This window comes from Meriones unguiculatus, chromosome 5 (assembly GCF_030254825.1).
Source record: "Meriones unguiculatus strain TT.TT164.6M chromosome 5, Bangor_MerUng_6.1, whole genome shotgun sequence".
Classification (NCBI taxonomy): Eukaryota; Metazoa; Chordata; class Mammalia; order Rodentia; family Muridae; genus Meriones; species Meriones unguiculatus.
This window is the reverse complement of record NC_083353.1, coordinates 81,343,892-81,486,038: the sequence shown is the minus strand read 5'-3', so window position 1 is coordinate 81,486,038 and position 142,147 is coordinate 81,343,892.

Sequence of the window (142,147 nt, the reverse complement as noted above, 5' to 3'; positions counted from 1 at the left end):
ATCGCTTCCAATGAAATGACTCCAGAGCACAGAAAACACGCTTGCAACGAAATGCCCCAATACTTCAAAAATTTGCTTCCATCGAAATCACCCGAGAACACAAAAAATTCGCTTCCAATGAAATTACCCCAGAACACAAAAAATTCGCTTCCACCGAAATCACCGAACAACACAAAAAATTCGCTTCCAAAGAAATGACTCCAGAGCACAGAAAACAAGCTTCCAACGAAATGACCCCATACTTGAAAAATTTGCTTCCATCGAAATCACCCGAGAACACAAAAAATTCGCTTCCAACGAAATTACCAAAGAATACAAAAAATTCGCTTCCAACGAAATCACAAAAGAACACAAAAAATTCGCTTCCAAAGAAATCACCCGAGAACACAAAATTTCGCGTCCAACGAAATTACCCCAGAATAGAAAAAAATTAATTAAAAAAAAATCAACCCAGATCACAAAAAATTCCCTTCCAACAAAATCACCCGAGAACACAAATATTGGCTTCCCACAAAATTACCCCAGAACGGAAAAAGTTTGCTTCCATCGAAATCACACCAGAACACAAAAAATTTGCTTCCAACGAAATGACTCCAGAGCACAGAAAAAACGCTTCCAACAAAATGACCCCCTACTTCAACAATTTGCTTCCATGGAAAAACCGGAAAACACAAAAAATTCTCTTCCAACGAAATCAACCCAGAACACAAAAAATTTGCTTCTGTCGAAATCACCCAAGAACAGAAAAAATTTGCTTCCAACAAAATTACCCCAGAACACAAAACATTCGCTTCCAACGAAATCACCGGGGAACACAAATATTCGCTTCCATCGAAATCACGCCAGAAAACAAAAAATTCGCTTCCAAAGAAGTTACCCCAGAACACAAAAATTCTCTTCCAGCGAAATCACCCCAGAACACAAAAAATTCGCTTCCAAAGAAATCACCCCAAAACACAAAAAATCGCTTCCAATGAAATGACTCCAGAGCACAGAAAACACACTTCCAACGAAATCACCCCAGAACACAAAAAATTCGCTTCCAAAGAAATTACCCCAGAACACAAAAATTCTCTTCCAACGAAATCACCCCAAAACACAAAAAATTCGCTTCCAACGAAACGACTGCAGAACACAGAAAACACGCCTCCAATGAAATGAACCCCAACTTGAAAAATTTGCTTCCATCGAAATCACCCAAGAACACAAAAAATTCGCTTCCAACAAAATTACCCCAGAAGACAAGAAATTCGCTTCCAATTAAATCACCCCAAAATACAAAAAATTCGCTTACAACGAAATCACCCTAAAACACAAAAAATTCGCTTTCAACCAAATCACCAGAGAACACAAAAAATTAGATTCCAAGGAAATCACCTCAGAGCACAAAAATTCCCTTCCAACAAAATCACTCGAAAACACAAATATAGACTTCCAAAGAAATTACCCCAGAACACAAAAAATTCGCTTCCAACGAAATCACCCCAGAGCACAAAAAATTCGCTTCCAACGAAACGACTCCAGAGCACAGAAAACACGCTTCCAACGAAATGACCCCCTACTTGAAAAATTTGCTTCCATCGAAATCACCAGAGAACACAAAAAATTCACTTCCAACGAATTACCCCAGAACACAAAAAAATTTGCTTGCAACAAAATCTCCTGAGAAGACAAATATTCGCTTCCAACAAAATCACCCCAGAGCACAAAAAATTCGCTTCCAACGAAATCACCCCAGAACACAAAAAATTCGCTTCCAACGAAATCACCCCAGAACACAAAAAATTAGCTTCCAGCGAAACAACTCCAGAGCACAGAAAACACGCCTCCAACGAAATGACCCCCTACTTGAAAAATTTGCTTCCACCGAAATCACCAGAGAACACAAAATATTCGCTGCCAACGAAAGCAGCCCAAAACACAAAAAATTCGCTTCCAACGAAATCTCCCGAGAAGACAAATATTCGTTCCAAAGAAATCACCCCAAAGCACAAAAAATTCGCTTCTAACGAAATGAACCCATATTTCAAAAATTTGCTTCCATCGAAATCACCTGAGAACACAAAAAATTCCATTCCAACGAAAATGCCCCAGAACACAAAAAATTCTCTTCCAAAGAAATCAACCCAGCACACAAAATATTCGCTTCCATCGAAATCACCCCAGAATACAAAAAATTCGCTTCCAACGAAATTACCACAGAATACAAAAAATTCGCTTTCAACGAAATCGCCTGAGAACACAAATATTTGCTTCCAAAGAAATCACCCCAGAGCACAAAAAATTCGCTTCCAAAGAAATCACAAAAGAACACAAAAAATTCGCTTCCAAAGAAATCACCCGAGAACACAAAAAATTCGCGTCCAACTAAATTACCCCTGAATAGAAAAAATTTACTTCCAACCAAATCAACCCAGAGCACAAAAAATTCCCTTCCAACAAAACCACCCGAGAACACAAATATTGGCTTCCCACGAAATTACCCCAGAACGGAAAAAGTTTGCTTCCATCAAAATCACCCCAGAACACAAAAAATTCGTTTCCAAAGAAATCACCCCAGAACACAAAAATTTCCCTTCCAACGAAGTGATTCCAGAACACAGAAAACACGCTTCCAACGAAATCACCCCAGAACACAAAAAATTCTCTTCCAACGAAATCCACCCAGAACACAAAATATTTCCTTCTGTCGAAATCACCCAAGAACAGAAAAAATTTGCTTCCAAGAAAATTACCCCAGAACACAAAAAAATTCGCTTTGAACAAAATCACCACGGAACACAAATATTGGCTTCCCACAAAATTACCCCAGAACGGAAAAAGTTTGCTTCCATCGAAATCACCCCAGAACAGAAAATATTCGCTTCCAAAGAAATTACCACAGAACACAAAAATTTTCTTCCAACAAAATCACTCCAGAACACAAAAAATTCGCTTCCAAAGAAATCACCCCAAAACACAAAAAATCGCTTCCAATGAAATGACTCCAGAGCACAGAAAACACGCTTCCAATGAAATCACCCCAAAACACAAAACATTCTCTTCCAACGTAATTACATTAGAACACAAAAAATTTGCTTCCCTCGAAATCACCCGAAAACAGAAAAAATTCGCTTCCAACGAAATCACAAAAGAACACAAAAAATTCGCTTCCAAAGAAATCACCCGAGAACACAAAATTTCGCGTCCAACGAAATTACCCCAGAATAGAAAAAAATTAATTAAAAAAAAATCAACCCAGATCACAAAAAATTCCCTTCCAACAAAATCACCCGAGAAAACAAATATTGGCTTCCCACAAAATTACCCCAGAACGGAAAAAGTTTGCTTCCATCGAAATCACACCAGAACACAAAAAATTTGCTTCCAACGAAATGACTCCAGAGCACAGAAAAAACGCTTCCAACAAAATGACCCCCTACTTCAACAATTTGCTTCCATGGAAAAACCGGAAAACACAAAAAATTCTCTTCCAACGAAATCAACCCAGAACACAAAAAATTTGCTTCTGTCGAAATCACCCAAGAACAGAAAAAATTTGCTTCCAACAAAATTACCCCAGAACACAAAACATTCGCTTCCAACGAAATCACCGGGGAACACAAATATTCGCTTCCATCGAAATCACCCCAGAAAACAAAAAATTCGCTTCCAAAGAAATTACCCCAGAACACAAAAATTCTCTTCCAGCGAAATCACCCCAGAACACAAAAAATTCGCTTCCAAAGAAATCACCCCAAAACACAAAAAATCGCTTCCAATGAAATGACTCCAGAGCACAGAAAACACACTTCCAACGAAATCACCCCAAAACACAAAAAATTCGCTTCCAAAGAAATTACCCCAGAAAACAAAAATTCTCTTCCAACGAAATCACCCCAGAACACAAAAAATTCGCTTCCAACGAAATCACCCCAGAACACAAAAAATTCGATTCCAAGGAAATCACCCCAGAGCACAAAAATTCCCTTCCAACAAAATCACTCGAAAACACAAATATAGACTTCCAAAGAAATTACCCCAGAACACAAAAAATTCGCTTCCAACGAAATCACCCCAGAGCACAAAAAATTCGCTTCCAACGAAACGACTCCAGAGCACAGAAAACACGCTTCCAACGAAATGACCCCCTACTTGAAAAATTTGATCCATCGAAATCACCAGAGAACACAAAAAATTCGCTTCCAACGAATTACCCCAGAACACAAAAAAATTTGCTTGCAATGAAATCTCCTGAGAAGACAAATATTCGTTTCCAACAAAATCACCCCATAGCACAAAAAATTCGCTTCCAACGAAATCACCCCAGAACACAAAAAATTCGCTTCCAACGAAATCACCCCAGAACACAAAAAATTAGCTTCCAGCGAAACAACTCCAGAGCACAGAAAACACGCCTCCAACGAAATGACCCCCTACTTGAAAAATTTGCTTCCACCGAAATCACCAGAGAACACAAAATATTCGCTGCCAACGAAAGCAGCCCAAAACACAAAAAATTCGCTTCCAACGAAATCTCCTGAGAAGACAAATATTCGTTCCAAAGAAATCACCCCAAAGCACAAAAAATTCGCTTCTAACGAAATGAACCCATATTTCAAAAATTTGCTTCCATCGAAATCACCTGAGAACACAAAAAATTCCATTCCAACGAAAATGCCCCAGAAAACAAAAAATTCTCTTCCAAAGAAATCAACCCAGCACACAAAATATTCGCTTCCATCGAAATCACCCCAGAACACAAAAAGTTAGCTTCCAAAGAAATTACACCAGAACACAAAAATTCTCTTCCAACGAAATCACCCCAGAACACAAAAATTTCGCTTCCAAAGAAATCACCCCAAAACACAAAAAATCGCTTCCAATGCAATGACTCCAGAGCACAGAAAACACACTTCCAACGAAATCACCCCAGAACACAAAAAATTCGCTTCCAAAGAAATCACCCCAGAACACAAAAATTCTCTTCCAACGAAATCACCCCAGAACACAAAAAATTCGCTTCCAAAGAAATCACCCCAAAACACAAAAAATCGCTTCCAATGCAATGACTCCAGAGCACAGAAAACACACTTCCAACGAAATCACCCCAGAACACAAAATTTCGCTTCCAAAGAAATTAACCCCAGAACACAAAAATTCTCTTCCAAAGAAATCACCCCAGAACACAAAAAATTCTCTTCCAAAGAAATCACCCCAAAACACAAAAAATCGCTTCCAATGAAATGACTCCAGAGCACAGAAAACACACTTCCAACAAAATCACCCCAGAACACAAAAAATTCGCTTCCAACGAAACGACTCCAGAACACAGAAAACACGCCTCCAATGAAATGACCCCCTACTTGAAAAATTTGCTTATATCGAAATCACCCAAGAACACAAAAAATTCGCTTCCAACGAAACGACTCCAGAACAAAGAAAACACGCCTCCAATGAAATGACCCCCTACTTGAAAAATTTGCTTCCATCAAAATCACCCAAGAACACAAAAAATTCGCTTCCAACAAAATTACCCCAGAAGACAAGAAATTCGCTTCCAATTAAATCACCCCAAAATACAAAAAATTCACTTACAACGAAATCACCCTAAAACACAAAAAAATTCGCTTTCAACCAAATCACCCGTGAACACAAAAAATTCGATTCCAAGGAAATCACCCCAGAGCACAAAAATTCCCTTCCAACAAAATCACTCGAAAACACAAATATAGACTTCCAAAGAAATTACCCCAGAACACAAAAAATTCGCTTCCAACGAAATCACCCCAGAGCACAAAAAATTCGCTTCCAACGTAACGACTCCAGAGCACAGAAAACACGCTTCCAACGAAATGACCCCCTACTTGAAAAATTTGCTTATATCGAAATCACCCAAGAACACAAAAAATTCGCTTCCAACAAAATTACCCCAGAAGATAAGAAATTCGCTTCCAATTAAATCACCCCAAAATACAAAAAATTTGCTTACAACGAAATCACCCTAAAACACAAAAAAATTCGCTTTCAACCAAATCACCCGTGAACACAAAAAATTCGATTCAAAGGAAATCACCCCAGAGCACAAAAATTCCCTTCCAACAAAATCACTCGAAAACACAAATATAGACTTCCAAAGAAATTACCCCAGAACACAAAAAATTCGCTTCCAACGAAATCACCCCAGAGCACAAAAAATTCGCTTCCAACGAAACGACTCCAGAGCACAGAAAACACGCTTCCAACGAAATGACCCCCTACTTGAAAAATTTGCTTATATCGAAATCACCCAAGAACACAAAAAATTCGCTTCCAACAAAATTACCCCAGAAGACAAGAAATTCGCTTCCAATTAAATCACCCCAAAATACAAAAAATTCGCTTACAACGAAATCGCCCTAAAACACAAAAAAAATCGCTTTCAAACAAATCACCCGTGAACACAAAAAATTCGATTCCAAGGAAATCACCCCAGAGCACAAAAATTCCCTTCCAACAAAATCACTCGAAAACACAAATATAGACTTCCAAAGAAATTACCCCAGAACACAAAAAATTCGCTTCCAACCAAATCACCCCAGAGCACAAAAATTCGCTTCCAACGAAACGACTCCAGAGCACAGAAAACACGCTTCCAACGAAATGACCCCCTACTTGAAAAATTTGCTTCCATCGAAATCACCAGAGAACACAAAAAATTCGCTTCCAACGAATTACCCCAGAACACAAAAAAATTTGCTTGCAACGAAATCTCCTGAGAAGACAAATATTCGCTTCCAACAAAATCACCCCAGAGCACAAAAAATTCGCTTCCAATGAAATCACACCAGAACACAAAAAATTCGCTTCCAACGAAATCACCCCAGAACACAAAAAATTAGCTCCCAGCGAAACGACTCCAGAGCACAGAAAACACGCCTCCAACGAAATGACCCCCTACTTGAAAAATTTGCTTCCACCGAAATCACCAGAGAACACAAAATATTCGCTGCCAACGAAAGCAGCCCAAAACACAAAAAATTCGCTTCCAACGAAATCTCCTGAGAAGACAAATATTCGTTCCAAAGAAATCACCCCAAAGCACAAAAAATTCGCTTCTAACGAAATGAACCCATATTTCAAAAATTTGCTTCCATCGAAATCACCTGAGAACACAAAAAATTCCATTCCAACGAAAATGCCCCAGAACACAAAAAATTCTCTTCCAAAGAAATCAACCCAGCACACAAAATATTCGCTTCCATCGAAATCACCCCAGAACACAAAAAGTTAGCTTCCAAAGAAATTACACCAGAACACAAAAATTCTCTTCCAACGAAATCACCCCAGAACACAAAAATTTCGCTTCCAAAGAAATCACCCCAAAACACAAAAAATCGCTTCCAATGCAATGACTCCAGAGCACAGAAAACACACTTCCAACGAAATCACCCCAGAACACAAAAAATTCGCTTCCAAAGAAATCACCCCAGAACACAAAAATTCTCTTCCAACGAAATCACCCCAGAACACAAAAAATTCGCTTCCAAAGAAATCACCCCAAAACACAAAAAATCGCTTCCAATGCAATGACTCCAGAGCACAGAAAACACACTTCCAACGAAATCACCCCAGAACACAAAAAATTCGCTTCTAAAGAAATTAACCCCAGAACACAAAAAATTCGCTTCCAACGAAACGACTCCAGAACACAGAAAACACGCCTCCAATGAAATGACCCCCTACTTGAAAAATTTGCTTATATCGAAATCACCCAAGAACACAAAAAATTCGCTTCCAACGAAACGACTCCAGAACAAAGAAAACACGCCTCCAATGAAATGACCCCCTACTTGAAAAATTTGCTTCCATCAAAATCACCCAAGAACACAAAAAATTCGCTTCCAACAAAATTACCCCAGAAGACAAGAAATTCGCTTCCAATTAAATCACCCCAAAATACAAAAAATTCGCTTACAACGAAATCGCCCTAAAACACAAAAAAATCGCTTTCAACCAAATCACCCGTGAACACAAAAAATTCGATTCCAAGGAAATCACCCCAGAGCACAAAAATTCCCTTCCAACAAAATCACTCGAAAACACAAATATAGACTTCCAAAGAAATTACCCCAGAACACAAAAAATTCGCTTCCAACGAAATCACCCCAGAGCACAAAAAATTCGCTTCCAACGAAACGACTCCAGAGCACAGAAAACACGCTTCCAACGAAATGACCCCCTACTTGAAAAATTTGCTTCCATCGAAATCACCAGAGAACACAAAAAATTCGCTTCCAACGAATTACCCCAGAACACAAAAAATTTTGCTTGCAACGAAATCTCCTGAGAAGACAAATATTCGCTTCCAACAAAATCACCCCAGAGCACAAAAAATTCGCTTCCAATGAAATCACACCAGAACACAAAAAATTCGCTTCCAATGAAATCACCCCAGAACACAAAAAATTAGCTCCCAGCGAAACGACTCCAGAGCACAGAAAACACGCCTCCAACGAAATGACCCCCTACTTGAAAAATTTGCTTCCACCGAAATCACCAGAGAACACAAAATATTCGCTGCCAACGAAAGCAGCCCAAAACACAAAAAATTCGCTTCCAACGAAATCTCCTGAGAAGACAAATATTCGTTCCAAAGAAATCACCCCAAAGCACAAAAAATTCGCTTCTAACGAAATGAACCCATATTTCAAAAATTTGCTTCCATCGAAATCACCTGAGAACACAAAAAATTCCATTCCAACGAAAATGCCCCAGAACACAAAAAATTCTCTTCCAAAGAAATCAACCCAGCACACAAAATATTCGCTTCCATCGAAATCACCCCAGAACACAAAAAGTTAGCTTCCAAAGAAATTACACCAGAACACAAAAATTCTCTTCCAACGAAATCACCCCAGAACACAAAAATTTCGCTTCCAAAGAAATCACCCCAAAACACAAAAAATCGCTTCCAATGCAATGACTCCAGAGCACAGAAAACACACTTCCAACGAAATCACCCCAGAACACAAAAAATTCGCTTCCAAAGAAATCACCCCAGAACACAAAAATTCTCTTCCAACGAAATCACCCCAGAACACAAAAAATTCGCTTCCAAAGAAATCACCCCAAAACACAAAAAATCGCTTCCAATGCAATGACTCCAGAGCACAGAAAACACACTTCCAACGAAATCACCCCAGAACACAAAAAATTCGCTTCCAAAGAAATTAACCCCAGAACACAAAAATTCTCTTCCAAAGAAATCACCCCAGAACACAAAAAATTCTCTTCCAAAGAAATCACCCCAAAACACAAAAAATCGCTTCCAATGAAATGACTCCAGAGCACAGAAAACACACTTCCAACGAAATCACCCCAGAACACAAAAAATTCGCTTCCAACGAAACGACTCCAGAACACAGAAAACACGCCTCCAATGAAATGACCCCCTACTTGAAAAATTTGCTTATATCGAAATCACCCAAGAACACAAAAAATTCGCTTCCAACGAAACGACTCCAGAACAAAGAAAACACGCCTCCAATGAAATGACCCCCTACTTGAAAAATTTGCTTCCATCAAAATCACCCAAGAACACAAAAAATTCGCTTCCAACAAAATTACCCCAGAAGACAAGAAATTCGCTTCCAATTAAATCACCCCAAAATACAAAAAATTCACTTACAACGAAATCACCCTAAAACACAAAAAAATTCGCTTTCAACCAAATCACCCGTGAACACAAAAAATTCGATTCCAAGGAAATCACCCCAGAGCACAAAAATTCCCTTCCAACAAAATCACTCGAAAACACAAATATAGACTTCCAAAGAAATTACCCCAGAACACAAAAAATTCGCTTCCAACGAAATCACCCCAGAGCACAAAAAATTCGCTTCCAACGTAACGACTCCAGAGCACAGAAAACACGCTTCCAACGAAATGACCCCCTACTTGAAAAATTTGCTTATATCGAAATCACCCAAGAACACAAAAAATTCGCTTCCAACAAAATTACCCCAGAAGATAAGAAATTCGCTTCCAATTAAATCACCCCAAAATACAAAAAATTCGCTTACAACGAAATCACCCTAAAACACAAAAAAATTCGCTTTCAACCAAATCACCCGTGAACACAAAAAATTCGATTCAAAGGAAATCACCCCAGAGCACAAAAATTCCCTTCCAACAAAATCACTCGAAAACACAAATATAGACTTCCAAAGAAATTACCCCAGAACACAAAAAATTCGCTTCCAACAAAATCACCCCAGAGCACAAAAAATTCGCTTCCAACGAAACGACTCCAGAGCACAGAAAACACGCTTCCAACGAAATGACCCCCTACTTGAAAAATTTGCTTATATCGAAATCACCCAAGAACACAAAAAATTCGCTTCCAACAAAATTACCCCAGAAGACAAGAAATTCGCTTCCAATTAAATCACCCCAAAATACAAAAAATTCGCTTACAACGAAATCGCCCTAAAACACAAAAAAAATCGCTTTCAACCAAATCACCCGTGAACACAAAAAATTCGATTCCAAGGAAATCACCCCAGAGCACAAAAATTCCCTTCCAACAAAATCACTCGAAAACACAAATATAGACTTCCAAAGAAATTACCCCAGAACACAAAAAATTCGCTTCCAACGAAATCACCCCAGAGCACAAAAAATTCGCTTCCAACGAAACGACTCCAGAGCACAGAAAACACGCTTCCAACGAAATGACCCCCTACTTGAAAAATTTGCTTCCATCGAAATCACCAGAGAACACAAAAAATTCGCTTCCAACGAATTACCCCAGAACACAAAAAAATTTGCTTGCAACGAAATCTCCTGAGAAGACAAATATTCGCTTCCAACAAAATCACCCCAGAACACAAAAAATTCGCTTCCAACGAAATCACCCCAGAACACAAAAAATTAGCTCCCAGCGAAACGACTCCAGAGCACAGAAAACACGCCTCCAACGAAATGACCCCCTACTTGAAAAATTTGCTTCCACCGAAATCACCAGAGAACACAAAAAATTCGCTGCCAACGAAATCAGCCCAAAACACAAAAAATTCGCTTCCAACAAAATCACCCGGGAACACAAACATTCGCTTCCAACGAAATCACCCCAGAGCACAAAAAATTCGCTTCCAAGGAAATCACCCAGAACAAAAAAATTTGCTTCCAAAGAAATTACCCCAGAACACAAAAATTCGCTTCCAAAGAAATCACCCCAGAACACAAAAAAATCCCTTCCAAAGAAATGACTCCAGAGCACAGAAAACACGCTTCCAATGAAATGACCCCCTACTTCAAAAATTTGCTTCCAACGAAATCACTCCAGAACACACAAAATTCGCTTCCAACGAAATCACCCTAGAACACAAAAATTTCGCTTCCAACGAAATGACTCCATAACACTGAAAAAACGCTTCCAACGAAATCAACCGAGAACACAAAAAATTCGCTTTCAACGAAATTATCCCAGAACACAAGAAATTCGATCCAAAGAAATCACCCGAAAGCCCAAAAAGTCGCTTCCAACGAAATACCCTGAGAACACAAAAAATTCGCTTCCAACGCAACTACCCCAGAACACAAGAAATTCGCTTCCAACGAAATCACCCCAAAGCACAAAAAAATTTGCTTCCAACCAAATCACCTGAGAACACAAAAAATTCGCTTCCAAGGAAATGACCCCAGAGCACAAAAAATGCGCTTCAAACCAAATCACCCCAGAACACAAATATTCGCTTCCAACGAAATCAACCCAGAACGCAAAATATTAGCTTCCTACGAAATTACCCCAGAAGAGAAATATTCGCTTCCAAAGAAATTACCCCAAAATACAAAAAATTCGCTTCCAAAAAATCCCCGCAGAGCACAAAAAAATTACTTCCAATGAAATCACCCTAGAATACAAAAAATTCGATTCCAACAAAATCACCCCAGAACACAAAAAATTTGCTTCCAAAGAAATGACTCCAGAGCAGAGAAAAAACACTTCCAACGAAATCAACCCATACTTAAAAAAAATTCGCTTCCAACAAAATTGCCCCAGAACACAAAAAATTCGCTTCCAAAGAAATTACCAGAGAACACAAAAATTCGCTTCCAACGAAATCACCGCAAACACAAAAAATTCGCTTCCAAAGGAATCACCCCAGAACACAAAAAATTCACTTCCAACGAAATGACTCCAGAGCACAGAAAAAACGGTTCCAACGAAATGACCCCCTACTTCAAAAATTTGCTTCCACCAAAAAAACCTGAGAACACAAAAAATTCGCTTCCAAACACATGATCCCAGAACCCAAAAAAATTGCTTCCATTGAAATCACCCAAGAAAAGAAAAAATTCGCATCTAACTACATGACCCATACTTCAAAAATTTGCTTCCATCGAAATCACCTGAGAACATAAAAAATTCGCTTCCAATGAAATTACCCCAGAACACAAAAAATTCGCTACCAACGAACTGACTCCAGAGCACAGAAATCACACTTTCAACGAAATGACCCCCTACTTAAAAAATATGCTTCCGTCGAAAAAACCAGAGAACACAAAAAATTCGCTTCCAAAGAAATTACCCCAGAACACAAAAAATTGCTTGCAACAAAATCTCCTTAGAACACAAATATTCACTTCCAAGGAAATCACCCCAGAACACAAAAAATTCGCTTCCAACGAATTGACTCCAGAGCACAGAAAACACGCTTCCAACGAAATTACCCCAGAATAGAAATAATTTACTTCGAACCAAATCAACTCAGAGCACAAAAATTCCCTTCTAACAAAATCACCCGAGAACACAAATATTGGTGTCCAACGAAATTACCCCAGAACAGAAAAAATTTGCTTCCATCGAAATCACCCCAGAGCACAAAAAATTTGCTTCCAACGAAACGACTCCAGAACACAGAAAACACACTTCCAACAAAATGACCACCTACTTGAAAAATTTGTTTCCATCGAAATCACCAGAGAACACAAATAATTCGATTCCAAGGAAATCAGCCCAGAGCACAAAAATTCCCTTCCAACAAAATCACTCGAAAACACAAATATAGACTTCCAAAGAAATTACCCCAGAAAACAAAAAAATTCTCTTCCAACAAAATCACCCCAGAGCACAAAAAATTTGCTTCCAACGAAACGACTCCAGAGCACAGAAAACACGCTTCCAACGAAATGACCCCCTACTTGAAAAATTTGCTTCCATCGAAATCACCAGAGAACACAAAAAATTCGCTGCCAATGAAATCAGCCCAAAACATAAAAAATTCGCTTCCAACGTAATCATCCGGGAACACAAACATTCGCTTCCAACGAAATCACCCCAAAGCACAAAAAATTCGCTTCCAAGGAAATCACCCCAGAACAAAAAAAATTGCTTCCAAAGAAATTACCCCAGAACACAAAAATTCGCTTCCAACGAAATCACCCCAGAACACAAAAAAATCCCTTCCAAAGAAATGACTCCAGAGCACAGAAAACACGCTTCCAACGAAATGACGCCCTACTTGAAAAATTTGCTTCCATCGAAATCAACAGAGAACACAAAAAATTCGCTGCCAATGAAATCAGCCCAAAACATAAAAAATTCGCTTCCAACATAATCATCCGGGAACACAAACATTCGCTTCCAACGAAATCACCCCAAAGCACAAAAAATTCGCTTCCAAGGAAATCACCCCAGAACAAAAAAAATTGCTTCCAAAGAAATTACCCCAGAACACAAAAATTCGCTTCCAACGAAATCACCCCAGAACACAAAAAAATCCCTTCCAAAGAAATGACTCCAGAGCACAGAAAACACGCTTCCAACGAAATGACGCCCTACTTGAAAAATTTGCTTCCATCGAAATCAACAGAGAACACAAAAAATTCGCTGCCAATGAAATCAGCCCAAAACATAAAAAATTCGCTTCCAACATAATCATCCGGGAACACAAACATTCGCTTCCAACGAAATCACCCCAGAGCACAAAAAATTCGCTTCCAACGAAGTCACCCCAGAACACAAAAATTCGCTTCCAACGAAATCACCCCAGAACACAAAAAAATCCCTTCCAAAGAAATTACTCCAGAGCACAGAAAACACGCTTCCAACGAAATGACGCCCTACTTGAAAAATTTGCTTCCATCGAAATCACCAGAGAACACAAAAAATTCGCTTCCAACGAAATTACCCCAGAACACAAAAAAATTTGCTTGCAACGAAATCTCCTGAGAAGACAAACATTCACTTCCAAAGAAATCACCCAAGAGCACAAAAAATTCGCTTCCAACGAAATCACCCCAGAACACAAAAAAATTCGCTTCCAACGAAATCACCCCAGAACACAAAAAATTTGCTTCCAACGAAACGATTCCAGAGCACAGAAAACACGCTTCCAACTTAATGACCCCCTACTTGAAAAATTTGCTTCCATCGAAATCACCAGAGAACACAAAAAATTCGCTTCCAAGGAAATCACCCCAGAGCACAAAAAATTCCCTTCCAACAAAATCACTCGAGAACACAAATATAGACTTCCAAAGAAATGACCCCAGAACACAAAAAATTCGCTTCCAACAAAATCACCCCAAAGCACAAAAAATTCCCTTCCAACAAAATCACCAGAGAACACAAATATTGGCTACCAACAAAATTACCCCAGAACAGAAAAAATTTGATTCCATGGAAATCACCCCAGAAAACAAAAAATTCGCTTCCAAAGAAATTACCCCAGAGCACAAGAAATTTGCTTCCAACAAAATCACCCCAAAGCACAAAAAATTTGCTTCCATAAATATCACCGTAGAACATAAAAAATTCGCTTCCATCGAAATCAACCAAGAACAAAAAAATTTGCTTCCAACAAAATTACCCCAGAACACAAAAAATTCGCTTGCAAAGAAATCTAATGAGAACACAAATATTCGCTTCCAACGAAATCACCCCAGAACACAAAAAATTCGCTTCCAACGAAATGACTCCAGAGCACAGAAAACACGCTTCCAATGAAATGACCCCAGAACAAAAAAATTCGCTTCCAATACAATTACTCAGGAACACAAATATTCGCTTCCAATGAAATCACTCCAGAGCACAAAAAAATTCGCTTTCAAAGAAATCACCCCAGAACACAAGAAATTTGCATCCAACGAAATCACCCAAGAGCACAAACTATTTGCTTCCAACGAAATGACCCCATACTTCAAATATTTGCTTCCATCGAAATCACCTAATAACACAAAAAATTCGCTTCCAAAGAAATGACGCCAGAACCCCAAAATTTTGCTTCCAACGAAATGACTCCAGAGCAAAGAAAACACGCTTCCAACGAAATGATCCCCTACTTCAAAAATTTGCTTCCATCGAAAAAACCGGAGAACACAAAAATTTCGCTTCCAACAAAATTACTCAGGAACACAAATATTCGCTTCCAATGAAATCACCCGAGAACACAAAAAATTCTCTTCCAAGGAAATTACCCAGAACACAAGAAATTCGCTTCCAACGAAATCACGCCAGAGCACAAAAAATTTTCCTTCCAACGAAATGACCCCATACTTCAAAAATTTGCTTCCATCGAAATCACCTAAGAACACAAAAAATTCGCTTCCAAGGAAATTACCCCAGAACACAAAAAATTCGCTTCCAACGAAATGACTCCAGAACCCCAAAATTTCGCTTCCAACGAAATGACTCCAGAGCAAAGAAAACACGCTTCCAACGAAATGACCCCCTACTTCAAAAATTTGCTTCCATCGAAAAAACCGGAGCACACAAAAAATTCGCTTCCAACAAAATTACTCAGGAACACAAATATGCGCTTCCAATGAAATCACTCTAGAGCATCCAACGAAATCCCCCTAGAACATAAAAAATTTGCTTCCATCGAAATCACCCGAGAACACAAAAAATTCGCTTCCAAGGAAATTACCCAGAACACAAGAAATTCGCTTCCAACGAAATCACCCTAGAACATAAAAAATTCGCTTCCATCGAAACCACCCAAGAACACAAAAAATTCGCTTCCAACAAAATTACCCCAGAAGACAAGAAATTCGCTTCCAATGAAATCACCCCAAAATACAAAATATTCGCTTCCAACGAAATCACCCTAAAACACAAAAATTTCGCTTGCAACCAAATCACCCGAGAAAAAAAAAATCGATTCCAAGGAAATCACCCCAGAGCACAAAAAATTCCCTTCCAACAAAATCACTCGAGAACACAAATATAGACTTCCAAAGAAATCACCCCAGAACACAAAAAATTTGCTTCCAACGAAACAACTCCAGAGCACAGAAAACACGCTTCCAACGAAATGGCCCCCTACTTGAAAAATTTGCTTCCATCGAAATCACCAGAGAACACAAAAAATTTGCTTCCAACGAAATTACCCCAGAACACAAAAAAAAAATTTGCTTACAACAAAATCTCCTGAGAACACAAATATTCGCTTCCAACAAAATCACCCCAGAGCACAAAAAATTCGCTACATATGAAATCAGCCCAGAATACAAAAAATTCACTTTCAACGAAATCACCCGAGAATACAAAAAATTCGCTTCCAACGTAATTACCCCTGAACACAAAAAATTCGCTTCCAACAAAATCACCCTAGAACATAAAAAATTTGCTTCCATCGAAATCACCACAGAACAAAAAAATTTGCTTCCAAAGAAATTACCCCAGAACACAAAAATTCGCTTCCAACGAAATCACCCCAGAACAAAAAAAAATCCCTTAGAAAAAAATGACTCAAGAGCACAGAAAACATGCTTCCAATGAAATGACCACCTACTTCAAAAATTTGCTTCCAACGAAATCACCCCAGAACACAAAAAATTATATTCCAAAGAAATCACCCTAGAACACAAAAATTTCGCTTCCAACGAAATGGCTCCATAACACTGAAAAAACGCTTCCAACGAAATCACCCGAGAACACAAAAAATTCGCTTCCAACGAAATTACCCAAAACAGAAGAAATTCGCTTCCAACGAAATCACCCCAAAGCACAAAAAATTTGCTTCCAACCAAATCACCTGAGAACACAAAAAATTTGCTTCCAAGTTAATGACCCCAGAGCACAAAAATTTCGCTTCCAACAAAATGAATCCGTAACACTGAAAAAACACTTCCAACGAAATCACCCGAGAATACAAAAAATTCGCTTCCAACGTAATTACCCCAGAACACAAAAAATTCGCTTCCAACAAAATCACCCGGAACACAAACAATCGCTTCCGACGAAATCACCCCAGAGCACAAAAAATTCGCTGCAAATGAAATCAGCCCAGAATACAAAAAATTGACTTTCAACGAAATCACTCGAGAATACAAAAAATTCGCTTCCAACGAAAATAACCCTGAACACAAAAAATTCGCTTCCAACAAAATCACCCTAGAACATAAAAAATTTGCTCCCATCGAAATCACCACAGAACAACAAAATTTGTTTCCAAAGAAATCACCCTAGAACATAAAAATTTTGCTTCCATCGAAATCACCCCAGAACAAAAAAATTTGCTTCCAAAGAAATTACCCCAGAACACAACAATTCGCTTCCAACGAAATCACCCCAGAACACAAAAAATTCGCTTCCAAAGAAATCACCCTATACACAAAAATTTTGCTTGCAACGAAATGACTCCATAACACTAGAAAAACGCTTCCAACGAAATCACCCCAGAACACAAAAAAATCTCTTCCAAGGAAATTACCCAGAACACAAAAAATTCGCTTCCAGTGAAATGACCCCAGAGCCCCTAGAACACAAAAATTTCACTTCCAAAGAAATGACTCCATAACACTGAAAAAACGCTTCCAACGAAATCACCCGAGAACACAAAAAATTCGCTTCCAACGAAATTACCCCAGAACACAAGAAATTCGCTTCCAAAGAAATTACCCCAAAGCACAAAAAAATTTGCTTCCAACCAAATCACCTGAGAACACAAAAAATTCGCTTCCAAGGAAATCACCCCAGAGCACAAAAATTTCGCTTCCAACGAAATGACTCCATAACACTGAAAAAATGCTTCCAACGAAATCACCCGAGAATACAAAAAATTTGCTTCCAACGTAATTACCCCAGAACACAAAAAATTTGCTTCCAACAAAATCACCCGGAAGACAAATATTCGCTTCCAACGAAAACACCCCAGAGCACAAAAAATTTGCTTCCAAAGAAATCACCCTAGAACATAAAAATTTCGCTTCCATCGAAATCACCCCAAAACAAAAAAAATTTGCTTCCAACGAAATGACTCCATAACACTGAAAAAACACAAAACACAAAAAATTCTCTTCTTAGGAAATTACCCCAGAACACAAAAAATTTGCTTCCAACGAAATCAATTCACAAAAAAAAAAAATTCGCTTCCATCGAAATCACCACAGAACACAAAAAATTTGCTTCCAACGAAATGACTCCAGAGCACAGAAAACATGCTTCCAACGAAATGACCCCAGAACACAAAAAATTCACTTCCAACAAAATTACTCAGGAACACAAATATTCGCTTCCAATGAAATCACTCCAGAGCACAAAAAAATTCGCTTCCAAAGAAATTACCCAAGAGCACAAACTATTTGCTTCCAACGAAATGACCCCCTACTTCAAAAATATTCGCTTCTAAAAATATCATCCCAGAGCAGAAAAAATTTGCTTCCATCGAAATCACCCGAGAACATAAAAAATTCGCTTCCAACGAAATCACCCCAGAACACAAATTTCGTTGGAAGCGAATTTTTTGTGTTCTCGTGTGATATCGTTGAAAGGGAATTTTTGTGTTCTAGGGTGATTTCTTTGGAGGCGAATATTTGTATTCTCAGGAGATTTCGTTGCAAGCGAATATTTGTGTTCTAGGGTGATTTTGTTGGAAGTGAATTTTTTGTACTCTAGGATGATATCTTTGGAAATGAATATTTGTGTTCTCAGGAGATTTCGTTGGAAAAGAATTTTTTGTCTTCTGGGGTAAAGTCTTTGGAAGAGAATTTTTTGTGTTCTCCGGTTTTTTCGATGGAAGCTATTTTTTGAAGTATGGGGTCATTCCATTGGAAGCGTGTTTTCTGTGCTCTGGAGTCATTCCGTTGGAAGCGAATTTTTTGTGCTCTGGGGTGATTTCCTTGGAAGCGAATATTTTGTGTTCTCGGGTGTTTTCTTTGAAAGGGAATTTTTGTGTTCTAGGGTGATTTCGTTGGAAGGGAATTTTTGTGCTCTGGGATGATATCTTTGGAAGCGAATATTTGTGTTCTGAGGTGATTTTGTTGGAAAATAATTTTTTGTCTTCTGGGGTAATATCATTAGAAGAGATTTTTTTGAGTTCTCCAGTTTTACGATAGAAGCAAATTTTTGAAGTAGGGGGTCATTTCGTTGGAAGCGTGTTTTCTGTGCTCTGGAGTCATTTCGTTTGAAGCGAATTTTTTGCTCTGGGATTATATCTTTGGAAGCGAAAATTTGGGTTCTGAGGTGATTTCGTTGGAAGCAAACTTTTTGTCTTCTGGGGTATTTTCGTTGGAAGCGAATTTTTTGTGTTCTTGGGTGATTTCTCTGAAAGCTAATTTTTTGTGTTCTAGCATGATTTCGTTGGAAGCGAATTTTTTGTGTTCTCGGTTGATTTCGATGGATGGAAATTTTTTCTGTTCTGTCGTAATTTCGTTGGAAGAGAATTTTTTGTGTTCTCCGTTTTTTTCGAAGGAAGCAAATTTTTGAAGTAGGGGTCAGTTCATTAGATGCGTGTTTTCTATGCTCTGGAGTCATTTCTTTGGAAGCGAATTTTTTGTGCTCTGAGGTGATTTCGTTGGAAGCGAATTTTTTGTGTTCTCAGGTGATTTCGTTGAAAGCTAATTTTTTGTGTTCTAGCATGATTTCGTTGGAAGCGAATTTTTTTTGGGTTCTGGGGTCATTTCGATGGAAGGAAATTTTTTCTGTTCTGTGGTAATTTTGTTGGACGTGAATTTTTTGTGTTCTCAGGTGATTTCGTTGAAAGGGAATTTTTTTGTTTTCTAGGGTGATTTCGTTGGAAGCGAATTTTTTTGTGCTCTGGGATGATTTCTTTGGAAGCAAATACTTGTGTTCTCAGGAGAATTCGTTGGAAGCGAATTTTTTGTGTTCTGGGGTAATATTGTTGGAAGAGAATTTTTTGTGTTCTCCGGACTTTTCGATGGAAGCAAATTTTTGAAGTAGGGGGTCATTTCATTGTAAGCGTGTTTTCTGTGTTCTGGAGTCATTTCGTTGGAAGCGAATTTTTTGTGCTCTGGGGTGATTTCGTGGGAAGCGAATATTTGTGTTCTCAGGAGATTTCATTGAAAAAGAATTTTTTGTCTTCTGGGGTAATATCATTAGAAGAGAATTTTTTGATTTCTCCGGTCTTTTTGATGGAAGCAAATTTTTGAAGTAGGGGGTCATTTCGTTGGAATCGTGTTTTCTGTGCTCTGGAGTCATTTCGTTGGAAGCGAATTTTTGTGTTCTGGGGTGATTTCATTGGAAGCGAATTTTTTGTGTTCTCGGGTGATTTTTTTGAAAGGGAATTTTTGGGTTCTAGGGTGATTTCATTGGAAGCGAATTTTTTGTGCTCTGGGATGATATTTTTGGAAGCGAATATTTGTGTTCTCAGGAGATTTCGTTGGAAAGGAAATTTTTGTCTTCCGGGGTAATATCGTTGGAAGCGAATTTTTTGTGTTCTCGGGTGATTTCCATGGAAGCAAATTTTTGAAGTATGGGATCATTTCGTTGGAAGCATGTTTTCTGTGCTTTGGAGTCATTTCGTTGGAAGCGAATTTTTAGTGTTTTGGGGTGATTTCATGAAAGCTAATTTTTGTGTTCTAGCATGATTTTGTTGGAAGCAAATTTTTTGTGTTCTGGGGTGATTTAGTTGGAAGCGAATTTTTTGTGTTCTCAGGTGATTTTTTTGAAAGGGAATTTTTATGTTCTAAGGTGATTTCGTTGGAAGCGAATTTTTTGTGCTCTGGGATGATATCTTTGGAAGCGAATATTTGTGTTCTCAGGAGATTTCGTTGGAAAAGAAATTTTTGTCTTCGGGGGTAATATCGTTGGAAGCGAATTTTTTGTGTCCTCGGGTGATTTCGATGGAAGCAAATTTTTGAAGTAGGGTTTCATTTCGTTGGAAGCATGTTTTCTGTGCTCTGGAGTCATTTCGTTGGAAGTGAATTTTTTGTGTTCTGGGGTGATTTCGTTGGAAGCGAATTTTTTGTCTTCTGGGGTAATTTCGTTGGAAGCGAATTTTTTGTGTTCTCGGGTGATTTCGTTGAAAACTAATTTTTTGTGTTCTAGCATGATTTCACTGGAAGCGATTTTTTTGTGTTCTGGGGTGATTTCGAAGGAAGGAAATTTTTTCTGTTCTGTGGTAATTTCTTTGGACGTGAATTTTTTGTGTTCTCGGGAGAATTCGTTGAATGGGAATTTTTTGTGTTCTAGGGTGATTTTGTTGGAAGTGAATTTTTTTGTGCTCTGGGATGATTTTTGGACGCAAACATTTGTGTTCTCAAGAGATTTTTTTGGAAATGAATTTTTTGTGGTATAGGGCAATATTGTTGGAAGAGAATTTTTTGTGTTCTCCGGACTTTCGATGGAAGCAAATTTTTGATGTAGGGAGTCATTTCGTTGGAAGTGTGTTTTCTGTGCTCTGGAGTCATTTTGTTGGAAGCAAATTTTTTTTTGCTCTGTGGTGATTTTGTTGGAAGCGAATATTTGTGTTCTCAGGAGATTTCGTTGCAAACGAATTTTTTGTGCTCTGGGTAGATTTCGTTGAAAACTAATTTTTTGTGTTCTAGCATGATTTCGTTGGAAGCGAATTTTTTGTATTCTGGGGTGATTTCGAAGGAAGGAAATTTTTTCTGTTCTGTGGTAATTTCGTTGGACGTGAATTTTTTGTGTTCTCGGGAGATTTCGTTGAAAGGGAATTTTTTGTGCTCTGGGATGATATCTTTGGAAGTAAATATTTGTGTTCTCAGGAGATTTCTTTGGAAAAGAATTTTTGTATTCTGGGGTAATATCGTTGGAAGAGAATTTTTTGACTTCTCCGGTTTTTTCGATGGAAGCAAATTTTTAAAGTAGGGGATCATTTCTTTGGAAGCATGTTTTCTGTGCTCTGGAGTCATTTCATTCGAAGTGAATTTTTTGTGTTCTGAGGTGATTTCGTTGGAAGCGAATTTTTTGTCTTCTGGGGTAATTTCGTTGGAAGCGAATTTTTTGTGTTCTTGGGTGATTTCGTTGAAAACTGATTTTTTGTGTTCTAGCATGATATCCTTGGAAGCGAATTTTTTGTGTTCTGAGGTGATTTCGATGGAAGGAAATTTTTTCTGTTCTGTGGTAATTTCTTTGGACGTGAATTTTTTGTGTTCTTGGGAGATTTGGTTGAACGGGAATTTTTTGTGTTCTAGTGTGATTTCTTTGGAAGCAAATTTTTTGTGCTCTAGGATGATTTTTTGGAAGCAAACATATGTGTTCTCAGGAGATTTCGTTGGAAGAGAATTTTTTGTGTTCTGGGGTAATATTGTTAGAAGAGAATTTTTTGTGTTCTCCGGACTTTTGGATGGAAGCAAATTTTTGAAATAGTGGGTCATTTCGTTGGTAGCGGGTTTTCTGTGCTCTGGAGTCATTTCGTTGCAAGCGATTTTTTTGTGTTCTGGGGTGATTTGTTTGGAAGCGATTTTTTGTCTTCTGTGGTGATTTCAATAGAAGCAAATTTTCTGTGTTCTCGGGTGATTTCATTGGAAGCGTGTTTTCTGTGCTCTGGAGTCATTTCTTTGGAAGCGAATTTTTTGTACTCTGGGGTGATTTTATTGGAAGCTAATATTTGTGTTCTCAGGAGATTTCGTTGCAAGCGAATTTTTTGTGTTCTCGGGTGATTTCGTTGAAAGGTAATTTTTGTGTTCTAGGGTGATTTCTTTGGAAGAGAAGTTTTTGTGCTCTGGGATGATATCTTTGGAAGCGAATATTTGTGTTCTCAGGAGATTTCGTTGGAAAAGAATTTTTTGTCTTCTGGGGTAATATCGTTGGAAGAGAATTTTTTGTGTTCTCCGGTTTTTTCCATGGAAGCAAATTTTTGAAGTAGGGAGTCATTTCGTTGGAAGCGTGTTTTCTGTGCTCTGGAGTCATTTCGTTGGAAGCGAATTTTTTGTGTTCCGGGGTGATTTCGTTGGAAGCGAATTTTTGTGTTCTTGGGTGATTTCTTTGAAAGGGAATTTTTGTGTTCTAGGGTGATTTCGTTGGAATCGAATTTTTTGTGCTCTGGGATGATATATTTGGAAGCGAATATTTGTGTTCTCAGGAGAGTTTGTTGGAAATGAATTTTTTCTCTTCTGGGGTAATATCGTTAGAAGAGAATTTTTGTGGTCTCCGGTCTTTTCGATGGAAGTAAATTTTTGAAATATGGGGTCATTTCGTTGGAAGCGTATTTTCTGTGCTCTGGAGTCATTTCGTTAGAAGCGAATTTTTTGTGTTCTGGGGTGATTTCGTTGGAAGCAAATTTTTGTGTTCTCGGGTGATTTCGATGGAAGCAAATTGTTGAAGTATGGGATCATTTCGTTGGAAGCGAATTATTTGTGTTCTGGGGTAATTGCGTTGAAAGGGAATTTTTGTGTTCTAGGGTGATTTCGTTGAAAGCGAATTTTTTGTGCTCTGTGTTGGTATCTTTGGAAGCGAATATTTGTGTTCCCAGGAGATTTTGTTGGAAAAGAATTTTTGTCTTCTGGGGTAATATCGTTGGAAGAGAATTTTTTGTGTTCTCCGGTTTTTTCGATGGAAGCAAATTTAAGAAGTAGGTTCATTTCGTTGGAAGCATATTTTCTGTGCTCTGGAGTCATTTCGTTGGAAGCGAATTTTTTGCTGTGGCGTGATTTCGTTGGAAGCGAATTTTTTGTGTTCTCGGGTGATTTCGTTTGAAGCGAGTTTTTTATGTTCTAGGGTGATTTCATTGCAAGCAAATTTTTTGTGTTCTGGGGTAATTTCTTTGGAAGCGAATTTGTTGTGTTCTCGGGTGATTTCGTTGAAAGCAAATTTTTTATGTTCTAGGGTGATTCCGTTGGAAGCGAATTTTTTGTGCTCTGGGGTAATTTGTTTGGAAGCGAATTTTTTGTCTTCTGTGGTGATTTCAATAGAAGCGAATTTTCTGTGTTCTCGGGTGATTTCATTGGAAGCGTGTTTTCTGTGCTCTGGAGTCATTTCGTTGGAAGCGAATTTTTTGTGTTCTTGGGTGATTTCGTTTGAAGCGAGTTTTTTATGTTCTAGGGTGATTCCGTTGGAAGCGATTTTTTTGTGCTCTGGGGTGATTTGTTTGGAAGCGAATTTTTTGTCTTCTGTGGTGATTTCAATAGAAGCGAAGTTTCTGTGTTCTCGGGTGATTTCGTTGGAAGCGTGTTTTCTGTGCTCTGGAGTCATTTCGTTGGAAGCGAATTTTTGTGCTCTGGGATGATATCTTTTGAAGCGAATATTTGTGTTCTCAGGAGATTTCGTTGAAAAAGAATTTTTTGTCTTCTGGGGTAATGTCGTTGGAAGAAAATTTTTTGTGTTCTCCGGTTTTTTCGATGGAAGCAAATTTTGGAAGTAGGGGGTCATTTCGTTGGAAGCATGTTTTCTGTGCTATGGAATCATTTTGTTGGAAGCGAATTTTTTGTGCTCTTGGGTGATTTCGTTGAAAGCGAATATTTGTGTTCTCAGGATATTTCGTTTCAAGCGAATTTTTTGTGTTTTGTGGTAATTTCGTTGAAAGCGAATATTTGTGTTCTCGTGTGAATTCGTTGAAAGGGAATTTTTGCGTTCTAGGGTGATTTCGTTGGAAGCGAATTTTTTGTGCTCTGCGATGATTTCGTTGGAAGCGAATTTTTTGTGATCTCGGGTGATTTCTTTGAAAGGGAATTTTTGTGTTCTAGGGTGATTTCGTTGGAAGGGAATTTTTGCGTTATAGGGTGATTTCGTTGGAAGCGAATTTTTTGTGCTCTGGGATGATTTCTTTGGAAGCGAATTTTTTGTGATCTCGTGTGAATTCGTTGAAAGGGAATTTTTGCGTTCTAGGGTGATTTCTTTGGAATCGAACTTTTTGTGCTCTGGGATGATATCGTTGGAAGCGAATATATGTGTTCTCAGGAGATTTCGGTGGTAAAGAGTTTTTTGTGTTCTCCGGTTTTACGATAGAAGCAAATTTTTGAAGTAGGGGGTCATTTCGTTGGAAGCGTGTTTTCTGTGTTCTGGAGTCATTTCGTTGGAAGCGAATTTTTTTTGTTCTCAGGTGATTTCTTTGAAAGGGAATTTTTGTTTTCTGAAGTGATTTCGTTGGAAGCGAATTTTTTCTGCTCTGCGATGATATCTTTGGAAGCGAATATATGTGTTCTCAGGAGATTTCGTTGGAAAAAATTTTTTGTCTTCTAGGGTAATATTTTTGGAAGAGAATTTTTGTGTTCTCCGTTTTTTTCGATGGAAGAATATTTTTGAAGTAGGGGTTCATTTCGTTGGAAGTGAATTTTTGTGCTCTGGGGTGATTTCGTTGGAAGCGAATATTTGTGTTCTCAGGAGATTTCGTTCAAAGCGAATTTTTTGTGTTCTGGGGTGATTTCCTTGAAAGGGAATTTTTGCGTATAGGGTGATTTCGTTGGAAGCGAATTTTTTGTGTTATGGGATGATATCTTTGGAAGCGAATATTTGTGTTCTCAGGAGATTTCGTTGCAAGCGATTTTTTTGTGTTCTGGGGTGAATTCGTTGGAAGCGATTTTTTTGTGTTCTCTGGTGATTTCCTTGAAAGGGAATTTTTGCGTTCTAGGGTGATTTCTTTGGAAGCGATTTTTTGTGCTCTGGGATGATATCTTTGGAAGCAAATATTTGTGTTCTCAGGAGATTTCGTTGGAAAAGAAATTTTTGCCTTCGGGGGTAATTTCGTTGGAAGCGAATTTTTTGTCTTCTGGGGTAATTTCGTTGGAAGCGAATTTTTTGTGTTCTCGGGTGATTTCGTTGAAAACTTATTTTTTGTGTTCTAGCATGATTTCACTGGAAGCGATTTTTTTGTGTTCTGGGGTGATTTCGAAGGAAGGAAATTTTTTCTGTTCTGTGGTAATTTCTTTGGACGTGAATTTTTTGTGTTCTCGGGAGAATTCGTTGAATGGGAATTTTTTGTGTTCTAGGGTGATTTTGTTGGAAGTGAATTTTTTTGCGCTCTGGGATGATTTTTGGACGTAAATATTTGTGTTCTCAAGAGATTTTTTTGGAAATGAATTTTTTGTGTTATAGGGCAATATTGTGGAAGCGAATTTTTTGTGTTCTCTGGACTTTCGATGGAAGCAAATTTTTGATGTAGGGGGTCATTTCGTTGGAAGCGTGTTTTCTGTGCTCTGGAGTCATTTTGTTGGAAGCAAATTTTTTTTGCTCTGTGGTGATTTTGTTGGAAGCGAATATTTGTGTTCTCAGGAGATTTCGTTGCAAACGAATTTTTTGTGTTCTGGGTTGATTTCGTTGAAAACTAATTTTTTGTGTTCTAGCATGATTTCGTTGGAAGCGAATTTTTTTGTATTCTGGGGTGATTTCGAAGGAAGGAAATTTTTTCTGTTCTGTGGTAATTTCGTAGGACGTGAATTTTTTGTGTTCTCGGGAGATTTTGTTGAAAGGGAATTTTTTGTGCTCTGGGATGATCTCTTTGGAAGTAAATATTTGTGTTCTCAGGAGATTTCTTTGGAAAAGAATTTTTGTATTCTGGGGTAATATCGTTGGAAGAGAATTTTTTGACTTCTCCGGTTTTTTCGAAGGAAGCAAATTTTTGAAGTAGGGGATCATTTCTTTGGAATCATGTTTTCTGTGCTCTGGAGTCATTTCATTGGAAGTGAATTTTTTGTGTTCAGAGGTGATTTCGTTGGAAGCGAATTTTTTGTCTTCTGGGGTAATTTTGTTGGAAGCGAATTTTTTGTGTTCTTGGGTGATTTCGTTGAAAACTGATTTTTTGTGTTCTAGAATGATTTTCTTGGAAGCAAATTTTTTGTGTTCTGGGGTGATTTCGATGGAAGGAAATTTTTTCTGTTCTGTGGTAATTTCGTTGAACGTGAATTTTTTGAGTTCTTGGGAGATTTCGTTGAACGGGAATTTTTTGTGTTCTAGGGTGATTTCTTTGGAAGCAAATTTTTTTGTGCTCTAGGATGATTTTTTGGAAGCCAACATATGTGTTCTCAGGAGATTTCGTTGGAAGAGAATTTTTTGTGTTCTGGGGTAATATTGTTGGAAGAGAATTTTTTGTGGTCTCCGGTCTTTTCGATGGAAGCAAATTTTTGAAGTATGGGGTCATTTCGTTGGAAGCGTATTTAATGTGCTCTGGAGTCATTTCGTTGGAAGCGAATTTTTTGTGTTCTGGGGTGATTTCGTTGGAAGGGAATTTGTTGTGTTCTCGGGTGATTTCGTTGAAAGCAAATTTTTTATGTTCTAGGGTGATTTCGTTGGAAGCGAATTTTTTGTGCTCTGGTGTAATTTGTTTGGAAGCGAATTTTTTGTCTTCTGTGGTGATTTCAATAGAAGCAAATTTTCTGTGTTCTCGGGTGATTTCATTGGAAGCGTGTTTTCTGTGCTCTGGAGTCATTTCTTTGGAAGCGAATTTTTTGTACTCTGGGGTGATTTCGTTGGAACCGAATATTTTTGTTTTCAGGAGATTTCATTGCAAGCGAATTTTTTGTGTTCTCGGGTGATTTCGTTGAAAGGGAATTTTTGTGCTCTGGGATGATATCTTTGGATGCTAATATTTGTGTTCTCAGGAGATTTCGTTGGAAAAGAATTTTTTTTTCTTCTGTGCTAATAACGTTGGAAGAGAATTTTTTGTGTTCTCCAGTTTTTTCGATGGAAGCAAATTTTGGAAATAGGGAGTCATTTCGTTGGAAGCGTGTTTTCTGTGCTCTGGAGTCATTTTTTGGAAGCGAATTTTTTGTGTTCTGCGGTGATTTCGTTGGAAGCGAATTTTTGTGTTCTTGGGTGATTTCTTTGAAAGGGAATTTTTGTGTTCTAGGGTGATTTCGTTGGAATCGAATTTTTTGTGCTCTAGGATGATATCTTTGGAAGCGAATATTTGTGTTCTCAGGAGATTTCATTGGAAAAGAATTTTTTGTATTCTGGGGTAATATCGTTGGAAGAGAATTTTTTGTGTTCTCCGGTTTTTTTTGTGTGTGTTCTAGGGTGATTTCATTGCAAGCGAATTTTTTGTGTTCTCGTGTGATTTCGTTGAAAGGGAATTTTTGTGTTCTAGGGTGATTTCTTTGGAAGCGAATTTTTTGTGATCTCGGGTGATTTCTTTGAAAGGGAATTTTTGTGCTCTAGGGTGATTTCGTTGGAAGGGAATTTTTTGAGCTCTGGGATGATATCTTTGGAAGTGAATATTTGTGTTCTCAGGAGATTTCGTGGAAAAAGAATTTTTTGTCTTCTGGGGTAATATCGTTAGAAGAGAATTTTTTGTGTTCTCCGATCTTTTCGATGGAAGCAAATTTTGAAGTATGGGGTCATTTCGTTGGAAGCGTGTTTTCTGTGCTCTGGAGTCATTTCGTTGGAAGCGAATTTTTTTGTGTTCTAGGGTGATTTTATTGCAAGCGAATTTTTTGTGTTCTGGGGTAATTTCGTTGGAAGCGAATTTTTGTGTTCTCGTGTGATTTCGTTGAAAGGGAATTTTTGCGTTCTAGGGTGATTTCGTTGGAAGCGAATTTTTTGTGATCTCGGGTGATTTCTTTGAAAGGGAATTTTTGTGCTCTAGGGTGATTTCGTTGGAAGGGAATTTTTTGAGCTCTGGGATGATATCTTTGGAAGTGAATATTTGTGTTCTCAGGAGATTTCGTGGGAAAATAATTTTTGTCTTCTGGGTTAATATCGTTGGAAGAGAATTTTTTGAGTTCTCCGGTTTTTTCGATGGAAGCAAATTTTTGAAGTAGGGGGTCATTTCGTTGGAAGCATATTTTCTGTGCTCTGAGGTGATATCGTTGGAAGCGAATATTTGTTTTTCTCAGGAGATTTTTTTGAAAGGGAATTTTTTTGTTCTAGGGTGATTTCTTTGGAATCGAATTTTTTGTGCTCTGGGATGATATCTTTGGAAGCGAATATTTGTGTTCTCAGGAAATTTCGTTGGAAAGAATTTTTTGTCTTCTGGGGTAATATCGTTAGAAGAGAATTTTTTGTGTTCTCCGGTCTTTTCGATGGAAGCAAATTTTGAAGTATGGGGTCATTTCGTTGGAAGCGTGTTTTCTGTGCTCTGGATTCATTTCGTTGGAAGCGAATTTTTTGTGTTCTAGGGTGATTTCATTGCAAGCGAATTTTTTGTGTTCTCGTGTGATTTCGTTGAAAGGGAATTTTTGCGTTCTAGGGTGATTTCTTTGGAAGCGAATTTTTTGTGATCTCGGGTGATTTCTTTGAAAGGGAATTTTTGTGTTCTAGGGTGATTTCTTTGGAAGAGAAGTTTTTGTGCTCTGGGATGATATCTTTGAAAGCGAATATTTGTGTTCTCAGGAGATTTCGTGGGAAAAGTATTTTTGTCTTCTGGGTTAATATCGTTGGAAGAGAATTTTTGTGTTCTCCGTTTTTTTCGATGGAAGGAAATTATTGAAGTAGGGGGTCATTTCTTTGGAAGCGAATTTTTTTGTGCTCTGGGGTGATTTCGTTGGAAGCGAATATTTGTGTTCTCAGGAGATTTCGTTGGAAAAGAATTTTTTTTTCTTCTGTGCTAATAACGTTGGAAGAGAATTTTTTGTGTTCTCCAGTTTTTTCGATGGAAGCAAATTTTGGAAATAGGGAGTCATTTCGTTGGAAGCGTGTTTTCTGTGCTCTGGAGTCATTTTTTGGAAGCGAATTTTTTGTGTTCTGCGGTGATTTCGTTGGAAGCGAATTTTTGTGTTCTTGGGTGATTTCTTTGAAAGGGAATTTTTGTGTTCTAGGGTGATTTCGTTGGAATCGAATTTTTTGTGCTCTAGGATGATATCTTTGGAAGCGAATATTTGTGTTCTCAGGAGATTTCATTGGAAAAGAATTTTTTGTATTCTGGGGTAATATCGTTGGAAGAGAATTTTTTGTGTTCTCCGGTTTTTTTTGTGTGTGTTCTAGGGTGATTTCATTGCAAGCGAATTTTTTGTGTTCTCGTGTGATTTCGTTGAAAGGGAATTTTTGTGTTCTAGGGTGATTTCTTTGGAAGCGAATTTTTTGTGATCTCGGGTGATTTCTTTGAAAGGGAATTTTTGTGCTCTAGGGTGATTTCGTTGGAAGGGAATTTTTTGAGCTCTGGGATGATATCTTTGGAAGTGAATATTTGTGTTCTCAGGAGATTTCGTGGAAAAAGAATTTTTTGTCTTCTGGGGTAATATCGTTAGAAGAGAATTTTTTGTGTTCTCCGATCTTTTCGATGGAAGCAAATTTTGAAGTATGGGGTCATTTCGTTGGAAGCGTGTTTTCTGTGCTCTGGAGTCATTTCGTTGGAAGCGAATTTTTTTGTGTTCTAGGGTGATTTTATTGCAAGCGAATTTTTTGTGTTCTGGGGTAATTTCGTTGGAAGCGAATTTTTGTGTTCTCGTGTGATTTCGTTGAAAGGGAATTTTTGCGTTCTAGGGTGATTTCGTTGGAAGCGAATTTTTTGTGATCTCGGGTGATTTCTTTGAAAGGGAATTTTTGTGCTCTAGGGTGATTTCGTTGGAAGGGAATTTTTTGAGCTCTGGGATGATATCTTTGGAAGTGAATATTTGTGTTCTCAGGAGATTTCGTGGGAAAATAATTTTTGTCTTCTGGGTTAATATCGTTGGAAGAGAATTTTTTGAGTTCTCCGGTTTTTTCGATGGAAGCAAATTTTTGAAGTAGGGGGTCATTTCGTTGGAAGCATATTTTCTGTGCTCTGAGGTGATATCGTTGGAAGCGAATATTTGTTTTTCTCAGGAGATTTTTTTGAAAGGGAATTTTTTTGTTCTAGGGTGATTTCTTTGGAATCGAATTTTTTGTGCTCTGGGATGATATCTTTGGAAGCGAATATTTGTGTTCTCAGGAAATTTCGTTGGAAAGAATTTTTTGTCTTCTGGGGTAATATCGTTAGAAGAGAATTTTTTGTGTTCTCCGGTCTTTTCGATGGAAGCAAATTTTGAAGTATGGGGTCATTTCGTTGGAAGCGTGTTTTCTGTGCTCTGGATTCATTTCGTTGGAAGCGAATTTTTTGTGTTCTAGGGTGATTTCATTGCAAGCGAATTTTTTGTGTTCTCGTGTGATTTCGTTGAAAGGGAATTTTTGCGTTCTAGGGTGATTTCTTTGGAAGCGAATTTTTTGTGATCTCGGGTGATTTCTTTGAAAGGGAATTTTTGTGTTCTAGGGTGATTTCTTTGGAAGAGAAGTTTTTGTGCTCTGGGATGATATCTTTGAAAGCGAATATTTGTGTTCTCAGGAGATTTCGTGGGAAAAGTATTTTTGTCTTCTGGGTTAATATCGTTGGAAGAGAATTTTTTGTGTTCTCCGTTTTTTTCGATGGAAGGAAATTATTGAAGTAGGGGGTCATTTCTTTGGAAGCGAATTTTTTTGTGCTCTGGGGTGATTTCGTTGGAAGCGAATATTTGTGTTCTCAGGAGATTTCGTTGCAAGCGAAGTTTTTGTGTTCTCGGGTGATTTCCTTGAAAGGGAATTTTTGCGTACTAGGGTGTTTTCGTTGGAAGCGAATTTTTTGTGTTCTGGGATGATATGTTTGGAAGCGAATATTTGTGTTCTCAGGAGATTTCGTTGCAAGCGATTTTATTGTGTTCTGGGGTAATTTCATTGGAAGCGAATTTTTTGTGTTCTTGCTTGATTTCGTTGAAAGGGAATTTTTGTGTTCTGGGGTGATTTCGTTGGAAGCGAATTTTTTGTGCTCTGGGATGGTATCTTTGGAAGCGAATATTTGTGTTCTCAGGAGATTTCGTTGGAAAAGAAATTTTTGTCTTCAGGGGTAATTTCGTTGGAAGCGAATTTTTTGTGTTCTTGGGTGATTTCGATGGAAGCAAATTTTTGAAGTATGGGATGATTTCGTTGGAGGCGTGTTTTCTGTGCTTTGGAATCATTTCATTGGAAGCGAAATTTTTGTGTTTTGGGTGATTTCGTTGGAAGCGAATTTTTTGTGTTCTCGGGTGATTTCGTTTGAAGTGAGTTTTTTATGGTCTAGGATGATTTCGTTGCAAGCAAATATTTTGTGTTCTGGGGTAATTTCTTTCGAAGCGAATTTGTTGTGTTCTCGGGTGATTTCGTTGAAAGCAAATTTTTTATGTTCTAGGTTGATTTTGATGGAAGGGAATTTTTTGTGCTCTGGGATGATATCTTTGGAAGCGAATATTTGTGTTCTCAGGAGATTTCGTTGGAAAAGAAATTTTTGTCTTCGGGGGTAATTTCGTTGGAAGCGAATTTTTTGTATTCTCAGGTGACTTTGATGGAAGGAAATTTTTGAAGTGTGGGATCATTTCGTTGGATGCAGGTTTTCTGTGCTCTGGAGTCATTTCGTTGGAAGCGAATTTTTTGTGCTCTGGGGTGATTTCGTTGGAAGCGAATTTTTTGAATTTTTGGGTAATTTCGTTGGAAGCGAATTTTTTGTATTCTCAGGCGATTTCGATTGAAATAAATTTTTGAATAGGGGGTCATTTTGTTGGAAGCTTGTTTTCTGTGTCCTGGATTCATTTCGTTGGAAACGAGTATTTTGTGCTCTAGGATGATATCGTTGGAAGCGAATATATGTGTTCTCAGGAGATTTCGTTGGAAAAAATTTTTTGTCTTCTAGGGTAATATTGTTGGAAGAGAATTTTTTTTGTTTGCCGGTTTTTTCGATGTAAGCAAATTATGGAAGTAGGGGGTCATTTCGTTGGAAGCGTGTTTTCTGTGCTCTGGAATCATTTCGTTGGTAGCGAATTTTTTGTGCTCTGGGGTGATTTCGTTGGAAACGAATTTTTTGTGTTCTCGGATGATTTCTTTGAAAGGGAATTTTTGTGTTCTAGGGTGATTTCGTTGGAAGGGAATTTTTTGCGCTCTGGGATGATATCTTTGGAAGCGAATATTTGTGTTCTCAGGAGATTTTGTGGGAAAAGAATTTTTGTGTTCTGGGGTAATATCGTTGGAAGAGAATTTTTTGTGTTCTCCGGTTTTTTCGATGGAAGCAAATTTTTGAAGTAGGGGATCATTTCGTTGGAAGCATATTTTCTGTGCTCTGGAGTCATTTCGTTGGAAACGGATTTGTTGTTTTCTCGGGTGATTTCGTTGAAAGCAAATTTTTTCTGTTCTCGGGTGATTTCGTTGAAAGCAAATTTTTTCTCTTCTCGGGCGATTTCGTTGGAAGCGTTTTTTCTGTGCTCTGGAGTCATTTCGTTGGAAGCGAATTTTTTGTGCTCTGGGGTGATTTCGTTGGAAGCGAATATTTGTGTTCTCAGGAGATTTCGTTGGAAAAAATTTTTTGTCTTCTAGGGTAATATTTTTGGAAGAGAATTTTTGTGTTCTCCGTTTTTTTCGATGGAAGAATATTTTTGAAGTAGGGGTTCATTTCGTTGGAAGTGAATTTTTGTGCTCTGGGGTGATTTCGTTGGAAGCGAATATTTGTGTTCTCAGGAGATTTCGTTCAAAGCGAATTTTTTGTGTTCTGGGGTGATTTCCTTGAAAGGGAATTTTTGCGTATAGGGTGATTTCGTTGGAAGCGAATTTTTTGTGTTATGGGATGATATCTTTGGAAGCGAATATTTGTGTTCTCAGGAGATTTCGTTGCAAGCGATTTTTTTGTGTTCTGGGGTGAATTCGTTGGAAGCGATTTTTTTGTGTTCTCTGGTGATTTCCTTGAAAGGGAATTTTTGCGTTCTAGGGTGATTTCTTTGGAAGCGATTTTTTGTGCTCTGGGATGATATCTTTGGAAGCAAATATTTGTGTTCTCAGGAGATTTCGTTGGAAAAGAAATTTTTGCCTTCGGGGGTAATTTCGTTGGAAGCGAATTTTTTCTTCTGGGGTAATTTCGTTGGAAGCGAATTTTTTGTGTTCTCGGGTGATTTCGTTGAAAACTTATTTTTTGTGTTCTAGCATGATTTCACTGGAAGCGATTTTTTTGTGTTCTGGGGTGATTTCGAAGGAAGGAAATTTTTTCTGTTCTGTGGTAATTTCTTTGGACGTGAATTTTTTGTGTTCTCGGGAGAATTCGTTGAATGGGAATTTTTTGTGTTCTAGGGTGATTTTGTTGGAAGTGAATTTTTTTGCGCTCTGGGATGATTTTTGGACGTAAATATTTGTGTTCTCAAGAGATTTTTTTGGAAATGAATTTTTTGTGTTATAGGGCAATATTGTGGAAGCGAATTTTTTGTGTTCTCTGGACTTTCGATGGAAGCAAATTTTTGATGTAGGGGGTCATTTCGTTGGAAGCGTGTTTTCTGTGCTCTGGAGTCATTTTGTTGGAAGCAAATTTTTTTTGCTCTGTGGTGATTTTGTTGGAAGCGAATATTTGTGTTCTCAGGAGATTTCGTTGCAAACGAATTTTTTGTGTTCTGGGTTGATTTCGTTGAAAACTAATTTTTTGTGTTCTAGCATGATTTCGTTGGAAGCGAATTTTTTTGTATTCTGGGGTGATTTCGAAGGAAGGAAATTTTTTCTGTTCTGTGGTAATTTCGTAGGACGTGAATTTTTTGTGTTCTCGGGAGATTTCGTTGAAAGGGAATTTTTTGTGCTCTGGGATGATCTCTTTGGAAGTAAATATTTGTGTTCTCAGGAGATTTCTTTGGAAAAGAATTTTTGTATTCTGGGGTAATATCGTTGGAAGAGAATTTTTTGACTTCTCCGGTTTTTTCGAAGGAAGCAAATTTTTGAAGTAGGGGATCATTTCTTTGGAATCATGTTTTCTGTGCTCTGGAGTCATTTCATTGGAAGTGAATTTTTTGTGTTCAGAGGTGATTTCGTTGGAAGCGAATTTTTTGTCTTCTGGGGTAATTTTGTTGGAAGCGAATTTTTTGTGTTCTTGGGTGATTTCGTTGAAAACTGATTTTTTGTGTTCTAGAATGATTTTCTTGGAAGCAAATTTTTTGTGTTCTGGGGTGATTTCGATGGAAGGAAATTTTTTCTGTTCTGTGGTAATTTCGTTGAACGTGAATTTTTTGAGTTCTTGGGAGATTTCGTTGAACGGGAATTTTTTGTGTTCTAGGGTGATTTCTTTGGAAGCAAATTTTTTTGTGCTCTAGGATGATTTTTTGGAAGCCAACATATGTGTTCTCAGGAGATTTCGTTGGAAGAGAATTTTTTGTGTTCTGGGGTAATATTGTTGGAAGAGAATTTTTTGTGGTCTCCGGTCTTTTCGATGGAAGCAAATTTTTGAAGTATGGGGTCATTTCGTTGGAAGCGTATTTAATGTGCTCTGGAGTCATTTCGTTGGAAGCGAATTTTTTGTGTTCTGGGGTGATTTCGTTGGAAGGGAATTTGTTGTGTTCTCGGGTGATTTCGTTGAAAGCAAATTTTTTATGTTCTAGGGTGATTTCGTTGGAAGCGAATTTTTTGTGCTCTGGTGTAATTTGTTTGGAAGCGAATTTTTTGTCTTCTGTGGTGATTTCAATAGAAGCAAATTTTCTGTGTTCTCGGGTGATTTCATTGGAAGCGTGTTTTCTGTGCTCTGGAGTCATTTCTTTGGAAGCGAATTTTTTGTACTCTGGGGTGATTTCGTTGGAACCGAATATTTTTGTTTTCAGGAGATTTCATTGCAAGCGAATTTTTTGTGTTCTCGGGTGATTTCGTTGAAAGGGAATTTTTGTGCTCTGGGATGATATCTTTGGATGCTAATATTTGTGTTCTCAGGAGATTTCGTTGGAAAAGAATTTTTTTTTCTTCTGTGCTAATAACGTTGGAAGAGAATTTTTTGTGTTCTCCAGTTTTTTCGATGGAAGCAAATTTTGGAAATAGGGAGTCATTTCGTTGGAAGCGTGTTTTCTGTGCTCTGGAGTCATTTTTTGGAAGCGAATTTTTTGTGTTCTGCGGTGATTTCGTTGGAAGCGAATTTTTGTGTTCTTGGGTGATTTCTTTGAAAGGGAATTTTTGTGTTCTAGGGTGATTTCGTTGGAATCGAATTTTTTGTGCTCTAGGATGATATCTTTGGAAGCGAATATTTGTGTTCTCAGGAGATTTCATTGGAAAAGAATTTTTTGTCTTCTGGGGTAATATCGTTAGAAGAGAATTTTTGTGTTCTCCGGTCTTTTCGATGGAAGCAAATTTTGAAGTATGGGGTCATTTCGTTGGAAGCATGTTTTCTGTGCTCTGGAGTCATTTCGTTGGAAGCGAATTTTTTGTGTTCTGGGGTGATTTCGTTGGAAGCGAATTTTTTGTGTTCTGGGGTAATTTCGTTGGAATCGATTTTTTTCTTTTCTCGGGTGATTTCGATGGAAGCAAATTTTTGAAGTATGGGATCATTTCATTGGAAGCGAATTTTTTATATTCTGGGGTGATTTCATTGGAAGCGAATTTTTTGTGTTCTCGGGTGATTTCGTTGAAAGGGAATTTTTGTGTTCTAGGGTGATTTCTTTGGAAGCGAATTTTTTGTGCTCTGGGATGGTATCTTGGGAAGCAAATATTTGTGTTCTCAGGAGATTTCTTTGGAAAAGAAATTTTTGTCTTCGGGGGTAATTTCGTTGGAAGCAAATTTAATGTGTTCTTGGGTGATTTCGATGGAAGCAAATTTTTGAAGTATGGGATGATTTCGTTGGAGGCGTGTTTTCTGTGCTTTGGAGTCATTTCATTGGAAGCGAAATTTTTGTCTTTTGGATGATTTCGTTGGAAGCGAATTTTTTGTGTTCTCGGTGATTTCGTTTGAAGGGAGTTTTTTTTGTTCTAGGGTGATTTCGTTGCAAGCAAATATTTTGTGTTCTGGGGTAATTTCTTTCGAAGCGAATTTGTTGTGTTCTCGGGTGATTTCGTTGAAAGCAAATTTTTTATGTTCTAGGGTGATTCCGTGGGAAGCGAATTTTTTGTGCTCTGGGGTGATTTGTTTGGAAGCGAATTTTTTGTTTTCTGTGGTGATTTCAATAGAAGCGAATTTTCTGTGTTCTCGGGTGATTTCGTTGGAAGCGTGTTTTCGGTGCTCTGGAGTCATTTCGTTGGAAGCGAATTTTTTGTACTCTAGGGTGATTTCGTTGGAAGCGAATATTTGTGTTCTCAGGAGATTTCGTTGGAAAAGAATTTTTTGTCTTCTGGGGTAATATCGTTGGAAGAGAATTTTTTGTGTTCTCCGGTTTTTTCGATGGAAGCAAATTTTTGAAGTAGGGAGTCATTTCGTTGGAAGCATGTTTTCTGTGCTCTGGAGTCATTTCTTTGGAAGCGAATTTTTTTGTGTTCTGGGGTGATTTCGTTGGAAGCGTATTTTTTGTGTTCTTGGGTGATTTCTTTGAAAGGGAATTTTTGTGTTCTAGGTTGATTTCGTTGGAATCGAATTTTTTTGTGCTCTGGGATGATATCTTTGGAAGCGAATATTTGTGTTCTCAGGAAATTTCGTTGGAAAAGAATTTTTTGTCTTCTGGGGTAATATCGTTAGAAGAGAATTTTTTGTGTTCTCCGATCTTTTCGATGGAAGCAAATTTTGAAGTATGGGGTCATTTCGTTGGAAGCGTGTTTTCTGTGCTCTGGAGTCATTTCGTTGGAAGCGTATTTTTTTGTGTTCTAGGGTGATTTCATTGCAAGCGAATTTTTTGTGTTCTGGGGTAATTTCGTTGGAAGCGAATTTTTGTGTTCTTGTGTGATTTCGTTGAAAGGGAATTTTTGCGTTCTAGGGTGATTTCGTTGGAAGCGAATTTTTTGTGATCTCGGGTGATTTCTTTGAAAGGGAATTTTTGTGCTCTAGGGTGATTTCGTTGGAAGGGAATTTTTTGAGCTCTGGGATGATATCTTTGGAAGTGAATATTTGTGTTCTCAGGAGATTTCGTGGGAAAAGAATTTTTGTCTTCTGGGTTAATATCGTTGGAAGAGAATTTTTTGAGTTCTCCGGTTTTTTCGATGGAAGCAAATTTTTGAAGTAGGGGGTCATTTCGTTGGAAGCATATTTTCTGTGCTCTGAGGTGATTTTGTTGGAAGCGAATATTTGTTTTTCTCAGGAGATTTTTTTGAAAGGGAATTTTTTTGTTCTAGGTTGATTTCTTTGGAATCGAATTTTTTGTGCACTGGGATGATATCGTTGGAAGCGAATATATGTGTTCTCAGGAGATTTCGTTGGAAAAAATTTTTTGTCTTCTGGGGTAATATTGTTGGAAGAGAATTATTTGTGTTCTCCAGTCTTCTCGATGGAAGCAAATTTTTGAAGTAGGGTGTCATTTCGTTGGATTCGTGTTTTCTGTGCTCTGGAGTCATTTCGTTGGAAGCAAATTTTTTGTGCTGTGGGGTGATTTTGTTGGAAGCGAATTTTTTGTGTTCTCGGGTGATTTCGTTGGAAGCGAATATTTTTTGTTCTTGGGTGATATCTGTGAAAGGGAATTTTTGTGTTCTAGGGTGATTTCGTTGGAAGCGAATTTTTGTGTTCTCAGGTGATTTCGATGGAAGCAAATTTTTGAAGTATGGGATCATTTCGTTGGAAGCGAATTTTTTATGTTCTGAGGTGATTTCGTTGAAAGCGAATTTTTTGTGTTCTCGGGTGATTGCGTTGAAAGGGTAATTTTTGTGTTCTAGGGTGATTTCGTTGGGAGCGAATTTTTTGTGCTCTGAGATGGTATCTTTGGAAGCGAATATTTGTGTTCTCAGGAGATTTCGTTGGAAAAGAAATTTTTGTCTTCGGGGGTAATTTCGTTGGAAGCGAATTTTTTGTGTTCTTGGGTGATTTCGATGGAAGCAAATTTTTGAAGTATGGGATGATTTCGTTGGAGGCGTATTTTCTGTCCTTTGGAGTCATTTCATTGGAAGCGAAATTTTTGTGTTTTGGGTGATTTCGTTGGAAGCGAATTTTTTGTGTTCTCGGGTGATTTCTTTTGAAGGGAGTTTTTTATGGTCTAGGGTGATTTCGTTGCAAGCAAATATTTTGTGTTCTGGGGTAATTTCTTTCGAAGCGAATTTGTTGTGTTCTCGGGAGATTTCGTTGAAAGCAAATTTTTTATGTTCTATGGTGATTCCGTTGGAAGCGAATTTTTTGCGCTCTGGGGTGATTTGTTTGGAAGCGAATTTTTTGTCTTCTGTGGTGATTTCAATAGAAGCGAATTTTCTGTGTTCTCGGGTGATTTCGTTGGAAGCGTGTTTTCGGTGCTCTGGAGTCATTTCGTTGGAAGCGAATTTTTTGTACTCTGGGGTGATTTCGTTGGAAGCGAATATTTGTGTTCTCAGGAGATTTCGTTGGAAAAGAATTTTTTGTATTCTGGGGTAATATCGTTGGAAGAGAATTTTTTGTGTTCTCCGGTTTTTTTTTTGTGTGTTCTAGGGTGATTTCATTGCAAGCGAATTTTTTGTGTTCTCGTGTGATTTCGTTGAAAGGGAATTTTTGTGTTCTAGGGTGATTTCTTTGGAAGCGAATTTTTTGTGATCTCGGGTGATTTCTTTGAAAGGGAATTTTTGTGCTCTAGGGTGATTTCGTTGGAAGGGAATTTTTTGAGCTCTGGGATGATATCTTTGGAAGTGAATATTTGTGTTCTCAGGAGATTTCGTGGAAAAAGAATTTTTTGTCTTCTGGGGTAATATCGTTAGAAGAGAATTTTTTGTGTTCTCCGATCTTTTCGATGGAAGCAAATTTTGAAGTATGGGGTCATTTCGTTGGAAGCGTGTTTTCTGTGCTCTGGAGTCATTTCGTTGGAAGCGAATTTTTTTGTGTTCTAGGGTGATTTTATTGCAAGCGAATTTTTTGTGTTCTGGGGTAATTTCGTTGGAAGCGAATTTTTGTGTTCTCGTGTGATTTCGTTGAAAGGGAATTTTTGCGTTCTAGGGTGATTTCGTTGGAAGCGAATTTTTTGTGATCTCGGGTGATTTCTTTGAAAGGGAATTTTTGTGCTCTAGGGTGATTTCGTTGGAAGGGAATTTTTTGAGCTCTGGGATGATATCTTTGGAAGTGAATATTTGTGTTCTCAGGAGATTTCGTGGGAAAATAATTTTTGTCTTCTGGGTTAATATCGTTGGAAGAGAATTTTTTGAGTTCTCCGGTTTTTTCGATGGAAGCAAATTTTTGAAGTAGGGGGTCATTTCGTTGGAAGCATATTTTCTGTGCTCTGAGGTGATATCGTTGGAAGCGAATATTTGTTTTTCTCAGGAGATTTTTTTGAAAGGGAATTTTTTTGTTCTAGGGTGATTTCTTTGGAATCGAATTTTTTGTGCTCTGGGATGATATCTTTGGAAGCGAATATTTGTGTTCTCAGGAAATTTCGTTGGAAAGAATTTTTTGTCTTCTGGGGTAATATCGTTAGAAGAGAATTTTTTGTGTTCTCCGGTCTTTTCGATGGAAGCAAATTTTGAAGTATGGGGTCATTTCGTTGGAAGCGTGTTTTCTGTGCTCTGGATTCATTTCGTTGGAAGCGAATTTTTTGTGTTCTAGGGTGATTTCATTGCAAGCGAATTTTTTGTGTTCTCGTGTGATTTCGTTGAAAGGGAATTTTTGCGTTCTAGGGTGATTTCTTTGGAAGCGAATTTTTTGTGATCTCGGGTGATTTCTTTGAAAGGGAATTTTTGTGTTCTAGGGTGATTTCTTTGGAAGAGAAGTTTTTGTGCTCTGGGATGATATCTTTGGAAGCGAATATTTGTGTTCTCAGGAGATTTCGTGGGAAAAGTATTTTTGTCTTCTGGGTTAATATCGTTGGAAGAGAATTTTTTGTGTTCTCCGTTTTTTTCGATGGAAGGAAATTATTGAAGTAGGGGGTCATTTCTTTGGAAGCGAATTTTTTTGTGCTCTGGGGTGATTTCGTTGGAAGCGAATATTTGTGTTCTCAGGAGATTTCGTTGCAAGCGAAGTTTTTGTGTTCTCGGGTGATTTCCTTGAAAGGGAATTTTTGCGTACTAGGGTGTTTTCGTTGGAAGCGAATTTTTTGTGTTCTGGGATGATATGTTTGGAAGCGAATATTTGTGTTCTCAGGAGATTTCGTTGCAAGCGATTTTATTGTGTTCTGGGGTAATTTCATTGGAAGCGAATTTTTTGTGTTCTTGCTTGATTTCGTTGAAAGGGAATTTTTGTGTTCTGGGGTGATTTCGTTGGAAGCGAATTTTTTGTGCTCTGGGATGGTATCTTTGGAAGCGAATATTTGTGTTCTCAGGAGATTTCGTTGGAAAAGAAATTTTTGTCTTCAGGGGTAATTTCGTTGGAAGCGAATTTTTTGTGTTCTTGGGTGATTTCGATGGAAGCAAATTTTTGAAGTATGGGATGATTTCGTTGGAGGCGTGTTTTCTGTGCTTTGGAATCATTTCATTGGAAGCGAAATTTTTGTGTTTTGGGTGATTTCGTTGGAAGCGAATTTTTTGTGTTCTCGGGTGATTTCGTTTGAAGTGAGTTTTTTATGGTCTAGGATGATTTCGTTGCAAGCAAATATTTTGTGTTCTGGGGTAATTTCTTTCGAAGCGAATTTGTTGTGTTCTCGGGTGATTTCGTTGAAAGCAAATTTTTTATGTTCTAGGTTGATTTTGATGGAAGGGAATTTTTTGTGCTCTGGGATGATATCTTTGGAAGCGAATATTTGTGTTCTCAGGAGATTTCGTTGGAAAAGAAATTTTTGTCTTCGGGGGTAATTTCGTTGGAAGCGAATTTTTTGTATTCTCAGGTGACTTTGATGGAAGGAAATTTTTGAAGTGTGGGATCATTTCGTTGGATGCAGGTTTTCTGTGCTCTGGAGTCATTTCGTTGGAAGCGAATTTTTTGTGCTCTGGGGTGATTTCGTTGGAAGCGAATTTTTTGAATTTTTGGGTAATTTCGTTGGAAGCGAATTTTTTGTATTCTCAGGCGATTTCGATTGAAATAAATTTTTGAATAGGGGGTCATTTTGTTGGAAGCTTGTTTTCTGTGTCCTGGATTCATTTCGTTGGAAACGAGTATTTTGTGCTCTAGGATGATATCGTTGGAAGCGAATATATGTGTTCTCAGGAGATTTCGTTGGAAAAAAATTTTTGTCTTCTAGGGTAATATTGTTGGAAGAGAATTTTTTTTGTTTGCCGGTTTTTTCGATGTAAGCAAATTATGGAAGTAGGGGGTCATTTCGTTGGAAGCGTGTTTTCTGTGCTCTGGAATCATTTCGTTGGTAGCGAATTTTTTGTGCTCCGGGGTGATTTCGTTGGAAACGAATTTTTTGTGTTCTCGGATGATTTCTTTGAAAGGGAATTTTTGTGTTCTAGGGTGATTTCGTTGGAAGGGAATTTTTTGCGCTCTGGGATGATATCTTTGGAAGCGAATATTTGTGTTCTCAGGAGATTTTGTGGGAAAAGAATTTTTGTGTTCTGGGGTAATATCGTTGGAAGAGAATTTTTTGTGTTCTCCGGTTTTTTCGATGGAAGCAAATTTTTGAAGTAGGGGATCATTTCGTTGGAAGCATATTTTCTGTGCTCTGGAGTCATTTCGTTGGAAACGAATTTGTTGTTTTCTCGGGTGATTTCGTTGAAAGCAAATTTTTTCTGTTCTCGGGTGATTTCGTTGAAAGCAAATTTTTTCTCTTCTCGGGCGATTTCGTTGGAAGCGTTTTTTCTGTGCTCTGGAGTCATTTCGTTGGAAGCGAATTTTTTGTGCTCTGGGGTGATTTCGTTGGAAGCGAATATTTGTTTTCTCAGGAGATTTCGTTGGAAAAGAAATTTTTGTCTTCTGGGGTAATTTCGTTGGAAGCGAATTTTTTGTGTTCTCGGGTGATTTCGATGGAAGCAAATTTTTGAAGTATGGGATCATTTCGATAGAGGCGTCTTTTCTGTGCTTTGGAGTCCTTTCATTGGAAGAAAAATTTTTGTGTTTTGGGTGAGTTTGTTGGAAGCGAATTTTTTGTGTTCTAGGGTGATTTCGTTGGAAGCAACTTTTTTGTGCTCTGGGGTGATTTGTTTGGAAGCAAATTTTTTGTCTTCTGTGGTGATTTCAATAGAAGCGAATTTTCTGTGTTCTCGGGTGATTTCGTTGGAAGTGTGTTTTCTGTGCTCTGGAGTCATTTAGTTGGAAGCGAATTTTTTGTACTCTGGGGTGATTTCGTTGGAAGCGAATATTTGTGTTATCAGCAGATTTCGTTGCAAGCGAATTTTTTGTGTTCTCGGGTGATTTCGTTGAAAGGGAATTTTTGTGTTCAAGGGTGATTTCTTTGGAAGAGAAGTTTTTGTGCTCTGGGATGATATCTTTGGAAGCGAATATTTGTGTTCTCAGGAGATTTCGTTGGAAAAGTAATTTTTGTCTTCTGGGGTAATGTAGTTGGAAGAGAATTTTCTGTGTTCTCTGGTCTTTTCGATGGAAGCAAATTTTTGGAGTATGGGGTCATTTCGTTGGAAGCGTGTTTTTTGTGCTCTGGAGTCATTTCGTTGGAAGCAAATTTTTTGTGTGCTAGGGTGATTTCATTCGAAGCGAATTTTTTGTGTTCTGGGGTAATTTCGTTGGAAGCGAATATTTGTGTTTGAAGTGAATTTTCATTTGAAGTGAATTTTTTGTGTTCTCGTGTGATTTCGATAGAAGCAAATTTTTGAAGTATGGGATCATTTCGTTGGAGGCGTGTATTCTGTGCTCTGGAGTCATTTCGTTGGAAGCGAATTTTTTGTTTTCTGGGGTAATTTCGTTGGAAGCGAATTTTTTGTGTTCTCAGGTTTTTTCGATGGAAGTAAATTTTTGGAGTAGGGGGTCATTTCGTTCGAATCGTGTTTTCTGTACTCTGGTGTCATTTCGTTGAAATGGAATTTTTTGTGCTCTGGGGTGATTTCGTTGGAAGCGAATTTTTTTGCGTTCTTAGGTGATTTCGTTGAAAGCTAATTTTTTGTGTTCTAGCGTGATTTTGTTGGAATCGAATTTTTTGTGTTCTCGGGTGATTTCTTTGAAAGCGAATTTTTCTGTTCTAGGGTGATTTCGTTGGAAGCGAATTTTTTGTGCTCTGGGATGATATCTTTGGAAGCGAATATTTGTGTTCTCAGGAAATTTCGTTGGAAAGAATTTTTTGTCTTCTGGGGTAATATCGTTGGAAGAGAATTTTTTGTGTTCTCCGGTATTTTCGATGGAAGCAAATTTTTGAGATAGGGGGTCATTTCATTGGAAGCGTGTTTTCTGTGCTCTAGAGTCATTTCGTTGTAAGCGAATTTTTTGTGCTCAGGTGTGATTTTGTTGAAAGCGAATATTTGTGTTCTCAGGAGGTTTCGTTGCAAGCGAATTTTTAGTGTTCTTCGGTATTTTCGATGGAAGCAAATTTTTGAGGTACGGGGTCATTTCATTGGAAGCGTGTTTTCTGTGCTCTAGAGTCATTTCGTTGGAAGCGAATTTTTTGTGCTCAGGTGTGATTTTGTTGAAAGCGAATATTTGTGTTCTCAGGAGATTTCTTTGCAAGCGAATTTTTTTGTGTTCTGGGGTGATTTCGTTGGAAGCAAAATTTTTCTGTTCTCAGGTGATTTCGTTGAAAGGGAATTTTTGTGTTCTAGGGTGATTTTTTTGGAATCAAATTTTTTGTACTCGGGAATGATATATTTGGAAGTGAATATTTGTGTTCTCAGGAGATTTCGTTGGAAAAGAATTTTTTGTCTTCTGGGGTAATATTGTTGGAAGAAAATTTTTTGTGATCTCCGGTCTTTTCGAAGGAAGCAAATTTTTGAAGTACGGAGTCATTTCTTTGGAATCGTGTTTTCTGTGCTCTATAGTCATTTCGTTGGAAGGGTATTTTTTTCGCTCTGGGGTGATTTTTTGGAAGGGAATTTTTTGCGCTCTGGGGTGATTTCGTTGGAAGCGAATTTTTTTGTGTTCTTCGGTGATTTCGTTGAAAGCTAATTTTTTGTGTCTAGCGTGATTTCGTTGGAAGCGAATTTTTTGTGTTCTCGGGTGATTTCGATGGAAGCAAATTTTTTCTATTCTGTGCTAATTTCTTTGAAAGCCAATATTCTCTTTTCTTGGGTGATTTCTTGGAAAGGGAATTTTTGTGTTCTAGGGTGATTTCGTTGGAAGCAAATTTATTGTGCTCTGGGATGATATCTTTGGAAGCGAATATTTGTGTTCTCAGGAGATTTCATCGGAAAAGTATTTTTTGTCTTCTGGGGTAATATCGTTGGAAGAGATTTTTTTGTGTTCTCCAGTCTTTTCGATGGAAGGAAATTTTTGAAGTAGTGGTTCACTTCGTATGAAGCGTGTTTTCTGTGCTCTGGTGTCATTTCTTTCGAAGCGAATTTTTTGTGATTTGGGGCGATTTCGATGGAAGCAAATTTTTTGTTCTGTGGTAATTTCGTTTTACGTGAATTTTTTGTGTTCTGGGGTGATTTAGTTGAAAGGGAATTTTTTGTGTTCCAGGGTGATTTTGTTGGAAACGAATTTTTTTGTGCTTTGGGATGATTTCTTTGGAAGCGAATATTTGTGTTATCAGGAGATTTCATTGGAAGCAAATTTTTGGTGTTCTTGGGTAATTTCGATGAAAGCAAATTTTTTGTGTTCTGGGGTGATTTCTTTGGAAGCGAATATTTGTGTTCTCAGAAGATTTATTTGCAAGCGAATTTTTTGTGATTTGGGGGAATTACGTTGGAAGTGAATTGTTGGTGTTCTCGGGATATTTCGATGGAAGCAAATTTTTGAAGTAGGAGGTCATTTTGTTGGAATCATGTTTTCTGTGCTCTGGAGTCATTTAGTTGGAAGGGAATTTTTTGCGCTCTGGATTTTTTTTGTTGGAAGCGAATTTTTTATTTTCTCGGGTAATTTCGTTGAAAGATAATTTTATGTGCTCTGGGATGATATCTTTGGAAGCGAATATTTGTGTACTTAGGAGATTTTTTTGGAAACGAAATTTTTGTCTTCTGGGGTAATTTCGTTGAAGTGAATTTTTTGTGTTCTCGGGTGATTTCGTTGAAAGGGAATTTTTGTGTTCTAGGGTGATTTTTTTGGAAGCAAATTTTTTGTACTAGGGAATGATATATTTTGAAGCGAATACTTGTGTTCTCAGGAGATTTCGTTGGAAAAGAATTTTTTGTCTTCTGGGGTAATATCGTTGGAAGAAAATTTTTTGTGATCTCCGGTCTTTTCGAAGGAAGCAAATTTTTGAAGTAGGGGGTCATTTCTTTGGAAGCATGTTTTCTGTGCTCTGGAGTCATTTCGTTGGAAGGGAATTTTTTGTGCTCTGGGGTGATTTCGTTGGAAGCAAATTTTTTGTATTGTCGGATGATTTCGTTGAAAGGGAATTTTTGTGTTCTAGGGTGATTTTGTTGGAAGCAAATTTATTGTGCTCTGGGATGATATCTTTGGAAGTGAATATTTGTGCTCTGGGGTGATTTTGTTGAAAGCCAATATTTGTGTTCTCAGGAGATTTCGTTGCAAGTGAATTTTTTGTGTTCTGGGTTGATTTCCTTCGAAGCAAAATTTTTGTGTTCTCGGGTGATTTCGTTGAAAGGGAATTTTTGTGTTCTAGGGTGATTTTGTTGGAAGCAAATTTTTTGTGCTCTGGGATGATATCTTTGGAAGCGAATATTTGTGTTCTCAGGAGATTTCGTTGGAAAAGAATTTATTGTCTTCTGGGGTAATATCGTTGGAAGAGAATTTTTTGTGTTCTCCGGTCTTTTCGATGGAAGCAAATTTTTGAAGTAGGGGGTCATTTCGTTGGAAGCATGTTTTCTGTGCTATGGAGTCTTTTCATTGGAAGCGAATATTTTGTGCTCTGTGGTGATTCCGTTGGAAGCGAATTTTTTGTGTTCTCTGGTGATTTCGTTTAAAATTAATTTTTTGTGTTCTAGCGTGATTGCATTGGAAGCGAATTTTTTTGTGCTCTGTGGTGATTTCGTTGGAAGCAAAATTTTTGTGTTCTCCGGAGATTTCGTTGCAAGCGAATTTTTTGTGTTCTGGGTTGATTTCGTTGGAAGCGAATTTTTTGTGTTCTGGGGAGATTTCGTTGGAAGCAAATTTTTTGTGTTCTCGGGTGATTTCCTTGAAAGGGAATTTTTGTGTTCTAGGGTGATTTCGTTGGAAGCGAATTTTTTGCACTCTGGGATGATATCTTTGGAAGCTAATATTTTTGTTTTCTGGAGATTACGTTGGAAAAGAATTTTTTGTCTTCTGGGGTAATATCGTTGGAAGAGAATTTTTTGTGTTCTCCGGTCTCTTCGATGGAAGCAAATTTTTGAAGTAGATGGTCATTTCATTGGACGCGTGTTTTCTGTGCTCTGGAGTCATTCCCTTCGAAACGAATTTTTTGTGTTCTGCGGTGAGTTGGTTGGAATTGAATTTTTTGTGTTCTGGGGTAATTTCGTTGGAAGCGAATATTTGTGTTCTGGGGTGATTTCCATGGTAGCAAATTTTTTCTGTTCTGGGGTGATTTCTTTCGAGGTAATTTTTTGTGTTCTCGGGGGATTTCTTTGAAAGGGAATTTTTGTGTTCTAAGGTGATTTCGTTGGAAGCGATTTTTTTCTACTCTGTGATGATATCCTTGGAAGTGAATATTTTTGTTCTCAGGAGATTTCGTTGGAAAGGAATTTTTTGTCTTCTGGGGTAATATTACAGGAAGATTTTTTGTGTTCTCTGGTTTTTTCGATGGAAGCAAATTTTTGAAGTAGGGGGTCATTTCGTTGGAAGCATGTTTTCTGTGATCTAGAGTCATTTTGTGGGAAGTGAATTTTTTGTGCTCTGGGTTGATTTCGTTGGAAGCGAATATATGTATTCTCAGGAGATTTCGTTGCAAGCGAATTTTTTGTGTTCTAGGGTTATGTCGTAGGAAGCGAATTTTTTTGTGATCTGGGATGATATCTTTGGAAGCGAATATTTGTGTTCTCAGGAGATTTCGTTGGAAAAGAATTTTTTGTCTTCTGGGGTAATATCTTTGAAAGAGAATTTTTTGTGTTCTCCAGTGTTTTCTATGGAAGCAAATTTTTGAAGTAGGGGGTCATTTCGTTGGAAGCGTGTTTTCTGTGCTCTGGAGTCCTTTTTATGGAAGCGAATTTTTTGTGTTCTGGGGTGATTTGGTTGGAAGTGAATATATGTGTTCTCAGAAGATTTCGTTGCAAGCGAATTTTTTGTGTTCTGGGGTCCTCTCGTTGGAAGCGTGTTTTCTGTGCTTTGGAGTAATTTCATTGGAAGCGAATATTTTGTGCTCTGTCTTGATTCCATTGAAAGCGAATTTTTTGTGATCTCAGGTGATTTCGATGGAAGCAAATTTTTTCTGTTCTGTGGTAATTTCGTTGGACGTGAATTTTTTGTGTTCTCGGGTGATTTCATGAAAGGGAATTTTTTGTGTTCTAGGGTGATTTTGTTGGAAGCAAATATTTTGTGCTTTGGGATGATATCTTTGGAAGAGAATATTTGTGTTCTCAGGAGATTTCATAGGAAAAGAATTTTTTGTCTTCAGGGGTAATATCTTTCGAAGAGAATTTTTTGTGTTCTGTTTTTTTCAATGGAAGCAAATTTTTGAAGTAGGGGGTCTTTTCATTGGAAGCGTGTTTTCTGTGCTCTGGAGTCATTTCGTTGGAAGCGAATTTTTTATGCTCTGGGGTGATTTCGTTCGAAGCGAATTTTTTGTGCTCTGGTGTGATTTGGTTGGAAGCAAATTTTTTGTCTTCTGTGGTGATTTCGATGGAAGCGAATTTTTTATGTTTTAGAATGATTTCGTTGGAGGCGAATTTTTTGTGTTCAGGGGTCATTTCATTGGAAGCGTGCTTTCTGTGCTCTGGAGTCATATCTTTGAAAGCGAATTTTTGTGCTCTGGGGTGATTTCGTTGGAAGGAAATTTTTTGTGTTCTCGGGGGATATTGTTGAAAGGGAATTTTTGTGTTCTAGGATGATTTTGTTGGAAGCGATTCTTTTCTACTCTGTGATGATATCTTTGGAAACGAATATTTGTGTTCTCAGGAGATTTTTTTGGAAAAGAATTTTTTTGTCTTCTGGGGTAATATTGTTGGAAGATTTTTTGTGTTCTCCGGTTTTTTCGATGGAAGCAAATTTTTGAAGTAGGGGGTCATTTCGTTGGAAGCGTGTTTTTCTGTGCTCTGGAGTCATTTCGTTGGAAGCGAATTTTTTATGCTCTGGGGTGATTTCGTTCCAAGCGAATTTTTTGTGCTCTGGGGTGATTTCGTTGGAGGCGAATTTTTTGTGTTCAGGGGACATTTCATTGGAAGCGTCCTTTCTGTGCTCTGGGGTCATATCTTTGGAAGCGAATTTTTTGCTCTGGGGTGATTTCGTTGGAAGGAAATTTTTTGTGTTCTCGGGAGATTTTTTTGAAAGGGAATTTTTGTGTTCTAGGGTGATTCCGTTTAAAGCTAATTTTTTGTGTTCTTGCGTGATTGCGTTGGAAGCGAATATTTTATGCTCTGGGGTGATTTCGATGGAAGCAAATTTTTTTCTGTTCTGTGGTAATTTCATTGCACGTGAATATTTGTGTTATCAGGTGATTTCGTTGAAAGGGAATTTTTTTGTTTTCTAGGGTGATTTTGTTGGAATCGAATTTTTTGTGTTCTGAGGTAATTTCGTTGGAATCGAATTTTTTGTGTTCTGGGGTAATTTCGTTGGAAGCGAATTTTTTGTGTTCTGGAGTTTTTTCGTTGAAAGGGAATTTTTGTGTACTAGGGTGATTTCTTTGGAAGCTAATTTTTTGTGCTCTGGGATGATATCTTTGGAAGCGAATATGTGTTCTCAGAAGATTTCGTTGCATGCGAATTTTTTGTGTTCTGGGGTCATTGGGTTGGAAGCAAATTTTTTTTGTTCTGGGGTAATTTCTTTGGAAGCAAATTTTTTGTGCTCTGGGGTGATTTTGTTGAAAGCGAATTTTTTGTGTTCTCGGGAGATTTCGTTGAAAGGGAATTTTTGTGTTCTGGGGTAATTTTGTTGGAAGCGAATTTTTGTATCTGGGATGATATCTTTGAAAGCGAATATTTGTGTACCCAGAGATATCGTTGGAAAAGAATTTTATTTATTCTGGGGTAATATCGTTGGAATAGAATTTTTTGTGTTCACCGGTTTTTTCGATGGAAGCAAATTTTGAAGTACGGGGTCATTTCGTTGGAAGCGTGTTTTCTGTGCTCTGGAGTCATTTCGTTGGAAGCGAATTTTTTGTGCTCTGGGGTGATTTCGTTGAAAGCGAATTTTTGTGTTCTCAGGAGATTTCGTTGAAAGCGAATATTTGTGTTCTCAGGAGATTTCTTTGCAAGCGAATTTTTTTGCGTTCTAGGCTGATTTCGTTGGAATCGAATTTTTTGTGTTCTGTGGTAATTTCATTGGAAGCGAATTTTTTGTGTTCTGGGGTGATTTCGATGGTAGCAAATTTTTGAAGTATGGGGCCATTTCGTTGGAAGCGTGTTTTCTATGCTCTGGAGTCATTTCTTTGGAAGCAAATTTTTTGTGCTCTGGGGTGATTTCGTTGGAAGCGAATTTTTGTGTTCTCAGGAGATTTCGTTGCAAGCGAATTTTTTGTGTTCTGGTTTGATTTCGTTGGAAACGAATTTTTTGTGTTCTCGGGTGATTTCATGGAAAGGGAATTTTTGTGTTCTAGGGTGATTTCGTTGGAAGCAAATTTTTTGCTCTGGGATGATAGTTTTGTGATGAATATTTGTTTTCTCAGGAGAATTCGTAGGAAAAGGATTTTTTGTCTCCTGGGGTAATATCGTTGGAAGAGAATTTTTTGTGTTCTCCGGTCTTTTCGATGGTAGCAAATTTTTGAAGTAGGGGGTCATTTCGTTGGAAGCGTGTTTTCTATGCTCGGACGTCATTTCTTTGGAAGCCAATGTTTTGTGCTCTGTGGTGATTTCTTTGGAAGCCAATATTTGTGTTCTCAGGAGATTTCGTTGCAAGCGAATTTTTTGTGTTCAGGGGTAATTTCGTTGAGAGAGAATTTTTTGTGTTCTCAGGTGATCTCGATGGAAACAAATTTTTTAAGTAGGGGGTCATTTCGTTGGAAGCGTGTTTTCTGTGCTCTGGGATGATATCTTTGTAATCAAATGTTTGTGTTCCTAGGAGATTTCGTTGGAAAAGAATTTTTTGTCTCTGGGGTAATATCGTTGGAAGAGAATTTTTTGTGTTTTCCGGTCTTTTCAATGGAAGCAAATTTTTGAAGTAGAGGGTCATTTCGTTGGAAGCGTGTTTTCTGTGCTCTGGAGTCATTTATTTGGCAGCGAATTTTTTGTGTTCTGGGGTGATTTGGTTGGAAGCGAATATAAATGTTCTCAGAAGATTTGTTTGCAAGCGAATTTTTTGTGTTCTGGGGTAATATCGTGGGAAGTGAATTTTTTTTGTTCTAGGGTGATTTCGTTGGAAGCGAATTTTTTGTGTTCTGGGGTCCTTTCATTAGAAGCGTGTTTTCTGTGCTATGGAGTCATTTCATTGGAAGCGAATATTTTGTGCTCTGTGGTGATTCCGTTGGAAGCGAATTTTTTGTGTTCTCAGGTGATTTCGTTTAAAATTAATTTTTTGTGTTCTCGCGTGATTGCGTTGGAAGTGAATTTTTTGTGTTTTGGGGTGATTTCGATGGAAGCAAATTTTTTCTGTTCTGTGGTAATTTCGTTGGACATGAATATTTTCTGTTCTCGGGTGATTTCCTTGAACGGGATTTTTTTGTGTTCAAGGGTGATTTTGTTGGAAGCGAATTTTTTTGTGCTCTGGGATGATTTCTTTGGAAGCGAATATTTGTGTTATGAGGAGATTTCATTGGAAGCAAATTTTTTGTGTTCTGGGGTCATTTCATTGGAAGCGTGCTTTCTGTGCTCTGGAGTCATGTCGTTGGTAGCGAATTGTTTGTGCTCTGGGGTGATTTGGTTGAAAGCGAATTTTTTGTGTTCTCGGGTGATTTCGTTGAAAGGGAATTTTTGTGTTCTAGGGTAATTTTGTTGGAAGCGAATTTTTGTTTCTGGGATGATATCTTTGAAAGCGAATCTTTGTATACTCAGGAGATTTCGTTGGAAAAGAATTTTATTTATTCTGGGGTAATATCGTTGGAATAGAATTTTTTGTGTTCACCGGCTTTTTCGATGGAAGCACATTTTCGAAGTAGGTGGTCATTTCGTTGGAAGCCTGTTTTCTGTGCTCTGGAGTCATTTCGTTGTAAGCGAATTTTTTGTGCTCTGGAGTATTTTCGTTGGAAGCGAATTTTTGTGTTCTCAGGAGATTTCGTTGCAAGCGAATTTTTTGTGTTCTGGGTTGATTTCATTGGAAGCAAATTTTTTGTGTTCTCGGGTGATTTCATTGAAAGGGAATTTTTGTGTTCTAGGGTGATTTCGTTGGAAGTGAATTTTTTGTGCCCTGGGATGATAATTTTGAGAGCGAATATTTGTTTTCTCAGGAGAATTCTTTGGAAAATAATTTTTTGTCTCCTAGGGTAATATCGCTTGAAGAGAATTTTTTGTGTTCTCTGGTCTTTTCGATGGTAGCAAATTTTTGAAGTAGGGGGTCATTTCATTGGAAGCGTGTATTCTATGCTCTGGAGTCATTTCTTTGGAAGCCAATTTTTTGTGCTCTGGGGTGATTTCGTTGGAAGCCAATATTTGTGTTCTCAGGAGATTTCGTTGCAAGCGAATTTTTTGTGTTCTAGGGTGATTTTGTTGGAAGCAAATTTTTTGTGCTCTGGGATGATATCTTTGGAAGCGAATATTTGTGTTCTCAGGAGATTTCGTTAGAAAAGAATTTATTGTCTTCAGGGGTAATATCGTTGGAAGAGAATTTTTTGTGTTCTCCGGTCTTTTCGATGGAAGCAAATTTTTGAAGAAGGGGGTCATTTCGTTGGAAGCGTGTTTTCTGTGCTCTGGAGTTATTTCGTTGGAAGTGAAATTTTATGTTCTCGGGTGATTTCGTTGAAAGCGAATATTTGTGTTCTCAGGAGATTTTTTTGCAAGCAAATTTTTTGTGTTCTGGGCTGATTTCGTTGGAAACGAATTTTTTGTGTTCTGTGGTAATTTCATTGGAAGCGAATTTTTTATGTTCTGGGGTGATATCGATGGTAGCAAATTTTTGAAGTATGGGGTCATTTCGTTGGAAGCGTTTTTTCTATGCTCTGGAGTCATTTCTTTGGAAGACAATTTTTTGTGCTCTGGGGTGATTTCGTTGGAAGCGAATTTTTGTGTTCTTAGGAGATTTCGTTGCAAGCGAAATTTTGTGTTCTGGGTTGATTTCGTTGGAAGCGAATTTTTTGTGTTCTCGGGTGATTTCATTGAAAAGGAATTTTTTTGTTCTAGGGTGATATCGTTGGAAGCAAATTTTTTGCTCTGGGATGATAATTTTGAGACGAATATTTGTTTTCTCAAGAGAATTCGTAGGAAAAGGATTTTTTGTCTCCTGGGGTAATATTGTTGGAAGAGAATTTTTTACTGTTCTCCGGTCTTTTCGATGGTAGCAAATTTTTGAAGTAGGGTGTCATTTCGTTGGAAGCGTGTTTTCTATGCTCTGGAGTCATTTCTTTGGAAGCCAATTTTTTGTGCTCCGGGGTGATTTCTTTGGAAGCCAATATTTGTGTTCTCAGGAGATTTCGTTGCAAGCGAATTTTTGTGTTCAGGGGTAATTTCGTTGAGAGAGAATTTTTTGTGATCTCAGGTGATCTCGATGGAAACAAATTTTTAAAGTAGGGGGTCATTTCGTTGGTAGCGTGTTTTCTGTACTGTGGGATGATATCTTAGTAATCAAATGTTTGTGTTCTTAGGAGATTACGTTGGAAAAGAATTTTTGTCTTCTGGGGTAATATCGTTAGAAGAGAATTTTTTGTGTTTTCCGGTCTTTTCAATGGAAGCAAATTTTTGAAGTAGAGGGTCATTTCGTTGGAAGCGTGTTTTCTGTGCTCTGGAGTCATTTATTTGGAAGCGAATTTTTTGTGTTCTGGGGTGATTTGGTTGGAAGCGAATATATGTGTTCTCAGAAGATTTCTTTGCAAGCGAATTTTTTGTGTTCTGGGGTATTTTCGTGGGAAGCGAATTTTTTGTGTTCTCGGGTGATTTCTTGGAAAGCGAATTTTTTATGTTCTAGGTTGATTTCGTTGGAAGCGAATTTTTTGTGTTCTGGGGTCCTTTCATTGGAAGCGTGTTTTCTGTGCTATGGAGTCATTTCATTGGAAGCGAATATTTTGTGCTCTGTGGTGATTCCGTTGGAAGTGAATTTTTTGTGTTCTCAGGTGATTTTGTTTAAAATTAATTTTTTGTGTTCTAGCGTGATTGCGTTGGAAGCGAATTTTTTGTGTTTTGGGGTGATTTTGATGAAAGCAAATTTTTTCTGTTCTGTGGTAATTTCGTTGGACGTGAATTTTTTCTGTTCTCGGGTGATTTCCTTGAACGGGATTTTTTTGTGTTCAAGGGTGATTTTGTTGGAAGCGAATTTTTTTGTGCTCTGGGATGATTTCTTTGGAAGCGAATATTTGTGTTATCAGGAGATTTCATTGGAAGCAAATTTTTTGTGTTATGGGGTCATTACGTTGGAAGCGAAATTTTTTTGTTTTCGGGTGATTTCTTTGAAAGGGAATTTTTGTGTTCTAGGGTAATTTTGTTGGAAGTGATTTTTTGTTTCTGGGATGATATCTTTGAAAGCGAATATTTATATACTCAGGAGATTTCGTTGGAAAAGGGTTTTATTTTTTCTGCGGTAATATCGTTGGAATAGAATTTTTTGTGTTCACCGGTTTTTTCGATGGAAGCACATTTTTGAAGTAGGGGGTCATTTAGTTGGAAGCGTGTTTTCTGTGCTCTCGAGTCATTTCGTTGGAAGCGAATTTTTTGTGCTCTGTGGTGATTTCGTTGAAAGTCAATATTTGTGTTCTCAGGAGATGTCGTTGCAAGTAAATTTTTTGTGTTCTGGGGTGATTTCCTTGGAAGCAAAATTTTTGTGTTCTCGGGTGATTTTGTTGAAAGGGAATTTTGTGTTCTATTGTGATTTTGTTGGAAGCAAATTTTTTGTACTCTGGGATGATATCTTTGGAAGCAAATATTTGTGTTCTCAGGAGATTTCGTTGGAAAAGAATTTATTGTCTTCTGGTGTAGTATTGTTGGAAGAGAATTTTTTGTGTTCTCCAGTCTTTTCGATGGAAGCAAATTTTTGAAGTATTGGGTCATTTCGTTGGAAGCAAATTTTTTGTGTTCTCGGGTGATTTCCTTGAAAGGGAATTTTTTGTGTTCTGGGGACATTTCGTTGGAAGCGAATTTTTTGTGTTCTGGGGTGATTTCGTTGGAAGCGAATATTTGTGTTCTGGGGAGATTTCATTGGAAGCGAATATTTGTGTTCTCAGAAGATTTCGTTGCAAGCGAATTTTTTCTGTTCTCCGGTTTTTTCTATGGAAGTAAATTTTTGAAGTAGGAGGCCATTTTGTTTAAAGCATGTTGTCGGAGCTCTGGAGTCATTTCGTTGGAAGCGAATTTTTTGTGCTCTGGGTTGATTTCGTTGGAAGCGAATTTTTTGTGTTCTGGGGTGATTTCGTTGAAAGGGAATTTTTGGTGTTCTGGGGTGATTTCGTTGGAAGCGAATTTTTTGTGCTCTGGGATGTTTTCTTTGGAAGCGAATATTTGTGTTCTCAGGAGATTTCGTTGCAAGCGAATTTTTTGTGTTCTGGGGTAATTTCATTGAAAGGGAATTTTTTATGTTCTAGGGTGATTTCGTTGGAAGCAAATTTTTTGTGCTCTGGAGTGATTTGGTTGGAAGCGAATGTTTTGTCTTCTATGGTGATTTCGATGGAAGCGAATTTTTTTATGATCTAGGGTGATTTCGTTGAAAGCGAATTTTTTGTGTTCTGGAGTCACTTTATTGGAAGCGTGTTTTCTGTGCTCTGGAGTCATTTTGTTGGAAGCGAATTTTTTGTGCTCTGGGATGTTTTCTTTGGAAGCGAATATTTTTGTTCTCAGGAGATTTCATTGGAAGCGAATTTGTTGTGTTCTGGGGTAATTTCGATGGAATAGAAATTTTTGTGCTCTCACGACTTTTGGATGGAAGCAAATTTTTGAAGTAGGGAGTCATTTCGTTGGAAGCGTGTTTTCTGTGCTCTGGAGTCATTTCGTTGGAAGCGAATTTTTTGTGCTCTAATATGATTTCGTTGGTAGCGCATTTTCTGTGTTCTGGGATAATTTCGTTGGAAGTGAATTTTTTGTGTTCTCGGGTGATTTCAATGGAAGCCAATTTTTGAAGTATGGGATCATTTCCTTGGAAAAGTGTTTTCTATGCTCTGGAGTCATTTCGTTGGAAGAGAATTTTTTGTGGTCTGGGGTGATTTTGTTGGAAGCGAAATTTTTGTGTTCTAGTGTAATTTCGTTGGACGTGAATTTTTTGTGTTCTCGGGTGATTTCTTTGAAAGGAAATTTTTTATGTTCTTGGGTGATTTTATTGGAAATGAATTTTTTTGTGCTCTGGGATGATTTCTTTAGAAGTGAATATTTGTGTTCTCAAAAGATTTGGTTGGAAGCAGATTTTTTTGTGTTCTGGGGTCATTTCTTTGGAAATGAATTTTTTGTGTTCTCCGGTTTGTTTGATGGAAGCAAATTTTTGAAGGAGGCGGTCATTTCGTTGGAAGCATGTTTTCTGTGCTCTGGAGTCATTTCGTTGGAAGCGAATTTTTTGTCCTCTGGGGTGATTTCGTTGGAAGCGAATTTTTTGTATTCTCGGGTGATTTCCTTGAAAGGGAATTTTTTGTGTTCTGGCTTCATTTCGTTGGAAGCGAATTTTTTTTTGTTCTGGAGTGATTTCGTTGGAAGCGAATATTTTGTGTTCTGGGGAGATTTCATTGGAAGCGAATTTCTTGTGTTCTGGGGTATTTTCGTTGGACGTGAATTTTTTGAGTTCTCGGGTGATTTCTTTGAAAGGAAATTTTTTATGTTCTAGGGTGATTTTCTTGGAAACAAATTTTTTCGTGCTCTGGGATGATTTCTTTAGAAGTGAATATTTGTGTTCTCAAAAGATTTCGTTGGAAGCGGATTTTTTTGTGTTCTGGGGTCATTTCTTTGGAAATGAATTTTTTGTGTTCTCCGGTTTGTTTGATGGAAGCAAATTCTTGAAGGAGCGGGTCATTTCGTTGTTAGCGTGTTTTCTGTGCTCTGGAGTCATTTCGTTGGAAGCGAATTTTTTGTCCTCTGGGGTGATTTCGTTGGAAGCGAATTTTTTGTGTTCTCGGGTAATTTCCTTGAAAGGGAATTTTTTGTGTTCTGGGGTCATTTCGTTGGAAGTGAATTTTTTGTGTTCTGGAGTGATTTCTTTGGAAGCGAATATTTTGTTTTCTGGGAAGATTTCATTGGAAGCGAATATTTGTGTTCTCAGTAGATTTCGTTGCAAGCGAATTTTTTCTGTTCTCCGGTTTTTTCGATGGAAGTAAATTTTTGAAGTAGGAGGTCATTTCTTTTGAAGCATGTTTTCGGAGCTCTGGAGTCATTTCGTTGGAAGCGAATTTTTTGTGCTCTAGGTTGATTTCGTTGGAAGCGAATTTTTTGTGTTCTGGGGTAATTTCGTTGAAAGGGTATTTTTGGTGTTCTGGGGTGATTTCGTTGGAAGCGAATTTTTTGTGATCTGGGATGTTTTCTTTGGAAGCGAATATTTTTGTTCTCAGGAGATTTCGTTGCAAGCGAATTTTTTGTGTTCTGGGGTAATTTCATTGAAAGGGAATTTTTTATGTTCTAGGGTGATTTCGTTGGAAGCAAATTTTTGTGCTCTGGAGTCATTTCATTGGAAGCGTGTTTTCTGTGCTCTGGAGTCATTTTTTTGGAAGCAAATTTTTTGTGCTCTGGGTTGATTATGTTGGAAGCGAATTTTTTGTATTCTCGGGTGATTTCGTTGAAAGGGATTTTTTTGTGCTCGAGGGTGATTTCGTTGGAAGCGAATTTTTTGCGCTCTGGGATGTTTTCTTTGGAAGTGAATATTTGTGTTCTCAGGAGATTTCGTTGGAAGCGAATTTTTTGTGTTCTAGGGTAATTTCGTTGGAATAGAAATATTTGTGCTCTCAGGATTTTTCGATGGAAGCAAATTTTTGAAGAAGGGAGTCATTTCGTTGGAAGCATGTTTTCTGTGCTATGGAGTCATTTCATTGGAAGTGAATTTTTTGTGCTCTGTGGTGATTTCGTTGGTAGCGCATTTTCTATGTTCTGGGATAATTTCGTTGGAAGTGAATTTTTTGTGTTCTCGGGTGATTTCGATGGAAGCCAATTTTTGAAGTATGGGATCATTTCCTTGGAAGCGTGTTTTTTGTGCTCTGGAGTCATTTCGTTGGAAGCAAATTTTTTGTGTTCTGTGGTGATTTCTTTGGAAGCGAATATTTTGTGTTCTGGGGAGATTTCGTTGGAAGCAAATATTTGTGTTCTCAGAAGATTTCGTTGCAAGCGAATTTTTTCTGTTCTCTGGTTTTTTCGATGGAAGTAAATTTTTGAAGTAGGAGGTCATTTCGTTGGAAGCATGTTTTCGGAGCTCTGGAGTCATTTCGTTGGAAGCGAATTTTTTGTGCTCTGGGTTGATTTCGTTGAAAGTGAATTTTGGGTGTTTTGGGGTGATTTCGTTGGAAGCGAATTTTTTGTGTTCTGGGGTGATTTCGTTGAAAGGGAATTTTGGGTGTTCTGGGGTGATTTCGTTGGAAGCGAATTTTTTGTGCTCTGGGATGTTTTCTTTGGAAGCGAATATTTGTGTTCTCAGGAGATTTCATTGCAAGCTAATTTTTTGTGTTCTGGGGTAATTTCATTGAAAGGGAATTTTTTTATGTTCTAGGGTGATTTCATTGAAAGCAAATTTTTTGTGCTCAGGAGTGATTTGCTTGGAAGCGAATTTTTTGTCTTCTATGGTGATTTCGATGGAAGCGAATATTTTATTTTCTAGGGTGATTTCGTTGAAAGCAAATTTTTTGTATTCTGGGGTCATTTCTTGGAAGCTTGTTTTCTGTGCTCTGGAGTCATTTTATTGGAAGCGAATTTTTTGTGCTCTGGGTTGATTATGTTGGAAGCGAATTTTTTGTATTCAGGGGTGATTTTGTTGAAAGGGATTGTTTTGTGTTCGAGGGTGATTTCGTTGGAAGCGAATTTTTTGTGCTCTTGGATGTTTTCGTTGGAATCGAATATTTATGTTCTCAGGTGATTTCGTTGGAAGCGAATTTTTTGTGTTCTGGGGTAATATCGTTGGAATAGAAATTTTTGTGCTTTCAGGATTTTTCGATGGAAGCAAATTTTTGAAGTAGGGAGTCATTTCGTTGGAAGCGTGTTTTCTGTGCTCTGGAGTCAATTCGATGGAAGCGAATTTTTGTTGCTCTGGGGTGATTTCGTTGGAAGCGCATTTTTTGTGTTCTAGGATAATTTCGTTGGAAGTGAATTTTTTGTGTTCTCGGGTGATTTCGATGGAAGCCAATTTTTGAAGTATGGGATCATTTCCTTGGAAGCGTGTTTTCTGTGCTCTGGAGTCATTTCGTTGGAAGACAATTTTTTGTGCTCTGGAGTGATTTTGTTGGAAGTGAAATTTTTGTCTTCTGTGGTGATTTCGAAGGAAGCAAATTTTTTATGTTTTGGGGTGATTTCGTTGGAAGCGAATTTTTTGCGCTCTGGGATGTTTTCGTTGGAATCGAATATTTATGTTCTCAGGTGATTTCGTTGGAAGCGAATTTTTTGTGTTCTGGGGTAATATCGTTGGAATAGAAATTTTTGTGCTTTCAGGATTTTTCGATGGAAGCAAATTTTTGAAGTAGGGAGTCATTTCGTTGGAAGCGTGTTTTCTGTGCTCTGGAGTCAATTCGATGGAAGCGAATTTTTGTTGCTCTGGGGTGATTTCGTTGGAAGCGCATTTTTTGTGTTCTGGGATAATTTCGTTGGAAGTGAATTTTTTGTGTTCTCGGGTGATTTCGATGGAAGCCAATTTTTGAAGTATGGGATCATTTCCTTGGAAGCGTGTTTTCTGTGCTCTGGAGTCATTTCGTTGGAAGACAATTTTTTGTGCTCTGGAGTGATTTTGTTGGAAGTGAAATTTTTGTCTTCTGTGGTGATTTCGATGGAAGCAAATTTTTTATGTTTTGGGGTGATTTCGTTGGAAGCGAATTTTTTGTGCTCTGGGATGATATCTTTGGAAGCGAATATTTGTGTTCTCAGGAAATTTCGTTGGAAAAGAATTTTTTCTTCTGGGGTAATATCGTTGGAAGTGAATTTTTTGTGTTCTCCTTTTTCTTCGATGGAAGCAAATTTTTGAAGTAGGGGGTCATTTCATTGGAAGCCTGTTTTCTGTGCTCTGGAGTCACTTCGTTGGAAGGGAATTTTTGGTGCTCAGGGGTGATTTCGTTGGAAGCACATTTTTTTTGTGTTCTCGGGTGATTTCTTTAAAAGAGAATATTTTGTGTTCTAGGGTGATTTCGTTGGAAGCGAATTTTTTGTGTTCTCGGGTGATTTCGTGGGAAAATAATTTTTTGTCTTCTTGGGTAATATCTTTGGAAGAGAATTTTCTGTGTTCCTATATTATTTCAATGGAAGCAAATTTTTGAAATATGGGGTCATTTCGTTGGAAGAGTGTTTTCTGTGCTCTAGAGGCATTTCTTTGGAAGCGAATTTTTTTTGTTCTGGGGTGATTTGGTTGGAAGCGAATATATGTATTCTCAGAAGATTTCATTGCAAGCGAATTTTTGTGATATTGGGTAATTTCTTTGAAAGAGAATTCTTTTATGTTCTAGGGTAATTTCGTGGGAAGAGAAGTTTTTGTGTTCTCAGGATTTTTCGATGGAAGCAAATTTTTGAAGTACGGAGTCATTTCGTTGGAAGCGTGTTTTCTGTGCTCTGGAGTCACTTCGTTGGAAGCAAATTTTTTTGTGCTCTGGGGTGATTTCGTTGGAAGCGCATTTTTTGTGTTCAGGGATAATTTCGTTGGAAGTGAATTTTTTGTGTTCTCGGGTGATTTCAAAGGAAGCCAATTTTTGAAGTATTGGATCATTTCCTCGGAAGCGTGTTTTCTGTGCTCTGGAATCATTTCGTTGGAATCGAATTTTTTGTGCTCTGGGGTGATTTTGTCGGAAGCGAAATTTTTGTGTTCTCGGGTAATTTCGTTGGAAGCGATTTTCTTGTGTTCTGGGGTAATTTCGTTGGAAGCGAATTTTTTGTGTTCTGGGGTGATTTCGTTGGAAGCGAATATTTTGTGTTCTCGGGTGATTTCACGGAAACAAATTTTTGAAGTATGGTATCATTTCGTTCGAAGCGTGTTTTCTGTGCTCTGGAGTCATTTCGTTGGAAGCGAATTTTTTGTGTTCTGGGGAGATTTCGTTGGAAGCGAATATTTTTGTTCTCAGAAGATTTCGTTGCAATCGAATTTTTCTGTTCTCCGGTTTTTTCGATGGAAGTAAATTTTTGAAGTAGGAGGTCATTTCGTTGGAAGCATGTTTTCGGTGCTCTGGAGTCATTTCGTTGGAAGCGAATTTTTTGTGCTCTGGTTTGATTTCGTTGGAAGCGAATTTTTTGTGTTCTCGGGTGATTTCTTTGAAAGGGAATGATTTGTGTTCTAGGGTGATTTCGTTGGAAGCGAATTTTTTTGTGCTCTGGGATGATTTCTTTCGAAGGGAATATTTGTGTTCTCAGGAGATTTCGTTGGAAGCGAATATTTGTGTTCTGGGGTAATTTCGTTGAAAGCGAATTTTTTGTGTTCTCGGGTGATTTCAATGGAACCAAATTTTTGAAATATGGGGTCATTTCGTTGGAAGCTTGTTTTCTCTGCTCTCGAGTCATTATGTTGGAAGTGAATTTTTGTGTTCCTGGGTGATTTCGTTGGAAGCAAATTTTTTGTGTTCTGGGGCAATTTCGTTGGAAGCGAATTTTTTGTCTTCTGGGGTGATTTTGTTGGAAGCGAATTTTTGGTGGTCTGGGGTGATTTCGTTGGAAGCGTGTTTTCTGTGGTCTGGAGTGATTACTTTGGAAGCGAATATTTGTGTTCTCCGGAGATTTCGTTGGAAGCGAATTTTTTGTGTTCTGGGGTAATATCCTTGGAAGCAGGTTTTATGTCCTTTGGAGTCATTTTGTTAGAAGCGAATTATTCTCTGTTTTGGTTTGATTTCTTTGGAAATGAAGTTTTTGAGATCTGGGTTGATTTGGTTGGAAGCGAATTTTTTGTGTTCTGGTGTGATTTCTTTGGAAAGAATTTCTTGTCCTCTGGGATGATATCATTGGAAGCAAATTTCATCTGTTCTGGGGTAATTTTGTTGGAAGCGATTTTTTTCTGCTCTGGTGTGGTTTCGTGGGAAGCGAATTTTTTGTGTTCTCTGGTTATTTCGATGGAAGCGAATTTTTTTGTTCTGGGTTGATTTCGTTGGAAGCGAATTTTTTGTGTTCTGGGATGATTTCAGTGGATTCAAATTTTTGGTGTTCTTTCTTAATTTCTTAGGAAGCAGGTTTTATGTCCTTTGGAGTAATTTCGTTAGAAGCGAATTTTTCTCTGTTCTGGTGTGATTTTTTTGGAAATGAAGTTTTTGTGATCTGCGGTGATTTCATTGGAAACGAATTTTTTGTGCTCTGGGGTGATTTCCTTTGAAGCGAATTTTTTGCGTTCTTGGGTAATTTCATTGGAAGCTAATTTTTTGTGTTCTCCGGTGATTTCTTTGTAAGCTAATTTTTTGTGATCTCGGGTGATTTCGATGGAAGCAAATTTTTTGTGATCTTTGTTGATTTTGTTGGAAATGATGTTTTTGTGATCGGGGTAATTTTTTGGAAGCGAACTTTTTTGTTCTGGGTTGATTTCGATTGAAGCGAATTTTTTTTGTGTTGTGGGGTGATTTCGTTGGAAGCGAATTCTTTGTGTTCTGGGGTAATATCTCTGGAAGCAGGTGTTATGTCCTTTGGAGTCATTTCGTTAGAAGCAAATTTTTCTCTTTTCTGGTGTGATTTCTTTGGAAATGAAGATTTTGTGATCTGGGGTGATTTCGTTGGAAGAGAATTTTTTGTGTTCTGGTGTGATTTCTTTGGAAACGAATTTTTTTCCTCTGTGGTGATTTCGTTGGAAGCATATTTTTGTGTTCTGGGGTAATTTGTTTGGAAGCAAATTTTTTGCATTCTCGGGTGATTTCGTTGGAAGCAAATTATTTGTGTTCTAGGGTGTTTTCGTTGAAAACGAATTTTTTGTGCTCTGGGGTGATTTTGTTGGAAGCAAATATTTTGTGTTCCTCTGGTGATTTCGATGGAAGTGAATTTTTTGTTTTCTGGGGTAATTTCATTGGAAGCAATTTTTTGTGGTCTGGGTTTATTTCGTTGTTAGCGAATTTTTTGAAGTATGGGGTGATTTCGTTGGAAGCGTGTTTTCTGTGCTCTGGGGTGATTTCGTTGTAAATGAATTTTTTGTGTTCTCGGGTGATTTCGATGGAAGCGAATTTTTTGTGGTCTGGGATGATATCGTTGTTAGCGAATTTTTTGAAGTATGGGGTGATTTATTTGGAAGCGTGTTTCCTGTGCTCTGGAGTCATTTTGATGGAAGCGAATTTTTTTTGTTCTGGGTTGATTTCGATCGAAGCGATTTTTTTGTGTTCTGGGGAGATTTCAGTGAGAGCGAATTTTTGGTGTACTGGGGTAATTTTGTTGGAAGAGGGTTTTATGTCCTTTGTAATCATTTCATTGGAAGCGAATTTTTCTCTGTTCTGGTGTGATTTTGTTAGAAACAGATTTTTTTTGCTCTGGAATGTTTTCGTTGTAAGAGAATGTTTTGTGTTCTGGGGTAATTTAATTGGAAGCGAATTTTTTTTGTGTGTGTGTTCTGGGGTGATTTCATTGGAAGGGAATTTTTTGTCATCTGGGGTAATTTCGTTGGAAGCGGGTTTTATGTCCTTTGGAGTCATTTCGTTAAAAGCGAATTTTTCTCTGTTCTGGTGTATTTTCGTTGGAAATGAAGTTTTTGTGATCTGGGGTGATTTCGTTGGTAGCGAATTTTTTGTGGTCTGGTGTGATTTCTTTGGAAACAAACTTTTTGTGTTCTAGGGTGATTTGATGGAAGCGAGTTTTTTGTGTTCTGGGGTCATTTCGTTGGTAGCGTGTTTTCTGTGCTCAGGAGTCATTTCGTTGGAAGCGAATTTTTTGTGTTCTCGGTTGATTTCGATGGAAGCAAATTTTTGAAGTATGGTATCATTTTGTTCGAAGCTTGTTTTCTGTGCTCTTGAGTCATTAAGTTGGAAGCGAATTTTTTGTGTTCCAGGGTGATTTCGTTGGAAGCGAATTTTTTTGTGCTCTGGGATGATTACTTTGGAAGCGAATATTTGTGTTTTCAGGATATTTCTTTGGAAGCGAATTTTTTGTGTTCTTGGGTAATTTCGTTGGAAGCAAATTTTTTGTGTTCTAGGGTGATTTTGATGGAAGCAAATTTTTGAAGTAGAGGGCCATTTTGTTGGAAGCGTGTTTTCTGTGCTCTGGAGTCATTTCGTTGGAAGTTAATTTTTTGTGCCCTGGGGCGATTGCGTTGGAAGCGAATATTTTGTGTTCTCGGGTGATTTCGTTGGAAGCGAATTTTTTGTGTTCTTTGGTGATTTACTTGAAAGCAAATTTTTTGTGTTCTGGGGTACTTTCGTTGGAAGCGAATTTTTTGTGTTCTCGGGTGTTTTCGATGAAAGCAAATTTTTGAAGTAGGAGGTCATTTCGTTGGAAGCGTGTTTTCTGTGCTCTGGAGTTACTTCATTGGAAGGGAAATTTTGGTGCTCTGGGGTGATTTCTTTGGAAGCAAATTTTTTGTTTCCTGGGGTAATTACGTTGGAAGCGAATTTTTTGTGTTCTCGGGTGATTATGTTGAAAGGGAATTTTTAGTGTTCTGGCGTCATTTCGTTGGAAGCGTGTTTTCTGTGCTCTGGATTCATTTCTTTGGAAGCGAATTTTTTGTGTTCTGGGGTGATTTCGTTGGAAGCGAATTTTTGGTGGTCTGGGGTGATTTCGTTGGAAGCGTGTTTTCTGTGTTCTGGGGTGATTACTTTGGAAGCGAATATTTGTGTTCTCAGGAGATTTCGTTGGAAGTGAATTTTTTGTGTTCTGGGGGTGATATTGTTGGAAGCGAATTTTTTGTGTTCTGGGGTGATATAGTTGGAAGTGAATTTTTTGTTTTCTGGGGTAATATCCTTAGAAGCGGGTTTTATGTCCTTTGGAGTCATTTTGTTAGAAGCGAATTTTTCTCTGTTCTGGTGTGATTTCTTTGGAAATGAAGTTTTTGAGATCTGGGGTGATTTCATTGGAAGCAAATTTTTTGTGTTTTGGGGTAATTTCGTTGGAATCGAATTTTTTGTGTTCTCGGGTGATTTCGTTGAAAGGGAATTTTTAGTGTTCTGGCGTCATTTCGTTGGAAGCGTGTTTTCTGTGCTCTGGATTCATTTCGTTGGAAGCGAATTTTTTGTGCTCTGGGGTGATTTTGTTGGAAACAAATTTTTTGTGTTCTGTGGTGATTTCGTTGAAAGGGAATTTTTTGTGTTCTGGGGTCAATTCGTTGGAAGAGAATTTTCTCTGTTCTGGGGTGATTTCGATGGAAGTGAATTTTTTGTATTCTCCGGTTTTTTCAATGGAAGCAAATTTTTGAAGTAGGGGGTCATTTCGTCGGAAGCATGTTTTCTGTGCTCTGGAGTCATTTCGTTGGAAGGGAATTTTTTGTGCTCTGGTTTGATTTCGTTGGAAGCGAACTTTTTGTGTTCTCGGGTGATTTCGTTTAAAGGGAATTTTTTGTGTTTTGGGGTGATTTCGTTGTAAGCATGTTTTCTGTGCATTGGAGTCATTTCCTTGGAAGCAAATTTTTTGTGCTCTGTGGTGATTTCGTTGGAAGCGAATTTTTTGTGTTCTGGGGTGATTTCGATGGAAGCAAATTTTTGAAATATGGTATCATTTCGTTCAAAGCGGGTTACCTGTGCTATGGTGTCATTTCGTTGGAAGCGAATTTTTTGTGTTCTCGGGTGATTTCGTTGGAAGCGAATTTTTTGTGTTCTAGGATGATTTCAGTGGAGGCAAATTTTTTGTGTTCTAGGGTATTTTCGTTGGAAGTGTATTTTTTGTGTTCTCAGGTTTTCTCGATGGAAGCAAATTTTTGAAGTAGGGGGTCATTTTATTGGAAGCATGTTTTCTGTGCTCTGGAGTCATTTCGTTGGAAGCGAATTTTTTGTGTTCTGGGATAATTTCCTTGGAAGCGAATTTGTTCTGTTCTGGGGTAATTTCTTTGGATGCTAATTTTTTGTGTTCTGGGCTGAGTTTTTTGGAAGAGAATTTTTTGTGTTCTAGGGCAATTTCGTTGAAAGGGAATTTTTTGGAAGTATGGGGTGATTTCGTTGAAAGAGTGTTTTCTTTGCTCTGGAGTCATTTCTTTGGAAGCAAATTTTTTGTGTTCTGAGTTGATTTCATTGGAAGCAAATTTTTTGTGTACTGGGGTATTTTCGTTGGAAGCGAATTTTTTTGTGTTCTCCGTTTTTTTATGGAAGCAAATTTTTGAAGTAGGGGGTCACCTCGTTGGAAGTGAAATTTTTTGTGTTCAGGGGTGATTTCGTTGGAAGCGAATGTTTTGTGTTCTCAGGTGATTTCGATGGAAGCAAATTTTCGAAGTATGGGGACATTTCTTTGGAAGCTAATTTATGTGCTTTGGTGTGATTTCGTTGGAAGCGAATTTCTTGTGTTCAGGGGTAATTTCTTTTGAAGCAAATTTTTTGTGTTCTGGGGTGATTTCGATGGAAGCGAATATTTTGTGTTCTGTGTTGATTTCATTGGAAATGAATATTTGTGTTCTCAGGAGATTTCGTTGCAAGCGAATTTTTTGTGCTCTGGGGTGATTTCGTTGGAAGGGAATTTTTTGTGTTCTGGGGTGATTCCGTTGAAAGGGAATTTTTTGTATTCTGGGGTCATTTCGTTGGAAGCATGTTTTCTGTGCTCTGGAGTCATTTCTTTGGAAGGGAATTTTTTGTGCTCTGGGGTGATTTCGTTGGAAGCGAATTTTTTGTGTTCTCGGGTGATTTCGTTGAAAGGGAATTTTTTGTGTTCTAGGGTGATTTCGTTGGAAGAGAATTTTCTGTTCTGGGGTGACTTCGATGGAAGTGAATTTTTTGTGTTCTCCGGTTTTTTCGAAGTAGGGGCTGATTTCATTAGAATCGTGTTTTCTGTGCTTTGAGTCATTTCGTTGGAAGGGAATTTTTTGTGCTCTGTGGTGATTTCGATGTAAGCAAATTTTTTGTGTTCTGGGGTGATTTCGTTGAAAGGGAATTTTTTGTGTTCTAGGGTGATTTCGTTGGATGGAAATTTTTTGTGTTCTGGGGTAATTTCGTTGGAAGTGAATTTTTTGTGTTCTCGGGTCATTTCAATGGAAGCAAATTTTTGAAGTATGGTATCATTTCGTTCGAAGCGTGTTTTCTATGCTCTGGAGTCATTTTGTTGGAAGCGAATATATGTGTTCTCAGACAATTTCGTTGCAAGCGAATTTTTTGTGTTCTCAGGTTTTTTCGATGGAAGCAAATTTTTGAAGTAGGGGGTCATTTCGTTGGAAGCTTGTTTTCTATGCTTTGGAGTCATTTCGTTGCAACGGAATTTTTTGTGCTTTGGGCTGATTTTTTTGGAAGCGAATTTTTTGTGTTCTAGTGTGAATTCGTTGAAAGGGAATTTTTTGTGTTCTAGGGTGATTTTGTTGGAAGCAAATTTTTTGTGCTCTGTGGTGATTTCGATGGAAGCAAATTTTTTCTGTTCTGTGGTAATTTTGTTGGACCTGAATTTTTGGTTTTCTCCGGTTTTTTTGATGGAAGCAAATTTTTGAAGCAGGGAGTCATTTCATTGGAAGCGTGTTTTCTGTGCTCAGGAGTCATTTCGTTGGAAGCGAATTTTTTGTTTTCTGTGGTGATTTTTTTGGAAGCAAATTTTTTGTGTTCTGGTGTAATTTCGTTGGAAGCAAATTTTTTGTGTTCTGGTGTAATTTCGTTGGAAGCGAATTTTTTGTGTTCTGGGGTCATTTCGATGGAAGCAAATTTTTGAAGTAGGGGGACTTTTCGTTGGAAGCTTGTTTTCTGTGCTCTGGAGTCAGATCGTTGGAAGGGAATTTTTTGTGCTTTGGGTTGATTTTGTTGGAAGGAAATTTTTTGTGTTCTAGGGTGATTTCGTTGGACATGAATTTTTTGTGTTCTCGGGTGCTTTCATCGAAAGGGAATTTTTTGTTTTCCCTGGGTGATTTCCTTGGAAGCGAACTTTTTTCTGCTCTGGGATGATTTCTTTGGAAGCGAATATCTGTGTTCTCAGGAGATGTCGTTGCAAGCGAATTTATTTTGTTCTGGGGTAATTTCGTTGGAAGCTAATTTTTTGTATTCTCAAGTGATTTCGATGGAAGCAAATTTTTGAAATATGGGGTCATTTCGCTGGAAGCATGTTTTCTGTGCTTTGGAGTCATTTCTTTGGAAGCGAATTTTTTGTGCTCTGGGGTGATTTCTTTGGAAGCTCATATTTGTGTTCTCAGGACATTTCGTTGCAAGCGAATTTTTTGGGTTCTGGGGTAATTTCTTTGGAAGCGAATTTTTTGTGTTCTCCGGTTTTTTCGATGGAAGCAAATTTTTTAAGTAGCGGGTCATTTCGTTGGAAGCGTGTTTTCTGTGCTCTGGAGTCATTTCTTTGGTAGCGAATTTTTTGTGCTCTGGGGTGATTTCGTTGGAAGCGAATATTTGTGTTCTCAGGAGATTTCATTGCAAGCGAATTTTTGGTGTTCTGGGGTAATTTCGTTGGAAGCGTATTTTTGTGTTCTCCGGTTTTTTTGATGGAAGCGAATTTTTGAAGTAGGGGGTCATTTCATTGGAAGCGTGTTTTCTGTGCTCTGGAGTCATTTCGTTGGAACAGAATTTTTTGTGTTCTGGGGTGATTTCGTTGGAAGTGAATATTTGTTTTCTCAGAAAATTTCGTTGCAAGCGAATTTTTTGTGTTCTGTGGTAATTTTGTTGGAAGCGAATTTTTTATGTTCTCCGGTTTTTCGATGGCAACAAATTTTTTAAGTAGGGTGTCATTTAGTTGGAATCGTGTTTTATGTGCTCTGGAGTCATTTCGTTGGAAGGGAATTTTTTGTGCTCTGGGGTGATTTCATTGAAAGCTAACTTTTTTGTGTTCTAGCGTGATTTCGTTGGAAGCGAATTTTTTGTGTTGTGGGGTTATTTCGATGGAAGCAAATATTTTCTCTTCTGTGGTAATTTCGTTGGACGTGAATTTTTCGTGTTCTCAGGTGATTTCGTTAAAAGGGAATTTTTTGTGTTCTAGGGTGATTTCGTTGTAAGCGAATTTTTTGTGCTCTGGGATTATTTCTTTGGAAGCGAATATTTGTGTTCCTAGGAGATTTCGTTGGAAGCGAATTTTTTGTGTTCTGGGTTAATTTCGTTGGAAGCGAATTTTTTATGTTCTCCGGTTTTTCGATAGAGGCAAATTTTTGAAGTAGGGGGTCATTTCGTTGGAATCGTGTTTTCTGTGCTCTGGAGTCATTTCTTTGGAAGGGAATGTTTTGTGCTCTGGGGTGATTTCGTTGGAAGCGAATTTTTTGTGTTCTGGGGTGATTTCGTTGGAAGCGAATTTTTGTGTACTGGGGTGATTTCGAAGGTAGCAAATTTTTGAGGTACGAGGTCATTTCGTTGGAAGCGTGTTTTCTATGATCTGGGGTAATTTCTTTGGATCTGAATTTTTTGTGCTCTGGGGTGATTTCCTTGGAATCGAATATTTGTCTTCTCGGGAGATTTCATTACAAGCGAATTTTTTGTGTTCTTGGGTAATTTCGTTGGAAGCGAATTTTTTGTGTTCTCTGGTGATTTCGATGGAAGCGAATTTTTTTGTGTTCTAGGGTCATTTCATTGGAAGCATGTTGTTCGTGCTGTGGAGTCATTTCATTGGAAGTGATTTTTTTTTTTGCTCTGGGGTGATTTCGTTGGAAGCCAATTTTTTATCTTCTCGGGTGATTTCTTTGAAAGCTAATTTTTTATGTTCTAGCGTTGTTTCGTTGGAAGCGAAGTTTTTGTGTTCTGGGTTGATTTCGTTGGAAGCAAATTTTTTCTGTTCTGTGGGAATTTCATTGGACGTGTATTTTTTGTTTTCTTTGGTGATTTCTTTGAAAGGGAATTTTTTGTGTTCTAGGGTGATTTCCATGGAAGTGAAGTTTTTTCTGCTCTGGGGTGATTTGGTTGGAAGTGAATTTTTTGTCTTCTGTGGTGATTTCGTTGGAAGCGAATTTTTTGTGCTCTGGGGTGATTTAGTTGGAAGTGAATTTCTTCTGTTCTCGGGTGATTTCGTTGAAAGGGAATTTTTGTGTTCTGGGGTAATTTCGTTGGACGCATATTTTTGTGTTCTCCGGTTTTTTCGATGGAAGCGAATTTTTTAAGTAGGGGGTCATTTCGTTGGAAGTGTGTTTTCTGTGCTCTGGAGTCATTTCGTTGGAAGCGAATTTTTTGTGTTCTCGGGTGATTTCGATGGAAGCAAATTTTTGAAGTAAGGGTTCATTTCGTTGAAAGCATGTTTTCTGTGCTCTGGGGTAATTTCGTTGGAAGCTAATTTTTTGTGTTCTGGGGTGATTTCGTTGGAAGCGAATATTTTTGTTCTCAGAAAATTTCATTGCAAGCAATTTTTTTGTGTTCTGGGGTTATTTAGTTGGAAGCAAATTTTTTATCTTCTCCGGTTTTTCGATGGAAGCAAGTTTTTGAAGTAGGGTGTCATTTCGTTAGAATCCTGTTTTCTGTGCTCTGGAGTCATTTCGTTGGAAGGGAATTTTTTGTGCTCTGGTGTGATTTCGTTGGAAGCCTATTTTTTGTGTTCTCGGGTGATTTCATTGAAAGCTAATTTTTGTGTTCTGGCGTGATTTCATTAGAAGCGAATTTTTTGTGTTCTGGGTTGATTTCGATGGAAGCAAATTATTTCTGTTCTGTGGTAATTTCGTTGGACGTGAATTTTTTGTGTTCTCGGGTGATTTCGTTGAAAGGGAATTTTTTGTGTTCTAGGGTGATTTCGTTGGAAGCTATTTTTTTTTGTGCTCTGTGATGATTTCTTTGGAAGCAGATATTGTGTTCCCAGGAAATTTCGTCGGAAGCGATTTTTTTGTGTTCTGGGGTAATTTCGTTGGAAGCGAAATTTTTGTGTTCTCGGATGATTTCGATGGAAGCAAATTTTTGAAATATGGGGTCATATCGTTGGAAGCATGTTTTCAGTGCTCTGGAGTCATTTCTTTGGAAGTGAATTTTTCGTACTCTAGGGTGATTTCGTTCGAAGTGAATTTTTTGTGCTCTGGAATGATATCTTTGGAAGCGAATATGTGTGCTCTCAGGAGATTTTGTTGGAAAATAATTTTTTCTCTTCTGGGGTAATATCGTGGGAAGAGAATTTTTTGTGTTCTCGGTTGATTTAGATGGAAGCAAATTTTTGAAATAGGGGGTCATTTCGTTGGAAGCGTGTTTTCTGTGCTCTGGAATCATTTCGTTCGAAGCGAATTTTTTGTGCTCTGGCGTGTTTTCGTTGGAAGCGAATTTTTTGTGCTCTAGGAGGATATCTTTGGAGGAGAATATTTGTGTTCTCAGGAGGTTTCATTGGAAAAGAATTTTTTGTCTTCTGTTGTAATATCTTTGAAAGAGAATTTTTTGTGTTCTCCGGTCTTTTCGGTCGAAGCAAATATTTGAAGTAGGGGGTCATTTCATTGGAAGCGTGTTCTCTGTGCTAAGGAGTCATTTCGTAGGAAGCGAGCTTTTTGTCTTCTGGTGTGATTTCGTTGCAAGCAAATTTTTTGTGTTCAGGGTTAATTTCGTTGGAAGCGAATTTTTTGTGTTCTCAGGTGATTTGGATGGAAGCAAATTTTTGAAGTATGGGGTCATATCTTTGAAAGCATGTTTTCTGTGCTCTGGAATCATTTCTGTGGAAGCGAATTTTTCGTGCCCTGGGGTGATTTTGTTGGAAGCGAACTTTTTGTGTTCTCGGGTGATTTCATTGAAAGCGAATTTTTTATGTTCTAGGGTGATTTCGTTGGAAGTGAATATTTTTCTGCTCTGGGGTGATTTGGTTGGATGCGAATTTTTTGGCTTCTGTGGTGATTTCGATGGAAGCGAATTTTTTATGTTCTAGGGTGTTTTCGTTGGATGCGATTTTTTGTGCTCTGGGGTGATTTCGTTGGAAGCGAATTTTTTTGTGTTCTCGGGTGATTTCGTTGAAAGGGAATTTTTGTGTTCTGGGGTAATTTCGTTGGAAGCGTATTTTTGTGTTCTCCGGTTTTTTCGATGGAAGCGAATTTTTTAAGTAGGGGGTCATTTCGTTGGAAGTGTGTTTTCTGTGCTCTGGAGTCATTTCGTTGGAAGCGAATTTTTTGTGTTCTCGGGTGATATTGATGGTAGCAAATTTTTGAAGTAAGGGATTATTTCGTTGGAAGCGTGTTTTCTGTGCTCAGGAGTAATTTCGTTGGAAGCGAAGTTTTTGTGTTCTGGGGTGATTTCGTTGGAAGCGAATATTTGTGTTCTCAGAAAATTTCGTTGCAAACAAATTTTTAGTGTTCTGGGGTTATTTCTTTGGAAGCAACTTTTTTATGTTCTCTGGTTTTTCGATGGAAGCAAATTTTTGAAGTAGGGGGTCATTTCGTTGGAATCGTGTTTTCTGTGCTCTGGAGTCATTTCGTTGGAAGGGAATTTTTTGTGCTCTGGGGGGATTTTGTTGGAAGCCAATTTTTTGTGTTCCCGGGTGATTTCATTGAAAGCTAATTTTTGTGTTCTAGTGTGATTTCGTGTGAAGCGAATTTTTTCGTGCTCTAGGATGATTTCTTTGGAAGCGAACATTTGTGTTCCCAGGAGATTTCGTTGGAAGCGAATTTATTCTGTTCTGGGGTAATTTCGTTGGAAGCGAATTTTTTGTGTTCTCGGGTGATTTCGATGGAAGCAAATTTTTCAAATATGGGGTCAATTCATTGTAAGCGTGTTTTCTGTGCCCTGGAGTCATTTCGTTGGAAGCAAATTTTTTGTGTTCTGGTGTGCTTTCTTTGAAACGAATATGTGTGTTCTCTGAAAATTTCGTTGCAAGCGAATTTTTTGTGTTCTGGGGTAATTTCTTTGGAAGCGAATTTTTTATGTTCTCCGGTTTTTCGATGGCAGCAAATTTTTTAAGTAGAGGGTCATTTCGTTGGAATCATGTTTTATGTGCTCTGGAGTCATTTCCTTGGAAGGGAATTTTTTGTGCTCTGGGGTGATTTCATTTTAAGCTAATTTTTTTGTGTTCTAGCGTGATTTCGTTGGAAGCGAATTTTTTGTGTTCTGGGGTTATTTCGATGGAAGCAAATATTTTCTGTTCTGTGGTAATTTCGTTGGACGTGAATTTTTTGTGTTCTCGGGTGATTTCGTTGAAAGGGAATTTTTTGTGTTCTCGGGTGATTTCGTTGTAAGCGAATTTTTTGTGTTCTGGGATGATTTCTTTGGAAGCAAATATTTGTGTTCCCAGGAGATTTCGTTGGAAGCGATTTTTTTGTGTTCTGGGGTAATTTCGTTGGAAGCGAATTTTTTGTATTCTACGGGTTTTTCGATGGAACCAAATTTTTGAAGTAGGGGGTCATTTCGTTGGAACTGTGTTTTCTGTGCTCTGGAGTCATTTCGTTGGCAGCGAATTTTTTGTGCTCTTGGGTGATTTATTTGGAAGCGAATTTTTTATGTACTAGGGTGATTTCGTTGGAAGTGAATTTTTTCTGCTCTGGGGTGATTTGTTTGGAAGTGAATTTTTTGTCTTCTGTGGTGATTTCAATGGAAGCGAATATTTTATGTTCTACGGTGATTTCGTTGGAAGCGAATTTTTTATGCTCTGGGATGTTATTTTTGGAAGCGAATATTTGTGCTCTCAGGAGATTTCATTGGAAAAGAATTTTTTGTGTTTTGGGATAAATTCGTTGGAAGCGATTTTTTTGTGTTCTGGTGTGATTTCGATGGAAACAAATTTTTTAAGTGGTGGTCATTTCGTTGGAAGCGGGTTTTCTGTACTCTGGATTCATTTCGTTGGAAGCAAATTTTTTGTGCTGTGGGGTGATTTCGTTGGAAGCGAATTTTTTCTGTTCTCGGGTGATTTTGATGGAAGCAAATTTTTGAAGTATGGGGTCATATCGTTGGAAACGAATTTTTTGTGTTCTCGGGTGATTTCGTTGGAAGTGAATTTTTTCTGCTCTGGGGTGATTTGGTTGGAAGCCAATTTTTTGTCTTCTGTGGTGATTTCGATGGAAGCGAATTTTTTTGTTCTAGGTTGATTTCGTTGGAAGCAAATTTTTTGTGCTCTGGGGTGATTTTGTTGGAAGCGAAATTTTTGTATTCTCGGTTGATTTCGTTGAAAGGGAATTTTTGCGTTCTAGGGTGATTTCGTTGGAAGCAAATTTTTTTTATTCTGGGGTGATTTCGATGGAAGCAAATTTTTTTCTGTTCTGTGATAATTTCGTTGGACGTGAATTTTTTGTGTTATCGGGTGCTTTCGTTGGAAGCTAATTATTTCTGTTCTGGGATGATTTCTTTGGAAGCGAATATTTGTGTTCTCAGGAGATTTCATTGGAAAAGAATTATTTGTCTTCTGGGGTAATCTCGTTGGAAGAGAATTTTTGTGTTCTCCGGTTTATTCGATGGAAGCAAATTTTTGAAGTAGGGGGTCATTTCGTTGGAAGCGTGTTTTCTGAGCCCTGGAATCATTTCGTTGGAAACGAGTTTTTTGTGCTCTGGGGTGATTTCATTGGAAACAAATATTTGTGGCTTCAGGAGATTTCGTTGGAAAAGAAATTTTTGTCTTCTCAGATAATTTCGTTGGAAGCGAATTTTTTGTACTCTGGGGTGATTTTGTTGGATGCGAATATTTGTGTTCTCAGGAGATTTCGTTGCAAGCGAATTTTTTGTGTTTTCGGGTGATTTCATTGAAAGGGAATTTTTGCGTTCTAGGGTGATTTCATTGGAAGGGAATCTTTTGTGCTCTGGGATGATTTCGTTGGAAGCGAATATTTGTGTTCTCAGGAGATTTCATTGCAAGCGAATTTTTTGTGTTCTGGGGTGATTTCATTGGAAGCGAATTTTTTGTGTTCTCGGGTGAATTCTTTGAAAGGAAATTTTGTGTTTTCGGGTGATTTCGTTGAAAAAGCTAATTTTTTGTGTTGTAGCGTGATTTCGTTGGAAGCAAATTTTTTTTTATTCTGGGGTGATTTCGATGGAAGCAAATTTTTTTCTGTTCTGTGATAATTTCTTTGGACGTGAATTTTTTGTGTTATCGGGGGCTTTTGTTGGAAGCGAATTTTTTTGTGCTCTGGGATGGTTTCTTTGGAAGCGAATATTTGTGTTCTCAGGAGATTTCGTTGGAAAAGAATTTTTTGTCTTCGGGGTAATCTCGTTGGAAGAGAATTTTTTGTGTTCTCCGGTTTATTCGATGGAAGCAAATTTTTGAAGTAGGGGGGCATTTCGTTGGAAGCGTGTTTTCTGAGCCCTGGAATCATTTCGTTGGAAACGAGTTTTTGTGCTCTAGGGTGATTTCATTGGAAACAAATATTTGTGTCCTCAGGAGATTTCGTTGGAAAAGAAATTTTTGTCTTCTGAGGTAATTTCGTTGGAAGCGAATCATTTGTGTTCTCGGGTGATTTCGATGGAAGCAAATTTTTGAAGTATGGGATCATTTCGTTGGAAGCTTGTTTTCTGTGCTCTGGATTCATTTCGTTGGAAGCCTATTTTTTGTGTTCAGGGGTAATTTCGATGGAAGCTAATTTTTTGTGTTCTCTGGTTTTTTCAATGGAAGCAAATTATTGAAATAGGGGGTCATTTCATTGGAAGCGTGTTTTCTGTGATCTGGAGTCATTTCATTGGAAGCGAATTTTTTGTGTTCTGGGGTGATTTCGTTGGAAGCGAATATATGTGTTCTCAGAAGATTTCGTTGAAAGCGAATTTTTTGTGCTCTGGGGTGATTGCTTTGGAAGCGAATATTTGTGTTCTCAGGAGACTTCGTTGCAAGAGAATTTTTTGTGTTCTGGGGTAATTTCGTTGGAAGCGTATTTTTGTGTTCTCCGGTTTTTTCGATGGAAGCGAATTTTTTAAGTAGGGGGTCATTTCGTTGGAAGCGTGTTTTCTGTGCTCTGGAGTGATTTCGTTTGAAGCGAATTTTTTGTGTTCTCTGGTGATTTCGAAGGAAGCAAATTTTTGAAGTATGAGATCATTTTGTTGAAAGCATGTTTTCTGTGCTCTGGAGTAATTTCGCTGGAACCGAATTTTTTGTTCTGGAGTGATTTCGTTGGAAGCGAATATTTGTGTTCTCAGAAAATTTCGTTGCAAGCGAATTTTTTTGTTCTGGGGTGATTTCGTTGGAAGCGAATATTTGTGTTCTCAGAAAATTTCGTTGCAAGCGAATTTTTTTGTGTTCTGGGGTAATTTCTTTGGAAGCGAATTTTTTATGTTCTCCGGTTTTTCGATGGAATCAAATTTTTTAAGTAGGGGGTCATTTCGTTGGAAGCTTATTTTCTGTGCTCTGGAGTCCTTTTCGTTGGAAGGGAACTTTTTGTGTTCTGGGGTGATTTCGTTGGAAGCGAATTTTTTGTGTTCTCGGGTGATTTAATTGAAAGGGACTTTTTGCGTTCTAGGGTGATTTCTTTGGAACCGAATCTTTTGTGCTCTGGGACGATTTCGTTGAAAGCGAATATTTGTGTTCTCAGGAGATTTCATTGCAAGCGAATTTTTTGTGTTCTGGGGTGATTTCATTGGAAGCGAATTTTTTGTGTTCTCGGGTGAATTCTTTGAAAGGAAATTTTGTGTTTTCGGGTGATTTCGTTGAAAAAGCTAAGTTTTTGTGTTGTAGCGTGATTTCGTTGGAAGAAAATTTTTTTTTTATTCTGGGGTGATTTCGATGGAAGCAAATTTTTTTCTGTTCTGTGATAATTTCTTTGGACGTGAATTTTTTGTGTTATCGGGGGCTTTTGTTGGAAGCGAATTTTTTTGTGCTCTGGGATGGTTTTTTTGGAAGCGAATATTTGTGTTCTCAGGAGATTTCGTTGGAAAAGAATTTTTTGTCTTCTGGGGTAATCTCGTTGGAAGAGAATTTTTTGTGTTCTCCGGTTTATTCGATGGAAGCAAATTTTTGAAGTAGGGGGTCATTTCGTTGGAAGCGTGTTTTCTGAGCCCTGGAATCATTTCGTTGAAAAGAGTTTTTTGTGCTCTGGGGTGATTTCATTGGAAACAAATATTTGTGTCCTCAGGAGATTTCGTTGGAAAAGAAATTTTTGTCTTCTGAGGTAATTTCGTTGGAAGGGAATTTTTTGTGTTCTCAGATTATTTCAATGGAAGCAAATTTTTGAAGTATGGGATCATTTTGTTGGAAGCTTGTTTTCTGTGCTCTGGAGTAATTTCGTTGGAAGCCTATTTTTTGTGTTCAGGGGTAATTTCGATGGAAGCTATTTTTTTGTGTTCTCTGGTTTTTTCAATGGAAGCAAATTATTGAAATAGGGGGTCATTTCATTGGAAGCGTGTTTTCTGTGATCTGGAGTCATTTCATTGGAAGCGAATTTTTTGTGTTCTGGGGTGATTTCGTTGGAAGCGAATATATGTGTACTCAGAAGATTTCGTTGAAAGCAAATTTTTTGTGCTCTGGGGTGATTGCTTTGGAAGCGAATATTTGTGTTCTCAGGAGACTTCGTTGCAAGAGAATTTTTTGTGTTCTGGGGTGATTTCGTTGGAAGCGAATATATGTGTTCTCAGAAGATTTCATTGAAAGCGAATTTTTTGTGCTCTGGGGTGATTTCTTTGGAAGCGAATATTTGTGTTCTCAGGAGATTTCGTTGCAAGCGAATTTTTTGTGTTCTGGGGTAATTTCGTTGGAAGCGTATTTTTGTGTTCTCCGGTTTTTTCGATGGAAGCGAATTTTTTAATTAGGGGGTCACTTCGTTGGAAGCGTGTTTTCTGTGCTCTGGAGTCATTTCGCTGGAAGCGAATTTTTTGTGTTCTCTGGTGATTTCGAAGGAAGCAAATTTTTGAAGTATGAGATCATTTTGTTGAAAGCATGTTTTCTGTGCTCTGGAGTAATTTCGCTGGAAGCGAATTTTTTTTTTCTGGAGTGATTTCGTTGGAAGCGAATATTTGTGTTCTCAGAAAATTTCGTTGGAAGCGAATTTTTTGTGTTCTGGGGTAATTTTGTTGGAAGCTAATTTTTTGTGTTCTCCGGTTTTTTCAATGGAAGCAAATTATTGAAATAGGGGGTCATTTCATTGGAAGCGTGTTTTCTGTGATCTGGAGTCATTTCATTGGAAGCGAATTTTTTCTGTTCTGGGGTGATTTCGTTGGAAGCGAATATATGTGTTCTCAGAAGATTTCGTTGAAAGCGAATTTTTTGTGCTCTGGGGTGATTTCTTTGGAAGCGAATATTTGTGTTCTCAGGAGATTTCATTGCAAGCGAATTTTTTGTGTTCTGGTGTAATTTCGTTGGAAGCATATTTTTGTGTTCTCCGGTTTTTTCGATGGAAGCGAATTTTTTAAGTAGGGGGTCATTTCGTTTGAAGCGTGTTTTCTGTGCTCTGGAGTCATTTCGTTGGAAGAGAATTTTTTGTGCTCAGGGGTGATTTCATTGAACGCTAATTTTTTGGGTTCTAGCGTGATTTCATTGGAAGAGAATTTTTTGTGTTCTCGGGTGATTTCTTTGAAAGGAAATTTTGTGTTCTCGGGTGATTTCGTTGAAAAAGCTAATTTTTTGTGTTCTAGCGTCATTTCGTTGGAAGCAAATTTTTTTTATTCTGGGGTGATTTCGATGGAAGCAAATTTTTTTCTCTTCTGTGATAATTTCGTTGGACATGAATTTTTTGTGTTATCGGGTGCTTTCGTTGGAAGCGAATTTTTTTGTGCTCTGTGATGATTTCTTTGGAAGCGAATATTTGTGTTCTCAGGAGATTTCATTGGAAAAGAATTTTTTGTCTACTGGGGTAATCTCGTTGGAAGAGAATTTTTTGTTCTCCGGTTTATTCGAAGGAAGCAAATTTTTGAAGTAGGCGGTCATTTCGTTGCAAGCGTGTTTTCTGTGCTCTGGAGTCATTTCGTTGGATGCGAATTTTTTGTGCTTTGGTGTGATTTCGCTGGAAGCGAATATTTGTGTTCTCAGGAGATTTCGTTGCAAGCGAATTTTTTGTGTTCTGGGGTGATTTCGTTGGAAGTGAATTTTTTGTGTTCTGAGGTGATTTTGATGGAAACAACTTTTTGAAGTAGGGGGTAATTTCGTTGGAAGCGTGCTTTCTGTGCCCTGGAGTCATTTCGTTGGAAACGACTTTTTTGTGCTCTGGGGTGATTTCATTGGAAACGAATATTTGTGTTCTCAGGAGATTTCGTTGCAAGCGAATTTTTTGTGTTCTGGGGTAATTTCTTTGGAAGCGAATTTTTTGTATTCTCAGGTGATATCGTTGAAAGCGAATTTTTTATATTCTAGGGTGATTTCTTTGGAAGCGAGTTTTTTGTGCTCTAGGGTGAGTTCGTTGGAAGCGAATATTTGTGTTCTCAGGAGGTTTCGTTGGAAAAGAAATTTTTGTCTTCTGGGGTAATTTAGTTGGAAGCGAATTTTTTGTGTTCTCAGGTGATTTACATGGAAGCAAATATTTGAAATAGGGGGTCATTTCGTTGGATTCATGTTTTCTGTGCTCTGGAGTCCTCTCGTTGGATGGGAATTTTTTGTGCTCTGGGGTTATTTCGTTGGAAGGAATTTCTTGTAATCTGGGGTAATTTCGTTGGAATCGAATTTTTTGTGTTCTCGGGTGATTTTGATCGAAGCGAATTTTTCATATTCTTGGATTATTTCTTTGGAAGCGAATTTTTTATATTCTTGGGTTATATCTTTGGAAGCGAATTTTTTTTGTATTCTGGGGTGATTTCGTTGGAAGCGAATGTTTTGTACTCTGGGGTAATTTCGTTGGAAGCGAATTTTTTGTTCTCTGGGATGATATCTTTGGAAGCGAATATTTGTGTTCTCACGAGATTTCGTTGGAAAAGAATTTTTTGTCTCTGGGGTAATATTGTTGGAAGCGAATTTTTTGTGTTCTCCTGTCTTTTCGATGGAAGCAAATTTTTGAAGTAGGGGATCATTTCTTTGGAAGCGTGTTTTCTGTGCTCTGGAGTCAACTCATTGGAAGCGAAATTTTTTTTCTCTGGGGTGATTTCGTTGGAAGCGAATTTTTTTTTGTTCTCGGGTGATTTCTTTGAAAGGGAATTTTTGTGTTCTAGGGTGATTTCGTTAGAAGCGAATTTTTTGTGTTCTGGGGTGATTTCGTTGGAAGCCAATATTTGTGTTCTTGGGTGATTTTGTTGGAAGGGAATTTTTGTACTCTGGGGTGATTTCTTTGGAAGCAAATTTTTTGTGCTAAGGGTGATTTCTTTGGAAGCGAATATTTGTGTTCTTAGGAGATTTCGTTGGAAGCAAATTTTTTTTCTTCTGTGGTAATATCGTTGGAAGCGAATTTTTTGTGTTCTGGGGTGATTTCGTGAAAGGCGAATTCTTTGTGTCTCCGGTTTTTTTGAATGAAGCAAATTTTTGAAATAGGGGGTCATTTCGTTGGAAGCGTGTTTTTTTATGTGCTCTGGAGTCTTTTCGTTGGACGTGAATTTTTGTGTTTTGCGGTGATTTCGATGGAAGCGAAATTTTTGTTTTCTGGGGTCATTTCATTGGAAGTGTGTTTTCTGTGCTCTGGAGTCATTTCGTTGGATGCGAATTTTTTGTGTTCTAGGATGATTTCGTTGGAAGCGAATTTTTTGTGTTCTCGAGTGATTCCGTTGGTAGCGTTTTTTCTGTGTTCTGGAGTCATTTCGTTGGAAGCGAAATTTTTGTGTTCTGCGGTGATTTCTTTGGGAGCAAATTTTTTGTGTTCTGGGGTGATTTTGTTGGAAGCGAATTTTTGTGTTCTGGGGTGATTTCTTTGGAAGCAAAGTTTTGTGTTCTGGGGTGATTTCGATGGAAGCAAATTTTTGAAGTAGGGGATCATTTCTTTGGAAGCGTGTTTTCTGTGCTCTGGAGTCAACTCATTGGAAGCGAAATTTTTTTCCTCTGGGGTGATTTCGTTGGAAGCGAATTTTTTTTTGTTCTCGGGTGATTTCTTTGAAAGGGAATTTTTGTGTTCTAGGGTGATTTCGTTAGAAGCGAATTTTTTGTGTTCTGGGGTGATTTCGATGGAAGCGAAATTTTTGTGTTCTGGGGTGATTTCGATGGAAGCAAATTTTTTTTGTTCTGGGGTAATTTCGTTGTTAGCAAATATATGCGTACTCAGGTGATTTTATTCAGTTCTGGGGTAATTTCGTTGGAAGCCAATATTTGTGTTCTTGGGTGATTTTGTTGGAAGGGAATTTTTGGTGCTCTGGGTTGATTCGGTTGGAAGTAATTTTTTTCTATTCTGGGTTAATTTTTTTGGATGCGAATTTTTTGTGTTCTTTGGTTTTCGTCGGAAGCGAATATTTGTGTTCTCAGGAGATTTCGTTGCAAGCTAATTTTTTGTGTTTTGGTGTAATTTCATTGGAAGCTAATTTTTTGTGTTCGCTGGTTGTTTCGATGGAAGAAAATTTTTCAAGTAGGGGGTCATTTCGTTGGAAGCGTGTTTTCTGTGCTTTGGAGTCTTTTCATTGGAGGTGAATTTTTGTGTTTTGCGGTGATTTCGATGGAAGCGAATTTTTTATGTTCTAGGGTGATTTCGTTGGAAGCGAAATTTTTGTTTTCTGGGGTCATTTCATTGGAAGCGTGTTTTCTGTCCTCTGGAGTCATTTCGTTGGGAGCGAATTTTTTATGTTCTCCGGTTTTTTCGATGGAAGCAAATTTTGGAATTAGGGGGTCATTTCGTTGGAAGCGTGTTTTCTGTGCTCTGGAGTCATTTTATTGGAAGCGAATTTTTTATGTTCTGGGGTGATTTCGTTGGAAGCAAATATATGTGTTCTCAGAAGATTTCGTTGCAAGCGAATTTTTTGTGTTCTGGGGTAATTTCGTGGGAAGCGAATTTTTTATGTTCTCCGGTTTTTCGATGGAGTCATTTCGTTCGAAGGGAATTTTTTGTGCTCTGGGGTGATTTCATTGAAAGCTAATTTTCGTTGGAAGAGAATTTTTTCTGTTCTGTGTTAATTTCGCTGGACATGATTTTTTGTGTTATCAGATGATTTCGTTGAAAGGGAATTTTTTTTGTTCTAGGTTGATTTCGTAGGGAGCGAATTTTTTTGTGCTCTGGGATGATTTCCTTGGAAGCGAATTTTTGTGTTCTCAGGAGATTTCGTTGAAAAGAATTTTTTGTGTTCTGGGGTAATTTTGTTGGAAGCGAATGTTTTGTGCTCTGGGATGATATCTTTGGAAGCAAATGTTTGTGTTCTGATGTAATTACGTTAGAAGACAATGTTTTGTGTTTTGGGGTGATTTCGTTGGAAGCGTGTTTTCTGTGCTCTGGAGTCCTTTCGTTGGAAGCGAACATTTATGTTCTCAGGAGATTTCATTGCAAGCGAATTTTTTGTGCTCTGGGGTGATTTCATTGGAAGCGAATTTTTTGTGTTCTCGGGTGATTTCGTTGAAAAAGCTAATTTTTTGTGTTCTAGCGTGATTTCGTTGGAAGTGAATTTTTTGTGTTCTGGTGTGATTACATTGGGAACGAATATTTCGTGCTCTGTGGTGACTACGATAGAAGCAAATTTTTTCTATCCTGGGGTAATTTCGTTGAAAGGGAATTTTTTGTGTTCTAGGATGATTTCGTTGATATCGAATTTTTTTGCTTTAGGGTGATTTCGTTGCAAGCGAATTTTTTGTACTCTGGGGTGATTTCGTTGGAAGCAAATGTTTTCTGCTCTGGGATAATTTCGTTGGACGAGAATATTTTTAAGTATGGGGTGATTTTGTTAGAAGCGTGTTTTCTGTGCTCAGGAGTCATTTCGTTGGAAGCGAATGTTTTATGTTCTGGGGAGATTTCATTGGAAGCGAATTTTTTGTGTTCTCGGGTGATTTCGATGGAAGCAAATGTTTGAAGTAGGGGGTCATTTCGTTCGAAGCTTGTTTTCTAGTTTTGGAGTCATTTCGTTGGAAGCAAATTTTTTGTGCTCTGGGGTGATTTCGTTGGAAGCAAATTTTTTGTGTTCTGGGGTAATTTCGTTGGAAACGAATTTTTTGTGCTCTGGGGCGATTTTGTTGGAAGAGTGTTTCTTGTGTTCTGGGGTAATTTCGTTGTAATTGAATTTTTGTGCTCTGGGGTGATCTCGTTAAAAGGAAAAGATTTTGTTCTGGGGTGATTTTGTTGGAAGCGAATTTTTTTGAAGTATGGGTTTCTTTCGTAGGTAGGGTGTTTTCTGTTCTCTAGAGTAATTTTTTGGAAGCAAATTTTTTGTGTTCTGGGGTGATTTCGTTGGAGGCGAATTCTTTGTGTCTCCGGTTTTTTTGAATGAAGCAAATTTTTGAAATAGGGGGTCATTTCGTTGAAAGCATATTTTCTGTGCTCTGGAGTCTTTTCGTTGGATGTGAATTTTTGTGTTTTGCGTTGATTACGATGGAAGCGAAATTTTTGTTTTCTGGGGTCATTTCATTGGAAGCGTGCTTTCTGTGCTCTGGAGTCATTTCGTTGGATGCGAATTTTTTGTGTTCTAGGATGATTTCGTTGGAAGCGAATTTTTTGTGTTCTAGGGTGATTTCGTTGGAAGTGAAATTTTTGTTTTCTGGGGTCATTTCATTGGAAGCGTGTTTTCTGTGCTCTGGAGTCATTTCTTTCTAAGCGAATTTTTTATGTTCTCCGGTTTTTTCGATGGAAGCAAATTTTTGAATTAGGGGGTCGTTTCGTTGGAAGCATGTTTTCTGTGATCTTGAGTCATTTCATTGGAAGCGAATTTTTTGTGTTCTGGGGTGATTTCGTTGGAAGCGAATATATGTGTTCTCAGAAGATTGCGTTGCAAGCGAATTTTTTGTGCTCTGGGGTGATTTCTTTGGAAGCGAATATTTGTGTTCTCAGGAGATTTCCTTCCAAGCAAATTTTTTGTGTTCTGGGGTAATTTCTTTGGAAGCGTATTTTTGTGTTTTCCGGTTTTTTCGATGAAAGCGATTTTTTGAAGTAGGGGGTCATTTTGTTGGAAGCGTGTTTTCTGTGCTCTGGAGTCATTTCGTTGGAAGCGAATTTTTTTGTTCTGGGGTGATTTCGTTGGAAGTGAATATTTGTGTTCTCTGAAAATTTCGTTGCAAGATAATTTTTTGTGTTCTGGGGTAATTTCGGTGGAAGCGAATTTTTTATGTTCTCCGTTTTTTCGATGGAAGCGTGTTTTCTGTGCTCTGGAGTCATTTCGTTGGAAGCGAAATTTTTGTATTCTGGGGTGATTTCAATGGAAGCCAATATTTGTGTTCTCGGGTGATTTTGTTGGAAGGGAATTTTTGTACTCTGGGGTGATTTCTTTGGAAGCAAATTTTTTGTGCTCTGGGATGATTTCTTTGGAAGCCAATATTTGTATTCTCAATAGATTTCTTTAGAAGTGAATTTTTTGTGTTCAGGGGTAATTTCGTTGGAAGTGAATTTTATGTGTTCTCTGGTCTTTTCGATGGAAGAAAATTTTTGAAGTCTGAGGTCAATTCTTTGGAAACGAATTTTTTATGTTTTCGGGTGATTTCGATGGAAACAAATTTTTGAAGTATGGGGTCATTTCTTTGCAAGGGTGTTTTCTGTTCTCTGGAGTCACTTCGTTGTAAGCGAATTTTTTGTGCTCTAGTGTGATTTCTTTGGAAGCGAATATTTGTGTTCTCCGAAGATTTGGTTGCAAGCGAATTTTTTGTTTTCTTGGGTAATTTCGTAGGAAGCGAATTTTTTGTGTTCTACTGTTTTTCGCTGGAAGAAAATTTTTGACGTAGGGGGTCATTTCGTTGGAAGAGAATTTTTTGTGCTCTGGGGTGATTTCGTTGGAAGCGAATTTTTTGTATCCCCTGTTCATTTTGTTGAAAGCGAAGTTTTTATGTTCCAGGGTGATTTCGTTGTAAGCAATTTTTTTGTGCTCTGGGGTATTTGGTTGGAAGCGCATATTTTGTCTTCTCTGGTGATTTCGATTGAAGCGAATTTTTTATGTTATAGGGTCATTTTACGGGAAGCGAATTTTTTGTGCTCTGTGGTGATTACGTTGGAAGTGAATTTTTTTTTCTCGGGTGATTTCGTTGAAAGCGAATTTTTTGTGTTCGAGGTGATTTTGTTGGCAGTGAATTTTTTGATCTGGGGTCATTTCTTTGGAAGCGTGTTTTCTGTGCTCTGGAGTCATTTCTTTGGAAGCTAATTTTTTGTGCTCTGTGGTGATTTCGTTGGAAGCGAATTTTTTTTGTTCTCGGGTGTTTTCGTTGAAAGAGAATTTTTTATGTTCTAGGGTGATTTCGTTGGAAGCGAATTTTTTGTGCTAAGGGTGATTTCTTTGGAAGCGAATATTTGTGTTCTCAGGAGATTTCGTTGGAAGCGAATTTTTTTTCTTCTGGGGTAATATCGTTGGAAGCGAATTTTTTGTGTTCTTGGGTATTTAGTTGGAAGCGAATTTTTTGTGCTGTCTGGTGATTTTGTTTGAAGCGAATTTTTTCTCTTCAGGGTTAATTTCGTTGGAAGCTAATTTTTTGTGTTCTGGTGTGATAACATTGGGAATGAATATTTCGTGCTCTGTGGTGACTACGATAGAAGCAAATTTTTTCTCTCCTGGGGTAATTTCGTTGAAAGTGAATTTTTTGTGCTCTAGGATGATTTCGTTGATATCGAATTTTTTGTGCTTTAGGGTGATTTTGTTGGAAGCGAATTTTTTGTGCTTTGGGGTGATTTCGTTGGAAGCAAATGTTTTCTGCTCTGGGATAATTTCGTTGGACGAGAATATTTTTAAGTATGGGGTGATTTCGTTTGAAGCGTGTTTTCTGTGCTCAGGAGTCATTTCGTTGGAAGCGAATGTTTTATGTTCTGGGGTGATTTTGTTGGAAGCGAATTTTTTGTGTTCTCGGGTGATTTCGATGGAAGCAAATGTTTGAAGTAGGGGGTCATTTCGTTCGAAGCGTGTTTTCTAGCTATGGAGTCATTTCGTTGGAAGCAAATTTTTAATGCTCTGGGGTGATTTCGTTGGAAGCGAATTTTTTGTGTTCTGGGGTAATTTCATTGGAAGCAAATTTTTTGTGTTCTCGGGTGATTTTGTAGAAAGCCAATTTTTTGTGTTCCAGGGTGATTTCGTTGGAAACGAATTTTTTGTGCTCTGGGGCGATTTTGTTGGAAGAGTATTTCTTGTGTTCTGGGGTAATTTTGTTGTAATCGAATTTTTTGAGCTCTGGGGTGATTTCGTTGAAAGAAAAAGATTTTGTTCTGAGGTGATTTTGTTGGAAGCGAATTTTTTGTGTTCTGGGGTGATTTCGTTGGAGGCGAATTCTTTGTGTCTCCGGTTTTTTCGAATGAAGCAAATTTTTGAAATAGGGGGTCATTTCGTTGGAAGCGTGTTTTCTGTGCTCTGGAGTCTTTTTATTGGATGTGAATTTTTGTCTTTTGCGGTGACTTCGATGGAAGCGAAATTTTTGTTTTCTGGGGTCATTTCATTGGAACCGTGTTTTCTGTGCTCTGGAGTCATTTCATTGGATGCGAATTTTTTGTGTTCTAGGATGATTTCGTTGGAAACGAATTTTTTGTGTTTTCGGGTGATTTCGTTGGTAGCGTTTTTTCTGTGTTCTGGAGTCATTTCGTTGGAATCGAAATTTTTGTGTTCTGCGGTGATTTCTTTGGGAGCAAAGTTTTGTGTTCTTGGGTGATTTCAAAGGAAGCAAATTTTTTCAGTTCTGGGGTAATTTCGTTGGAAGCCAATATTTGTGTTCCTGGGTGATTTTGTTGGAAGGGATTTCTTTGTGCTCTGGGTTGATTTGGTTGGAAGTAATTTTTTTCTATTCTGGGGTAATTTCGTTGGATGCGAATTTTTTGTGTTCTTCGGTGATTTCGTTGGAAGAGAATATTTGTGTTTTTGCTTGATTTGGTCGGAAGCAAATATTTGTGTTCTCAGGAGATTTCGTTGCAAGCTAATTTTTTGTCTTTTGGGGTAATTTCATTGGAAGCTAATTTTTTGTGTTCGCTGGTTTTTCCGATGGAAGAAAATTTTTCAAGTAGGGGGTCATTTCGTTGGAAGTGTGTTTTCTGTGCTCTGGAGTATTTTCGTTGGATGTGAATTTTTGTGTTTTGCGGTGATTTCGATGGAAGCGAATTTTTTATGTTCTAGGGTGATTTCGTTGAAAGTGAAATTTTTGTTTTCTGGGGTCATTTCATTGGAAGCATGTTTTCTGTGCTCTGGAGTCATTTCTTTGGAAGCGAATTTTTTGTGTTCTCGGGTGATTTCGTTGAAAGCGAATTTTTTATGTTCTAGGGTGATTTTGTTGGAAGCAATTTTTGTGCTCAGGAGGGCTTTAGTTGGAAGCGTGTTTTCTCTGCTCTGGAGTCATTTCTTTGGAAGCAAATTTTTTGTGCTCTGGGGTGATTTTGTTGGAAGCGAATTTTTTGTGTTCTCTGGTTTTTTTCAATTGAAGCAAATTTTTGAAGTAGGGGGTCATTTCGTTGGAAGCGTGTTTTCATTGCTCTGGAGTCATTTGTTGGAAGCCAATTTTTTGTGCTCTGGGGTGATTTCTATGGAAGCAAATTTTTTGTGTTCTCTGGTGATTTCGTTGAAAGCGAATATTTGTGTACCCAGGTGATTTCATTGGAAGCGAATTTTTTGTCTTCTGGGGTAATATCGTTGGAAGAGAATTTTTTGTGTTCTCCGGTTTTTTCGATGGAAGCAAATTTTTGAAATACGGGGTCATTTCGTTGGAAGCATGTTTTCTGTGCTCTGGAGTCACTTCGTTGGAAGCGAATTTTTTGTGCTCTGGGGTGATTTCGTTGGAAGCGAATTTTTTGTGTTCTCGCGTGATTTCGTTGAAAGGGAATTTTTGCGTTCTAGGGTGATTTCGTTGGAAGGGAATATTTTGTGCTCTGGGATGATATTTTTGGAAGTGAAAATTTGTGTTCTCAGGAGATTTCGTTGGAAAAGAATTTTTTGTCTTCTGGGGTAATATCGTTGGAAGAGAATTTTTTGTGTTCTCCGGTTTTTTCGATGGAAGCAAATTTTTGAAGTAGGGGGTCATTTCGTTTGTAACGTGTTTTCTGTGCTCTGGAGTTGTTTCTTTGGAAGCGAATTTTTTGTTTTCTGGGGTGATTTCTTTGGAAGCGAATTTTTTGTGTTGTGTGGTAATTTCGTTGGAAGCGAATTTTTTGTGCTTTGGGGTGATTTCGTTGGAAGCGAATTTCTTGTGTTCTGGGGTATTTTAGTTGGAAGCTATTTTTTTGTGTTTTAAGGTGATTTCGATGGAAGCAAATTTTTGAAGTATGGGTAATTTCATTGGAAGCGAATTTTTTGTGTTCTCGGGTGATTTCGGTGGTCCATAATTTCTTGTGTTCTGGGTAGATGTCGTTGGAAGCAAATTTTTTGTGTTCTGGGGTAAGTACGTTGGAAGCAATTTTTTTGTGTTTTGGGGCGATTTCGTTGTAAGCATGTTTTCTGTGCATTGGAGTCATTTCCTTGGAAGCAAATTTTTTGTGTTCTGGGGTGATTTTGTTGGAAGCGAATTTTTTGTGTTCTAGGGTGATTTCTTTGGAAGCAATTTTTTGTGCTCTGCGGGAATTTCGTTGGAAGCGAATTTTTTGTGTTCTGGGGGATTTCGATGGAAGTAAAAATTTTCCGTTCTGGGGTAATTTCGTTGGAAGCCAATATTTGTGTTCTCGGGTGATTTTTTTGGAAGGGAATTTTTCGTGCTCTGGCTTGATTTGGGTGGAAGTAAATTTATCTATTCTGGGGTAATTTCTTTGGAAGCGAATTTTTTCTGTTCTCGGGTGATTTGGATAGAAGCACATTGTTTGTGTTCTGGGTTGATTTTGTTGGAAGCGAATTTTTTGTGCTCTTGGGTGATTTCATTGGAAGCGTGTTTTCTGTGTTTTGGAGTCATTTCGTTGGAAGGGAAATTTTTATGTTCTGTGTGATTTCTTTGGATGCAAATTTTTTGTGTTCTGGGTTGATTTCGTTGGACGCGAATTTTTTGTGTTCTCAGGTGATTTCGTTGAAAGTGAATTTTTTTTTTTTTTTTTTTTTTTTTGCCTTGGGTAAATTCGTTGGAAGCAAATTTTCTGTGTTCTGGGTTGATTTCGTTGGAAGCGAATTTTTTGTGTTCTGGGGCAATTTAGTTGGAAGTGAATTTTTTTGAAGTATGGGGTGATTTCATTGGAAGCATGTTTTCTGTGCTCTGGAGTCATTTCTTTGGAATCAAATTTTTTGTGTTCTGGGGTGATTTCGTTGGAAGCGAATTTTTTGTGTTCTTAGGTGATTTCGATGGAAGCAAATTTTTGAAGTATGGGCTCATTTCGTTGAAAGCGAATTTTTTGTGCTTGGTGTGATTTTGTTGGAAGCGAATTTTTTGTGTTCTGGGGTGATTTCTTTGGAAGCGAATATTTGTCTTCTCAGGACATTTCTTTGCAAGTGAATTTTTTGTGTTCTGGGGTAATTTCGTGGAAGTGAATTTTTTGTGTTCTGGGGTGATTTTGATGGAAGTGAATATTTTGTGTTCTGGGTTGATTTCGTTGGAAGAGAATTTTTTGTGTTCTGGGGCAATTTTTTGAAAGCGAATTTTTTTGAATTATGGGGTGATTTTGTTGGAAGCGTATTTTCTGTGCATTGGAGTCATTTCTTTGGAAGCAAATTTTTTGTGTTCTGGGGTGATTTTGTTGGAAGCGAATTTTTTGTGTTCTAGGGTGATTTCTTTGGAAGCAATTTTTTTTGTGCTCTGCGGGGATTTCTATGGAAGCGAATTTTTTGTATTCTGGGGTAATTTCTTTGGAAGCAAATTTTTTCTGTTCTCAGGTGATTTGGATAGAAGCAAATTTTTTGTGTTCTAGGTTGATTTCGTTGGAAGCGAATTTTTTGTGCTCTGGGGTGATTTCATTGGAAGCGTGTTTTCTGTGTTTTGGAGTCATTTCATTGGAAGGGAAATTTTTGTGTTCTGAGTGATTTCTTTGGATGCGAATTTTTTGTGTTCTGGGTTGATTTCATTGAACACGAGTTTTTTGTGTTCTCAGGTGATTTCGTTGAAAGTGAAATTTTTTTCCTTAGGGTTATTTCGTTGGAAGCGAATTTTTGGTGCTCTGGGGTGATTTCTTTGGAAGCGAATATTTGTGTTCTCAGGAGATTTTGTTGGAAAATAATTTTTTGATTTTAGGGTGATTTCATTGGAAGCTAATATTTGTGTTCCCGGGTGATTTCGTTAGAAGCGAATTTTTTCTGTTCTCGGGTGATTTCGATGGAAGCAAATTTTTTGTGTTCTGGGTTGATTTCGTTGGAAGCTAATTTTTTGTGTTCTGGGGCAATTTAGTTGGAAGTGAATTTTTCTGAATTATGGGGTGATTTCATTGGAAGCATGTTTTCTGTGCTCTGGAGTCATTTCTTTGGAAGCAAATTTTTTGTGTTCTGGGGTGATTTCCTTGGAAGCGAATTTTTGTGTTCTGGGGTAATTTCTTTGGAAGCGAATTTTTTGTGTTCTCGGGTGATTTCGATGAAGCAAATTTTTCAAGTATGGGCTCATTTCATTGAATGCGAATTTTTTGTGCTTGGGGTGATTTCGTTGGAAGTGAATTTTTTGTGCTCTGGGGTGATTTCTTTGGAAGCGAATATTTGTCTTCTCAGGAGATTTCTTTGCAAGCGAATTTTTTGTGTTCTGGGGTAATTTCGTTGGAAGCGAATTTTTTGTGTTCTGAGGTAATTTCAATGGAAGCAAATTTTTGAAGTATAGGGACATTTCGTTGGAAGCGAATTTTTTATGTTCCTGGGTGATTTCGTTGGATGCAAATATTTGTGTTCCCTGGTGATTTCATTGGAAGCTAATTTTTCATGTTCTGGCGTATTTTTGTTGGAAGCGAATTTTTTTTCTGTTCTCGGGTGATTTCAATAGAATCAAATTTTTCGTGTTCTGGGTTGTTTTCTTTGGAAGTAAATTTTTTGTGTGTTGGGGTAATTTCGTTGGAAGCGATTTTTTTTGTGTTCTGGGGTGATTTCGATGGAAGCAAACTTTTTCCATTCTGGGGTAATTTCGTGGGAAGCCAATATTTGTGTTCTCGGGTGATTTTGTTGGAAGGGAATTTTTTGTGCTCTAGGTTGATTTGGTTGGAAGTAAATTTTTTCAATTCTCGGGTAATTTCGTTGTATGCGAATTTTTTGTGTTCTCGGGTGATTTCGTTGAAAGTGAATTTTTTTTGCTTTAGGGTGATTTCGTTGAAAGCGAATTTTTTGTGCTCTGTGGTGATTTCTTTGGAAGCGAATTTTTTGTGTTCTGGGGTGATTTTATTGGAAGCGAATTTTTTGTGTTCTAGGGTGATTTTGTTGGAAGCGAGTTTTTTGTGTTCTTGGGTGATTACGATGGAAGCAAATTTTTGAAGTATGGGGTCATTTCGTTGGAAGCGTGTTTTCTGTGCTCTGGAGTCATTTCGTTGGCAGCGAATTTTTTGTGCTCTGGGGTGATTTCGTTGGAAGCGAATATTTTGTGTTCTCGGGTGATTTTGTTGAATGCGAATTTTTTATGTTCTAGGGTAATTTCATAAAAGCAAATTTTTTGAGCTCTGGGGTGATTTGGTTGGAAGCGAATTTTTTGTCTTCTGTGGTGATTTCGAAGGAAGCGAATTTTTTATGTTCTAGGGTGATTTCGTTGGAAGCGAATTTTTTCTGTTCTGGGGTAATTTCATTTGAAGCTTGTTTTCTGTGCTCTGGAGTCATTTCGTTGGAAGCGAATTCTTTGTGCTCTGGGGTGATTTCATTGGAAACGAATTTTTGTTTTCTGTGGTAATTTCCATGGAAGCGAATTTTTTATGTACTAGGGTGATTTCGTTGGAATAATTTTTGTGTTCTGGATTCATTTTTTTGGAAGCGTGTTTTCTGTGCTTTGGAGTCATTTCGGTGGAAGCAAATTTTTTCTGCTCTGGGGTGATTTCTTTGGAAGGGATTTTCTTTGTTCTACGGTGATTTCGTTGGGAGCGAAATTTTGTGCTCTGTGATGATATCTTTGGAAGAGAATATTTGTGTTCTCAGGAGATTTCGTTGGAAAAGAATATTTTGTCTTCTGGGGTAATATGGTTGGAAGCGAATTTTTTGTGTTCTCTGGTTTTTTCGATGGACGCAAATTTTTGAAGTAGGGGGTCATTTCGTTGGAAGCATGTTTTCTGTGCTCTGGAGTCATTTCATTGGAAGCGAATTTTTTGTGCTCCGCGGTGATTTCGTTTGAAGCGAATATTTGTGTTCTCAGGAGATTCCGTTGCAAGCGAATTTTTTGTGTTCTAGGGTAATTTCGTTGGAAGCGAATTTTTTGTCTTCTGGGGTCCTTTCATTGGAAGCGTGTTTTCTGTGCTCTGCAGTCATTTCTTTGGAACCAAATTTTTTGTGTTCTGGGGTGATTTCGTTGGAAGTGAATTTTTTGTGTTCTGGGTTGATTTCTTTGGAAGCGAATTTTTTTGTGTTCTGGGGTAATTTCGTTGGAAGAGAATATTTTGTATTCTCAGGTGATTTCGATGGAAGCAAATTTTTGAAGTATGGTATCATTTCGTTCGAAACGTGTTTTCTGTGCTCTGGAGTCAGTTCTTTGGAAGCGAATTTTTTGTGCTCAGGAGGTCTTTAGTTGGAAGCGTGTTTTCTGTGCTCTGGAGTCATTTCGTTGGAAGCAAATTTTTTTGTGCTCTGGGGTGATTTTGTTGGAAGTGAATTTTTTGTGTTCTGGGGTAATTTCGTTGGAAGGAAATTTTTTGTTTTCTGGGTTGATTTCGTTGGACACAAATTTTTTTGTTCTGCGGTGATTCCGTTGAAAGCGAATTTTGAGTGCTCTAGGTTGATTTCGTTGGAAGGGAATTTTTTGTGCTCTGGGGTGATTTCGTTGGAAGCAAATTTTTTCTGTTCTGGGGTAATTTTGTTGGAAGTGATTTTGAAGTATGGGGTGATTTCGTTAGTAGCTTGTTTTCTGTGTTCTGGAGTCATTTTGTTGGAAGCGAATATTTGTGTTCCTGGTGATTTTGTTGGAAGTGAATTTTTTGTGTTCTGTGGACAGAAAACACGCTTCCAAAGAAATGAACTCCCGCTTCAAAAATTTGCTTCCATCAAAAAAACCAGAGAAAACAAAAAATTCACGTCCAACCAAATTACCACAGAACAGAAAAAATTTGCTTCCATAGAAATCACCACAGAATATAAAAAATTTGCTTCCAATGGAATCTCCTGAGAACACAAATTGTTGCTTCCAAAGAAATCATCCCAGAGCCCAAACAAGTTCGCTTACAACGAAATCACCCCAGAGCGCAAAAAATTCCCTTCCAACGAAATGACTCCAAAGCACAGAAAACACGATTATAACGAAATGACCGCCTACTTCAAAAATTTGCTTACATCGAAAAAACTGGAGAACACAAAAAATTCACTTCCATCGAAGTCACCCCAGAACACAGAAAATTCTCTTCCAACGAAATCACCCTAGAAAACAAAAACTTCCCTTTCAACGAAATCACCCGAGATCACAAAAAATTTGCTTCAAACTAAATTACCCCTGAACACAAGAAATTCGCTTCCAACGAAATCACCCCAAAGCACATAAAATAGCTTCCAACGAAATGTCCCCATACTTCAAAAATTTGCTTCCATCGAAATCACCTGAGAACACAAAATAATTCGCTTCCAACCAAATTACCCCAGAACACAAAACATTCGCTTCCAACGAAATCACCCCTGAACACAAAAATTTCGCTTCCAACGGGATGACCCCCTACTTCAAAAATGTGCTTCCATCAAAAAAACCAGAGAACACAAAAAAATTCGCTTCCAACGAAATTACCCCAGAACACAAAAAATTCACTTCCAACAAAATCTCCTGAGGACACAAATATTCGCTTCCAAAGAAATCACACCAGAGCACAAAAAATCCGCATCCAATGAAATCACCCTAAAGCAAAAAAAATTCACTTTCAACGAAATCACCTGAGAACAAAAAAATTCACGTCCAACGAAATTACCCCAGAATAGAAAAAATTTACTTCCAACCAAATCAACCCAGAGCACAAAAAATTCCCTTCCAACAAAATCACCCGAGAACAAAAATATTGGCTTCTAAAGAAATTATCCCAGAATGGAAAAAAATTGCTTCCAACGAAATCACCCCAGAGCACAAAAAATTCCCTTCCAATAAATCACCTGAGAACAAAAATATTGGCTTCCCACAAAATTACCCCAGAACGGAAAAAATTTCCTTCCATCGAAATCACCGCAGAGCACAAAAAATTCGCTTCCAACGAAATTACCCCAGAATACAAAAAATTTGCTTCCATGAAATCACCCCAGAACACAAAAAATTTGCTTCCACAGAAATGACTCCAGAGCATAGAAAACACACTTCCAACCAAATGACCCCATATTTCAAAAATTTGCTTCCATCGAAATCACCTGAAAACACAAAAAATTCTCTTTCAACGAAATTACCCCAGAAGACAAAATATTTGCTTCCAACGAAATCTCCTGAGAACACAAACATTCGCATCGAAAGAAATCATCACAGAGCACAAAAAAATTAGCTTCCAACGAAATCACAATAGAACACAAAAAATTCCCTTTCAACGAAATCACCCAAGAACACACAAAATTCACGTCCAAAGAAATTACCACAGAATAGAAAAAATTTGCTTCCATCGAAATCACCTAGAACACAATAAATTCACCTCCAACGAAATCACCCTAGAACACAATAAATTCGCTTCCAACAAAATCACCCTAGAAAAGAAAAACTCCCTTTAAACGAAATCACCCTAGAACACAAAAAATTCGCTCCAACGAAATGACTGCAGAGCACAGAAAACACGCTTCGAACGAATTGATACCATACTTCAAAAATTTGCTTCCATCGAAATCACCCGAGAACAAAAAAATTCGCTTCCAACGAAATTACCCCAGAACACAAAAAATTCGCTTCCAACGAAATCAGCCAGAACACAAAAAATTTGCTTCCAAAGAAATCACCCGAGAACACAAAAAATTCGCTTCCATCGAAATGACTCCAGAGCACAGAAAACACGCTTCCAACTAAATGACCCCAGAACACTAAAAATTCACGGCCAAATAAATGACCCCAGAATACAAAAAATTCCCTTTCAACGAAATCACCAGAGAACACAAAAAATTCACTTCCAACGAAATCACCACAGAGTACCAAAAATTCGCTTCCAACAAAATGACTCCAGAGCACAGAAAACATGCTTCCAACGAAATGACACACTATTTCAAAATTTGCTTCCATCGAAGACCAGAGAACAGAAAAAATTCTCTTGCAACGATATTACCCCAGAAGACAAAAAAATTCTTTTCCAACGAAAACTCCTGAGAACACAAATATTCGCTTCCAAAAATATCATCCCAGAGCACAAAAAATTCCCTTTCAACGAAATCACCCGAGAACACAAAAAGTTCGCTTCCAACGAAATTTCCCCAGAAGACAAAAATTGCTTCCAACGAAATCACCCCAGAACACAAAAAATTCGCTTCCAACGAAATGACTCCAGAGCACAGAAAACACGCTTCCAACGAAATGACCCCAGAACACAAAAAATTCCCTTTTAACGAAATCTCCCTAGAACACAAAAAATTCGCTTCCAACGAAATCACCCCAGAGCAACAAAAATTCCCTTCCAACGAAGTGAATCCAGAGCACAGAAAACACGCTTCCAACGAAATGACTCCCTACATCAAAAATTTGCTTCCATCGAAAAAACCTGAGAACACAAAAAATTCGCTTCCAACAACATTACCCCAGAACACAAAAAAATTCGCTTGCAACGAAATCTTCTGAGAACAAGAATATTCGCTTCCAGGAAGTCACCCAAGAACACAAAAAATTCGCTTCCAAAAAATCACCCTAGAACACAAAAAATTCACGTCCAACGAAATTACCCCAGAACACAAGAAAATCGCTTCCAACGAAATTACCCGGGAACACAAAAAATTCACTTCCAACGAAATTATCCCTGAACACAAAAAATGCGTCTCCAACAAAATCACCCCAGAGCACAAAAAATTGGCTTCCAACGAAGTGACTCCAGAGCACAGAAAACACGCTTCCAACGAAATGACTCCCTACTTCAAAAATTTGCTTCCATCGAAAAATCCTGAGAACACAAAAATTTCCATTCCAACGATATTACCCCAGAACAAAAAAAAATTCGCTTCCAAAGAAATGCCTCTAGAGCACAGAAAACACTCTTCCAATGAAATGACCCCATATTTCAAAAATTTGCTTCCATTGAAATAATATAAGAACACAGAAAATTCTCTTCCAAAGATATTACCCAAGAAGACCAAAAATTGTTTTCCCACGAAATCACCCGAGAACACAAAAAATTCGCTTCCAACGAAATCACCCTAGAACATAAAAAATTCTCTTTAAAAGAAATCACCCGAGAACACAAAAAATGTGCTTCCAAAGAAATCACACCTGAGCACCAAAAATTCCCTTCCCACGAAGTGACTCCAGAGCACAGAAAACACGCTTCCAACGAAATGACCCCCTACTTCAAAAATTTGCTTCCATCTAAGAAAAAGGAGAACACAAAAAATTCTCTTCCAACGATATTACCCCAGAAGAAAAAAATTCTTTTCCAATGAAATCTCCTGAGAACACAAATATTCGCTTCCAAAGATATCATCCCAGAGCACAAAAAATTCGCTTCCAACGAAATCACCCCAGAACACCAAAAATTCGCTTCCATCGAAATTACCACAGAAGACAAAAATTTCGCTTCCAACAAAATCACCCCATAGCACAAAAAATTGTCTTCCAACGAAATGACTCCAGAGCACAGAAAACACGCTTCCAAGGAAATGATCCCATACTTCAAAAATTGGCTTCCATCGAAATCACCCGAGAACACAAAAAATTCACTTCCAACGAAATTATCCCAGAACACAAAAAATGCGCTTCCAACGAAATCACCCCAGAGCACAAAAAATTCGCTTCCATCGAAATGACTCCAGAGCACAGAAAACACGCTTCCAACGAAATGACTCCCTACTTCAAAAATTTGCTTCCATCGAAAAATCCTGAGAGCACAAAAATTTCTATTCCAACGAAATTACACCAGAACAGAAAAAATTCGCTTCCAATGAAATCACCTGAGAACACAAATATTCGCTTCCAAAGAAAACATCCCAGAGCACAAAAAATTCGCTTCCAACGAAATCACCCCAGAACACCAAAAATTCGCTTCCAACGAAATCACCCCAGAACACAAAAAATTTGCTTCCAAAGAAATGAATCCAGAGCACAGAATACACGCTTCCAACGAAATGACACCAGAACACTAAAAATTCCCTTTCAACGATATCACCCTAGAACACAAAAAATTCGCTTCCAACGAAATCACCTGAGAACACAAATATTCGCTTCCAAAGAAAACATCCCAGAGCACAAAAAATTCGCTTCCAACGAAATAACCCCGGAACACCAAAAATTCCCTTTCAACGAAATGACCCCAGAACACGAAAAATTCCCTTTCAACGAAATCACCAGAGAACACAAATATTCGCTTCCAAAGATATCATCCCAGAGCACAAAAAATTTGCTTCCAACGAAATGTCTCCAGAGCTCCGAAAACATGCTTCCAACGAAATGACCTCCTACTTCAAAAATTTACTTCCTTCGAAAAAACGGGAGAACAGAAAAAATTCGCTTGCAACGTAATCTTCTGAGAACACAAATATTCGCTTCCAACGAAATCTCCCCAGAACACAAAAAATTCGCTTCCAACAAAATGACTCCAGAGCACAGAAAACACGCTTCGAACGAAATGATACCATACTTCAAAAATTTGTTTCCATTGAAATCACCCGAGAACACAAAAAATTCGCTTCCAAAGAAATGACTCCAGAGCACAGAAAACACCCTTTCAAAAAATGACCCCTTACTTCAAAAATTTGCTTCCATCGAAGAAACCGGAGAACACAAAAAATTCTCTTCCAACGATATTACCCCAAAACAGAAAAAATTCTTTTCCAACGAAATCTCCTGAGAACACAAACATTTGCTTCCAAAGATATCATCCCAGAGCACAAAAAATTCGCTTCCAACGAAATCAAACTAGAACACAAAAAATTAGCTTGCAACGAATTCTCCTGAGAATACAAATATTTGCTTTCAACGAAATCACCCCAGAGCACAAAAAATTCGCTTTAAATGAAAAGACTTCAGAGCACAGAAAACATGCTTACAACGATATGAACCCCTACTTCAAAAATTTGCTTCCATGGACAAAAACGGAGAACACAAAAAATTCTCTTCCAACCATATTACCCCAGAAGACAAAAAATTCTTTTCCAATGAAATCTCCTGAGAACACAAATATTCGCTTCCAAAGTAATCACTCCAGACCACAGAAAACACGCTTCGTTGGAAGCGAATTTTTTGTGTTCTCGGGTGTTTTCTTTTGAAGGGAGTTTTTTATGGTCTAGGGTGATTTCGTTGCAAGCAAATATTTTGTGTTCTGGGGTAATTTCTTTCGAAGCGAATTTGTTGTGTTCTCGGGTGATTTCGTTGAAAGCAAATTTTTTATGTTCTATGGTGATTCCGTTGGAAGCGAATTTTTTGCGCTCTGGGGTGATTTGTTTGGAAGCGAATTTTTTGTCTTCTGTGGTGATTTCAATAGAAGCGAATTTTCTGTGTTCTCGGGTGATTTCGTTGGAAGCGTGTTTTCGGTGCTCTGGAGTCATTTCGTTGGAAGCGAATTTTTTGTACTCTGGGGTGATTTCGTTGGAAGCGAATATTTGTGTTCTCAGGAGATTTCGTTGGAAAAGAATTTTTTGTATTCTGGGGTAATATCGTTGGAAGAGAATTTTTTGTGTTCTCCGGTTTTTTTTGTGTGTGTTCTAGGGTGATTTCATTGCAAGCGAATTTTTTGTGTTCTCGTGTGATTTCGTTGAAAGGGAATTTTTGTGTTCTAGGGTGATTTCTTTGGAAGCGAATTTTTTGTGATCTCGGGTGATTTCTTTGAAAGGGAATTTTTGTGCTCTAGGGTGATTTCGTTGGAAGGGAATTTTTTGAGCTCTGGGATGATATCTTTGGAAGTGAATATTTGTGTTCTCAGGAGATTTCGTGGGAAAAGAATTTTTTGTCTTCTGGGTTAATATCGTTGGAAGAGAATTTTTTGTGTTCTCCGATCTTTTCGATGGAAGCAAATTTTGAAGTATGGGGTCATTTCGTTGGAAGCGTGTTTTCTGTGCTCTGGAGTCATTTCGTTGGAAGCGAATTTTTTTGTGTTCTAGGGTGATTTTATTGCAAGCGAATTTTTTGTGTTCTGGGGTAATTTCGTTGGAAGCGAATTTTTGTGTTCTCGTGTGATTTCGTTGAAAGGGAATTTTTGCGTTCTAGGGTGATTTCGTTGGAAGCGAATTTTTTGTGATCTCGGGTGATTTCTTTGAAAGGGAATTTTTGTGCTCTAGGGTGATTTCGTTGGAAGGGAATTTTTTGAGCTCTGGGATGATATCTTTGGAAGTGAATATTTGTGTTCTCAGGAGATTTCGTGGGAAAATAATTTTTGTCTTCTGGGTTAATATCGTTGGAAGAGAATTTTTTGAGTTCTCCGGTTTTTTCGATGGAAGCAAATTTTTGAAGTAGGGGGTCATTTCGTTGGAAGCATATTTTCTGTGCTCTGAGGTGATATCGTTGGAAGCGAATATTTGTTTTTCTCAGGAGATTTTTTTGAAAGGGAATTTTTTTGTTCTAGGGTGATTTCTTTGGAATCGAATTTTTTGTGCTCTGGGATGATATCTTTGGAAGCGAATATTTGTGTTCTCAGGAAATTTCGTTGGAAAGAATTTTTTGTCTTCTGGGGTAATATCGTTAGAAGAGAATTTTTTGTGTTCTCCGGTCTTTTCGATGGAAGCAAATTTTGAAGTATGGGGTCATTTCGTTGGAAGCGTGTTTTCTGTGCTCTGGATTCATTTCGTTGGAAGCGAATTTTTTGTGTTCTAGGGTGATTTCATTGCAAGCGAATTTTTTGTGTTCTCGTGTGATTTCGTTGAAAGGGAATTTTTGAGTTCTAGGGTGATTTCTTTGGAAGCGAATTTTTTGTGATCTCGGGTGATTCCTTTGAAAGGGAATTTTTGTGCTCTAGGGTGATTTCGTTGGAAGGGAATTTTTTGAGCTCTGGGATGATATCTTTGGAAGTGAATATTTGTGTTCTCAGGAGATTTCGTGGGAAAAGTATTTTTGTCTTCTGGGTTAATGTCGTTGGAAGAGAATTTTTTGTGTTCTCCGTTTTTTTCGATGGAAGGAAATTATTGAAGTAGGGGGTCATTTCTTTGGAAGCGAATTTTTTTGTGCTCTGGGGTGATTTCGTTGGAAGCGAATATTTGTGTTCTCAGGAGATTTCGTTGCAAGCGAAGTTTTTGTGTTCTCGGGTGATTTCCTTGAAAGGGAATTTTTGCGTACTAGGGTGTTTTCGTTGGAAGCGAATTTTTTGTGTTCTGGGATGATATGTTTGGAAGCGAATATTTGTGTTCTCAGGAGATTTCTTTGCAAGCGATTTTATTGTGTTCTGGGGTAATTTCATTGGAAGCGAATTTTTTGTGTTCTTGCTTGATTTCGTTGAAAGGGAATTTTTGTGTTCTGTGGTGATTTCGTTGGAAGCGAATTTTTTGTGCTCTGGGATGGTATCTTTGGAAGCGAATATTTGTGTTCTCAGGAGACTTCGTTGGAAAAGAAATTTTTGTCTTCAGGGGTAATTTCGTTGGAAGCGAATTTTTTGTGTTCTTGGGTGATTTCGATGGAAGCAAATTTTTGAAGTATGGGATGATTTCGTTGGAGGCGTGTTTTCTGTGCTTTGGAATCATTTCATTGGAAGCGAAATTTTTGTGTTTTGGGTGATTTCGTTGGAAGCGAATTTTTTGTGTTCTCGGGTGATTTCGTTTGAAGTGAGTTTTTTATGGTCTAGGATGATTTCGTTGCAAGCAAATATTTTGTGTTCTGGGGTAATTTCTTTCGAAGCGAATTTGTTGTGTTCTCGGGTGATTTCGTTGAAAGCAAATTTTTTATGTTCTAGGTTGATTTTGATGGAAGGGAATTTTTTGTGCTCTGGGATGATATCTTTGGAAGCGAATATTTGTGTTCTCAGGAGATTTTGTTGGAAAAGAAATTTTTGTTTTCGGGGGTAATTTCGTTGGAAGCGAATTTTTTGTATTCTCAGGTGACTTTGATGGAAGGAAATTTTTGAAGTGTGGGATCATTTCGTTGGATGCAGGTTTTCTGTGCTCTGGAGTCATTTCGTTGGAAGCGAATTTTTTGTGCTCTGGGGTGATTTCGTTGGAAGCGTATTTTTTGAATTTTTGGGTAATTTCGTTGGAAGCGAATTTTTTGTGTTCTCAGGCGATTTCGATTGAAATAAATTTTTGAATAGGGGGTCATTTCGTTGGAAGCTTGTTTTCTGTGCCCTGGATTCATTTCGTTGGAAACGAGTATTTTGTGCTCTAGGATGATATCGTTGGAAGCGAATATATGTGTTCTCAGGAGATTTCGTTGGAAAAAAATTTTTGTCTTCTAGGGTAATATTGTTGGAAGAGAATTTTTTTTGTTTGCCGGTTTTTTCGATGTAAGCAAATTATGGAAGTAGGGGGTCATTTCGTTGGAAGCGTGTTTTCTGTGCTCTGGAATCATTTCGTTGGTAGCGAATTTTTTGTGCTCTGGGGTGATTTCGTTGGAAACGAATTTTTTGTGTTCTCGGATGATTTCTTTGAAAGGGAATTTTTGTGTTCTAGGGTGATTTCGTTGGAAGGGAATTTTTTGCGCTCTGGGATGATATCTTTGGAAGCGAATATTTGTGTTCTCAGGAGATTTTGTGGGAAAAGAATTTTTGTGTTCTGGGGTAATATCGTTGGAAGAGAATTTTTTGTGTTCTCCGGTTTTTTCGATGGAAGCAAATTTTTGAAGTAGGGGATCATTTCGTTGGAAGCATATTTTCTGTGCTCTGGAGTCATTTCGTTGGAAACGAATTTGTTGTTTTCTCGGGTGATTTCGTTGAAAGCAAATTTTTTCTGTTCTCGGGTGATTTCGTTGAAAGCAAATTTTTTCTGTTTTCGGGCGATTTCGTTGGAAGCGTTTTTTCTGTGCTCTGGAGTCATTTCGTTGGAAGCGAATTTTTTGTGCTCTGGGGTGATTTCGTTGGAAGCGAATATTTGTGTTCTCAGGAGATTTCGTTGCAAGCGAATTTTTTGTGTTCTGGGGTAATTTCGTTGGAAGTGAATTTTTTGTGTTCTCGGGTCATTTCGTTGGAAGCGAATATTTGTTTTCTCAGGAGATTTCTTTGGAAAAGAAATTTTTGTCTTCTGGGGTAATTTCGTTGGAAGCGAATTTTTTGTGTTCTCGGGTGATTTCGATGGAAGCAAATTTTTGAAGTATGGGATCATTTCGATAGAGGCGTCTTTTCTGTGCTTTGGAGTCCTTTCATTGGAAGAAAAAATTTTGTGTTTTGGGTGAGTTCGTTGGAAGCGAATTTTTTGTGTTCTAGGGTGATTTCGTTGGAAGCAACTTTTTTGTGCTCTGGGGTGATTTGTTTGGAAGCAAATTTTTTGTCTTCTGTGGTGATTTCAATAGAAGCGAATTTTCTGTGTTCTCGGGTGATTTCGTTGGAAGTGTGTTTTCTGTGCTCTGGAGTCATTTAGTTGGAAGCGAATTTTTTGTACTCTGGGGTGATTTCGTTGGAAGCAAATATTTGTGTTCTCAGCAGATTTCGTTGCAAGCGAATTTTTTGTGTTCTCGGGTGATTTCGTTGAAAGGGAATTTTTGTGTTCAACAGTGATTTCTTTGGAAGAGAAGTTTTTGTGCTCTGGGATGATATCTTTGGAAGCGAATATTTGTGTTCTCAGGAGATTTCGTTGGAAAAGAAATTTTTGTCTTCTGGGGTAATGTAGTTGGAAGAGAATTTTTTGTGTTCTCTGGTCTTTTCGATGGAAGCAAATTTTTGGAGTATGGGGTCATTTCGTTGGAAGCGTGTTTTTTGTGCTCTGGAGTCATTTCGTTGGAAGCAAATTTTTTGTGTGCTAGGGTGATTTCATTCGAAGCGAATTTTTTGTGTTCTGGGGTAATTTCGTTGGAAGCGAATATTTGTGTTTGAAGTGAATTTTCATTTGAAGTGAATTTTTTGTGTTCTCGTGTGATTTCGATAGAAGCAAATTTTTGAAGTATGGGATCATTTCGTTGGAGGCGTGTATTCTGTGCTCTGGAGTCATTTCGTTGGAAGCGAATTTTTTGTTTTCTGGGGTAATTTCGTTGGAAGCGAATTTTTTGTGTTCTCAGGTTTTTTCGATGGAAGTAAATTTTTGAAGTAGGGGGTCATTTCGTTCGAATCGTGTTTTCTGTACTCTGGTGTCATTTCGTTGAAACAGAATTTTTTGTGCTCTGGTGTGATTTCGTTGGAAGCGAATTTTTTTGCGTTCTTAGGTGATTTCGTTGAAAGCTAATTTTTTGTGTTCTAGCGTGATTTTGTTGGAATCGAATTTTTTGTGTTCTCGGGTGATTTCTTTGAAAGGGAATTTTTCTGTTCTAGGGTGATTTCGTTGGAAGCGAATTTTTTGTGCTCTGGGATGATATCTTTGGAAGCGAATATTTGTGTTCTCAGGAAATTTCGTTGGACAGAATTTTTTGTCTTCTGGTGTAATATCGTTGGAAGAGAATTTTTTGTGTTCTCCGTTATTTTCGATGGAAGCAAATTTTTGAGATAGGGGGTCATTTCATTGGAAGCGTGTTTTCTGTGCTCTAGAGTCATTTCGTTGTAAGCGAATTTTTTGTGCTCAGGTGTGATTTTGTTGAAAGCGAATATTTGTGTTCTCAGGAGGTTTCGTTGCAAGCGAATTTTTTGTGTTCTTCGGTATTTTCGATGGAAGCAAATTTTTGAGGTAGGGGGTCATTTCATTGGAAGCGTGTTTTCTGTGCTCTAGAGTCATTTCGTTGGAAGCGAATTTTGTGACCTGTGCTCAGGTGTGATTTTGTTGAAAGCGAATATTTGTGTTCTCAGGAGATTTCTTTGCAAGCGAATTTTTTGTGTTCTGGGGTGATTTCCTTGGAAGCAAAATTTTTCTGTTCTCAGGTGATTTCGTTGAAAGGGAATTTTTGTGTTCTAGGGTGATTTTTTTGGAATCAAATTTTTTGTACTGGGGAATGATATATTTGGAAGTGAATATTTGTGTTCTCAGGAGATTTCGTTGGAAAAGAATTTTTTGTCTTCTGGGGTAATATTGTTGGAAGAAAATTTTTTGTGATCTCCGGTCTTTTCGAAGGAAGCAAATTTTTGAAGTACGGGGTTATTTCTTTGGAATCGTGTTTTCTGTGCTCTAGAGTCATTTCGTTGGAAGGATATTTTTTTCGCTCTGGGGTGATTTTTTGGAAGGGAATTTTTTGCGCTCTGGGGTGATTTCGTTGGAAGCGAATTTTTTTGTGTTCTTCGGTGATTTCTTTGAAAGCTAATTTTTTGTGTCTAGCGTGATTTCGTTGGAAGCGAATTTTTTGTGTTCTCAGGTGATTTCGATGGAAGCAAATTTTTTCTATTCTGTGCTAATTTCTTTGAAAGCCAATATTCTCTTTTCTTGGGTGATTTCTTGGAAAGGGAATTTTTGTGTTCTAGGGTGATTTCGTTGGAAGCAAATTTATTGTGCTCTGGGATGATATCTTTGGAAGCGAATATTTGTGTTCTCAGGAGATTTCATCGGAAAAGTATTTTTTGTCTTCTGGGGTAATATCGTTGGAAGAGATTTTTTTGTGTTCTCCAGTCTTTTCGATGGAAGGAAATTTTTGAAGTAGTGGTTCACTTCGTATGAAGCGTGTTTTCTGTGCTCTGGTGTCATTTCTTTCGAAGCGAATTTTTTGTGATTTGGGGTGATTTCGATGGAAGCAAATTTTTTGTTCTGTGGTAATTTCGTTTTACGTGAATTTTTTGTGTTCTGGGGTGATTTAGTTGAAAGGGAATTTTTTGTGTTCCAGGGTGATTTTGTTGGAAACGAATTTTTTTGTGCTTTGGGATGATTTCTTTGGAAGCGAATATTTGTGTTATCAGGAGATTTCATTGGAAGCAAATTTTTGGTGTTTTGGGTAATTTCGATGAAAGCAAATTTTTTGTGTTCTGGGGTGATTTCTTTGGAAGCGAATATTTGTGTTCTCAGAAGATTTATTTGCAAGCGAATTTTTTGTGATTTGGGGGAATTACGTTGGAAGTGAATTGTTCGTGTTCTCGGGATATTCCGATGGAAGCAAATTTTTGAAGTAGGAGGTCATTTTGTTGGAATCATGTTTTCTGTGCTCTGGAGTCATTTAGTTGGAAGGGAATTTTTTGCGCTCTGGATTTTTTTTGTTGGAAGCGAATTTTTTATTTTCTCGGGTAATTTCGTTGAAAGATAATTTTATGTGCTCTGGGATGATATCTTTGGAAGCGAATATTTGTGTACTTAGGAGATTTTTTTGGAAACGAAATTTTTGTCTTCTGGGGTAATTTCGTTGAAGTGAATTTTTTGTGTTCTCGGGTGATTTCGTTGAAAGGGAATTTTTGTGTTCTAGGGTGATTTTTTTGGAAGCAAATTTTTTGTACTAGGGAATGATATATTTTGAAGCGAATACTTGTGTTCTCAGGAGATTTCGTTGGAAAAGAATTTTTTGTCTTCTGGGGTAATATCGTTGGAAGAAAATTTTTTGTGATCTCCGGTCTTTTCGAAGGAAGCAAATTTTTGAAGTAGGGGGTCATTTCTTTGGAAGCATGTTTTCTGTGCTCTGGAGTCATTTCGTTGGAAGGGAATTTTTTGTGCTCTGGGGTGATTTCGTTGGAAGCAAATTTTTTGTATTGTCGGATGATTTCGTTGAAAGGGAATTTTTGTGTTCTAGGGTGATTTTGTTGGAAGCAAATTTATTGTGCTCTGGGATGATATCTTTGGAAGTGAATATTTGTGCTCTGGGGTGATTTTGTTGAAAGCCAATATTTGTGTTCTCAGGAGATTTCGTTGCAAGTGAATTTTTTGTGTTCTGAGTTGATTTCCTTCGAAGCAAAATTTTTGTGTTCTCGGGTGATTTCGTTGAAAGGGAATTTTTGTGTTCTAGGGTGATTTTGTTGGAAGCAAATTTTTTGTGCTCTGGGATGATATCTTTGGAAGCGAATATTTGTGTTCTCAGGAGATTTCGTTGGAAAAGAATTTATTGTCTTCTGGGGTAATATCGTTGGAAGAGAATTTTTTGTGTTCTCCGGTCTTTTCGATGGAAGCAAATTTTTGAAGTAGGGGGTCATTTCGTTGGAAGCATGTTTTCTGTGCTATGGAGTCTTTTCATTGGAAGCGAATATTTTGTGCTCTGTGGTGATTCCGTTGGAAGCGAATTTTTTGTGTTCTCTGGTGATTTCGTTTAAAATTAATTTTTTGTGTTCTAGCGTGATTGCATTGGAAGCGAATTTTTTTGTGCTCTGTGGTGATTTCGTTGGAATCAAAATTTTTGTGTTCTCCGGAGATTTCGTTGCAAGCGAATTTTTTGTGTTCTGGGTTGATTTCGTTGGAAGCGAATTTTTTGTGTTCTGGGGAGATTTCGTTGGAAGCGAATTTTTTGTGTTCTCGGGTGATTTCCTTGAAAGGGAATTTTTGTGTTCTAGGGTGATTTCGTTGGAAGCGAATTTTTTGCACTCTGGGATGATATCTTTGGAAGCTAATATTTTTGTTTTCTGGAGATTACGTTGGAAAAGAATTTTTTGTCTTCTGGGGTAATATCGTTGGAAGAGAATTTTTTGTGTTCTCCGGTCTCTTCGATGGAAGCAAATTTTTGAAGTAGATGGTCATTTCATTGGACGCGTGTTTTCTGTGCTCTGGAGTCATTCCCTTCGAAACGAATTTTTTGTGTTCTGCGGTGAGTTGGTTGGAATTGAATTTTTTGTGTTCTGGGGTAATTTCGTTGGAAGCGAATATTTGTGTTCTGGGGTGATTTCCATGGTAGCAAATTTTTTCTGTTCTGGGGTGATTTCTTTCGAGGTAATTTTTTGTGTTCTCGGGGGATTTCTTTGAAAGGGAATTTTTGTGTTCTAAGGTGATTTCGTTGGAAGCGATTTTTTTCTACTCTGTGATGATATCCTTGGAAGTGAATATTTTTGTTCTCAGGAGATTTCGTTGGAAAGGAATTTTTTGTCTTCTGGGGTAATATTACAGGAAGATTTTTTGTGTTCTCCGGTTTTTTCGATGGAAGCAAATTTTTGAAGTAGGGGGTCATTTCGTTGGAAGCATGTTTTCTGTGATCTAGAGTCATTTTGTGGGAAGTGAATTTTTTGTGCTCTGGGTTGATTTCGTTGGAAGCGAATATATGTATTCTCAGGAGATTTCGTTGCAAGCGAATTTTTTGTGTTCTAGGGTTATGTCGTAGGAAGCGAATTTTTTTGTGATCTGGGATGATATCTTTGGAAGCGAATATTTGTGTTCTCAGGAGATTTCGTTGGAAAAGAATTTTTTGTCTTCTGGGGTAATATCTTTGAAAGAGAATTTTTTGTGTTCTCCAGTGTTTTCTATGGAAGCAAATTTTTGAAGTAGGTTGTCATTTCGTTGGAAGCGTGTTTTCTGTGCTCTGGAGTCCTTTTTATGGAAGCGAATTTTTTGTGTTCTGGGGTGATTTGGTTGGAAGTGAATATATGTGTTCTCAGAAGATTTCGTTGCAAGCGAATTTTTTGTGTTCTGGGGTCCTCTCGTTGGAAGCGTGTTTTCTGTGCTTTAGAGTAATTTCATTGGAAGCGAATATTTTGTGCTCTGTCTTGATTCCATTGAAAGCGAATTTTTTGTGATCTCAGGTGATTTCGATGGAAGCAAATTTTTTCTGTTCTGTGGTAATTTCGTTGGACGTGAATTTTTTGTGTTCTCGGGTGATTTCATGAAAGGGAATTTTTTGTGTTCTAGGGTGATTTTGTTGGAAGCAAATATTTTGTGCTTGGGATGATATCTTTGGAAGAGAATATTTGTGTTCTCAGGAGATTTCATAGGAAAAGAATTTTTTGTCTTCAGGGGTAATATCTTTCGAAGAGAATTTTTTGTGTTCTGTTTTTTTCAATGGAAGCAAATTTTTGAAGTAGGGGGTCTTTTCATTGGAAGCGTGTTTTCTGTGCTCTGGAGTCACTTCGTTGGAAGCGAATTTTTTCTGCTCTGGGGTGATTTCGTTGGAAGGAAATTTTTTGTGTTCTCGGGGGATATTGTTGAAAGGGAATTTTTGTGTTCTAGGGTGATTTTGTTGGAAGCGATTCTTTTCTACACTGTGATGATATCTTTGGAAACGAATATTTGTGTTCTCAGGAGATTTTGTTGGAAAAGAATTTTTTTGTCTTCTGGGGTAATATTGTTGGAAGATTTTTTTGTGTTCTCCGGTTTTTTTGATGGAAGCAAATTTTTGAAGTAGGGGGTCATTTCGTTGGAAGCGTGTTTTTCTGTGCTCTGGAGTCATTTCGTTGGAAGCGAATTTTTTATGCTCTGGGGTGATTTCGTTCGAAGCGAATTTTTTGTGCTCTGGGGTGATTTCGTTGGAGGCGAATTTTTTGTGTTCAGGGGACATTTCATTGGAAGCGTCCTTTCTGTGCTCTGGGGTCATATCTTTGGAAGCGAATTTTTGTGCTCTGGGGTGATTTCGTTGGAAGGAAATTTTTTGTGTTCTCGGGAGATTTTTTTGAAAGGGAATTTTTGTGTTCTAGGGTGATTCCGTTTAAAGCTAATTTTTTGTGTTCTAGCGTGATTGCGTTGGAAGCGAATATTTTATGCTCTGGGGTGATTTCGATGGAAGCAATTTTTTTTCTGTTCTGTGGTAATTTCATTGCACGTGAATATTTGTGTTATCAGGTGATTTCGTTGAAAGGGAATTTTTTTGTTTTCTAGGGTGATTTTGTTGGAATCGAATTTTTTGTGTTCTGAGGTAATTTCGTTGGAATCGAATTTTTTGTGTTCTGGGGTAATTTCGTTGGAAGCGAATTTTTTGTATTCTGGAGTTTTTTCGTTGAAAGGGAATTTTTGTGTACTAGGGTGATTTCGTTGGAAGCTAATTTTTTGTGCTCTGGGATGATATCTTTGGAAGCGAATATGTGTTCTCAGAAGATTTCGTTGCATGCGAATTTTTTGTGTTCTGTGGTCATTGGGTTGGAAGCAAATTTTTTTTGTTCTGGGGTAATTTCTTTGGAAGCAAATTTTTTGTGCTCTGGGGTGATTTTGTTGAAAGCGAATTTTTTGTGTTCTCGGGAGATTTCGTTGAAAGGGAATTTTTGTGTTCTGGGGTAATTTTGTTGGAAGCGAATTTTTGTATCTGGGATGATATCTTTGAAAGCGAATATTTGTGTACCCAGAGATATCGTTGGAAAAGAATTTTATTTATTCTGGGGTAATATCGTTGGAATAGAATTTTTTGTGTTCACCGGTTTTTTCGATGGAAGCAAATTTTGAAGTATGGGGTCATTTCGTTGGAAGCGTGTTTTCTGTGCTCTGGAGTCATTTCGTTGGAAGCGAATTTTTTGTGCTCTGGGGTGATTTCGTTGGAAGCGAATTTTTGTGTTCTCAGGAGATTTCGTTGAAAGCGAATATTTGTGTTCTCAGGAGATTTCTTTGCAAGCGAATTTTTTTGCGTTCTAGGCTGATTTCGTTGGAATCGAATTTTTTGTGTTCTGTGGTAATTTCATTGGAAGCGAATTTTTTGTGTTCTGGGGTGATTTCGATGGTAGCAAATTTTTGAAGTATGGGGCCATTTCGTTGGAAGCGTGTTTTCTATGCTCTGGAGTCATTTCTTTGGAAGCAAATTTTTTGTGCTCTGGGGTTATTTCGTTGGAAGCGAATTTTTGTGTTCTCAGGAGATTTCGTTGCAAGCGAATTTTTTGTGTTCTGGTTTGATTTCGTTGGAAGCGAATTTTTTGTGTTCTCGGGTGATTTCATGGAAAGGGAATTTTTGTGTTCTAGGGTGATTTCGTTGGAAGCAAATTTTTTGCTCTGGGATGATAGTTTTGTGATGAATATTTGTTTTCTCAGGAGAATTCGTAGGAAAAGGATTTTTTGTCTCCTGGGGTAATATCGTTGGAAGAGAATTTTTTGTGTTCTCCGGTCTTTTCGATGGTAGCAAATTTTTGAAGTAGGGGGTCATTTCTTTGGAAGCGTGTTTTCTATGCTCGGACGTCATTTCTTTGGAAGCCAATGTTTTGTGCTCTGCGGTGATTTCTTTGGAAGCCAATATTTGTGTTCTCAGGAGATTTCGTTGCAAGCGAATTTTTTGTGTTCAGGGGTAATTTCGTTGAGAGAGAATTTTTTGTGTTCTCAGGTGATCTCGATGGAAACAAATTTTTTAAGTAGGGGGTCATTTCGTTGGAAGCGTGTTTTCTGTGCTCTGGGATGATATCTTTGTAATCAAATGTTTGTGTTCCTAGGAGATTTCGTTGGAAAAGAATTTTTTGTCTCTGGGGTAATATCGTTGGAAGAGAATTTTTTGTGTTTTCCGGTCTTTTCAATGGAAGCAAATTTTTGAAGTAGAGGGTCATTTCGTTGGAAGCGTGTTTTCTGTGCTCTGGAGTCATTTATTTGGCAGCGAATTTTTTGTGTTCTGGGGTGATTTGGTTGGAAGCGAATATATATGTTCTCAGAAGATTTGTTTGCAAGCGAATTTTTTGTGTTCTGGGGTAATATCGTGGGAAGTGAATTTTTTTTGTTCTAGGGTGATTTCGTTGGAAGCGAATTTTTTGTGTTCTGGGGTCCTTTCATTAGAAGCGTGTTTTCTGTGCTATGGAGTCATTTCATTGGAAGCGAATATTTTGTGCTCTGTGGTGATTCCGTTGGAAGCGAATTTTTTGTGTTCTCAGGTGATTTCGTTTAAAATTAATTTTTTGTGTTCTCGCGTGATTGCGTTGGAAGTGAATTTTTTGTGTTTTGGGGTGATTTCGATGGAAGCAAATTTTTTCTGTTCTGTGGTAATTTCGTTGGACATGAATTTTTTCTGTTCTCGGGTGATTTCCTTGAACGGGATTTTTTTGTGTTCAAGGGTGATTTTGTTGGAAGCGAATTTTTTTGTGCTCTGGGATGATTTCTTTGGAAGCGAATATTTGTGTTATGAGGAGATTTCATTGGAAGCAAATTTTTTGTGTTCTGGGGTCATTTCATTGGAAGCGTGCTTTCTGTGCTCTGGAGTCATGTCGTTGGTAGCGAATTGTTTGTGCTCTGGGGTGATTTGGTTGAAAGCGAATTTTTTGTGTTCTCGGGTGATTTCGTTGAAAGGGAATTTTTGTGTTCTAGGGTAATATTGTTGGAAGCGAATTTTTGTTTCTGGGATGATATCTTTGAAAGCGAATCTTTGTATACTCAGGAGATTTCGTTGGAAAAGAATTTTATTTATTCTGGGGTAATATCGTTGGAATAGAATTTTTTGTGTTCACCGGCTTTTTCGATGGAAGCACATTTTCGAAGTAGGTGGTCATTTCGTTGGAAGCCTGTTTTCTGTGCTCTGGAGTCATTTCGTTGTAAGCGAATTTTTTGTGCTCTGGAGTATTTTCGTTGGAAGCGAATTTTTGTGTTCTCAGGAGATTTCGTTGCAAGCGAATTTTTTGTGTTCTGGGTTGATTTCATTGGAAGCAAATTTTTTGTGTTCTCGGGTGATTTCATTGAAAGGGAATTTTTGTGTTCTAGGGTGATTTCGTTGGAAGTGAATTTTTTGTGCCCTGGGATGATAATTTTGAGAGCGAATATTTGTTTTCTCAGGAGAATTCTTTGGAAAATAATTTTTTGTCTCCTAGGGTAATATCGCTTGAAGAGAATTTTTTGTGTTCTCTGGTCTTTTTGATGGTAGCAAATTTTTGAAGTAGGGGGTCATTTCATTGGAAGCGTGTATTCTATGCTCTGGAGTCATTTCTTTGGAAGCCAATTTTTTGTGCTCTGGGGTGATTTCGTTGGAAGCCAATATTTGTGTTCTCAGGAGATTTCGTTGCAAGCGAATTTTTTGTGTTCTAGGGTGATTTTGTTGGAAGCAAATTTTTTGTGCTCTGGGATGATATCTTTGGAAGCGAATATTTGTGTTCTCAGGAGATTTCGTTAGAAAAGAATTTATTGTCTTCAGGGGTAATATCGTTGGAAGAGAATTTTTTGTGTTCTCCGGTCTTTTCGATGGAAGCAAATTTTTGAAGAAGGGGGTCATTTCGTTGGAAGCGTGTTTTCTGTGCTCTGGAGTTATTTCGTTGGAAGTGAAATTTTATGTTCTCGGGTGATTTCGTTGAAAGCGAATATTTGTGTTCTCAGGAGATTTTTTTGCAAGCAAATTTTTTGTGTTCTGGGCTGATTTCGTTGGAAACGAATTTTTTGTGTTCTGTGGTAATTTCATTGGAAGCGAATTTTTTATGTTCTGGGGTGATATCGATGGTAGCAAATTTTTGAAGTATGGGGTCATTTCGTTGGAAGCGTTTTTTCTATGCTCTGGAGTCATTTCTTTGGAAGACAATTTTTTGTGCTCTGGGGTGATTTCGTTGGAAGCGAATTTTTGTGTTCTCAGGAGATTTCGTTGCAAGCGAACTTTTTGTGTTCTGGGTTGATTTCGTTGGAAGCGAATTTTTTGTGTTCTCGGGTGATTTCATTGAAAGGGAATTTTTGTGTTCTAGGGTGATTTCGTTGGAAGCAAATTTTTTGCTCTGGGATGATAATTTTGAGACGAATATTTGTTTTCTCAAGAGAATTCGTAGGAAAAGGATTTTTTGTCTCCTGGGGTAATATCGTTGGAAGAGAATTTTTTACTGTTCTCCGGTCTTTTCGATGGTAGCAAATTTTTGAAGTAGGGTGTCATTTCGTTGGAAGCGTGTTTTCTATGCTCTGGAGTCATTTCTTTGGAAGCCAATTTTTTGTGCTCCGGGGTGATTTCTTTGGAAGCCAATATTTGTGTTCTCAGGAGATTTCGTTGCAAGCGAATTTTTTGTGTTCAGGGGTAATTTCGTTGAGAGAGAATTTTTTGTGATCTCAGGTGATCTCGATGGAAACAAATTTTTGAAGTAGGGGGTCATTTCGTTGGTAGCGTGTTTTCTGTACTGTGGGATGATATCTTAGTAATCAAATGTTTTTGTTCTTAGGAGATTACGTTGGAAAAGAATTTTTGTCTTCTGGGCTAATATCGTTAGAAGAGAATTTTTTGTGTTTTCCGGTCTTTTCATTGGAAGCAAATTTTTGAAGTAGAGGGTCATTTCGTTGGAAGCCTGTTTTCTGTGCTCTGGAGTCATTTATTTGGAAGCGAATTTTTTGTGTTCTGGGGTGATTTGGTTGGAAGCGAATATATGTGTTCTCAGAAGATTTCTTTGCAAGCGAATTTTTTGTGTTCTGGGGTATTTTCGTGGGAAGCGAATTTTTTGTGTTCTCGGGTGATTTCTTGGAAAGCGAATTTTTTATGTTCTAGGTTGATTTCGTTGGAAGCGAATTTTTTGTGTTCTGGGGTCCTTTCATTGGAAGCGTGTTTTCTGTGCTATGGAGTCATTTCATTGGAAGCGAATATTTTGTGCTCTGTGGTGATTCCGTTGGAAGTGAATTTTTTGTGTTCTCAGGTGATTTCGTTTAAAATTAATTTTTTGTGTTCTAGCGTGATTGCGTTGGAAGCGAATTTTTTGTGTTTTGGGGTGATTTTGATGGAAGCAAATTTTTTCTGTTCTGTGGTAATTTCGTTGGACGTGAATTTTTTCTGTTCTCGGGTGATTTCGTTGAACGGGATTTTTTTGTGTTCTAGGGTGATTTTGTTGGAAGCAAATTTTTTTGTGCTCTGGGATGATTTCTATGGAAGCGAATATTTGTGTTATCAGGAGATTTCATTGGAAGCAAATTTTTTGTGTTATGGGGTCATTACGTTGGAAGCGAAATTTTTTTGTTTTCGGGTGATTTCTTTGAAAGGGAATTTTTGTGTTCTAGGGTAATTTTGTTGGAAGTGATTTTTTGTTTCTGGGATGATATCTTTGAAAGCGAATATTTATATACTCAGGAGATTTCGTTGGAAAAGAGTTTTATTTATTCTGCGGTAATATCGTTGGAATAGAATTTTTTGTGTTCACCGGTTTTTTCGATGGAAGCACATTTTTGAAGTAGGGGGTCATTTAGTTGGAAGCGTGTTTTCTGTGCTCTCGAGTCATTTCGTTGGAAGCGAATTTTTTGTGCTCTGTGGTGATTTCGTTGAAAGTCAATATTTGTGTTCTCAGGAGATTTCGTTGCAAGTAAATTTTTTGTGTTCTGGGGTGATTTCCTTGGAAGCAAAATTTTTGTGTTCTCGGGTGATTTTGTTGAAAGGGAATTTTGTGTTCTATTGTGATTTTGTTGGAAGCAAATTTTTTGTACTCTGGGATGATATCTTTGGAAGCAAATATTTGTGTTCTCAGGAGATTTCGTTGGAAAAGAATTTATTGTCTTCTGGTGTAGTATTGTTGGAAGAGAATTTTTTGTGTTCTCCAGTCTTTTCGATGGAAGCAAATTTTTGAAGTAGGGGGTCATTTCGTTGGAAGCGTGTTTTCTGTGCTCTGGAGTCATTTCGTTGGAAGTGAATTTTTTGTGTTCTCGGGTGATTTCGTTGAAAGGGAATTTTTGTGTTCTAGGGTGATTTCGTTGGAAGCGAATTTTTTGTGCTCTGGGATGATATCTTTGGAAGCGAGTATTTGTGTTCTCAGGAGATTTCGTTGCAAGCGAATTTTTTGTGTTCTGGGGTAATTTCATTGAAAGGGAATTTTTTATGTTCTAGGGTGATTTCGTTGGAAGCAAATTTTTTGTGCTCTGGAGTGATTTGGTTGGAAGCGAATTTTTTGTCTTCTATGGTGATTTCGTTGAAAGCAAATTTTTTGTGTTCTGGAGTCATTTCATTGGAAGCGTGTTTTCTGTGCTCTGGAGTCATTTTGTTGGAAGCGAATTTTTTGTGCTCTGGATTGATTATGTTGGAAGCGAATTTTTTGTATGCTTGGGTGATTTCGTTGAAAGGGAATTTTTTGTGTTCTAGGGTGATTTTGTTGGAAGCGAATTTTTTGTGCTCTGGGATGATTTCTTTAGAAGTGAATATTTGTGTTCTCAGAAGATTTCATTGGAAGCGAATTTTTTTGTGTTCTGGGGTCATTTCTTTGGAAATGAATTTTTTGAGTTCTCCGGTTTGTTTGATGGAAGCAAATTTTTGAAGGAGGGGGTCATTTCGTTGGAAGCGTGTTTTCTGTGCTCTGGAGTCATTTCGTTGGAAGCGAATTTTTTGTATTCTCGGGTGATTTCCTTGAAAGGGAATTTTTTGTGTTCTGGGGACATTTCGTTGGAAGCGAATTTTTTGTGTTCTGGGGTGATTTCGTTGGAAGCGAATATTTGTATTCTGGGGAGATTTCATTGGAAGCGAATATTTGTGTTCTCAGAAGATTTCGTTGCAAGCGAATTTTTTCTGTTCTCCGGTTTTTTCTATGGAAGTAAATTTTTGAAGTAGGAGGCCATTTTGTTTAAAGCATGTTGTCGGAGCTCTGGAGTCATTTCGTTGGAAGCGAATTTTTTGTGCTCTGGGTTGATTTCGTTGGAAGCGAATTTTTTGTGTTCTGGGGTGATTTCGTTGAAAGGGAATTTTTGGTGTTCTGGGGTGATTTCGTTGGAAGCGAATTTTTTGTGCTCTGGGATGTTTTCTTTGGAAGCGAATATTTGTGTTCTCAGGAGATTTCGTTGCAAGCGAATTTTTTGTGTTCTGGGGTAATTTCATTGAAAGGGAATTTTTTATGTTCTAGGGTGATTTCGTTGGAAGCAAATTTTTTGTGCTCTGGAGTGATTTGCTTGGAAGCGAATTTTTTGTCTTCTATGGTGATTTCGATGGAAGCGAATTTTTTTATGATCTAGGGTGATTTCGTTGAAAGCGAATTTTTTGTGTTCTGGAGTCACTTCATTGGAAGCGTGTTTTCTGTGCTCTGGAGTCATTTTGTTGGAAGCGAATTTTTTGTGCTCTGGGATGTTTTCTTTGGAAGCGAATATTTTTGTTCTCAGGAGATTTCATTGGAAGCGAATTTGTTGTGTTCTGGGGTAATTTCGATTGAATAGAAATTTTTGTGCTCTCACGACTTTTGGATGGAAGCAAATTTTTGAAGTAGGGAGTCATTTCGTTGGAAGCGTGTTTTCTGTGCTCTGGAGTCATTTCGTTGGAAGCGAATTTTTTGTGCTCTAATATGATTTCGTTGGTAGCGCATTTTCTGTGTTCTGGGATAATTTCGTTGGAAGTGAATTTTTTGTGTTCTCGGGTGATTTCAATGGAAGCCAATTTTTGAAGTATGGGATCATTTCCTTGGAAGAGTGTTTTCTATGCTCTGGAGTCATTTCGTTGGAAGAGAATTTTTTGTGGTCTGGGGTGATTTTGTTGGAAGCGAAATTTTTGTGTTCTAGGGTAATTTCGTTGGAAGTGAATTTTTTGTGTTCTCGGGTGATTTCTTTGAAAGGAAATTTTTTATGTTCTTGGGTGATTTTATTGGAAATGAATTTTTTTGTGCTCTGGGATGATTTCTTTAGAAGTGAATATTTGTGTTCTCAAAAGATTTGGTTGGAAGCAGATTTTTTTGTGTTCTGGGGTCATTTCTTTGGAAATGAATTTTTTGTGTTCTCCGGTTTGTTTGATGGAAGCAAATTTTTGAAGGAGGCGGTCATTTCGTTGGAAGCATGTTTTCTGTGCTCTGGAGTCATTTCGTTGGAAGCGAATTTTTTGTCCTCTGGGGTGATTTCGTTGGAAGCGAATTTTTTGTATTCTCGGGTGATTTCCTTGAAAGGGAATTTTTTGTGTTCTGGCTTCATTTCGTTGGAAGCGAATTTTTTTTTGTTCTGGAGTGATTTCGTTGGAAGCGAATATTTTGTGTTCTGGGGAGATTTCATTGGAAGCGAATTTCTTGTGTTCTGGGGTATTTTCGTTGGCCGTGAATTTTTTGAGTTCTCGGGTGATTTCTTTGAAAGGAAATTTTTTATGTTCTAGGGTGATTTTCTTGGAAACAAATTTTTTCGTGCTCTGGGATGATTTCTTTAGAAGTGAATATTTGTGTTCTCAAAAGATTTCGTTGGAAGCGGATTTTTTTGTGTTCTGGGGTCATTTCTTTGGAAATGAATTTTTTGTGTTCTCCGGTTTGTTTGATGGAAGCAAATTCTTGAAGGAGCGGGTCATTTCGTTGTTAGCGTGTTTTCTGTGCTCTGGAGTCATTTCGTTGGAAGCGAATTTTTTGTCCTCTGGGGTGATTTCGTTGGAAGCGAATTTTTTGTGTTCTCGGGTAATTTCCTTGAAAGGGAATTTTTTGTGTTCTGGGGTCATTTCGTTGGAAGTGAATTTTTTGTGTTCTGGAGTGATTTCTTTGGAAGCGAATATTTTGTTTTCTGGGAAGATTTCATTGGAAGCGAATATTTGTGTTCTCAGTAGATTTCGTTGCAAGCGAATTTTTTCTGTTCTCCGGTTTTTTCGATGGAAGTAAATTTTTGAAGTAGGAGGTCATTTCTTTTGAAGCATGTTTTCGGAGCTCTGGAGTCATTTCGTTGGAAGCGAATTTTTTGTGCTCTAGGTTGATTTCGTTGGAAGCGAATTTTTTGTGTTCTGGGGTAATTTCGTTGAAAGGGTATTTTTGGTGTTCTGGGGTGATTTCGTTGGAAGCGAATTTTTTGTGATCTGGGATGTTTTCTTTGGAAGCGAATATTTTTGTTCTCAGGAGATTTCGTTGCAAGCGAATTTTTTGTGTTCTGGGGTAATTTCATTGAAAGGGAATTTTTTATGTTCTAGGGTGATTTCGTTGGAAGCAAATTTTTTGTGCTCTGGAGTGATTTGGTTGGAAGCGAATTTTTTGTCTTCTATGGTGATTTCGATGGAAGCGAATTTTTTATGTTCTAGGGTGATTTCGTTGAAAGCAAATTTTTTGTGTTCTGGAGTCATTTCATTGGAAGCGTGTTTTCTGTGCTCTGGAGTCATTTTGTTGGAAGCGAATTTTTTGTGCTCTGGATTGATTATGTTGGAAGCGAATTTTTTGTATGCTTGGGTGATTTCGTTGAAAGGGAATTTTTTGTGTTCTAGGGTGATTTTGTTGGAAGCGAATTTTTTGTGCTCTGGGATGATTTCTTTAGAAGTGAATATTTGTGTTCTCAGAAGATTTCATTGGAAGCGAATTTTTTTGTGTTCTGGGGTCATTTCTTTGGAAATGAATTTTTTGAGTTCTCCGGTTTGTTTGATGGAAGCAAATTTTTGAAGGAGGGGGTCATTTCGTTGGAAGCGTGTTTTCTGTGCTCTGGAGTCATTTCGTTGGAAGCGAATTTTTTGTATTCTCGGGTGATTTCCTTGAAAGGGAATTTTTTGTGTTCTGGGGACATTTCGTTGGAAGCGAATTTTTTGTGTTCTGGGGTGATTTCGTTGGAAGCGAATATTTGTGTTCTGGGGAGATTTCATTGGAAGCGAATATTTGTGTTCTCAGAAGATTTCGTTGCAAGCGAATTTTTTCTGTTCTCCGGTTTTTTCTATGGAAGTAAATTTTTGAAGTAGGAGGCCATTTTGTTTAAAGCATGTTGTCGGAGCTCTGGAGTCATTTCGTTGGAAGCGAATTTTTTGTGCTCTGGGTTGATTTCGTTGGAAGCGAATTTTTTGTGTTCTGGGGTGATTTCGTTGAAAGGGAATTTTTGGTGTTCTGGGGTGATTTCGTTGGAAGCGAATTTTTTGTGCTCTGGGATGTTTTCTTTGGAAGCGAATATTTGTGTTCTCAGGAGATTTCGTTGCAAGCGAATTTTTTGTGTTCTGGGGTAATTTCATTGAAAGGGAATTTTTTATGTTCTAGGGTGATTTCGTTGGAAGCAAATTTTTTGTGCTCTGGAGTGATTTGCTTGGAAGCGAATTTTTTGTCTTCTATGGTGATTTCGATGGAAGCGAATTTTTTTATGATCTAGGGTGATTTCGTTGAAAGCGAATTTTTTGTGTTCTGGAGTCACTTCATTGGAAGCGTGTTTTCTGTGCTCTGGAGTCATTTTGTTGGAAGCGAATTTTTTGTGCTCTGGGATGTTTTCTTTGGAAGCGAATATTTTTGTTCTCAGGAGATTTCATTGGAAGCGAATTTGTTGTGTTCTGGGGTAATTTCGATTGAATAGAAATTTTTGTGCTCTCACGACTTTTGGATGGAAGCAAATTTTTGAAGTAGGGAGTCATTTCGTTGGAAGCGTGTTTTCTGTGCTCTGGAGTCATTTCGTTGGAAGCGAATTTTTTGTGCTCTAATATGATTTCGTTGGTAGCGCATTTTCTGTGTTCTGGGATAATTTCGTTGGAAGTGAATTTTTTGTGTTCTCGGGTGATTTCAATGGAAGCCAATTTTTGAAGTATGGGATCATTTCCTTGGAAGAGTGTTTTCTATGCTCTGGAGTCATTTCGTTGGAAGAGAATTTTTTGTGGTCTGGGGTGATTTTGTTGGAAGCGAAATTTTTGTGTTCTAGGGTAATTTCGTTGGAAGTGAATTTTTTGTGTTCTCGGGTGATTTCTTTGAAAGGAAATTTTTTATGTTCTTGGGTGATTTTATTGGAAATGAATTTTTTTGTGCTCTGGGATGATTTCTTTAGAAGTGAATATTTGTGTTCTCAAAAGATTTGGTTGGAAGCAGATTTTTTTGTGTTCTGGGGTCATTTCTTTGGAAATGAATTTTTTGTGTTCTCCGGTTTGTTTGATGGAAGCAAATTTTTGAAGGAGGCGGTCATTTCGTTGGAAGCATGTTTTCTGTGCTCTGGAGTCATTTCGTTGGAAGCGAATTTTTTGTCCTCTGGGGTGATTTCGTTGGAAGCGAATTTTTTGTATTCTCGGGTGATTTCCTTGAAAGGGAATTTTTTGTGTTCTGGCTTCATTTCGTTGGAAGCGAATTTTTTTTTGTTCTGGAGTGATTTCGTTGGAAGCGAATATTTTGTGTTCTGGGGAGATTTCATTGGAAGCGAATTTCTTGTGTTCTGGGGTATTTTCGTTGGCCGTGAATTTTTTGAGTTCTCGGGTGATTTCTTTGAAAGGAAATTTTTTATGTTCTAGGGTGATTTTCTTGGAAACAAATTTTTTCGTGCTCTGGGATGATTTCTTTAGAAGTGAATATTTGTGTTCTCAAAAGATTTCGTTGGAAGCGGATTTTTTTGTGTTCTGGGGTCATTTCTTTGGAAATGAATTTTTTGTGTTCTCCGGTTTGTTTGATGGAAGCAAATTCTTGAAGGAGCGGGTCATTTCGTTGTTAGCGTGTTTTCTGTGCTCTGGAGTCATTTCGTTGGAAGCGAATTTTTTGTCCTCTGGGGTGATTTCGTTGGAAGCGAATTTTTTGTGTTCTCGGGTAATTTCCTTGAAAGGGAATTTTTTGTGTTCTGGGGTCATTTCGTTGGAAGTGAATTTTTTGTGTTCTGGAGTGATTTCTTTGGAAGCGAATATTTTGTTTTCTGGGAAGATTTCATTGGAAGCGAATATTTGTGTTCTCAGTAGATTTCGTTGCAAGCGAATTTTTTCTGTTCTCCGGTTTTTTCGATGGAAGTAAATTTTTGAAGTAGGAGGTCATTTCTTTTGAAGCATGTTTTCGGAGCTCTGGAGTCATTTCGTTGGAAGCGAATTTTTTGTGCTCTAGGTTGATTTCGTTGGAAGCGAATTTTTTGTGTTCTGGGGTAATTTCGTTGAAAGGGTATTTTTGGTGTTCTGGGGTGATTTCGTTGGAAGCGAATTTTTTGTGATCTGGGATGTTTTCTTTGGAAGCGAATATTTTTGTTCTCAGGAGATTTCGTTGCAAGCGAATTTTTTGTGTTCTGGGGTAATTTCATTGAAAGGGAATTTTTTATGTTCTAGGGTGATTTCGTTGGAAGCAAATTTTTGTGCTCTGGAGTCATTTCATTGGAAGCGTGTTTTCTGTGCTCTGGAGTCATTTTTTTGGAAGCAAATTTTTTGTGCTCTGGGTTGATTATGTTGGAAGCGAATTTTTTGTATTCTCGGGTGATTTCGTTGAAAGGGAATTTTTTGTGTTCGAGGGTGATTTCGTTGGAAGCGAATTTTTTGCGCTCTGGGATGTTTTCTTTGGAAGTGAATATTTGTGTTCTCAGGAGATTTCGTTGGAAGCGAATTTTTTGTGTTCTGGGGTAATTTCGTTGGAATAGAAATATTTGTGCTCTCAGGATTTTTCGATGGAAGCAAATTTTTGAAGAAGGGAGTCATTTCGTTGGAAGCATGTTTTCTGTGCTATGGAGTCATTTCATTGGAAGTGATTTTTTTGTGCTCTGTGGTGATTTCGTTGGTAGCGCATTTTCTATGTTCTGGGATAATTTCGTTGGAAGTGAATTTTTTGTGTTCTCGGGTGATTTCGATGGAAGCCAATTTTTGAAGTATGGGATCATTTCCTTGGAAGCGTGTTTTCTGTGCTCTGGAGTCATTTCGTTGGAAGCAAATTTTTTGTGTTCTGTGGTGATTTCTTTGGAAGCGAATATTTTGTGTTCTGGGGAGATTTCGTTGGAAGCAAATATTTGTGTTCTCAGAAGATTTCGTTGCAAGCGAATTTTTTCTGTTCTCTGGTTTTTTCGATGGAAGTAAATTTTTGAAGTAGGAGGTCATTTCGTTGGAAGCATGTTTTCGGAGCTCTGGAGTCATTTCGTTGGAAGCGAATTTTTTGTGCTCTGGGTTGATTTCGTTGAAAGTGAATTTTGGGTGTTTTGGGGTGATTTCGTTGGAAGCGAATTTTTTGTGTTCTGGGGTGATTTCGTTGAAAGGGAATTTTGGGTGTTCTGGGGTGATTTCGTTGGAAGCGAATTTTTTGTGCTCTGGGATGTTTTCTTTGGAAGCGAATATTTGTGTTCTCAGGAGATTTCATTGCAAGCTAATTTTTTGTGTTCTGGGGTAATTTCATTGAAAGGGAATTTTTTTATGTTCTAGGGTGATTTCATTGAAAGCAAATTTTTTGTGCTCAGGAGTGATTTGCTTGGAAGCGAATTTTTTGTCTTCTATGGTGATTTCGATGGAAGCGAATATTTTATTTTCTAGGGTGATTTCGTTGAAAGCAAATTTTTTGTATTCTGGGGTCATTTCTTGGAAGCTTGTTTTCTGTGCTCTGGAGTCATTTTATTGGAAGCGAATTTTTTGTGCTCTGGGTTGATTATGTTGGAAGCGAATTTTTTGTATTCAGGGGTGATTTTGTTGAAAGGGATTTTTTTTGTGTTCGAGGGTGATTTCGTTGGAAGCGAATTTTTTGTGCTCTTGGATGTTTTCGTTGGAATCGAATATTTATGTTCTCAGGTGATTTCGTTGGAAGCGAATTTTTTGTGTTCTGGGGTAATATCGTTGGAATAGAAATTTTTGTGCTTTCAGGATTTTTCGATGGAAGCAAATTTTTGAAGTAGGGAGTCATTTCGTTGGAAGCGTGTTTTCTGTGCTCTGGAGTCAATTCGATGGAAGCGAATTTTTGTTGCTCTGGGGTGATTTCGTTGGAAGCGCATTTTTTGTGTTCTGGGATAATTTCGTTGGAAGTGAATTTTTTGTGTTCTCGGGTGATTTCGATGGAAGCCAATTTTTGAAGTATGGGATCATTTCCTTGGAAGCGTGTTTTCTGTGCTCTGGAGTCATTTCGTTGGAAGACAATTTTTTGTGCTCTGGAGTGATTTTGTTGGAAGTGAAATTTTTGTCTTCTGTGGTGATTTCGATGGAAGCAAATTTTTTATGTTTTGGGGTGATTTCGTTGGAAGCGAATTTTTTGTGCTCTGGGATGATATCTTTGGAAGCGAATATTTGTGTTCTCAGGATATTTCGTTGGAAAAGAATTTTTTCTTCTGGGGTAATATCGTTGGAAGTGAATTTTTTGTGTTCTCCTTTTTCTTCGATGGAAGCAAATTTTTGAAGTAGGGGGTCATTTCATTGGAAGCCTGTTTTCTGTGCTCTGGAGTCACTTCGTTGGAAGGGAATTTTTGGTGCTCAGGGGTGATTTCGTTGGAAGCACATTTTTTTTGTGTTCTCGGGTGATTTCTTTAAAAGAGAATATTTTGTGTTCTAGGGTGATTTCGTTGGAAGCGAATTTTTTGTGTTCTCGGGTGATTTCATGGGAAAATAATTTTTTGTCTTCTTGGGTAATATCTTTGGAAGAGAATTTTCTGTGTTCCTATATTATTTCAATGGAAGCAAATTTTTGAAATATGGGGTCATTTCGTTGGAAGAGTGTTTTCTGTGCTCTAGAGGCATTTCTTTGGAAGCGAATTTTTTTTGTTCTGGGGTGATTTGGTTGGAAGCGAATATATGTATTCTCAGAAGATTTCATTGCAAGCGAATTTTTGTGATATTGGGTAATTTCTTTGAAAGAGAATTTTTTATGTTCTAGGGTAATTTCGTGGGAAGAGAAGTTTTTGTGTTCTCAGGATTTTTCGATGGAAGCAAATTTTTGAAGTACGGAGTCATTTCGTTGGAAGCATGTTTTCTGTGCTCTGGAGTCACTTCGTTGGAAGCAAATTTTTTGTGCTCTGGGGTGATTTCGTTGGAAGCGCATTTTTTGTGTTCAGGGATAATTTCGTTGGAAGTGAATTTTTTGTGTTCTCGGGTGATTTCAAAGGAAGCCAATTTTTGAAGTATTGGATCATTTCCTCGGAAGCGTGTTTTCTGTGCTCTGGAATCATTTCGTTGGAATCGAATTTTTTGTGCTCTGGGGTGATTTTGTCGGAAGCGAAATTTTTGTGTTCTCGGGTAATTTCGTTGGAAGCGATTTTCTTGTGTTCTGGGGTAATTTCGTTGGAAGCGAATTTTTTTGCGCTCTGGGATGATTTCTTTGGAAGCGAATATTTGTGTTCTCAGAAGATTTCCTTGCAAGTGAATATTTTGTGTTCTGGGGTAATTTCGTTGGAAGCGAATTTTTTGTGTTCTGGGGAGATTTCGTTGGAAGCGAATATTTTTGTTCTCAGAAGATTTCGTTGCAATCGAATTTTTCTGTTCTCCGGTTTTTTCGATGGAAGTAAATTTTTGAAGTAGGAGGTCATTTCGTTGGAAGCATGTTTTCGGTGCTCTGGAGTCATTTCGTTGGAAGCGAATTTTTTGTGCTCTGGTTTGATTTCGTTGGAAGCGAATTTTTTGTGTTCTCGGGTGATTTCTTTGAAAGGGAATGATTTGTGTTCTAGGGTGATTTCGTTGGAAGCGAATTTTTTTGTGCTCTGGGATGATTTCTTTCGAAGGGAATATTTGTGTTCTCAGGAGATTTCGTTGGAAGCGAATATTTGTGTTCTGGGGTAATTTCGTTGAAAGCGAATTTTTTGTGTTCTCGGGTGATTTCAATGGAACCAAATTTTTGAAATATGGGGTCATTTCGTTGGAAGCTTGTTTTCTCTGCTCTCGAGTCATTATGTTGGAAGTGAATTTTTGTGTTCCTGGGTGATTTCGTTGGAAGCAAATTTTTTGTGTTCTGGGGCAATTTCGTTGGAAGCGAATTTTTTGTCTTCTGGGGTGATTTCGTTGGAAGCGAATTTTTGGTGGTCTGGGGTGATTTCGTTGGAAGCGTGTTTTCTGTGGTCTGGAGTGATTACTTTGGAAGCGAATATTTGTGTTCTCCGGAGATTTTGTTGGAAGCGAATTTTTTGTGTTCTGGGGTAATATCCTTGGAAGCAGGTTTTATGTCCTTTGGAGTCATTTTGTTAGAAGCGAATTATTCTCTGTTTTGGTTTGATTTCTTTGGAAATGAAGTTTTTGAGATCTGGGTTGATTTGGTTGGAAGCGAATTTTTTGTGTTCTGGTGTGATTTCTTTGGAAAGAATTTCTTGTCCTCTGGGATGATATCATTGGAAGCAAATTTCATCTGTTCTGGGGTAATTTTGTTGGAAGCGATTTTTTTCTGCTCTGGTGTGGTTTCGTGGGAAGCGAATTTTTTGTGTTCTCTGGTTATTTCGATGGAAGTGAATTTTTTTGTTCTGGGTTGATTTCGTTGGAAGCGAATTTTTTGTGTTCTGGGATGATTTCAGTGGATTCAAATTTTTGGTGTTCTTGCTTAATTTCTTAGGAAGCAGGTTTTATGTCCTTTGGAGTAATTTCGTTAGAAGCGAATTTTTCTCTGTTCTGGTGTGATTTTTTTGGAAATGAAGTTTTTGTGATCTGCGGTGATTTCATTGGAAACGAATTTTTTGTGCTCTGGGGTGATTTCCTTTGAAGCGAATTTTTTGCGTTCTTGGGTAATTTCATTGGAAGCTAATTTTTTGTGTTCTCCGGTGATTTCTTTGTAAGCTAATTTTTTGTGATCTCGGGTGATTTCGATGGAAGCAAATTTTTTGTGATCTTTGTTGATTTTGTTGGAAATGATGTTTTTGTGATCGGGGTAATTTTTTGGAAGCGAACTTTTTTGTTCTGGGTTGATTTCGATTGAAGCGAATTTTTTTTGTGTTGTGGGGTGATTTCGTTGGAAGCGAATTCTTTGTGTTCTGGGGTAATATCTCTGGAAGCAGGTGTTATGTCCTTTGGAGTCATTTCGTTAGAAGCAAATTTTTCTCTTTTCTGGTGTGATTTCTTTGGAAATGAAGATTTTGTGATCTGGGGTGATTTCGTTGGAAGAGAATTTTTTGTGTTCTGGTGTGATTTCTTTGGAAACGAATTTTTTTCCTCTGTGGTGATTTCGTTGGAAGCATATTTTTGTGTTCTGGGGTAATTTGTTTGGAAGCAAATTTTTTGCATTCTCGGGTGATTTCGTTGGAAGCAAATTATTTGTGTTCTAGGGTGTTTTCGTTGAAAACGAATTTTTTGTGCTCTGGGGTGATTTTGTTGGAAGCAAATATTTTGTGTTCCTCTGGTGATTTCGATGGAAGTGAATTTTTTGTTTTCTGGGGTAATTTCATTGGAAGCAATTTTTTGTGGTCTGGGTTTATTTCGTTGTTAGCGAATTTTTTGAAGTATGGGGTGATTTCGTTGGAAGCGTGTTTTCTGTGCTCTGGGGTGATTTCGTTGTAAATGAATTTTTTGTGTTCTCGGGTGATTTCGATGGAAGCGAATTTTTTGTGGTCTGGGATGATATCGTTGTTAGCGAATTTTTTGAAGTATGGGGTGATTTATTTGGAAGCGTGTTTCCTGTGCTCTGGAGTCATTTTGATGGAAGCGAATTTTTTGTGTTCTGGGTTGATTTCGATCGAAGCGATTTTTTTGTGTTCTGGGGAGATTTCAGTGAGAGCGAATTTTTGGTGTACTGGGGTAATTTTGTTGGAAGAGGGTTTTATGTCCTTTGTAATCATTTCATTGGAAGCGAATTTTTCTCTGTTCTGGTGTGATTTTGTTGGAAACAGATTTTTTTTGCTCTGGAATGTTTTCGTTGTAAGAGAATGTTTTGTGTTCTGGGGTAATTTAATTGGAAGCGAATTTTTTGTGTGTGTGTGTTCTGGGGTGATTTTATTGGAAGGGAATTTTTTTGTCATCTGGGGTAATTTCGTTGGAAGCGGGTTTTATGTCCTTTGGAGTCATTTCGTTAAAAGCGAATTTTTCTCTGTTCTGGTGTATTTTCGTTGGAAATGAAGTTTTTGTGATCTGGGGTGATTTCGTTGGTAGCGAATTTTTTGTGGTCTGGTGTGATTTCTTTGGAAACAAACTTTTTGTGTTCTAGGGTGATTTGATGGAAGCGAGTTTTTTGTGTTCTGGGGTCATTTCGTTGGTAGCGTGTTTTCTGTGCTCAGGAGTCATTTCGTTGGAAGCGAATTTTTTGTGTTCTCGGTTGATTTCGATGGAAGCAAATTTTTGAAGTATGGTATCATTTTGTTCGAAGCTTGTTTTCTGTGCTCTTGAGTCATTAAGTTGGAAGCGAATTTTTTGTGTTCCAGGGTGATTTCGTTGGAAGCGAATTTTTTTGTGCTCTGGGATGATTACTTTGGAAGCGAATATTTGTGTTTTCAGGATATTTCTTTGGAAGCGAATTTTTTGTGTTCTTGGGTAATTTCGTTGGAAGCGAAATTTTTGTGTTCTCGGATGATTTCGATGGAAGCAAATTTTTAAAATATGGGGTCATATCGTTGGAAGCATGTTTTCAGTGCTCTGGAGTCATTTCTTTGGAAGTGAATTTTTCGTACTCTAGGGTGATTTCGTTCGAAGTGAATTTTTTGTGCTCTGGAATGATATCTTTGGAAGCGAATATGTGTGCTCTCAGGAGATTTTGTTGGAAAATAATTTTTTGTCTTCTGGGGTAATATCGTGGGAAGAGAATTTTTTGTGTTCTCGGTTGATTTAGATGGAAGCAAATTTTTGAAATAGGGGGTCATTTCGTTGGAAGCGTGTTTTCTGTGCTCTGGAATCATTTCGTTCGAAGCGAATTTTTTGTGCTCTGGCGTGTTTTCGTTGGAAGCGAATTTTTTGTGCTCTAGGAGGATATCTTTGGAGGAGAATATTTGTGTTCTCAGGAGGTTTCATTGGAAAAGAATTTTTTGTCTTCTGTTGTAATATCTTTGAAAGAGAATTTTTTGTGTTCTCCGGTCTTTTCGGTCGAAGCAAATATTTGAAGTAGGGGGTCATTTCATTGGAAGCGTGTTCTCTGTGCTAAGGAGTCATTTCGTAGGAAGCGAGCTTTTTGTCTTCTGGGGTGATTTCGTTGCAAGCAAATTTTTTGTGTTCAGGGTTAATTTCGTTGGAAGCGAATTTTTTGTGTTCTCAGGTGATTTGGATGGAAGCAAATTTTTGAAGTATGGGGTCATATCTTTGAAAGCATGTTTTCTGTGCTCTGGAATCATTTCTGTGGAAGGGAATTTTTCGTGCCCTGGGGTGATTTTGTTGGAAGCGAACTTTTTGTGTTCTCGGGTGATTTCGTTGAAAGCGAATTTTTAATGTTCTAGGGTGATTTCGTTGGAAGTGAATATTTTTCTGCTCTGGGGTGATTTGGTTGGATGCGAATTTTTTGGCTTCTGTGGTGATTTCGATGGAAGCGAATTTTTTATGTTCTAGGGTGTTTTCGTTGGATGCGATTTTTTGTGCTCTGGGGTGATTTCGTTGGAAGCGAATTTTTTTGTGTTCTCGGGTGATTTCGTTGAAAGGGAATTTTTGTGTTCTGGGGTAATTTCGTTGGAAGCGTATTTTTGTGTTCTCCGGTTTTTTCGATGGAAGCGAATTTTTTAAGTAGGGGGTCATTTCGTTGGAAGTGTGTTTTCTGTGCTCTGGAGTCATTTCGTAGGAAGCGAATTTTTTGTGTTCTCGGGTGATATTGATGGTAGCAAATTTTTGAAGTAAGGGATTATTTCGTTGGAAGCGTGTTTTCTGTGCTCAGGAGTAATTTCGTTGGAAGCGAAGTTTTTGTGTTCTGGGGTGATTTCGTTGGAAGCGAATATTTGTGTTCTCAGAAAATTTCGTTGCAAACAAATTTTTAGTGTTCTGGGGTTATTTCTTTGGAAGCAACTTTTTTATGTTCTCTGGTTTTTCGATGGAAGCAAATTTTTGAAGTAGGGGGTCATTTCGTTGGAATGGTGTTTTCTGTGCTCTGGAGTCATTTCGTTGGAAGGGAATTTTTTGTGCTCTGGGGGGATTTTGTTGGAAGCCAATTTTTTGTGTTCTCGGGTGACTTCATTGAAAGCTAATTTTTGTGTTCTAGTGTGATTTCGTGTGAAGCGAATTTTTTTGTGCTCTAGGATGATTTCTTTGGAAGCGAACATTTGTGTTCCCAGGAGATTTCGTTGGAAGCGAATTTATTCTGTTCTGGGGTAATTTCGTTGGAAGCGAATTTTTTGTGTTCTCGGGTGATTTCGATGGAAGCAAATTTTTCAAATATGGGGTCAATTCATTGTAAGCGTGTTTTCTGTGCCCTGGAGTCATTTCGTTGGAAGCAAATTTTTTGTGTTCTGGTGTGCTTTCGTTGAAACGAATATGTGTGTTCTCTGAAAATTTCGTTGCAAGCGAATTTTTTGTGTTCTGGGGTAATTTCTTTGGAAGCGAATTTTTTATGTTCTCCGGTTTTTCGATGGCAGCAAATTTTTTAAGTAGAGGGTCATTTCGTTGGAATCATGTTTTATGTGCTCTGGAGTCATTTCCTTGGAAGGGAATTTTTTGTGCTCTGGGGTGATTTCATTTTAAGCTAATTTTTTTGTGTTCTAGCGTGATTTCGTTGGAAGCGAATTTTTTGTGTTCTGGGGTTATTTCGATGGAAGCAAATATTTTCTGTTCTGTGGTAATTTCGTTGGACGTGAATTTTTTGTGTTCTCGGGTGATTTCGTTGAAAGGGAATTTTTGTGTTCTCGGGTGATTTCGTTGTAAACGAATTTTTTGTGTTCTGGGATGATTTCTTTGGAAGCGAATATTTGTGTTCCCAGGAGATTTCGTTGGAAGCGATTTTTTTGTGTTCTGGGGTAATTTCGTTGGAAGCGAATTTTTTGTATTCTACGGGTTTTTCGATGGAACCAAATTTTTGAAGTAGGGGGTCATTTCGTTGGAACTGTGTTTTCTGTGCTCTGGAGTCATTTCGTTGGCAGCGAATTTTTTGTGCTCTTGGGTGATTTATTTGGAAGCGAATTTTTTATGTACTAGGGTGATTTCTTTGGAAGTGAATTTTTTCTGCTCTGGGGTGATTTGTTTGGAAGTGAATTTTTTGTCTTCTGTGGTGATTTCAATGGAAGCGAATATTTTATGTTCTACGGTGATTTCGTTGGAAGCGAATTTTTTATGCTCTGGGATGTTATTTTTGGAAGCGTATATTTGTGCTCTCAGGAGATTTCATTGGAAAAGAATTTTTTGTGTTTTGGGATAAATTCGTTGGAAGCGAATTTTTTGTGTTCTGGTGTGATTTCGATGGAAACAAATTTTTTAAGTGGTGGTCATTTCGTTGGAAGCGGGTTTTCTGTACTCTGGATTCATTTCGTTGGAAGCAAATTTTTTGTGCTGTGGGGTGATTTCGTTGGAAGCGAATTTTTTCTGTTCTCGGGTGATTTTGATGGAAGCAAATTTTTGAAGTATGGGGTCATATCGTTGGAAACGAATTTTTTGTGTTCTCGGGTGATTTCGTTGGAAGTGAATTTTTTCTGCTCTGGGGTGATTTGGTTGGAAGCCAATTTTTTGTCTTCTGTGGTGATTTCGATGGAAGCGAATTTTTTTGTTCTAGGTTGATTTCGTTGGAAGCGAATTTTTTGTGCTCTGGGGTGATTTTGTTGGAAGCGAAATTTTTGTATTCTCGGTTGATTTCGTTGAAAGGGAATTTTTGCGTTCTAGGGTGATTTCGTTGGAAGCAAATTTTTTTTATTCTGGGGTGATTTCGATGGAAGCAAATTTTTTTCTGTTCTGTGATAATTTCGTTGGACGTGAATTTTTTGTGTTATCGGGTGCTTTCGTTGGAAGCTAATTATTTCTGTTCTGGGATGATTTCTTTGGAAGCGAATATTTGTGTTCTCAGGGGATTTCATTGGAAAAGAATTATTTGTCTTCTGGGGTAATCTCGTTGGAAGAGAATTTTTGTGTTCTCCGGTTTATTCGATGGAAGCAAATTTTTGAAGTAGGGGGTCATTTCGTTGGAAGCGTGTTTTCTGAGCCCTGGAATCATTTCGTTGGAAGCTTGTTTTCTGTGCTCTGGATTCATTTCGTTGGAAGCCTATTTTTTGTGTTCAGGGGTAATTTCGATGGAAGCTAATTTTTTGTGTTCTCTGGTTTTTTCAATGTAAGCAAATTATTGAAATAGGGGGTCATTTCATTGGAAGCGTGTTTTCTGTGATCTGGAGTCATTTCATTGGAAGCGAATTTTTTGTGTTCTGGGGTGATTTCGTTGGAAGCGAATATATGTGTTCTCAGAAGATTTCGTTGAAAGCGAATTTTTTGTGCTCTGGGGTGATTGCTTTGGAAGCGAATATTTGTGTTCTCAGGAGACTTCGTTGCAAGAGAATTTTTTGTGTTCTGGGGTAATTTCGTTGGAAGCGTATTTTTTTGTTCTCCGGTTTTTTCGATGGAAGCGAATTTTTTAAGTAGGGGGTCATTTCGTTGGAAGCGTGTTTTCTGTGCTCTGGAGTGATTTCGTTTGAAGCGAATTTTTTGTGTTCTCTGGTGATTTCGAAGGAAGCAAATTTTTGAAGTATGAGATCATTTTGTTGAAAGCATGTTTTCTGTGCTCTGGAGTAATTTCGCTGGAAGCGAATTTTTTGTTCTGGAGTGATTTCGTTGGAAGCGAATATTTGTGTTCTCAGAAAATTTCGTTGCAAGCGAATTTTTTTGTTCTGGGGTGATTTCGTTGGAAGCGAATATTTGTGTTCTCAGAAAATTTCGTTGCAAGCGAATTTTTTTGTGTTCTGGGGTAATTTCTTTGGAAGCGAATTTTTTATGTTCTCCGGTTTTTCGATGGAATCAAATTTTTTAAGTAGAGGGTCATTTCGTTGGAAGCTTATTTTCTGTGCTCTGGAGTCCTTTTCGTTGGAAGGGAACTTTTTGTGTTCTGGGGTGATTTCGTTGGAAGCGAATTTTTTGTGTTCTCGGGTGATTTAATTGAAAGGGACTTTTTGCGTTCTAGGGTGATTTCGTTGGAAACGAATCTTTTGTGCTCTGGGACGATTTCGTTGAAAGCGAATATTTGTGTTCTCAGGAGATTTCATTGCAAGCGAATTTTTTGTGTTCTGGGGTGATTTCATTGGAAGCGAATTTTTTGTGTTCTCGGGTGAATTCTTTGAAAGGAAATTTTGTGTTTTCGGGTGATTTCGTTGAAAAAGCTAAGTTTTTGTGTTGTAGCGTGATTTCGTTGGAAGAAAATTTTTTTTTTATTCTGGGGTGATTTCGATGGAAGCAAATTTTTTTCTGTTCTGTGATAATTTCTTTGGACGTGAATTTTTTGTGTTATCGGGGGCTTTTGTTGGAAGCGAATTTTTTTGTGCTCTGGGATGGTTTTTTCGGAAGCGAATATTTGTGTTCTCAGGAGATTTCGTTGGAAAAGAATTTTTTGTCTTCTGGGGTAATCTCGTTGGAAGAGAATTTTTTGTGTTCTCCGGTTTATTCGATGGAAGCAAATTTTTGAAGGAGGGGGTCATTTCGTTGGAAGCGTGTTTTCTGAGCCCTGGAATCATTTCGTTGAAAAGAGTTTTTTGTGCTCTGGGGTGATTTCATTGGAAACAAATATTTGTGTCCTCAGGAGATTTCGTTGGAAAAGAAATTTTTGTCTTTTGAGGTAATTTCGTTGGAAGGGAATTTTTTGTGTTCTCAGATTATTTCAATGGAAGCAAATTTTTGAAGTATGGGATCATTTTGTTGGAAGCTTGTTTTCTGTGCTCTGGATTCATTTCGTTGGAAGCCTATTTTTTGTGTTCAGGGGTAATTTCGATGGAAGCTAATTTTTTGTGTTCTCTGGTTTTTTCAATGGAAGCAAATTATTGAAATAGGGGGTCATTTCATTGGAAGCGTGTTTTCTGTGATCTGGAGTCATTTCATTGGAAGCGAATTTTTTGTGTTCTGGGGTGATTTCGTTGGAAGCGAATATATGTGTACTCAGAAGATTTCGTTGAAAGCAAATTTTTTGTGCTCTGGGGTGATTGCTTTGGAAGCGAATATTTGTGTTCTCAGGAGACTTCGTTGCAAGAGAATTTTTTGTGTTCTGGGGTAATTTCGTTGGAAGCGTATTTTTGTGTTCTCCGGTTTTTTTGATGGAAGCGAATTTTTTAAGTAGGGGGTCACTTCGTTGGAAGCTTGTTTTCTGTGCTCTGGAGTCATTTCGTTGGAAGTGAATTTTTTGTGTTCTCTGGTGATTTCGAAGGAAGCAAATTTTTGAAGTATGAGATCATTTTGTTGAAAGCATGTTTTCTGTGCTCTGGAGTAATTTCGCTGGAAGCGAATTTTTTGTGTTCTCTGGTGATTTCGAAGGAAGCAAATTTTTGAAGTATGAGATCATTTTGTTGAAAGCATGTTTTCTGTGCTCTGGAGTAATTTCGCTGGAAGCGAATTTTTTTTGTTCTGGAGTGATTTCGTTGGAAGCGAATATTTGTGTTCTCAGAAAATTTCGTTGGAAGCGAATTTTTTGTGTTCTGGGGTAATTTTGTTGGAAGCTAATTTTTTGTGTTCTCCGGTTTTTTCAATGGAAGCAAATTATTGAAATAGGGGGTCATTTCATTGGAAGCGTGTTTTCTGTGATCTGGAGTCATTTCATTGGAAGCGAATTTTTTCTGTTCTGGGGTGATTTCGTTGGAAGCGAATATATGTGTTCTCAGAAGATTTCGTTGAAAGCGAATTTTTTGTGCTCTGGGGTGATTTCTTTGGAAGCGAATATTTGTGTTCTCAGGAGATTTCATTGCAAGCGAATTTTTTGTGTTCTGGTGTAATTTCGTTGGAAGCATATTTTTGTGTTCTCCGGTTTTTTCGATGGAAGCGAATTTTTTAAGTAGGGGGTCATTTCGTTTGAAGCGTGTTTTCTGTGCTCTGGAGTCATTTCGTTGGAAGAGAATTTTTTGTGCTCAGGGGTGATTTCATTGAACGCTAATTTTTTGGGTTCTAGCGTGATTTCATTGGAAGAGAATTTTTTGTGTTCTCGGGTGATTTCTTTGAAAGGAAATTTTGTGTTCTCGGGTGATTTCGTTGAAAAAGCTAATTTTTTGTGTTCTAGCGTCATTTCGTTGGAAGCAAATTTTTTTTATTCTGGGGTGATTTCGATGGAAGCAAATTTTTTTCTCTTCTGTGATAATTTCGTTGGACATGAATTTTTTGTGTTATCGGGTGCTTTCGTTGGAAGCGAATTTTTTTGTGCTCTGTGATGATTTCTTTGGAAGCGAATATTTGTGTTCTCAGGAGATTTCATTGGAAAAGAATTTTTTGTCTACTGGGGTAATCTCGTTGGAAGAGAATTTTTTGTTCTCCGGTTTATTCGAAGGAAGCAAATTTTTGAAGTAGGCGGTCATTTCGTTGCAAGCGTGTTTTCTGTGCTCTGGAGTCATTTCGTTGGATGCGAATTTTTTGTGCTTTGGTGTGATTTCGCTGGAAGCGAATATTTGTGTTCTCAGGAGATTTCGTTGCAAGCGAATTTTTTGTGTTCTGGGGTGATTTCGTTGGAAGTGAATTTTTTGTGTTCTGAGGTGATTTTGATGGAAACAACTTTTTGAAGTAGGGGGTAATTTCGTTGGAAGCGTGCTTTCTGTGCCCTGGAGTCATTTCGTTGGAAACGACTTTTTTGTGCTCTGGGGTGATTTCATTGGAAACGAATATTTGTGTTCTCAGGAGATTTCGTTGCAAGCGAATTTTTTGTGTTCTGGGGTAATTTCTTTGGAAGCGAATTTTTTGTATTCTCAGGTGATATCGTTGAAAGTGAATTTTTTATATTCTAGGGTGATTTCTTTGGAAGCGAGTTTTTTGTGCTCTGGGGTGAGTTCGTTGGAAGCGAATATTTGTGTTCTCAAGAGGTTTCGTTGGAAAAGAAATTTTTGTCTTCTGGGGTAATTTAGTTGGAAGCGAATTTTTTGTGTTCTCAGGTGATTTACATGGAAGCAAATATTTGAAATAGGTGGTCATTTCGTTGGATTCATGTTTTCTGTGCTCTGGAGTCCTCTCGTTGGATGGTAATTTTTTGTGCTCTGGGGTTATTTCGTTGGAAGGAATTTCTTGTAATCTGGGGTAATTTCGTTGGAATCGAATTTTTTGTGTTCTCGGGTGATTTTGATCGAAGCGAATTTTTCATATTCTTGGATTATTTCTTTGGAAGCGAATTTTTTATATTCTTGGGTTATTTCTTTGGAAGCGAATTTTTTTGTATTCTGTGGTGATTTCGTTGGAAGCGAATGTTTTGTACTCTGGGGTAATTTCGTTGGAAGCGAATTTTTTGTTCTCTGGGATGATATCTTTGGAAGCGAATATTTGTGTTCTCACGAGATTTCGTTGGAAAAGAATTTTTTGTCTCTGGGGTAATATTGTTGGAAGAGAATTTTTTGTGTTCTCCGGTCTTTTCGATGGAAGCAAATTTTGAAATAGTGTGTCATTTCTTTGGAAGCGTGTTTTCTGTGCTCTGGAGTCAACTCATTGGAAGCGAAATTTTTTTCTCTGGGGTGATTTCGTTGGAAGCGAATTTTTTTTTGTTCTCGGGTGATTTCTTTGAAAGGGAATTTTTGTGTTCTAGGGTGATTTCGTTAGAAGCGAATTTTTTGTGTTCTGGGGTGATTTCGTTGGAAGCCAATATTTGTGTTCTTGGGTGATTTTGTTGGAAGGGAATTTTTGTACTCTGGGGTGATTTCTTTGGAAGCAAATTTTTTGTGCTAAGGGTGATTTCTTTGGAAGCGAATATTTGTGTTCTTAGGAGATTTCGTTGGAAGCAAATTTTTTTTCTTCTGTGGTAATATCGTTGGAAGCGAATTTTTTGTGTTCTGGGGTGATTTCGTGAAAGGCGAATTCTTTGTGTCTCCGGTTTTTTTGAATGAAGCAAATTTTTGAAATAGGGGGTCATTTCGTTGGAAGCGTGTTTTTTTATGTGCTCTGGAGTCTTTTCGTTGGACGTGAATTTTTGTGTTTTGCGGTGATTTCGATGGAAGCGAAATTTTTGTTTCCTGGGGTCATTTCATTGGAAGTGTGTTTTCTGTGCTCTGGAGTCATTTCGTTGGATGCGAATTTTTTGTGTTCTAGGATGATTTCGTTGGAAGCGAATTTTTTGTGTTCTCGAGTGATTCCGTTGGTAGCGTTTTTTCTGTGTTCTGGAGTCATTTCGTTGGAAGCGAAATTTTTGTGTTCTGCGGTGATTTCTTTGGGAGCAAATTTTTTGTGTTCTGGGGTGATTTTGTTGGAAGCGAATTTTTGTGTTCTGGGGTGATTTCTTTGGAAGCAAAGTTTTGTGTTCTGGGGTGATTTCGATGGAAGCGAAATTTTTGTGTTCTGGGGTGATTTCGATGGAAGCAAATTTTTTTTGTTCTGGGGTAATTTCGTTGTTAGCAAATATATGCGTACTCAGGTGATTTTATTCAGTTCTGGGGTAATTTCGTTGGAAGCCAATATTTGTGTTCTTGGGTGATTTTGTTGGAAGGGAATTTTTGGTGCTCTGGGTTGATTCGGTTGGAAGTAATTTTTTTCTATTCTGGGTTAATTTTTTTGGATGCGAATTTTTTGTGTTCTTTGGTTTTCGTCGGAAGTGAATATTTGTGTTCTCAGGAGATTTCGTTGCAAGCTAATTTTTTGTGTTTTGGTGTAATTTCATTGGAAGCTAATTTTTTGTGTTCGCTGGTTGTTTCGATGGAAGAAAATTTTTCAAGTAGGGGGTCATTTCGTTGGAAGCGTGTTTTCTGTGCTTTGGAGTCTTTTCATTGGAGGTGAATTTTTGTGTTTTGCGGTGATTTCGATGGAAGCGAATTTTTTATGTTCTAGGGTGATTTCGTTGGAAGCGAAATTTTTGTTTTCTGGGGTCATTTCATTGGAAGCGTGTTTTCTGTCCTCTGGAGTCATTTCGTTGGGAGCGAATTTTTTATGTTCTCCGGTTTTTTCGATGGAAGCAAATTTTGGAATTAGGGGGTCATTTCGTTGGAAGCGTGTTTTCTGTGCTCTGGAGTCATTTTATTGGAAGCGAATTTTTTATGTTCTGGGGTGATTTCGTTGGAAGCAAATATATGTGTTCTCAGAAGATTTCGTTGCAAGCGAATTTTTTGTGTTCTGGGGTAATTTCGTGGGAAGCGAATTTTTTATGTTCTCCGGTTTTTCGATGGAGTCATTTCGTTCGAAGGGAATTTTTTGTGCTCTGGGGTGATTTCATTGAAAGCTAATTTTCGTTGGAAGAGAATTTTTTCTGTTCTGTGATAATTTCGCTGGACATGATTTTTTTGTGTTATCAGATGATTTCGTTGAAAGGGAATTTTTTTTGTTCTAGGTTGATTTCGTAGGGAGCGAATTTTTTTGTGCTCTGGGATGATTTCCTTGGAAGCGAATTTTTGTGTTCTCAGGAGATTTCGTTGAAAAGAATTTTTTGTGTTCTGGGGTAATTTTGTTGGAAGCGAATTTTTTGTGCTCTGGGATGATATCTTTGGAAGCAAATGTTTGTGTTCTGATGTAATTACGGTAGAAGACAATGTTTTGTGTTTTGGGGTGATTTCATTGGAAGCGTGTTTTCTGTGCTCTGGAGTCCTTTCGTTGGAAGCGAACATTTATGTTCTCAGGAGATTTCATTGCAAGCGAATTTTTTGTGCTCTGGGGTGATTTCATTGGAAGCGAATTTTTTGTGTTCTCGGGTGATTTCGTTGAAAAAGCTAATTTTTTGTGTTCTAGCGTGATTTCGTTGGAAGTGAATTTTTTGTGTTCTGGTGTGATTACATTGGGAACGAATATTTCGTGCTCTGTGGTGACTACGATAGAAGCAAATTTTTTCTATCCTGGGGTAATTTCGTTGAAAGGGAATTTTTTGTGTTCTAGGATGATTTCGTTGATATCGAATTTTTTGTGCTTTAGGGTGATTTCGTTGCAAGCGAATTTTTTGTACTCTGGGGTGATTTCGTTGGAAGCAAATGTTTTCTGCTCTGGGATAATTTCGTTGGACGAGAATATTTTTAAGTATGGGGTGATTTTGTTAGAAGCGTGTTTTCTGTGCTCAGGAGTCATTTCGTTGGAAGCGAATGTTTTATGTTCTGGGGAGATTTCATTGGAAGCGAATTTTTTGTGTTCTCGGGTGATTTCGATGGAAGCAAATGTTTGAAGTAGGGGGTCATTTCGTTCGAAGCTTGTTTTCTAGTTTTGGAGTCATTTCGTTGGAAGCAAATTTTTTGTGCTCTGGGGTGATTTCGTTGGAAGCAAATTTTTTGTGTTCTGGGGTAATTTCATTGGAAACGAATTTTTTGTGCTCTGGGGCGATTTTGTTGGAAGAGTGTTTCTTGTGTTCTGGGGTAATTTCGTTGTAATTGAATTTTTGTGCTCTGGGGTGATCTCGTTGAAAGGAAAAGATTTTGTTCTGGGGTGATTTTGTTGGAAGCGAATTTTTTTGAAGTATGGGTTTCTTTCGTAGGTAGGGTGTTTTCTGTTCTCTAGAGTAATTTTTTGGAAGCAAATTTTTTGTGTTCTGGGGTGATTTCGTTGGAGGCGAATTCTTTGTGTCTCCGGTTTTTTTGAATGAAGCAAATTTTTGAAATAGGGGGTCATTTCATTGGAAGCGTGCTTTCTGTGCTCTGGAGTCATTTCGTTGGATGCGAATTTTTTGTGTTCTAGGATGATTTCGTTGGAAGCGAATTTTTTGTGTTCTAGGGTGATTTCGTTGGAAGTGAAATTTTTGTTTTCTGGGGTCATTTCATTGGAAGCGTGTTTTCTATGCTCTGGAGTCATTTCTTTCTAAGCGAATTTTTTATGTTCTCCGGTTTTTTCGATGGAAGCAAATTTTGAATTAGGGGGTCGTTTCGTTGGAAGCATGTTTTCTGTGATCTTGAGTCATTTCATTGGAAGCGAATTTTTTGTGTTCTGGGGTGATTTCGTTGGAAGCGAATATATGTGTTCTCAGAAGATTGCGTTGCAAGCGAATTTTTTGTGCTCTGGGGTGATTTCTTTGGAAGCGAATATTTGTGTTCTCAGGAGATTTCCTTCCAAGCAAATTTTTTGTGTTCTGGGGTAATTTCTTTGGAAGCGTATTTTTGTGTTTTCCGGTTTTTTCGATGAAAGCGATTTTTTGAAGTAGGGGGTCATTTTGTTGGAAGCGTGTTTTCTGTGCTCTGGAGTCATTTCGTTGGAAGCGAATTTTTTTGTTCTGGGGTGATTTCGTTGGAAGTGAATATTTGTGTTCTCAGAAAATTTCGTTGCAAGATAATTTTTTGTGTTCTGGGGTAATTTCGGTGGAAGCGAATTTTTTATGTTCTCCGTTTTTTCGATGGAAGCGTGTTTTCTGTGCTCTGGAGTCATTTCGTTGGAAGCGAAATTTTTGTATTCTGGGGTGATTTCAATGGAAGCCAATATTTGTGTTCTCGGGTGATTTTGTTGGAAGGGAATTTTTGTACTCTGGGGTGATTTCTTTGGAAGCAAATTTTTTGTGCTCTGGGATGATTTCTTTGGAAGCCAATATTTGTATTCTCAATAGATTTCTTTAGAAGTGAATTTTTTGTGTTCAGGGGTAATTTCGTTGGAAGTGAATTTTATGTGTTCTCTGGTCTTTTCGATGGAAGAAAATTTTTGAAGTCTGAGGTCATTTCTTTGGAAACGAATTTTTTATGTTTTCGGGTGATTTCGATGGAAACAAATTTTTGAAGTATGGGGTCATTTCTTTGCAAGCGTGTTTTCTGTGCTCTGGAGTCACTTCGTTGTAAGCGAATTTTTTGTGCTCTAGTGTGATTTCTTTGGAAGCGAATATTTGTGTTCTCCGAAGATTTGGTTGCAAGCGAATTTTTTGTTTTCTTGGGTAATTTCGTAGGAAGCGAATTTTTTGTGTTCTACTGTTTTTCGCTGGAAGAAAATTTTTGACGTAGGGGGTCATTTCGTTGGAAGAGAATTTTTTGTGCTCTGGGGTGATTTCGTTGGAAGCGAATTTTTTGTATCCCCTGTTCATTTTGTTAAAAGCGAAGTTTTTATGTTCCAGCGTGATTTCGTTGTAAGCAATTTTTTTGTGCTCTGGGGTATTTGGTTGGAAGCGCATATTTTGTCTTCTCTGGTGATTTCGATTGAAGCGAATTTTTTATGTTATAGGGTCATTTTACGGGAAGCGAATTTTTTGTGCTCTGTGGTGATTACGTTGGAAGTGAAATTTTTTCTCGGGTGATTTCGTTGAAAGCGAATTTTTTGTGTTCAAGGTGATTTTGTTGGCAGTGAATTTTTTGATCTGGGGTCATTTCTTTGGAAGCGTGTTTTCTGTGCTCTGGAGTCATTTCTTTGGAAGCTAATTTTTTGTGCTCTGTGGTGATTTCGTTGGAAGCGAATTTTTTTTGTTCTCGGGTGTTTTCGTTGAAAGAGAATTTTTTATGTTCTAGGGTGATTTCGTTGGAAGCGAATTTTTTGTGCTAAGGGTGATTTCTTTGGAAGCGAATATTTGTGTTCTCAGGAGATTTCGTTGGAAGCGAATTTTTTTTCTTCTGGGGTAATATCGTTGGAAGCGAATTTTTTGTGTTCTTGGGTATTTAGTTGGAAGCGAATTTTTTGTGTTCTGGTGTGATAACATTGGGAATGAATATTTCGTGCTCTGTGGTGACTACGATAGAAGCAAATTTTTTCTCTCCTGGGGTAATTTCGTTGAAAGTGAATTTTTTGTGCTCTAGGATGATTTCGTTGATATCGAATTTTTTGTGCTTTAGGGTGATTTTGTTGAAAGCGAATTTTTTGTGCTTTGGGGTGATTTCGTTGGAAGCAAATGTTTTCTGCTCTGGGATAATTTCGTTGGACGAGAATATTTTTAAGTATGGGGTGATTTTGTTAGAAGCGTGTTTTCTGTGCTCAGGAGTCATTTCGTTGGAAGCGAATGTTTTATGTTCTGGGGTGATTTTGTTGGAAGCGAATTTTTTGTGTTCTCGGGTGATTTCGATGGAAGCAAATGTTTGAAGTAGGGGGTCATTTCGTTCGAAGCGTGTTTTCTAGCTATGGAGTCATTTCGTTGGAAGCAAATTTTTTGTGCTCTGGGGTGATTTCGTTGGAAGCGAATTTTTTGTGTTCTGGGGTAATTTCATTGGAAGCAAATTTTTTGTGTTCTCGGGTGATTTTGTAGAAAGCCAATTTTTTGTGTTCCAGGGTGATTTCGTTGGAAACGAATTTTTTGTGCTCTGGGGCGATTTTGTTGGAAGAGTATTTCTTGTGTTCTGGGGTAATTTTGTTGTAATCGAATTTTTTGAGCTCTGGGGTGATTTCGTTGAAAGAAAAAGATTTTGTTCTGAGGTGATTTTGTTGGAAGCGAATTTTTTGTGTTCTGGGGTGATTTCGTTGGAGGCGAATTCTTTGTGTCTCCGGTTTTTTCGAATGAAGCAAATTTTTGAAATAGGGGGTCATTTCGTTGGAAGAGTGTTTTCTGTGCTCTGGAGTCTTTTTATTGGATGTGAATTTTTGTCTTTTGCGGTGATTTCGATGGAAGCGAAATTTTTGTTTTCTGGGGTCATTTCATTGGAACCGTGTTTTCTGTGCTCTGGAGTCATTTCATTGGATGCGAATTTTTTGTGTTCTAGGATGATTTCGTTGGAAACGAATTTTTTGTGTTTTCGGGTGATTTCGTTGGTAGCGTTTTTTCTGTGTTCTGGAGTCATTTCGTTGGAAGCGAACTTTTTGTGTTCTGCGGTGATTTCTTTGGGAGCAAAGTTTTGTGTTCTTGGGTGATTTCGAAGGAAGCAAATTTTTTCAGTTCTGGGGTAATTTCGTTGGAAGCCAATATTTGTGTTCCTGGGTGATTTTGTTGGAAGGGATTTTTTTGTGCTCTGGGTTGATTTGGTTGGAAGTAATTTTTTTCTATTCTGGGGTAATTTCGTTGGATGCGAATTTTTTGTGTTCTTCGGTGATTTCGTTGGAAGCGAATATTTGTGTTTTTGCTTGATTTGGTCGGAAGCAAATATTTGTGTTCTCAGGAGATTTCGTTGCAAGCTAATTTTTTGTCTTTTGGGGTAATTTCATTGGAAGCTAATTTTTTGTGTTCGCTGGTTTTTCCGATGGAAGAAAATTTTTCAAGTAGGGGGTCATTTCGTTGGAAGTGTGTTTTCTGTGCTCTGGAGTATTTTCGTTGGATGTGAATTTTTGTGTTTTGCGGTGATTTCGATGGAAGCGAATTTTTTATGTTCTAGGGTGATTTCGTTGGAAGTGAAATTTTTGTTTTCTGGGGTCATTTCATTGGAAGCGTGTTTTCTGTGCTCTGGAGTCATTTCTTTGGAAGCGAATTTTTTGTGTTCTCGGGTGATTTCGTTGAAAGCGAATTTTTTATGTTCTAGGGTGATTTTGTTGGAAGCAATTTTTGTGCTCAGGAGGGCTTTAGTTGGAAGCATGTTTTCTCTGCTCTGGAGTCATTTCTTTGGAAGCAAATTTTTTGTGCTCTGGGGTGATTTTGTTGGAAGCGAATTTTTTGTGTTCTCTGGTTTTTTTCAATTGAAGCAAATTTTTGAAGTAGGGGGTCATTTCGTTGGAAGCGTGTTTTCATTGCTCTGGAGTCATTTGTTGGAAGCCAATTTTTTGTGCTCTGGGGTGATTTCTATGGAAGCAAATTTTTTGTGTTCTCTGGTGATTTCGTTGAAAGCGAATATTTGTGTTCCCAGGTGATTTCATTGGAAGCGAATTTTTTGTCTTCTGGGGTAATATCGTTGGAAGAGAATTTTTTGTGTTCTCCGGTTTTTTCGATGGAAGGAAATTTTTGAAATACGGGGTCATTTCGTTGGAAGCATGTTTTCTGTGCTCTGGAGTCACTTCGTTGGAAGCGAATTTTTTGTGCTCTGGGGTGATTTCGTTGGAAGCGAATTTTTTGTGTTCTCGCGTGATTTCGTTGAAAGGGAATTTTTGCGTTCTAGGGTGATTTCGTTGGAAGGGAATATTTTGTGCTCTGGGATGATATTTTTGGAAGTGAAAATTTGTGTTCTCAGGAGATTTCGT